Source organism: Leptodactylus fuscus, chromosome 10 (genome assembly GCF_031893055.1).
Source record: "Leptodactylus fuscus isolate aLepFus1 chromosome 10, aLepFus1.hap2, whole genome shotgun sequence".
Classification (NCBI taxonomy): domain Eukaryota; kingdom Metazoa; phylum Chordata; class Amphibia; order Anura; family Leptodactylidae; genus Leptodactylus; species Leptodactylus fuscus.
This window is the reverse complement of record NC_134274.1, coordinates 45564786-45708964: the sequence shown is the minus strand read 5'-3', so window position 1 is coordinate 45708964 and position 144179 is coordinate 45564786. Positions and strand designations below refer to the sequence as shown.

The window sequence follows — 144179 nt, the reverse complement described above, 5'->3', positions numbered from 1 at the left end:
TGTATGCGGCATTCTGTAATATAGTGCAATCTGGGTGCTGATGTGGGTCCCAATTCAATATATAATTAGAACTTAAGTACTTTTTTGGTGTGATGCAAAACAAATAGTTATATTTTTTTTTTTTTTGTGCAGTCTGATGAAGGCTTGTTGGCTGAAACGTTACTTTTAATTCTTGTGCTGTCTCTGGATTTCGACTCAGACTCATTAGCCCCAACGTGCCAAGGGCTAATTAAAATAGAATAGCCATGGCAGAAACTCAAAGCTCTACTTCAGCTCTACGGGGCCTGATCTTGGCAAGTAACCCAAGATGGAAGACCTCATTGTACCGTAAATGCACTATATCTAGGAGGAATAACAGAGTAACACCACAATGAAGAGTTATAAGAAAATCATCTTCAAATAGGGTTTTTTTTATGGTGAATACAACTCTTTTTAAAAAAAAAAAAAAAGTGAAAAATCCCCTTTATAATGGGTTTTATGAGATTAAAAAATTGTCATTACTTTCTTCCAGAAATAATACCACAGTTGTCCACAGGCTGTGTCACAGCTGTCCCAAGTCTAGGGTTGAGGGATCAGATCGGATCCCGATTGGCAATCGAGCAAATTTCACGATCAGGATCAGTTTGAAAATGATCGATAATCAGATTTTAAAAACGATCCTGAAATCTCAAGATCGGCTCAACCCTAATTTTTATAATATAATAATTAGGGCTGAGGGATCAGGATCAGGAAAGATCGGATCCCGATCGGCAATAGAGCAAGTTTCACAATCGGGATCTGCTGGAAAATGATTGAAAATCGGATTTTAAAAACGATTCTGAAATCTCAAGATTGGCTCAACCCTACCCAAGTCTTTGAATTTTATCTAGAAAGATGTGTGCCTACCTTATCATTCCCTTCTGAGGAGGCATCAGCTGAGAATCGGTGGCCGTTCCAGTAAGGTAGAGTGATGATCCTTTTCGGTAGCAGTGTCGCACACTCACAAAGTCTCTCTGGCTGACCATATTGGTGGGATTCTGTGCTGTGATTTCTCTCGTCAATAGAGTATTTCTTCCAATCTTTTGTAGAATCTGGAATAAATGGATAATTGATAACAACGCTACACAATGAAGAGACACAGAAGTGTGAAAACATGTACCTCATTCTAGGTATAGGGCAGGTGAAAATTTTTGATCAACATATTCATACCCCTCAAAACCACTTCTTAGGCTTTTGCTATACCCATATGAATGTATTCATCATATTCATCAGATACAGTATTTGACTAATAAATGGTGTTATCTAATTCCCCAATGAAAACATTACTTTATAATGACTTATCTTGTCCTTAAACAAAAGGATGGGGGATGTTGAAGGGCGGGTTGACACCTGCGCCCGGTCTCCGCTTTGCAGGTTTCCATCTTCTGCCTGAGAAATTGGACAGGAGACAGAAACCTGCAGTCAGTTTTCAAACCCATTCACTTGAATGGGTTTGCAAAGTGACCGCCCATGAGCGTCTTCTGCCTCTCCGTGGCAGGACTTTGTGTCCAGTTTAAAAAAAAAACAAAAAAAAACGTTTCGGAGACCAGAAGATGCTCACGGGCGGACACTGACTGCCAGGTTTCCATCTCCTGTCCAGTTTTTTGGGCAGAAGATGGAAACCCACAAAGAGGAGACCAGCTTTATCCCTCTCTATTCAACACCTGTTATCGGCGAGAGTGAGGAGGCCACTATACATATGAAATATTTATCTGGTCCCACCAAAATTGCTAGGATTGTATGAATGCATTTTATAGATGGGACCTATCTACTGGTATCCTATGGGGCTGTAGGCAATGTTGGATTCTTGTTTGGATTACAAAACCCCTTAACTGATTACATGGCGACTCCATTATATTTCCAATGGACATTTCTATTCGTTTAATTTCCATTTTCTATACTGGTTACACAGGAATGTTTCTACCCATAAGTATTACCTTTATTACCTGCACTTTACTGACGCTTGGATTCCATTGGTCCATCTGTTCAAGTTTTTCAAAAAGTTGACTATAGATGTGTTCTAGTGGCGAGTCTATAACAGCTTCCGCCCTAAAGACCTTTCCTATCCTTGGGAATGTTTTGCTGAGAATCCAGTCGCCGTTCTCCTGCAGATAATAATAATTACAGTAATTGAGAAGTGATGTATGCAAATAGTCATGTGCGCACCTATAGTACGAGGTAGGATGCTGATGCCCTTACCTGGTGTTTTTCAGCCTGCCAGCCATCTTGTTGGAGCATACGCATTGCTTTGTGAAGGGCGTCCTCAGCTTGGGAAAAATAAAACAGCTCTTGGCTGGAAAGCATTGTGCTTTCTTTGATGTCGGGAGTTGTATTAATTCCTGTGAAATGTAGCATGTGAGTTTCTTATTAGGATATATGCAAATGTAATTTCTCCATACAAATGAATGGCATGTACGGCTACTCAGTGGATGCTATTGAGGTCATCCACAAGGAAATCTAAAATAATAAAGACCTGTCGGTTGACCACTGCATGGTACATTCACATGACATGCCATAACTGTCTTATAGATGGGGGGGTCCCGCCTCTTGAATCCTTACCAATCACCAGAATAGGTTCGAACGGTCCCTGACCCTTGTCCCACCTGATGCTGTGATCTCACATGATACTAAATCGACCTCCTCCTCCCTGCGAGTAACCGCCTCCAGTGTCTGTATTATCGGTGGTAGGGAATTAAATGTAAGATTTGAGTAAGCTCCAGCTCCTTGTTTTTGTGCCCAACCAGCTCCAAATCTGCTCATTTCCAGAGAGTCCCGGGAACCTCCCATCTTGCTGTGTTGCACAGACAGGCGATTTTCTAAAGGTCCAGCAGAAACAGCAGGGTCAGCGCTCCCTTCGGAGCTACTGCACATGCCCTATTCTCGGTGGTAGGGAATTGAAATCTCGACCATGCGCTGTAGCTCCGAAGCAACCCTGCTGCTTCTGCTGGACCTTTAGAAAATCGCCTGCCTACGCAAAACAGCAAGATGGGAAGTTCCTGGGACTCTTTGCTGGGAATGAGCAGCTCTGCAGCTGGTCGGGCACAAAAACAAGCAGCTGGAGCTTACTCCAATCTTACTCGGGCATGCTACTGCACATGCCCGAGATTTTAATTCCCTACCGCCGAGAATACAGACACTGGAGGTGGTTACTCGCAGGGAGGAGGACGATTTAGAGCACAAGCAATAGAGGTGGGCGTGAGGAAGGCATGACGCTGGGGGGGGTGCACAGAACGCCCAGGGGCTCATTAGCATATCCGTTTTGCCAGAAATTCATAAAAACGGGGGGGGGGTCTTTGAAAAAACGATTAGCAGCACTTGAATAGCCTTTAACGGCTATTCAGGCATATGAATATCTCAAATGGCCAAAATCTAATGATAGAGCCCCTTTAAACATTTATGTGGCAGATTTCTTACCGCCTATTCATCTGTACAAGTCTTGCAGAAAACTTTGCACTTGCTACAAGCAACATCATGTAAATTACTTTTCCATCACCAAAAAATTCTATTGTATGAACCTATCCAAACAAATACTGTATTTGAGTTTACAACAGAATTCAGGAGGGGATTGAGGAACGAAAAGCTGTAGAATGTTTCTATTATGTATCTATCTAGTGTGAATGAAGTCTAAATAAAGTAAGTCCAGAGACAGCTCCAAGTCCCCAGGCCTGGGTTGTGACCTTTTCTCTTCTAATTTTTGAGCGTTCCAAACAATGTCCTCACTATTTAGGATTTTACAGTTACTTGTCGTCTGTTCACAATACTATGACAATAAATCTGCATTGTGTTTTCTGCAAGATGCATGGATTACTCTTTCATTATGCATATTCAGTTCAATAACAGTTTTTCTTTCATAGCCCTCCATATGGCTAACTTGCATAAATACATATTTATAGAGATGATGTATAGACAAGATGGCAGTATCCCAACCCCCATTTTCTGTCTACCGGCTACCCGCTATATTATGGTATCTCAAGGTTAACATTTACATGTTAATAATAATAAGAAATTTTATACAGCGCTAACATATTCCGCAGCACTGTACAATTTGTAGGGTTCAAATACAGACAGATACATTAGAAGAAAAGTAATTCCACACAATGGCACGGAGTGCCCTGCTCGCAAGAGCTTACAATCTATGAGGTAGAGGGGGTGACACAAGAGGTAGCAGGGGCGGCATTGCTTATACAGTGGTCAGACAATTTTGTAATAGAGGTTACTGTCATTACACAAACATAAAACTTTGAGTCGTCACCAGTCATATCCTGTAACATGTGGATGGTGCTTGGACATATAAAGTTAGCCTGAAAAGACATCATATCATGTGGGGAAATGTGGGAGCGGGGACAGAGGAGGGTTAAATTTTGGGAATTCTAATGACTGTACGGAAGGGTTTACATTAAGAATTGTGATAGGCCTGTCTGAAAAGATGTGTCTTTAATTTGCGCTTGAAGCTGTAGAAATTAGGAGTTAATCTGATTGTCCGAGGTAGAGCATTCCAGAGAAGTGGTGCAGCTCGAGAGAAGTCTTGTATACAAGCATGGGAGGTTCTGATAATAGAGGATGTAAGTGTTAGATCATTGAGCGAACGGAGGGCACGGGTTGGGCGGTAGACAGAGATGAGGGAGGAAATGTATGGAGGTGCGGCATTATGGAGAGCCTTGTGGATGAGGGTGATAACTTTATATTTTATTCTATAATGAATAGGCAGCCAATGTAGCGACTCGCACCGACCCGAGGCATCGCTGTAGTGTCTAGCCTGATAGATGAGCCTGGCCGCTGCATTCAGAATAGATTGTAGAGGGGAGAGTTTAGTGAGGGGAAGACCGATTAGTAAGGAGTTACAGTAGTCAAGGCGAGAATGAATCAGAGAGACAATAAGTGTCTTTAGTGTATCTCTGGTGAGGAAAGGGCGTATTCTGGAGATGTTTCTGAGGTGGAGGTGACATGAACGTGCAAGTGATTCAACAGGTTCTCTATTTAATAGTATATACAAGCTCAGGAATTTATAGTATCACTAGATATTAAATTGACAATGGATTTCTTAAAAATTGTTTCCAATTCACAAAAATATAACTAGAAGAAGAGGGTATGGGGCCAATCCAGTCCCTGAAGTCTCTACTACATATGACCAATACAACCAATCGCTGTCCTCAGTGGTTATGACTATATGTACGGCCATTGCTTGGCTGCAGCAGTCATTTGCACATGTTTGGCAGGCATTGGTACAGGAAGAAAGCAGAAATTATAGGGGTCACCAGAGTGGCAATGCTGGAACGGTAGATACACATAAAAGCGGAGTATATTCTTTCCCAATTCCTCACTCTTGTGCACATTCTTGTTACCCCCCTTCGCTACTTCCAGGACTAACTTACCTAATTTTGTGCATATCATTTTCTGAAGAGACGCTGGTATATTTGAAAAGCCGCTTTGTGTCTTCAGAATAAATTTTGACATTTCTTTTCCAAAAGCAACAATAGCAGGCCGTTGTAGACCTAAAAAAAAAACACATAATAGATCCCGTTATAACAAATTCATCAGTCTACATGTTACATTCAATAAACAAAGGGGTTAGTGACAATTTCCATAAAAATAACCCTAATGCAGATACCTAATAAAATAAACTCCACAACCTCATTTTAAATATCAAGACAACACTGTGAAAAACTAAGCCATTAGGCATCGGTACAGGTATATAATGATCTCCAGATGGTATATTCCAGGATCATCTTACAAAAATGTCAACCGCATAGACACTTTTGCAAATCCCTATCCATGGTGCTGACAAAAGTCATGGCTGTAAGTGTGGTTGATGTATTCCACTCTGTCACTTTCCTAATGATGTATTGTATGTATGTGTGTGCAACCTGGAGATGAGAATATGCAATGTACTACTGTCAATATTCTAAGGTAATGAGACAGAAGGAGAACGTGTTCTGCTCGCTAGAAATAGCAAACTATTTTGTGAGATTTTGTTATTTGAAGGAGCTATCAGAAGTTTTATCATGATATAGTACAGACCAAGATTGGCCTGAATATCCTATCCATTCAGATGACAGGACCCCTGTTCTCATGTTTGAGGGTCCCAATAGTAGGACCCTATCAATCGGGGACGTAAAGCTGCAGTCTTAGGAAAGTTTTTTGCAGCGCGTACCAGTCTCTTGAGATGGAAATTTTTGCAACAAAATGACTGCGTTTCTATATCCTTAGGGCCGCTTCACACGGCATAAGCGCGCCGCTCATTTAGACACGTATACAGGTGTCCAAGCGCGGCACTTCAAAACAGAGCCCATTGATTTCAATGGGAAGCGCGCGTATATGCCGATATATGTATACGTGTCTAAATTAGCGGTGCACTTACGCCGTGTGAAGGGGCCCTTAGAGACATCTTAGTTCTCACAGCTGACTGGTTGCTACAACTTATACCTCACCATTGGTTGTGAGAAACTTTATATTCTATTCAGGTTTTCAGCTTCACAAGCAGGAAAAATGAGAAAGCGATGTACAAACTATAAATCTGTTGCAGAACGTACTCTACTTATGTGGTTCTGATGCCAGCAGGGCAGAGGTCAGTCTTTTCTGCTTTAGGGCACATGCTCTCATGTATCCATACGGTCTCAAAAAAAGCTGATCTTATCACTCATGGCAACCAGACACATCTCAGATTTGACGTTTTGGATCCTTTTTGGTTGCTAGGGTCAATATGGTCAGTATAGTAGGTTTGTCCAAAAGGGCTGTGCATCCCACTGTAGTAGTATTGATATGATATACCTAGGTACTGACATTGAATTCTATACAGTATACCGGACAGTACAGTGGGTCATGTGCTCTGTACTGTCTAGTATACAGTGCACGTGCTCTATTTAGTCCAGACCAAAGATGCCTTTTAAAGTCTACAATGGGAAGCCTGAAGATACCAGTCATATACTGTCCATTTCCCAATAACCCAAAAAACAATGAAAAATATAGAAATGACTTGGGAGGGGGGGGGAACTATATCAGCCAAAGAATCCTGTACAATCTGTGATCTGCATGCAGAGTTCTATAAAAACATACAAGACGTAGATATTTAATACAAGTGCAATGTCTTTTCCTAGCTACTATGTGGTAGGGTAGATTTACTAAACCAGATATGCCCAATTTCTTCTCCAATTTGTACTGGTGTGCGTCTTATAACAGATGTATTGTGTGTTTCAGATACTGTTTGAGCCTCCCTACAAATGTCTATGAAAGGAAGCATGGCTTACCCATATGAATATCGCAATGCACCACATATGGGTGTGAGTTAAGCCAATCCAGAAATAGAAAAGAGCCCAACATCTCATCTCTAGCAAGATGCACCAAATCTGTCACATAGTGTAAGCCACTAGGATACATTTGTTGCACCTTCTATTCTGTCTGGTCTTGGTTTACAAAGTCTAAATGTAGGATACCTAGTAGTATCTCCCCCAGTATCAGTGTGTGCACTATATATAGGATCTATCTACATGTGCAGACCACATGAACGTTAGGGTCAATTTTAATTTAATTATTCTTGATGTGACAATGTAAGGGTTGGTTCACATCTGCTTTTGTATTCCGTCTGGGGAGAGTCCACATGGAGAATACAAACGCAATTGCAAGGGCTGTGCAGTAAAAGCACACAGACCCCATAGACTATAATGGGGTCCGTGTGCTTGCCGCGCGCTGCTCACACGAATCATGCAGACAGGAAAGTAGATGGTGAACTACTTTCCTGTCCACACGATCAGTGTGGAGATCTGGCGGTAAGCACACGGATCCCATTATAGTCCATGGGGTCCGTGTGCTTTCACTGCACACTGCTTGCAAGTGCATTCGGTAGTCCGTTAGAGGGGTCCCTGAGCAGATTACCAAACACAGATGTAAACCAAGGATAAAACATTAGCCTTGCGTTTGGTATTCCGTTCAGGGGGTCCTCATGCAGACTCCCCCGGACGGGATCCAAGATGTGAACGAGGGCTTATAGCCATCATGTATCTGTAAATGATTTACAAATACATGTAAAATTGTTAGAGCTGTGCCCCCCTAAAAGTCATTTAGAATGGTTTTACCACATGAATGTAGAATATAATGCACAATACATTTTACAGGCATATATAAATGTAGTATACACACATTTCAGTTTTCATTCTGCCTTTATAAGAATGATAAGATTTTAGATATTATTTTTGTATCTAACCCTCATGTATGAGATTACTAAAGATAAATTACTATACAGTCTGTGCTATGATTAAACAATAAGGATGGATTAATTTAATACAAGCAATGCATTTTTATTGGTGAGTTGCATTAAAGCCTAGGGAACTTCACAAATGCTAGATCCCTGATGTATATAGAAGACCAGTAACAGGGAATTCTGGGATATCTGACTGTAGAATTGCTACATACAGTGAACAGATAGACCTAACCTGTACATTAACATTATAGCTATAACACAACATACCAAAAATCACAGAAAATGTTGCACAAAAAACAATATTTACTGCATAAAAGTATATACTGTACCGGTGAGCTTCCGGAGATGTTGGTGGGAAATGCCGCAGCACAGTTTGAGAGTTGCAGGAAGCATGATGTTATGTATGCGCAGTCCGGCCTCCCGTGCTGGAGAGGCTGTGCATACTTCAATGTCCTATCTTTATAGTTATCCCGAAGGCCAGCACCTGATGATAGGCAAATGGATGGAGTCCAAGGACAGCGAAAGCCCAAAGGGAGGAGACAGAGGAAAAAGTTATCAGTCACAAGTTCACAAAGCAAAGAGCTTTCATCTTTACTGTACACATCTGCATACAAAGTGTTATCTGTCTTGAGATTTGCATGGGCTTCCTGCAAGAGGCCTTGAATGAGAGAGACGCAAGTTTTTTTCTTAAACGCTTATTGCTGACATGGAGGACATTGTAAGTCTTTGTATCTAGATATGATCACGAAGGATTACCAAGTGGCAGTTTGCCAACAATTGACACTAAACTTAATTTCGAAGCTTTACTGACTCCATATACAATAGATCTCCGCTATGAAGAATGTTTTGTACAGATATATAAAATGTCATATTTCCATAGGTAGTATCTGAAGAGTCAGGATGAGCTATGGCAATGCCCCATATTCCTTCCCATAGTCAGTGAAGCATGAAAATACGTTTGAATGACTTTCATGTTTTATATTCACGTACTTACAAGGAACACTTTAAAGAAAGTGGAAGACATACGCATCTGTCATGAACATAAGACGTTGCCGTTTCATCATCCTTTACCTAATACTTTGTTGTTGGAGTACTTGCTAGGGAATGGTATTACAGCTGAAGCTGTCAATGTGGTCACATAACGGCTGATGGAAGTTTCTGTATAGTGTTGGAGGTTTGTCACCATTGCAGTACTTCCAATGGTCATAGCTCTCCGCACGCCACTACTCTGCCCCTACTATTCACATCAGGCTTTCTCCTCTTCCTCTTGTTACTTAAAGGAATGGCACCCACTAGATTTTCCTTGTCCCGGCCTCGCCACTTTGTGCTATATAAATCCTCTCCTCCGGGCACATGGCTTGCTAACGTCTGAGGTTTTCTGCTTTTGTATTTGTTGGCTTCTCCATGTTTTGACCTTCTCTATTTCTGACTCTGATCTTGTCTGCTGATCTCCCATGTTTGACTTTGGTTTGCCTTTCACTTTTTGTACCTGTGCAACATGCTCCTGTCTTTTGCCTATTACGATTGTGATGGGAATCTACCTGCCTATGAACTTGATCTGACTTATTCCCTGACCCCTGGTGCTTCACACCTCTCTAAGAGATAATGGATGATTATGTAGATAATCTGTTTTCCCTTAGGCTTGGTTCACACGTCAGTAAGCCATCCGTCTGTTTGAATTCAGTTTTAGACTAAAAACGGACTGATGCACATACTGATTGTATACTGACACCTTTATATGCTGATAGCAAACGCTGTCCATCCCCTAGAGGACAGATAAGGGGATTAAAAGTAGAAAATTGTAAACAGAGTAGAGCTAAGGACATATAATAAATGTCCTTATCTCACATAATAAATGTCCTTATCTCTCCCGCAGTGACGAAGTGGGTAAGACAGCCCCCCAATGGTTGTTCGGCCACAGAGAGCGGCACAGCTTCAAAAGGAAAACTTTTTCTTTGGTTCCTCCCTAGTGCGGCCCCGACCCGCGTCTCTAGAGCGTAATCTGGCTCGTCTTTGAGGCTGAGCTCTAGGATAGGAAGAGGCTCCTAGCTGGGGCGGTCTTCTACCTCTAGAGGCCTGAGACAAAGATATTCCTTTGTCTTCTGCAAAGGCCTTCCATCAGGTCGTCTAATCTGCGACCAAAAACTCGCCTGGGCTGAAAGCGAAGCCCACAGAGCTCATATTTTGATGGAAGAACAACTCTCCATGGTCTGAGCCACAATGGTCTCCTTGCGGTGGCTGTTTGGGCGATGGTTTTTGAAGACAGCTTGAGCTGTTGCCTAGACGCCTCACCCAGGAAGTCAGCCGCCAGTTGGATGGAAATCATGGAGGCCAGAATATCGTCCATACCCACGCCAGCGTCTCTCATGCGTCAAGCGGGAGCGAAGGAAATCCGAAACTTCGGCCGTTGAGATGCGCTGGAGTAGGCTTTCTTTAAGGTGGAATCAACCCTCCTATCCAACAGGTCTTGTAGGTTAGATCCGTCTTTCATGGGGACAATAGCGCGTCAGGACAACTTTGTTGCCGCCAGGTCCACTTTTGGTGGAGGGCCCCAGCAGTCGAGTTGGGCCGAGTCAATAGGGAACATGTTTTTTTTTTTTTGTTTTTTTGTTTTTTTTTTTGTAACTCAAATTTTTATTGAAAAATTTTCTTTTTTATACAATAAGAAAAGACAATTACAAATTACAAGGCGAACACCCGCCCTGCGAACAGAAAAGCACACAGTGTAACACAAGAAAAAATAAAATAAAAACAAAGAAAACAACATAGAAAACCCCCCCCAAAAAAACAAAAAGGGGGCGCTATTAGGAAGGCCCGAAAGATCAGGAGTAAAGGAGCTGAAAAGCGATAAAGAAATAAGGGAAGAGAGAAGAAAGAGAGAAAAAAAAAAAAAAAGGGGGGAGGAGGAGGGAGGGGGTTAGTGGGACAGGTGGGTAGGGGAGAGGACTAAATATGGAGGGTGAGAGGGTAGGTAGGGGTGAGTGTGAGCAGACAGGAAACCAGTGAGAGCGCCTCCGTCGCCAGGTCAACCATACTACAGCCAGTTAGGAAGGGCTCGGGAGCAACCACTGGTCAAATACTTGAGATGAACAACAAGAGTATCAATCAGAGGAGGGGTCAGAGCCCAGAAGCGTCCGGTACTCTGCAGACTGTTGAAACCTGAACCAATAGAACCAGGTTTTGATGTACGCCTCAGTCGTACCATGCAGGAAAGATGTGAGATTTTCCATGTGCATTATCTCGTTGACCTTCGAAATCCAGAGGGAGAGATTAGGAGGATCCACTCGCTTCCAAAAAAGGGGGATACAAGCCCGGGCAGCGAGGATCAGGAATCTAAGCAGGGAACGCTTAAAGACTTTTACAGAAGACTCACAATGATTAAGGAGGAACAGGGCAGGGCCCAAATGGTGAGAAGTTTCAGTAAGCTGGAGGGTTATCCGCTTGACCCCCTCCCAGAAGGACGAAAGGGCAGGACAGGACCAAAAAACGTGTAGCAACGTGCCTTCCTCGTCGCCACAGCGCCAACAGAGTGGGGAGACCTGAGGAAACATAGCATGGAGTCTCGTAGGAACCCTATACCATCAGGACAAGATTTTGTAGCTGGCCTCCTGGTGGCGAGAGCTGATGGAAGCAGTATGAGAAAGGCGAAAAATGCGCCTACGCTGCTCCTGAGAGAGGGAAAGGGACAAATCAAATTCCCATTTCAGCAAGAACGGCGGAACAAAATCCTCCGGAGGTTCAACCAGGATCCGGTAAGTGAGCGAGAGGGAGTGGCGAAGGGGGCCAGCACCAACACAAATCTTCTCCAAGGGGGTAGGTTCGACGCGGAACTCTGCAGGAGCAGGGAGAGAATGTAAAAAGTGATGAAGTTGCATCCCCCGCCAAGCATCCAAAGGGGGCAGCTCAGGAGGGGCCTGGGAGTTCAGAAGTGTATTCCATCCCCCTGCGTCCTGGAAGTGACAGGCACGGAAAATCCCATGACGGCGCCAATTACGGAAAACTTGGTCAAACATTCCAGGTGGAAAGGCAGGATTGCCCAGCACTGGAAAAAGAGCGGAATCCTTAGGGAGGAGAGTGGAGCGAACAAGGCCCCTGGAGCAAATCCGAAGCGTGGGACCAAGGGTAGGGTGAGAAAAGAGAGACTACAATGAGGAGGAGTCCAACCATGGGGCAACCTGCAAAGGGATCGGAGAGAATGCCTGTTCGATGTAGACCAAAGGTTTAGAAACAGCATGCCTACACCAGTCCACAACACGAGTCAGGTGGGTAGCCAAGTAATGGGACTTCAGGTCCGGAAGCGATAAACCACCACAGCTCTTGGGACGAAAGAGAAAAGCCTTGCTCACTTGGGCGGGTCTGCCCGACCAGATGAACTTCAGTTGAATGGAAGTGAGGGATCTAAGAAAAGACAGAGGGATGTGAATGGGAGGCGTCTGCATCAAGTAGAGAAGACGAGGGAGAATGTTCATTTTAAAAATCGTGCATCTCTCGAACCAGGTAAAGGCTCCAGTGGACCACCGAGTACAATCAGCCCTGATAGACGCCAGAAGTGGGGGGGAAGTTGCAACGAAAGAGATCTTTCGGGTCCGGAGTAAGATAAACCCCCAAATACTTGAGAGAAGTGGGGGCCCAATGAAAAGGGAAAGATTGACTCAATGAGGTGGCCGCTGAGGAGGAAAGGGTCACATTAAGGGCTTCCGACTTCGAAAAGTTGATTTTAAGGTTTGAAAGGGTCGCGTAAACCTGAAAGGCGAGCATCAGAGCCGGAAGAGAGACATGCGGGGAGGAGAGAAAAAATAGCAAGTCATCTGCATACGCCGCCACTTTATATAAACGGGAAGAATGAGCAGCACCTGAGATGTTCGGATCGGCTCGAACCTGGCGGAGGAAGGGTTCAAGAGTCAAGACGAAAATGAGAGGCGAAAGGGGGCATCCTTGCCTAGTGCCATTTTGGATAGGGAAGGACTGGGACAATAAACCGTTCACCCTGACCATCGCTGTGGGGAGAGAGTATAGAGCCATGATCCAACTCATCATGCGGTAACCAAGACCAATATGTAACAGGGTCTCTTCCATGAACCGCCAGTTGACCCTGTCGAAGGCTTTCTCAGCATCAGTTGAAAGAAGCACGAGAGGAGAGCCCGACTGTTTAGCCCCATACATGAGGTTGATAGCTTTGGTAGTATTATCTCGAGCCTCACGGCCGGGTAAAAATCCAGCTTGATCCGGGTGAACAATATTTCCTAGCAAGGGCAATAAACGGGTCGCCAGGATCTTGGCTAAAATTTTCAGGTCAACATTGATTAGCGAAATGGGGCGGTAGTTAGAGCACAGAAGAGGGTCTTTTCCCGGTTTGGGGATAACCGCTATGTGAGCACGCAGGGAGTCACGACAAAGGGCCGAGCCATCGGTGAGAGAATTGAAAACTTTCAACAGTCTGGGGCGGAGTTCAGGGCCAAGTTTCTTATAGTATACCAAGGTAAGGCCGTCTGGCCCTGGGGCCTTACCCGTCGCCATACTGGAGATAGCTAAAGAAATTTCCTCTTCAACAATAGGAGATTCCAAGGCCGTCAAGTCCTCTAGAGACAACGACAGGAGACCAGAGGAGGAGAGATAAGAACGAATGCGATCTCAGAACTCCGTTTCAGGGAGAGGAGAAGGGCCAGAGTCTACAGAATACAAAGAGGCATAGTAGTCCCGAAAGGCAGCTGCAATATCAAGGGGCATGTGTAATCGAGTACCCTGGGCGGAACCGATGCATGGAACGTAGGTGGAGGACTGCTGAACCCGAAGGGCCCTAGCTAGGGAGCGCCCGCTCTTATTTCCGAACTCATAAAAATGACGTCTGCATTTAGCTAGAGTACCCTATCAGTGACGAGCGTACGCAATTCTTCTCGGGCGCTGGCAAGCTGGGAATAAATATCAGGAGTGATTTTGAGGAGTTTATGAAGGAGTTCCGAGCGGATCCGCTGCAGCAGAGATTCGATACAAGCCCGGCGTTCCTTGTTTAAGCGGGAACCATGTTGCAGCAGGATACCCCGGATAAAACATTTGTGAGCCTCCCACACCATTGGAGGAGCAATCCCCGACAATTCCTCCCTCTCAAAGTATTCCCCCAAACAGGTCTTAATGTCATCCAGGATGGTTACGTCATCAAGAAGTGATGTGTTAAGTTTCCACTGACGCTGGAAGGGAATAGGAGAGGACAAGGAAACAGACAAAGTAACCAAAGCATGGTCGGAGAAAGTAATGTTGTCGACTTCCGCAGCCAACAAAGAGTGGAGATGTTGGTGACGGATAAAGAGGTAGTCGATACGAGAGTATCGGTGATGGACTGGAGAGTAATAGGAGTAATCCCTATCTAATGGGTGGAGTAACCTCCAGGAGTCCACAAGCTGGTGGGAATGAAGGTCCCTCTTAACCCTCCTGATGAGCGAGTAAGGGTGAGAAGAGACGCCAGCAGAAGAGTCCAATGAAGGGTCTAGGACCAGATTAAGATCACCACCGCCACCAGGAAGCCCTCCACAAAGCCGTTCAACAGCCCTAAGTAAGAACTAAGGGCACGACCCTGTCCCGAGTTAGGTAAATACAAAGAGGCAAAAGTAAAAAGTTGAGAGGAAATACGACCCTTGACCATAACAAGTCTCCCCTCAGAATCAGTGCGAGTCTCCAAATGTTCCCAAGGCAGGGAGCGAGAAATCAAGATACTAGTCCCTCTGGATTTCGGGTCAGGAGAAGAGCTATAATATGCATGAGGAAACCAAGCATTAGTCAACTTGTATGGCTTGGTAGAGCAATGGTGAGTTTCCTGCAAAAACACAACATGAAGGAGCTTACCTTTGAGCAGCTTGAAGAGTACGGAGCGCTTCTCCGGACTATGAAGGCCTCTCACATTGAGGGAGCCCACGGTGATGGAGGAAAGGCGATCAAGCGGAGGCATGGAAGGAGACGGGCCTGCCCAGCTCACACCCTAGGAGCAGAAAAGAAAAAAAAAAAGGGGGGGAGGAGGAAGGGGAGAGGGCGAAGAATTTAAGAGGGTAAAGGGGAGGGAAAGAAAAAAGAGAGAAAAGTAACAGAGTAGAGGAAGGAGAGCAGTAAAGAATGAGGGGGGGGGGGGGGGGAGAAAGGAAAGGGAAAAAGAACCAAGAGTAGAACAAATCTAACTACCCCTAGACAAATGGGCCAGGGGCACAACAACAAACAGGAAGGAGTGAGGGAGTAAGAAAAGATGGGGGGAGAAGTGGGCCAGGGAACATGTTCTTAAGACCCTGGAAGCAACATGTGCCTTTTCCGGAAACTTCCATTCTTGCTCCATGATTTTAATCAGAGCAGCGCCTACATGGAAGGCCCTTCGCCCTACAGAGGTGGAGGTGGAGGCTTCCCCATCTACATCCTGGTCCCTTGACCGGATGGACTTCAGCAGTTTGGATGTTTTATCCCAATGAAAAATGGGTCTGCTGGCAATACTTGACTGCTCATCCTCGGATGGGCAGGAGACATCCTCAACATGTAATCTATCCATGGAGGGTAAAGATGTAGAGCGCATATCAGTGCGCTTTTTTTTGAGAGCTGGTTGATGGAGTCATGGATATCTCTTAAGGAATCCTCCTAACAAAAAAAGAGAGGATGCTTACCAGACGTGAGGAAACCATTTTTCCACTTGTTGTTCTGAATCCGTACTCACCATATACTCCTTTACCCAAACCACCATGTCCCTGGAGGAGGGTTCCTCAGGAGGGGGTCTCTGCAGGAACGGCCGCGAGCCCATTCGTAACCTAGGAAACATACGGCTTTTAGACTCCCGACCGAGAGAGCCTAGCTATGCATACACCTTTGCATACCCTTGCCGTCAGGTAGGGGAATATTTCTTTTCAAACAGTTGAATTGTTTCCTTTTAGAGGAAGTTTTCCTTTTCCCATGATCCCCAGGAGAGTAATGGAGGAAGACATGACGAAAGAGTTGCGACCACAACAGAGGCTACCTTAAGTCAAATACAGGGTAAACAAGGAGGAGTATACATTTTCTTCTGTAAGTAAGAAAGACACTTACCCGGGAGCCTTACCGACTGCGGCGAGAAGGTTTGGCGACCGTCAGAGTATGGCAGCAGGAGCTTGTACAGCAGGTCTGCAGTTGCGGCAAAAACACCTAGAATCTCTAGGGAGCCCCACTAGACTGAACCAGGAAGGCAAGGAACTAACCCTTGCACTTCCTTTTTTAAACTGCTGCTGAATATAGGGGGTGGGGCTTAGGAAGGGCCCGCCCCTACTGGGAGAATCTCTGCAACCGCAGAAAAAAAAGGGGCTAGGAACGAGTAGGAGGAAAAGGGGGGGAGGGGACCTACCCCCTTCCCCCTGCTCTATTCTGAGCAGAACCGCATGCAATTTTAGCTTCCGGTTCCTCCCCCTCAGCACAAGGAACCACATCTTGGGTTCCGGGTATCTGCGGTCCCGCATAGAGTGTGCACGGCAACCGCTGGCACGGAGAGCGGGCGCAGCAGCCACAGAGAGAGAGGGGAGAGGACTGCACAGCAGGAAGCAGGTGAGCCACGGACCTTGTAGGAATCCTCTGAACAAGGGGAGCAGATTCCAGGGGGGAGGGATGGGCTGTGAGACCCCGTTAATCCTGCGAGTAAGCAGGGAAAAAACTGACATGGCTAATTCTTCTTTTCAGGAAGGAGCAACAGCAGAGCCAACAGGACTTCTGCTGAAGGAATACTGAAGAGGATAGGGGATTTCAGGACCTGGTAAGCCCTGGAGCTGACCCCAAAGGAGGACAGAGTCCTCCCCCAACTGTCCACACACAGGACAGAAAAAAACACATGGGGGGAGGGTCTTGGTGCTCTCTTATAGGGGCCTGCCATGTGTAATTTATTTGGCTAATTAAAAATTCCGCCTGTCCTACCAGCACACAGGGGCAGAAAATACCCCATATTGTGCCGCTGGTGGGACAACAGGGAATGACCTGCTAGTCTTCTGACAGCAAACTCCCGTTCACCATACTGGGCTTAAAGGAATGCAATCAATGAAATGTAATTTTTTTTTTCTCCCTAACACGTAGGAATAGCCTTAAGAAAGGCTATTCTCCTACCTTTAAATGTCTTCTCCACGCAACTCTGTGCATGCCCGTGGCAATTTTATTGTGGCCGCTTACACAAAACTACTGTGTAAGCGGCCACAGGAAAATTGCCGCGGGCATTCACAGTCTGCTCCGGTGTAAGTGGCCATTTTCTTGTGGCCGCTTAAAAAAAATAAGATGGGGCAAGAAATGGCAGGGCAGAGCCGATTACATATGCCTAGAAGTTTGAAGCCAGCGCCTGAAGAAGATGCGGGGAGAGGCCATTCCAGGAGGAGGTAGAGGTGTCACTGGAGATTTCTCTCGCAGCATTGGGGACGCCCCCAGTGCTGTTTGAGCGCTGGGGACTGCCCCCTGTGCTACGAGAGAACTCATTTAAATACAGACGAAAACTGGGATTTCTACCAAATGGCAGCGCAGAGAAGACTTCTAAAGGTAGAAGAAGAATAGCCTTTCTTAAGGCTATTCCTATGTCTTAGGGAGAAAAAAATCCAAAAGCCACTATGTTACATTCTGAGTCATTTCTGGAAACATTTTGATTGGTTATTACTCTTTTAGGCTAAAACCCCATGTTGCAGCAACACATATTTTTTTTGAACCAAAGTCAAGAGTGGCTTAAAAAGGGATGGAAAACATAAAAGAAGCTTTTAGACGTTTAAATATGCTCCTGACTTTGGCTCAAAAAAAAATGCATCAAAATATGCACCAAAAACCACTGCTCCACTGCTTTTCTGCAACGAGGGGCCTCAACCTGACAATTGCTGGTGTCTTGCACTTTGGTGCTGGTGATAGTTTGCTATGTGTGTTTAATGCAGTAATTCTCTATACGCTTCCACAGGGAGACTTCTGGGTAAGGAGGATTTTAGCCCCATCAGTACCTAATAAATAATCCAATACAGGTTAAGATGCTAGAAGTAGCCGTACACCAGTCAATAGCATACCTCCCAACTTTTGAAGAACCGAAAGAGGGACAAAATGTGGCAAATTTAGGCCCGCCCACTTTTGTGTTGACTCCGCCCACTCGTTAATTTTTCATGTGCCCGCACACAGTATAATCCTCCTATAGTCACCCGTAAATTATATGTCCCCCCTCTATCTCTCCCCCAGTTTCATATACACCCTTCATCTGCCCCCAGTTTCATGTCCCCCTTCCATCTCTGCCCCCAGATTCATGTCCCCCCATCTCTGCCCCCAGATTCATGTTCCTCCATCTCTGCCCCCAGATTCATGTCCCCCCAGATTCATGTCCCTCCTCCATCTCTGCCCCCAGATTCATGTCCCTCCATCTCTGCCCCCAGATTCATGTCCCTCCATCTCTGCCCCCAGATTCATGTCCCTCCATCTCTGCCCCCAGATTCATGTCCCCACATCTCTGCCCCCAGTGTCATGCCATCCTCTCCATCTCTGCCCCCAGTTTCATGCCGTCCTCTCCTTCATCTGCCCCCAGATTCACGTTCCACCTCCACATTAAACTTACCTTCTCCTCCGCTCCCTTGCCGCTCTCTGCGCGCCTCTCTCGCTGACACATATGCGGCTGAAGGAAGGAGCTGACACAGGTCAGCTCCTCGGTTCGCCGCTGCGCGCCTCTCTCGCTGACACATATGCGGCTGAAGCGAGGAGCTGACCTGTGTCAGCTCCTCGCTTCACCGCTGCTGCCGGCTACTGGCTTGTAGACGCGATGTAGAAGCCAGGAGCCGGCGGCAGCGGCGAAGGGAGGAGCTGACACAGGTTGGCTCCTCGCTTCAGCCGCATATGTGTCAGCGAGAGAGACACGCAGCGGCGAAGCGAGGAGCTGACCTGTCAGCTCCTTCCTTCAGCCGCATGTGTCAGAGAGAGGCGCGCAGCGGCGAAGCGAGGAGCTGACCTGTGTCAGCTCCTTGCTTCAGCCGCATATGTGTTCAACTCAGATCTGCGTCCTCTGGACGCAGATCTGAGTTGAAATCGGGACATACCTCCCTCCAACCGGGACCGCGGGACATGTCACCCAAATCGTGAATGTCCCGCGGAAATCGGGACGGTTGGGAGGTATGCAATAGTATCTCAGGGCATTTCGTGTTGGTTGGTCCCCACTTCACTCATAGGCCAGGCATGCACTTTGCTGTACAGTAGGTGTTAGCTGTTCCACGTGAGATTTGCATGACCAACATGAAGTCTTAGGGTCCATTCACATGAGCACAGAGGGGGCGGATTATGGCGCGGAATCCATGTCATAATCTGCCCCCTCACAATGGTGGTCTATGGAGACTGCTAATGTTCTTTTTTCTGAGTCAGCCCATTTATTCGAGCCTACTCCGGAGGGGGAAGCTGCGACAGTGGTGGCAGGCGGCTCCCCATGTCACTCGGTGCCAAAATCCGCTTTTCTGCTCCCCGTATGAACTTACCCTTACATACATATCCCAGCTTGACCTTTGTATGGAGGTCATGCAGAACCATGCTTCATGACTAAAGACACCTTCAAAGCTGAGGTCACAAGTGGAACAATTTAGTTTTTTTGTTACAGATGTTGCCGCATTTATGTGAGCCAAAGTCATGGTGGTCACTTTAGTTACAGGTTTAGCACTTGTATATGTCTAGACCCTTTAAGAGCAATGTTAAACTATAGGAGACTAGGTATACAGGAACAATCTGTTCAATTCAAAGTTTAGAGGCTTCAACTTACACACAGGTGCCCATTCACACTGATATTTGCTAACTCTCAGAATGGCAGTACAAGATAAATAACCTAACACTTGTCACAAGCCCCATCACTGGCCTGGGGAGAATTTTTAAAAAACCTAAGTTCAGGAGAAAGGGGAAAAAATGTCGTCTTAGTAGAAGGCCTTCAGTATGGTTGAGCCGATCTTGACTTTTCAGGATCGATTTTGAAATCCGATTTCCGATCATTTTTCATTCGAACCCGATCTCGATCCCAATGCAAGTCAATGGGATTTTTTTTTCTAATCGGAGATCGGATTTTAAAAACAATCCTATTCACTATGCAGCATGGAATCTAACAATTGAACACTTTAATTGTTAGAATCCACGCTGTATAGTGATTTTTTTCCTAATCACTAAGTAGCCAAAGGATTTTTTTTTTTTTTTTTAATTCCTCTGGCTACTTAGTCCCCCCTGGTGTCCACTTACCTGCAGAGATGGCTGGTCCGGTGCCCGGTGTTCTCGTTCTTCTTCGCCTTGCTGCCCCCTGCCTTCCAGGTTAGGAGAGTGGGGGGGGGGGTTAGGAGAGTGTGGGCGGGTACTGGGATGGGAGACGTCACGTCTCCCCGTCCTGTATCCGCCCACACTCTCCTAAGCCACAAGCTTCCTAGCTCTTTAACACTAACCTGGGAGGCGGGGGCAGTGAGGCAAAGAAGAATGAGAATGCTGGGCACCGGACCAGCCATCTCTGTAGGTAAGTAGCTACTAGAGATGATAGCTAGTCTCCCATTAGAATAAATGGACGCAGCCGACGCGCAGGGGGTTAAGGCTGTGTGCCGGCTGCTTCCATTTGTTCCTATGGAACCGCAGCGGAGCCTTCACACTGAGTATACACTCCGCTCAGAATGAGTGTAGCGTATACTCAGTGTGAAGGCTAACATTGTTAGCTTTTCCCACAATGCTTGGCCAGTAGCAAAGCATTGTAGGAAATAATCACCGATCTCGATCCCACCTAAAAAGATTGTGTTCGGAATTCCGATCGCACAACCCTAGTCTCCAGTCTTAATAGGATTAACCCACTGCAATGTCCTCCTTCATGTGATATGTTAATTATATAAACCAGGGGTCCTCAAACATTTCAAACAGGGGGCCAGTTCACGGCCCTGGTAACTTGTACTTTCATATATTTTAGAACCAAGTTCTTTGCGCTACAGTATTAGTATTAAAGGGGAATTTCGATTTCATAAATGGTTGTCTTTGTATATGGTTTCCTAGATCTCTGTTTGCTATTAGTGTTAACAGTCTAGTGACGGTAATTTCACATGCAGGAATTTGCTGAGTATCTGGGGGCGGATTACTCTTCTGATCCCACCCCAAATTTGCCTCCCTTTGTTTTCAATGGGAGGCAGAGGTCGTAGCAGGAAAATCAGCATCCCATTTGATCTTGCTGCAGATTCCACGGCTTGAGACTCCTTGCAGCATAAGCCCATTCATGTGAGCATCCGTATTCTGTCACAGCTAGATCGGGGCCAAATGTGGCGGCAGAAAATGAAGGAGTTTCTCTTCATTGTACGCTGTGTGAACATACCTTTAGAGAGAAAGGGAAATTACACAGTCCAGTCACATTAATGTGACCACCTGTCAAATCCAGAATAACCACTTTTGGCAGAGCGGACTGCTGCGAGACGTGCAGGAAAAGGGGATTTTGTGATGGTCACTGGGATGTTGAGCCATGCCAACTCCAGTGCCGTGGCCAGCTGCGCTAGGTTACACAGTTGAGCATCCATGGTGTGAACAACCCGATCGAGGTGGGACCACAGAGTCTCCATTGGGTTCAAGTCTGGGGAATTTGCTGGCCAAGGGAGTACGGTAAACTCATCCTGGTGCTCCTCGAAGCACGCACGTACACTGCGAGCTTTATGACACGTCACATTGTCCTGCTGGTAGATGCCATCATCCTGAGGAAAAACAATTCGCATGTAGGGGTGAACATGGTCCGCAAGGATAGATGCATACTTGTGTTGTCCATCGTGCCTTCTACAATGATGAATACACCCAGATGACTGATGACAAAAGTAGGCGGTGCTCACATTAATATGACTGGACTGTGTTTTTCCAATGTGTAAATGACGATACATTTTTCAATGGGCAGTCCAGATCATAGAAAGTGCTCAGGTTTCCTTCAATGAAGTTAGACCTCAATTCACACCAGTAAAAGTATGTTTGAAAATGTGTTTCATGCTCCTCTTGTATGCTGTTATTAGATCAATGGTGAGAGGATCTGATAGACCCCGTATAAAAAGGCCAGATGGGCTGGACACATTATATTTGTACATCCACGTACATGTAGACACCATAATGTTTTCTCCTAGAATTAGTTCTGTACAGGAAATGTTTCTTCATGGTTTGCCTTATGTTTGATGATTCCCTTTCGCTGCTTCCCCTGTATGGTATATAGTCAGTGTACAAACACCCATATCATACAGTGCCGTATTATACGGTTCCCAAAAAACAGTGCTATATATTGGCCAAATAAGACCTTACTATATAGCATTATTCAGGCTATTGTTATTATCAGTACCACAACAATATACAATTTTGTACATTACCATGGTAGCACACAGGCTTAAAGGGATCCTATCATTAAAACTCCATTTTTTGTCCCTAATGTGTAGGAATAGCCTTAAGAAAGGCTATTCTTCTCCTACCTTTAGATGTCTTCTCTGCGCCGCTGTTCCGTAGAAATCCCGTTTTTCTTCGGTAGGCAAATGAGTTCTCTCACAGCGGTCTCTTCGCATCTTCTTCTGGCAGTGTCTTCTTCCGGCCCTAGGCCAAACCCGACTGCGCATGCCCACTGGCCACAAGAAAATGGCCACTTACACAGTATTGTAAGCGGCCATTTTCTTGTGGTTGGCATGCAATGTCAGCTGCCCGAGGCCTAGAAGTTTGAAGCCACCACTGGAAGAAGACACGAAGAGAGCCCGTTCCTGAAGAAGATGGAGGCGGCACTGGAGAGTTCTCTCGCAGCATTGGGAACGCCCCCAGTGCTGTGAGAGAACTCATTTGCATACCGAAGAATACCAGAATTTCTACGGAATGGCGGCACAGAGAAGACATCTAAAGGTAGGAGACGAATAGCCTTTCTTCAGGCTATTCCTACATGTTAGGGACAAATAATTGAGTTTTAATGATAGGATCCCTTTAAGTTGGCTTTGGCTCATGTGTAAGGGACATCCTGTGCAGTTGTGCTAAAAAAAAATCCACGTTATATGCCGACATCATTGGTATTATTAAAAAAAATCTACTATATAGATTGATAAAAACTTTATTTTCATTCTGCTTCCTACCATACAATACTCATTGGATATACATATAACAGCAAAGTCAGTACGGTAGTCAAAGAATAAAGGTCGCTCCTAACTTGGCAATCAGAATGATTTTTTATCTTTCAGTGAAAATATACTTCATGGTATCACATCCACATTTGCAATATGAATTTGTGCGGTTACGTCAGTGGAAGTAATGTGTTATGTCTACCCAGCTCAAACAAGCCAGGGACACATGGTGTGAGATGAGGGAGATGGTTGAGTGTAAGTGTACAGAGTTGGTACGGTTCCAGCCTAAGTCATAGATTCAGACGCGTGGGATACTTCTGCCAGGATTACACTCTGACCATGAGACCTTAGCGGGAGGCATCTCGGACCTGACAGTATTGTGTGGTATACAGTTATGGTATTCTACATAGGGTACTTAAAGGCTTCAAAGAAATTTCTCATAGGGAATAAAGATATAAAGTACTTGGGGTTTTCTTTTTATTTTCCTAGTTGGACAGACATTCACAAGGAACGCTGGCCTGACGTGGGTATGTCATCAAAAGCTACATCAGCACACTCGCAACGATGTGTCACACTGGCCTAGGCCTCGTGTGTATTGTGCTTATGCCTGATGCTGCTGGAGGTGGCTTGTGATGGCCCCCAATCTGTGGGATGTTAAGTAAGCCAGGAGGGGGCTGGCTAGTATGACGTCTCCCAAAAAGCAGATGCTATGACTAAGAGACCTGGATGTGAGTCTCGAAACGCGTAGGCTGTTGTTTTATTCTGGATCCATGCTCTAAGGAGCTTTTTCTGTTTTTAACCACTATGAAGTAAAGGTTATATTTTATTTTTCAACTATTGGGCGTGCTGGATTTTTTTTTTTATCATCGTTTCTTCAATTGGATTCCATTCTAATGGTCGGATGTTCCGTGCACCCCGTGCCATATGATACCATCTGAACAACGTTCAAGGTAGAGCGATTTCCGTATTTTTGTATCTATACAGGCATGGCAAAGTACAAAGTAGAAGAGCATGACTAAGGGCCTATTATCATTCTGGATAACAGGTCGGTGGTTTGGAGACCTAATTCCTCAGGACAGGTTCCCATTAAATCAATATACCCTTTGTTAGCTGCTCACAAGTGGATTAAGTTACCCCCGGTTCACATTAGCATATGGAATCCGCATGAGAACCCCCCCGAATGGAATACAAGCGCAAATGCAAGCTCTGTGTTGTAAAAGCACACGGACTCCATAGACTATAATGGGGTCCATGTGCTTGGCGCGCAATCTCCGCACTAAACATGTGGAGAGGAAAGTAGATTAAGTACTTTCCTCTCTGCATGTTCCCTGCGGAGATCGTGCCAAGCACACAGACCCCATTATAGTCTATGGGGTCCATGCGCTTTTACAGCACAGCGCTTTCCACTTGCATTTTGTATTCAGTTTGAGGGGGGGGGGCTCCCCTGGATGGAATCCAAATACTAATGTGAACGAGGGCTTAGGCCAGGGCCCTACATTGCAAAAACTAAGCATTTCATAGTACCTGCAAAATGGATGGGTTTCTGGCTAATCCCAATCACACATTGTAGGAAAAATTCCACCACGGAAATGTTGCAATTTCAGAAACCTTTGAGTTTTTGTAAATCGCAGCCTGTCAGTTATATCAACGGAAACGCTGACATTTATTGTATAGGTATAATAGAGGCAGAAAGTCTGCAGAGGAAAACTCTTCGGACATTCTGTGAAAAATGCTGCAGAAATAAAAAAAAAAGCAATGCATTACTTTCGCCTTAAATGCGATTTTCAAAGCCACCATGGTTATGGAAATCGCAATGTGTCTCCTGCATGTGTTTCCGCAGTGTGTGGATGGGATTCGCTTGATCAGAGTTACAGATTTGCACCTTGGTCAAATGTCCATACCTTCTCCAAGCATTGCCGGCTTGATATACTTTCTAACCAAGTCTTTCTTGGACATGAAGTCATTTAAAGGAATTCTACCATTAAAACTTTTTTTTTTTGTGTGTGGATAAGACGTCGGAATAGCCTTTAGAAAGGATAGTCGTCTCTTACCTTTAGACGTGGTCTCCGCCGCGCCGTTCCTCAGAAATACCGGTTTTTACCGGTATGCAAATGAGTTATCTCGCAGCAATGGGGGCGGGCCCCAGCACTCAAACAGCGATGAGGGCGTCCCCACCGCTGCCAGAGAAGTGTCTCCAAGTGCCGCCTCCTTCTTCGTCCGCCGCATCATGTTCAGTGTCTTCTTCCAGCGCAGGCTCGTAACCTAGCAGAGCAGACTGCGCAGGCGCACAGGCCACGGGAAAATGGCCGCTAACAATACTGTACAAGCAGCCATTTTCCTGTAACCTTTGCACCTGCGCAGTCTGCTCTGCTAGAAGTCACGAGCCTGCGCCGGAAGACATTGAAGATGACGCAGCGGACGAAGAAGGAGGCGGCACTTGGAGACACTTCTCTGGCAGTGGTGGGGACACCCTCATCGCTGTTTGAGCACTGGGGCCCGCCCCCATCGCTGCAAGAGAACTCATTTGCATACCGGTACAAACTGGTATTTCTGAGGCATGGCGGAAACCACGTCTAAAGGTAAGAGACGAATAGCCTTTCTAAAGGCAATTCTGACATCTCATCCACAAAAAAAAAGTTTTAATGGTAGAATCCCTTTAAGTTATTATCCTTTCCTGTGCTTATTTATTCGCTACTTCTCCTTCACTGTCATGAAAAGAACTTTTAAAATGGGAGTTACTACCTAATGGTAATTTGATTTCCTTAAGTCGACCCAGAGGGCGAGATGGCAACCACTTGTGGTGGTGAAGGAGTCACTGTAGCTCAGCTACTAGTAGAAACTAATCCTATCCTACTAATACTATGAATGTGAAAGTTTGTGTTTGGCTGTTTGTTCCTCAATCACGCAAAAATGGCTGAACGGATTTGAATGAAATTTGGCACATAGATTGTAACCTCGATTAAAACAAGGCTACTTTTTATCCCGTTAAATGTTATGGCTTCACAACTGTTATGAATGTTCACATACTATATTACACTGCTCTTGTCTGCAGCTTATCTCAGCTTCTGATAAATCCAGGTCTGTTATCTCTCTATTAGAGATGAGCGAGTACTATTCAAAACTACCATTTCAAATAGCACACTCCCATAGGAATGAATGGTAGCTGCCGGCACGCAGCCAGGTTCGGCGTCCAGCTGCTTAACCCCCCTGTGCGCCGGCCGCTCCCATTCATTCCTGTGGAAGCGTGCTATTCAAAACGGTAGTTTCGAATAGTACTCGCTCATCTCTACTCTCTATGTAAACACACAGCTAACCCTCAGTGGATTGTGTACCAGCATTTGCATATTATCTGGTCTCCTCTAGGCAGCATGCTGACACACTGGATGGGAAAACACCTTTAATCCAAATTTGCAGTTTGCTACTTTTAAACATGGCGGGAAAAAGAAAATCTAATTTGTTGCAAAATTCTAAAACAGCTATGAACGTAGCCAGAAGTCAACATGCATTTTTGGAGTCATGTATATAACTTAGATGATTTTGAAATGGTGTATTTTGGCAGCCCTATTACAGTTGCAATGCCTAGACCTCATAGGGTTCTACATAACTAGACTTCTATCATTATAAATGAAACTTTTTTACAGCCATATAAAAAAATAACCTATTACACAACTTTTTATTTTTGGCCATGTCACAGTCTCTTAAAAATAGCATAAGGTGTTTTCACTCAAACAAATAAGATATATTTTCTGCACAAAGGGACCGCTCAGCGCATGCGCGCACCTAGCCTTTCACCCTCTGTGTTTTGGAACGTAAGCATGTTTGTGACAGTCGGTATACACCAGGACGATCTGCGTGATGAAGCACAATAGCGGAGACTGATTTCCCTTCTAAATGGATTTTATTGACCTCCTCAGATTACATAGTCATCCTGCTCTCGTGTGACAAGTTGAGTCCACAGCTGTGGTAATTAGTATGGCTTCTCGGAATGGAGATGTAATAGAGGCTCGCCGCTGTCAGACTACACTGCTTACATCCTCAGCAGCCTTCAATGTCCTACACATCTCAGAGTTTGCATTATGAAAGGGAAAATCTCGCCCCCACTGAGTAGATATTCTTCTTTTCCTTACAATATGGGATGTGTTGCTTGCTGGAAAAGTTTCATGAAGAATATAGGTTTCTCTGCCAAAGGAAAAAAATAGAAAAAAAAAGTCAGGTCACACTATGGATTGATTATTTATTTCATGATAAATACCGTAATTTATCTCTCTCACTGGTAGTTTATAGAGATGAGCGAGTAGTATTCGATCGAGTAGGTATTCGATTGAATACTACGGTATTCAAAATATTCGTACTCGATCGAGTACCACTCACTATTCGCAGTAAATATTTGATTCAGAACCAGCGTTGATCAATGCTGGTTCTGCAGCAGGCTCGTCCTTGCTAGTCAGGAGAGCTGGTAGCTTGCTGTTACGAGGGAGCTGCCTTTCTTATAGGAATGAATTGACCAGCGTTGATTGGCCGAATGCTGTACACTGGCCAATCAACGCTGGTTCTGCCGGAGGCTCTTCTGTGAGGAGACTGAGTCTAATATTGGACCACAGCAGTGTCCATTGTGGTCCGATCTTACACTCCACCTCCTCACAAACTAACCTCGGGCAGAACCAGCATTGATTGGCCGAATGCTGTACACTGGCCAATCAACACTGGTCAATTCATTCCTATGAGAAAAAGTAAGATCCCTCGTAACAGCAAGCTGCTAGCGCTCCCGACTAGCAAGGACAAGCCTGCTGCAGAACCAGCGTTGATTTGCCGCAGGCTCATCTTTGCTAGTCAGGAGAGCTGGCTGCTTGCGGTTACGAGGGAGCTCACTTTTTTTTTATCAGCGCAACTGCAAGCGCTGTGCAGTTAAAGCACACAGACCCCATAGACTATAATGAAGTCCGTGCGCTTTAACTGCACAGCGCTCCTCCTAAATACTCTCCTCCTGCTACTCGTGGACTTGGTGAGACTCCTTTAGTCGAATAATGGTTTCCCCTGAAACGAGCATTTTTTCCCCATAGACTATAATGGGATTCGATATTCGATTGAGTAGTCGACTATTGAGGCTCTATTCGAAACGAATCTCGAATATTTCACTGTTCGCTCATCTCTAGTAGTTTAGTAATCTGTATTTTATAACCATTGTATCCTGATATCAGTTCTTCTTTGGAAGCTGAGCTGCAGTGATGAGGGAGAACGGAGCAGCCTGAACCAGTGGTATGGTAGGAGGTGTGTCTGAGACTACCTCATTCGCCCTGAAGACATTTTAGCTAAATTCAAGTCACAGATCATGGCTGTTCCCTAATAAAGGTGAGATATATAGCAACTAAGATGCAAATAAATATCCGCTTATTAATTGGATGGTTCTATTTAGGCATCTTTCTGGAACTGTTATTTTTGGTAATGTTTGAGCATAATATGGTACAATATAAGGTACTGCACAGTGCAACAATAAACCTAAGGCTACAGACACACGAGCGAGGTGCTAAGTGGCTGTGAAAAATGGACATTTGTACATCAGTCTATATTGGCCTCATAGCCTACATTCCCATGCATTGAATTTAATGCAGCTGTTAAAAAAAAAAAAAAAAAAAAAAAAGTCCATCATATTACCAGTATTTACTGTCATGTGAATATACTCTAACTCAAAGGTGTTGTCCACGAATTTTAGGACCCAGGGAGGCAGTCGGGGAAGGAGAAGAAAAAAAAAAAACTTTTCTAAGGGGCAACACGGTGGCTCAGTGGTTAGCACTGCAGCGCTGGAGTCCCGGGTTCAAATCCTGCCAGGAACAACTTCTGCAAGGAGTTTTTATGTTGTTTGCGTGGATTTCCTCCCATTCTAGAAAGACATACTGATAGGGAAAAAAAGTATATTATGATCTCTATATGGGGCTCACAATCTACATAAAAAAAACCCCAAAAAACCCTTTTCTGCCCCCAGAGTTTCAGTGTTCGATGCCACTATTCAGCCCAGCATATGCTGTGGAGTCGCCGGCAGAAGTTCTGCATCAGCAGCCTCAACAACCACAGAAAAGGAACTGGTTCGTTACCTGTGGCTGCTGAACGGCTGCAAAATCACGGCCGCAAAATAACGCGGCGTTTACGATCCACGCTCCCATTGAAATCAATGGGAGCGTATACGGGTTTTGCAGGTGGTGAATCAGGGCTATGCCCTGGAGTTCAATCATTACCCCCGCGACCGGTTTATTTCAACCCGCATCTTACCTCCTGCCCAGCAGAACATCTTAGCGGCAGACGTCCTGGAGTATATGTCAAAAGGGGCCCTGGAAAGGGTACCCTCTCGAAAGAAGCCACGGTGTCTATTCCCCAGTCTTCCTCGTCCCCAAACCATTTGGGGACTCGAGGATGATAATAGACTTAAGGTTTCTCAACCGGTTCCTAAAAAGAAGACCCTTTCGAATGGAAACCATAGACTCTGTGAAAGCCTTCCTTCAACAGGACGAGGTAATGGTAATCCTGGATGCTTACCTACACGTGCCTAAATTTCCTCCACACAGAAGATATCTAAGAATAGCCATCCAGATATCTGGCCACAGAGAGCACTTTCAGTTCACCGCCCTCCCTTTCGGCTGTCATGACCTGATTGTTTGTGTTGGTGTATTGTTCTGTCGGGGATTTGATCTGGGCGTCTGTGATCTGCTGGTGGGTTCCCTACCATTGAGCCATCAGTGTGCACATAGTGTTCTGGTCTTCTGAACACACTTGAGGTTATAGGAGTCTAACCTCAGGTGTTATGTATCGCCATCATCCTATGGTAGGATCTGGCGGCCTTTATTAGGAAGAGGGCTGGCTCCACCAGTTGCCGGTTTTTGTGGTCCCAACTTAGAATTCTTGGCCTTAGGAGGAGGAGGAGTGTTCTGCTTGTGCTTACTGACTAGAAAGGAGTTTGAGTGTTGTTTGTGTGTGAGTTGGTTTTTCCCTCCACACTTCTACTCTGCCCTGCCCTTCACGTCTGTTTGTTTGGCACTATCTGGTTGTTCGAGGTGGGTTCCAGTTTATTTTACCCCAGTCTCATGTTTACCCTTTCCTCACCTCTCCACTGTCCCTCTCCTCATTCTCTTGTTTGGTTTGTGTTGTGCTGCGTGTCAGTTGTCCAGCACCTCCCGTCCTGTTTGTTTGTCCGCAGCTGCACCTTTATTTCTGCAGGGGTCACCACCCTAGAATCCCCAGTCCCTAGCTTTCTTGCAGCTCTTGCCCTGTCTGTCTGTCAGGTCCTCGTGCTAGAGAGCCAGGAGTCGTCGGGGCCAAGGTTAGCTTGGAGACAGCTGATCACCACCCGTAGGCAGGGCCTAGCTAGCCACCGTAGTGCCAGGGATAGTCTCCTTCCCCTGTCTCCTTAGCGGTGCAATCTGCAGCCTGGAATCTGTGTCTGGACTCTGACACGAACGTGACATCGGCATCTCATCAGCCCCATACGTTTTTACCAAGACGGTCGCCCCCGTTGCCGCCGCTCTGAGACTAGAAGGCCTGTTCGTGGTTCCTTATTTGGACGACTGGCTCATAAAAGCGCAGTCTACTTCAGTGCTTCAACATCATCTTCAGATCGCCGCATCCTTCCTGCAGAAGTTAGGATGGGTGGTCAACTGGGAGAAGTCCGAAGTAGTGCCAGCCACTCAAAGAAAATTCCTCGAGTTTATTCTGGATTCCCAGAACATTCAGATCTTTTTTTCCAGCCCAAAGTAACTGAAGATACAGGCGGCTGCCCGGTTCTTCCTCAAAAGTCGACATGTTACCATCCGGACCATCATGAGGGTTCTAGGCATGATGTCATCCTCGGCCAGGGCGGTCCCTTGGGCTTTATGGCATTTGCATCCCCTCCAGAGGGAAGTGTTGAGCGCCTGGAACAGGTCTCCACGGGGACTGAAGAAGATGATCTGCCTCTCTCCCAGTACCCATTTTTCCCTCAGATGGTGGATACACCTGAAAGATGGAAGGTTCTCGGTCCAACCTCGTTGGACTCTGTTGACAACAGATGCAACCCATACGGGATGGGGAGCCCACCTAAACAGTAAAACCGGTCCGGGACAGTGGAGGAATCCGGAGGAGGAAACTTCCAACTTAAAAGAGCTGAGAGCAGTCTATCTGGGACTTATGTACTTCGAACCTTGACTGCCTTCCCTTTGAGAAAGGGGGCGGTGAGACAACATAACTAATATATCTGAACAAACAAGGTGGCACCAGAGTTCCATCCCTCCTGAGAGAGGCGAACCTAATTTTTTCGTGGGCAGAGAAGAACCTGTCCCACTTATCCACTGTTCACATCAAAGGCTCCCTGAACATAGTAGCAGATCAGCTGAGTCTGGGTATCCCTGTATCAGGAGAATGGTCTCTCAATCAAGACGTATTCCACCAGATCGTCCAGAGATGGGGTCTTCCGGATGTCGACCTTATGGCAACCCGACTCAATGCCGGGGACCTTCTGCTCCCTCTATCAGGAGGATAACCCCTTGGCAGAGGATGCCCTGTCCATCCTGTGGAGGTTCAGGCTGATATACATCTTCTCTTCCCTCCAATTTCCATCATACCCAAGATATTGATGAAAATAAGACAGGACCAAGTCTCGGGAATCGACATAATCCCGTTCTGGCCAAAAAGGACTTGGTTTGCGCAGCTCACGTGGATGGCAAGGTGGCACCAGATCTCCGGCCCTTCTAAGAACCACGAACCTAATCTCCGCATGGGCAGAGAAGAACCTATCCCATCTATCCGCTATTCACATCAAGGGCTCCCTGAACATAGTAGCGGATCAGTTGAGTCGGGGTATTACCGCATCTGGAGAATGGTCGCTTCATCCAGGAGTGTTCCAGCAGATCGTCCAAAGATGGGGTCTCCCAGAGGTCAATCTCATGGTGACCCAACTCAACGCCAAGGTAGAAACCTTCTGTTCCCTCCATCAGGAGGACAATCCCTTGGCAGTGGATGCCCTGTCCATCCCTTGGAGGTTCAGGCTGATTTACATCTTCCCTCCAATTCCCATCATATGCATGGTATTGATGAAGATAAGACAGGACCAAGTCTCGGGTATCGCCATAATCCCTGGTCAAAAAGAACTTGGTTTGCCCAGCTCATGAGGATGAGTCAAGGCGTTTACTGGAGGCTCCCCCCACCCCCTCCCAGACCTGGTAACTCAAGGAGAGCTGACCTTCCAGGATCTGAGGAGATTCAACCTGACAGCCTGGAGGTTGACCAGTCCCTATTAAGGAATAGCGGACTCTCAAGAGCTGTCCTGAAGACGTCGTGTGTCCGTGCGGAATCAACTAATAAAAATTACCAAAGGATCGGTAACATATTCAATTCCTGGGACCGGGAACACGAGGTGGATTCCTTGGATCCCGCAGTGGAGGCGATCCTGGACTTCCTTCAGGACAGCCTAGACAGGGGGCTCTCGGTCGCTTCCCTAAAGGTACACATAGCCGCCCTCTCCGCCTATCTGGGGAGGCGATTATCTCAATACTCTCTAGTAAGCACCTTTTTGAAGGGTGCCGGGAGGTTGAGACCAGCAGTAACTGCTCCTGTCCACAAGTGGGACCTCAGCACGGTCCTGTCGGCACTATGTGAAAAACCATTTGAGCCTCTAGAGAACACAGAACTAAAGTTCCTCACGTATAAAGTGAGTTGAGGTGAGTTGCAGGCGTTCTCTTCCGAAGAGCCTTATACCATCTTCTTTGAGGATAGAGTCCAACTGTGGTACCCTCCATCTCCTCCAACAGGTACAAATTGCTTACATTACCAGTTTTTCATTCATCCCCCTCCACGGCGGAAGAGGTTAAGTTTCACTTGTTGGACCTATCGAGATGCCTGAGAATTTACATACAGCACACCCGCTCTTTTAGAAGAGCAGAAAACCTACTCATAAATTTCTTGGGAAGACTAAATGGCCTGGGGGCTTCTAAACCCAATATATCTAGGTGGGTGAAGGAGGCCATTAGGATTTCATTTTTTTTCCCAAGGTCTGCCTCCACCTGCCTTCCTAAGAGCGCACTCCACGAGGTCAGTGGCAACCTCGTGGGCTGAGAGATGCGCTTTGCCATTAGAACAGATTTGCGCTGCTGTGGCATGGAGCTCAGACTCTACCTTTGTGAGGCACTACAGGCTATCTAGCCGTGCTGCAGAGGTCTCTGCTTTCGGCCTTATGGTGTTAAGCTCGGTTGAGCAGCAAAACCCACCCTAAGGGGATTACTTTCTATCTCCCTATCCCATATTGTGCTGCTGGTGGGACGACAGGGAATGGTTGGTTATGTAGATAACCTGTTCTCCCTTAGTCCCAACAGCGGCACAAGTCTCCCTAAGTGTAATTGGAGGAGAGCAAAGGGAAAAAAAAAAAAATAATAAAAAAAAAAAAATATATATATATATATATATATATATATATATATATATATATATATATATCAACGTTATTTTGTGTGTGTGTGTGTGTGTGTGTGTGTGTGTATGTATATGTGTATATATATATATATATATATATATATATTTATGTATAAAGCTATCTGGCTATATTACTTCGTATTAACATGCATGGGGAGGGGTTTGGTGCCCTCTTGTAGGGACCAGCCAGATGTTCAACTTGGCTAATTAAAATTCCGCCTACCCTACCAGCATACAGGGGCAGAGAATACCCCATAATGTGCCGCTGTTGGGACTAAAGAAAAACAGGATATCTACATAACCAACCATTATAGATAACAAAGTGATACTATGGACCTTTTGTAACTAAAGTAAAATTGGACATGTCATATTTTTCATATACAATCTATTTCACCTCCAGTATCAGACATGGATCTGTATATTGTATTTTATACATTTTACAGTTGAATCCTCTACAAAGTGGAGATACGCGTATCTCTTTAAACATGAACAGATCTTGACGGCTGCGATAAAGCAGTCTATTGGTTAACTCCAGTCCTCTCATCTGTGTGTTATCTGCAGTCTAATAGGAACAGGAGTCATATTTTGTCTGGGAGATATAACTCTTGGTGGCTATTACAGCAGAGAATCTGGGGGACTGGTAAATAATGCAGAAGATAAAAGTGGCCTTTTGTGCTACGATTCAAGGCGTTCAGTGCAAATATTATTATTTAATATCCATTATCTATAAAAGGGACTGTAGTGCAGGGGACCTGGAGGGGAATGCGTGTGGCGCACTAAAGAGGTGACTCTTTGTAGTTGTGGTATTATAACCAGAGTATGCTGTCAAAAACAGCAAAAATCTATCAAAAGCATAAGATTAATTTCTATTTATAAGGTGGCCATTAAAAAAAAAAAAAAGGGGTTACATCTACCAGCCAACAAATTATTGCTTAAAGGGATTGTATTAAAATCACATTTTTTCTTGGTCACATGTAGGAATAGCCTTAAGAAAGGCTATTTGTCTCCTACCTTTAGAGGTCTTCTCTGCGCTGCCGTTCGGTAGAAATCCTGGTTTTTGTCTGTATGCAAATGAGTTCTCTCGCAGCACTGGGGGCAGTCCCCAGCTCTCAAACAGCACTGTTCCCAAAGCTGTGAGAGAAATCTCCAGCACCGCCTCCATCTTCTTCAGGAATGTCCTCTCTGCGCGTCTTCTTCCGGAGCTAGGTTCAAACTTCCACGCAGGTGCAGTCAACTCTGCCATTGGGACTCGGGCAGAGCCGATTGCACATGCGCGCAGCCATTTTTTTGTGGCCGCTTACCCCAGCTTACTGTGTAAGCGGACACAAGAAAATGGCCGCTTACACCAGTCAGGCATGCGCAGTCGGCTCTGCCCGAGGCCCGACGGCAGAGCCGACTGCGCATGCATAAAAGTTTGAACCCAGCTCTGGAAGAAGACGCGTAGAGAGGCCATTCCTGAAGAAGATGGAGGCAGCACTGGAGATTTCTCTCACAGCTTTGGGAACGCCCCCAGTGCTGTTTGAGCACTGGGGCCCGCCCCCAGTGCCGCGAGAGAACTCATTTGCTTACAGACAAAAAACGGGATTTCTACCGAATGGTGGGGCGGAGAAGACATCTAAAGATATGAGAAGTGTGATTGAGAAAAAAAATGTGATTTTAATGATAGAATCCCTTTTATCTGAAAAACACGGCTGAGAATCGACATTGCTATGTGAATAAATATAGATCGTGTGGGATCTTTCATTGTCACGGACCCATTTACCTGAATGGGTGAACTGGGTCTGTGAAGATGGATCCAACAGACCTATCCATAAAAAAATAGATCATACAGTGAAACTCTGTTGTGTGAATAAGTGTTAAGACTAACAGCACAAAGCACCCAACATATGCTAATGGAAACCATAGGCTTCAATTCTCCTAGTACCTGAAAGAGTGTCATTTAGGCCTGTACCTGGCTGATAGGTGTTGGAATATCATTTTTGTAACTACAGGAATACTTGCATTTTCCTATACAGAAGGCTGTATGTTTTGGGTTTTGTTTTTTTGGGGGATTTTTCTTTTGTTTTTTTTTTGTTTTGTTTTTTGCAATGCAACCCTAGAGGAGAGGAATGTCACTGAGCAGGATCCGTCCCAGGTTTCCATAGGCTATGCATGCCTTGAGCCTTATTGGTTATGTTATGACATGTTACAATGTCCTTGCACCATGGTGGATGAAGTGTTGATCCTTTTAAGTAGTACATTTCATCATGTCACTTTTTGGAAATAGCAGCATATCAATTATACCGACAAAAACTCTGGACAATGGACAGTAATAATGGATGCCCATAGGTTACTGTCCATTATCCATTAACATTAAGAAATAACGGACACTTGACATCAGTCATAAAACCGTTATTTTTCATGCACCCTGAATTCTTGTGTCCGCAAAAAGTAACGGACATGTGAGTGATTTGGTGTAAATGGACACCAATGGTCACTAACGGATAAAATCCCATTGAAATTGATAAGATTTTTAACATATTTGTGATCGTTCTGCTAATGTGCGTTAATAAAATGTTTTGAAGGACAATAGCAACGGACACTACTAACAGATGGTCACACACTGTAGTGTGAACAACCTCTAAGCAGTCTATGGTATTTTTTTATATGAGTGTGAACCTGGACATAGATGTAACACATATGGGAGGAAATCTATGCAAACATGGGGAGAACATACAAACTCCTTGCAGGTGTTGTTCTTGACAGGATTCGAACCCAGGAATCCAGCGCTGCAAGGCTGCAGTGCTAACCACGTTGTCACCATGTTGCCCCTTCGCATGCAGAATTTTACCAGGCAATAGCATCACATTTTATTCGTCGTAAAATGACTAAAGGATACTAGTACCTGCAAGGCATGTTATCCTGTCGTAGCTCAAGACACATCTGTATCGGTGATCCTGTAAGTTGCAGTATTGAGTCCAAATTTACAGAGGTTTCTGCATCAGCCTCAGACTTTAAGAATAGATGAAAGAAGGAGGTGTCAATATCTGTCACGAAGTCTAGGACAAGACCAGCTCTAGGATGGAATGAAAAGGAAATTGACCATAAGAAATAGTTACAAAAGAATTATTAGTTGTAGTTAGGTTAAGAACTGAAATGTCACCCACAGGAACAAATGTCTGCACAATTTTGTGGGTAAGACTAAGGTATCATCTTCACAATGGTGCGGTTTTTGGCCAGCACAGCACTGAATATGATGCAGATCTTTTAGTACTAAAGATTTGCCAAAACAAATACCGTGTTTCCCCAATCTGTTGCTTTTGGGACAGAAATACTGATTTGGCAATTAAATCCACATTATGATTAAAAAGACTTTATAACGGAGTCGTTCATGATGTTAAGGATGCCGCCCTCTATAGGGTGGCGTACAGAGTGCACTGTTCTCCTAATTACATCCTGGAGAATAGATTTGCATATTTTTTACCCAGAATCCCTAGCGGAGCAGGAATGACTTGTAAGTCTCCATACTGCCTATGTAGGCAAACGCTCTCTCTGATGTGTACGATTGTCCCCAAAAATAAGACAGTCTTATATTAAATTTTGGTCCTAAAGATGTGCTAGGTCTCATTTTCAGGGGATGTCTTATTTTATTTTTGTGTGCTGCTGCCACCACTGCACTACACTGAGATGTGCTTCCTGCGCGAAGATTGAATGAAGAAAAACATTGCAGCCGGCTGAACGCTGTGTGCGGTGCTACGTGTGCACAGGAAAGCCAGCTGCTGACGCTGCTGTGATACCGTACGTTGTATCCACTGTTCCTGCTGCTGTGGGATGAGCTGGGAGAGTGGATTTCCTCCCCCCCCCCCCCCCCGCCGCATACGATGCTTAGTGTATGCACAGCGGGCATCTCCCAGCTCATCCTACAGCAGCAGAAATAGTGGATCCAACGTTTCACAGCGGTGTCAGCAGCCGGCATACCTGTGCACACGGAACATCACGCACAGTGTTCAGCTGGTTGCAATGTTTTTCTTCATACAATCTTTGCGCAGAAAGATTATTATTGGGGGATGTCTTACTTTCAGGGGGTGCCTTATATTAGACAATTTAACAAAACCTCTGTTATGTCTTACTTTCGGAGATGACTTATTTTCAGGTAAACCTCTGGTGTATAGGTATTCCATTGGTTAGATGATAAATGGTAGATTCTTGGAGGTTTCACTGCTCAGACCCCATTCGTTGGTGCCCTATTCCCCCTAGCTACATGACTGTCATGGAATTTATTGAGTTGTTCAGAAGTAGCGCATCTTTGGCTCACATCCGTTCTATCTTGCTCACCACTTTTAAGACTGAGCAGAGTAGGGATTAAGGTGACCTAGGGTTATGCCTTAGCCAGCCACATTTAATACAGCTCAAATAGAAACTGACATGAGGTATAGCTGAAATGTATGCCAGTCAGGGATAACTTGCGAGGCTTAAGAATTATTCATTCCTAATATTTGTGGTGCATCATACAACAAAGGAGGAATTGATTAAAGGGATCCTATCATTAAAACTCAATTTTTTCTGTCTACCACGTAGGAATAGCCTTAAGTAAGGCTATACTTCTCTTATCTTTAGATGTATTCTCTGCGCCGCCGTTCAGTATATAATCCGGTTTTCGAGGGAAAGGAGTTCTCTCGCAGCACTGGGGGCGTCCCCAATGCTGCGAGAGAACTCTCCAGCGCTGCCTCCATCTTCTTCAGGAACGGGTCTTATGCTGGCTGTGGCTTCAAACTTCTAGGCCTTGGGTCTAGGGCAAAGCTGACTGCGCATGCCTGCCGTCCACAAGAAAATGGCCACTTTCAATAAGCCAAATGGCCAAATCGCGCTGTTTCCAGCCAGTGGGTAAGTGCTTGCTAAATATTGTAGAGGCAATCTTTTTGCATTTTTTTGGTCACATGGACTGATTATAGCCCCATACCATTCAAATGAATGGCCTGAGGTGCAAACCCAAGCACAGCAGCTATAGAAATGCACTGTACTGTGCTTGGTGAGTATTGTAGAGGCTACAAAGCTCACGTGTAAACACCAAACAGCTTTTCGGCCAAGGACCCAGATGTCAGACCCCTGTTGATCTTCAATTGATGACCTATCCTAAGAGTAGGTTGTCATTTCTAATGTCAGGTAAACCCCTTTAATGACTATGGCATGTCTCCTGCACTCTGTGTAGCAAAAAGCATTTAGGATAGGTGCTGGTGTATATTTAAGATATCATTTATACAGTTTCTGGCAAACACTACAGTATATCTGCGACACCGCTAGAGGCTGGCCCCCACCCCCACTTTTCAGTAACATGGTTTATGGGTTTGCAATTGTATATTATACATTTTCTGCCAGAAACTGGAGTAACAATCAATAAATTCCCTCCCAATGAATTTGACCCTAAAGGATGCACAGGATTAAAAAAAAAAAAAAAAAAAAAAAAAAAATATATATATATATATATATATATATATATATATATATATATATATATATATATATATATATATATATATAAACACGACCTCTATTTTGTGACCCAACACCTCCGCACATCATATACATGTATGTACATTCATGCCTATATTATATTAGTTAGAGAAAGATAGTGGGAAATTCAGGTGTGGGGGCTTTTTTTATTAACTAGTGTATTTTTTTTCTTCCTAAAGTGTCAAGCAAAGAAAATTTCATCTGATCCCCTGCCTTTAGTCCTAGCACTCATCTTCAGTTTCTCTCAGCCTGTCAACATTATCCTATCCCTGCCTTTTGCAATGATATATATATTAGAAAGATGTGACACATTATTTAATAAGATAAAACATCACGCAGAGACTGGTGAGTTAATGGGTTCACTTTCAAGTTTAAATCTCACAAAGATCATCTAAAACAGCATGTTAATTTACAGCTCCTATCAATTTAGTGCCGAGCATGCGGAGGAGAAGGCCCACTCGTGTAGCAATGGTGCCCTCTGCTGGAAAAAGGAAGACAGTAAGCCCTTGCCGAAAACATCTTTCGTCTGTAAACCACTTCTTCAAATCCAGATTTTTTACAGGTTTAAAACAACCATTGTCTACATAGTGATCTGGCATACACTGATAAGCAAGAGGGTAACAATTTTTTGACCTTTTCACTTTCAGGTTCCATATCTCATCATCCACTACAGAAATCCAGTATGAGACTACCATCATTTTATAGACAATTCTGTCATATATATATATAAACTTGACTTGCGACTATTTAACATCCTCTAATAGTGCAGGCAGTGGCGTAACTTACGGGGTAGCAGCTGCCACAGGGCTCGGGACATTAGGGGCCTTTTGTCAACCTCTACTGCTGCGTTTTTGTTTTTTGTTTTTTTTCCCTTAATAGGAGTTACTCCAGCCTGTAACGGGCCCTATTTACTTACTGATCCTGGTAGGGGCCGGGGATCGGTAAGTGACGCCGTGAGCCCCATAAACACTATTATACTCCCCGAGGCCCAAGAGAGGTAAAGGAACATAAAAAACAGTGTTACTTACCTCTCTGCACTCCAGACAGGCTTCAGGCCTAATTGTGTGATGTCCCTGACATCACATGATCGGGGCCAGTGTCCCAGGTCATGTGACGTCCGGACATCATTGAAGATGGCCAACACCACTGAGGACTGCAGCGGAGCCGGGGATAGATAAGTGACAGTGTTTTTTATATTGGTCTCTCCTCTCGGTCTCTGATTATTATTATACTCTGGGGCCACTATGGGGCATAATACTGTGTGCAGGGGCCACTATGCGGCATAATAGAGCGCGCAGGAATGCGGGGGGAGGGGGGTGTCGGTCAAGGTCTTTAGCATCGGTGTCGGTCAGGGGGCAGGCCATGTCAAAAGTTCGCTACAGGGCCCCACCGTTCCTAGTTACACATCCTTAACCAACGAATAGAAACAAAATTTGTTCAATTGTGTTCCTCCTCCTCATGCTATAAAATGGCTAACATTGTGTATTGGGCTATAGTTATACCCATGTAGACAGCATCACTATATAGTCTGCATTTCTATTGAATATTAAAAAGGGGTTTAACAATATTTTTGGTAAAAATAGGATAGTGGAAAACTTGCAAAATCTGTGACCACTCAGACCCCTGCCGATCAGAAGAATGGGAAGTTGTCCCCTGTTCTGAAAGGAGTGATGGGTGAAGACAATTCGCCCACCACTCCATTCATTTCACTGAATCGGATCACATGACTCCTAGAAATTAGATATACTTTGCGGGGAAACCGGACACCAAGTTTTCACTCCTTCTGCGCTACATTGAAGAAAATAAAGTCTTAAAATTGGGATATGAAATCATGTAGCTGTTTAGGTAATATGTGGACATGCTCGGTGCTGGATTTTATGTCTTTCTATTACCCTATTAAATACAAAGGCATAGACAGTAATAACTTGAATCGTACTTGGTATTGATGTTGGTTTTTGACTGCTGATCCCAAATGCTGATATCAATTTTGGCAGAGATGTCTAGTCCAAGAGCAGCCTGATGCTGGACAATGGCATGGAGCCCAGACTGCAGTGGTATCCACTAGAAAATAGGAGAAAAAAAAAGTTGATTACAGTAATGTAAGAAATGATAATGAATTATTAAAATAATTTACATATATTTCTGGGATATAAAAACTTTTTAAAGGGATCCTATCATTAAAACACAATTGTTTTGTGACTAACACATAGGAATAGCCTTAAGAAAGGCTATTCTTCTCCTACCTTTAGATGTCTTTTCCGCGCCACCGTTCAGTAGAAATACTGGTTTTCAAAGGTATGCAAATGAGTTCTCTTGCAGCACTTGGGGCGGGCCACAGCACTGGGGGCGTCCCCAATGCTGCGAAAGAACTCTCCAACGTCTCCTCCATTTTCTTCAGGAACGGCCTCTTCACGCGTCTTCTTCAGGCGCTGGGCGTCAAACGTCTAGGCCCCTGGCAGAGCCGACTGCATATGGCAGCGGCCACAAGAAAAATGGCCGCTTACACAGTAAGTGGCTATTTTCTTGTGGTCTGTAGCCATTCGCAGTCGGCTCTGCCCTCGGCCAGAAGCCTAGAAGGTTAACCCCTATCGCGGAAAAGAAGACGCAAAGAGGCCGTTCCTGAAGAAGATGGGGGCGATGCTGGAGAGTTCTCTCGCAGCATTGGGGACGCCCCCAGTGCTGTTTTAGCTTAGCGAATCCCATCCACACATTGCGGAAAAATATGCGCAACCATTGCTGTTTTGGAAATCATAGCAAGTCAATTATACCTACCGAAACACCAGAGGTTTCCCTATAAGTATAATTGATGCAGAAATTCTGCAGCATATGTTTACTGCAGCCCACTATGGGTGGCTTTGTCCTCAGAAAACCCATACACCGCCTTCAACTGAACCTATTGACTCCCCCACACACATGCATGCTTGGCCAAGGGAGCATGGGATGGGAAAGGAGAGTAAACTGCTGCCAGATACCTCTAGATGGTCTATTTCCCAGGGAAACAAGGGATCGTACATGATCAAATTAAACATGCACAAGTCTTCTTTTCCCCAATGTCACTCCGAATATTAAAGGGATTTACCGGGCAAAAAAAATCATTTTAAAAAAGGAGTCTGTTAGTGCTATTAATGGGTTAATAAATGTCCCCAAATACTTTTAGCAGTATTTTGAGTGATTTCTGGGGTTCTCAGTGAGCTTACTGGATCCTCTGCATTTGTTTACATCCCTAACTTCCTCTTCTGTGTTTCCTACAAGTTCCAGGATGCCTCACTTCTCCTCCCTCTCTCACTGACGGACCCCCTCCCTTACTCACACCCCCCCCCCCCTCCCTGTTTCCTTAGCTAGTCCGACCACTACACCCTCAGCAGCCATCCTTAGAATACTAGATCTCCATGACCAGTCCTCTCAAACTCACTGTCCGCTTCCCTTTCAGAACACTCCCCTCCAACACCATGTAACACAATCTAACACTATGTAACACAATCTAAGGGGGCATTCACACGGAATAACGCTGGGCGTGTATCACAGCCGTACACACTGGCGTTATGGCAGACAGCCGAACACTTCCCATTCACTTCAATGGGAGCACTCGTAACAGCAGCATTTATGAGCGCTCTCATTGAAGTGAATGGGAAGTGTTCGGCAGTCTGCCATAACGCCGGCGTGTACGGCTGTGATACACGCCCGGCGTTACTCCGTGTGAATGCCCCCTAACACTGTTACAGAATCTAAGGGCCCCTTCACACGGCGTAAGCGTGCCGCTCATTTAGACACGTATACACGTGTCCGAGCGCGACGCTTCAAAACAGAGCCCATTGATTTCAATGGGAAGCACGCATATATGCATAGAAAAATATTATAAAAAACTGTCAATACATTCCTTATACACATGTATTTAGTGGCCAGATGGCCAAGGATTTTCGTTTGCTACTGTGATGTACAGTGTTTGGCTCTGTGATGAGAAAAGATCTCGGTATGGCCAGGTTTGAACAAATACAATGTGTATCTGAGAGATAAGTAATGTCCATGAAGTTGTCGCAGAAGGAAAGAAGGATCCATATAGATAAATCAGTCATAAGCATATCAAAAATATAAATGGATAAACAAGCGACACGTGATATACACACCAAGCACAATTTTAAAGACAAATGCATAGTAGGACATGCCAAGGCCGCATTTTATGTGTTGGACCTCCAGAGATCACAAACTCGTGACCTAAAGTATAGATAGGTCATCAGTTTGAACACTCTTTTTGGAGTTAGGAAACAACTTTAATATTCAGCGTATTAACATAAAACGCCACTCATTATGTGCATCATCTGCTCCTATACTTTGTGTTTTTGACCTTTAGTTTTGGGCCACGTAGTGACTTTGGAAGCAACTCCCACTTTGCAATTCCATTCTGTAACATGAGTTAAGGAGTCACAAGGTGGTACAGCAATCTTTGGTTGTGCAATTGAGGCCAAAGTTGGCGGGTAGTCCTAGCCTTAGCGTTCATATTTTGTTCATAAGGTTGGCTGACACTCTAAGGCCTCATGCTACATACAATGTAACAATAAACACTCCGTGTGCCACCATATAGTTCTTATTGAAATTGCCTCCATAATATGGAACATACCACTTTTTTTCTTTTGGTCAGATTTCATATAAAAATAAGGAATTTATTTCTTGTTTTTATCTTCAGATTCTTGTCTCAAGAACCTAAACACTCCATTACAGCCTCAAGAACATTATGAAGGATCACCCCTCTCCGTAATAATTGTCTTTGACCATACCTGAAGATAATCAACCAGCAGTAGGTTCCCTCTGACTACATTGGTTGGTTCTCCAGTACTTGAAAATACTTTAGACATTAAATCCATATACCCATTGAAAAACACAACTGGTCGCAACTGAACTCCTAACAAGATGGCTGACATTCCAACCATTGCCTCTTCTTCTTCGTCTGCTTCTCCTTCTCCAATGAGTGATTCCAGGCCTCGAGCTTCAAGAGATACCTAAAAAGTAGATAAAATAATAAAAAAAACTCCATAATTAATTATATCAAATAATAAAATTGTAACAAAATATGTATCTAGAGCAAGGCAAGTATAGCTAATGATCGGTTTATAGGTGTATGGCCAGGTGGAGGAATGTGCTGCCTCATGACTGAGGTGTCTGTTCCACTGGAGCAGAGCATATGAAGACAGGCGTTCAATATGCCAGTCATCATAAATATTCCCCATTGACTACAAACTCAAAATATAAGTCTGTTTGAACCTTGATCCAACTCCCATAGACTCGCATAGTTTGCCTCCTGTTCATACAAGAGATACTGTGTGCGTTAGAGCAGCAGAGAGGTGGTCAGCGCTCAGGAGCAGAGCACATAACTTCACAATAAAGCTGTCAGTTATTCTGTAACATTACACTAAATATAGGCTAATTTTTAACCAGGGGGAAGGGGGAATTTTTAACCAGGAGGAATTTTATTTTTTTTTTACTAGTGTGCTTCTTGCAACAGGACCAACGCTAGAGGCCTGAAATAGCTATTAGAGTTTGAGTGTTTCTTTAAGACTAAGGCCCCACACGGCAGAAACAGATCGTGGTTCTTCCTGCAGTGATTTAGACAGAAAGTTTGCTGAGATTTTTTCACGGTTGTGTCAAAGCCTGAACGACCGAGCTACTGAATGCTGCTTGCACTACTATGGAAACAGGGTAGGTAAGCTGTCCCTAGCGCTACGACGGCTGACTAGGTTCTGCCTGATGGTGTTGATCAGCTGTAACCAAGCTAAGCTTGGCCTCGACAACTACTGGCTCTCTAAACGCAAAGACCTAACAGACAAGTAGGATGAAAGCTGAAAGAGGCTAGGGACTGGGAAACTAGAGCCTTTCATCCCTAGCGAATGTCTGATATAGGGATTACAATGTACATTTTTTTTTTTCCTATCAGTATGTCTTTGTAGAATGGGAGGAAATCCACGCAAACACGGGGAGAACATACAAACTCCTTGCAGATGTTCTTAGTGGGATTCAAACCCAGGACTCCAGCGCTGCAAGGCTGCAGTGCTAACCACTGAGCCACCATGTTGCCCCTGTTTCTGTAGGTATAATTGACATGCTTTGATTACCAAAACCGCATCGGTTTTGGAAATCGCCGCTTGTCCGTTGCATGGTTTTTACCACAAAGTGGGCAAGGGATTCGCTAGAATCCCATTCACTTTGCTCTGACTGTAAAATGCCGCGGTTTTTCCTGTAGCATTTCCGAAACGTGGGGCCCCAGCCTATAGGGTTGAGATTTTACCTTATAAATTAGATACCTAATATTTGGCAACAGACAGACAGCTTTCTTCCTGCTGGACAAGAGCTGATATTGAACATCTGGAATTTAGTCTGACTATCTTCTGTGAGAAGATACCACGCTGCAGCAGTTTAACCAAATGCAGAAGTTCAGGGTTACTCTGCTACATCTCTATCTAAATACTTCAATTGCAAAATGACTGTAACTAAGAAAGTTATATATATTGTGGGGAACCACTAAGGTAGATGCTTGATAACAGTGCAGGAAACAGAGACAGGGTTATACTCAAGTTCAGTATTTATTCACTTGTGGTGCACAAACTGCCTTTACAAAGGCACAAACAAAACTAGGCCTTCTCGGCTGAGAACTAACTATGACAAAAGAAACTGTACCCGGACTATACAGGAGCCTGGCTGTCAGACTCTCATTCTGGTAACAACCATGGCTGGCACAGTACCTTGTTTGAAGGTTCAGTTCACACAGGAACTCTCAGCTTTGTCAGTGTGGTGCCACACTTCCTAATCCTGACACACAGTCTATAACAGGTCTTAATTACACAGCTGACCTCCCTGGTGTGGGTCTTTACCATACACCCTTTAGCTGCCTGGCTGGAACATACCTTTTCTCCCAGACCACACCCTTCACTTTCTCAAGTCATTCTAATCTTTTCAGTGTAGAAGAATCAGATACTATAAGGCTGGACCCAACAACACTTTAAGGAACAGTCTAAATAAGATTACTTGAGTTTTTGTTGCACATGAATTCATAGCTGACCTGCATTGCTTTAAGCTGATGGTTGCCATTATACAGCGTGATATCAGATATACTCCGTTTCAATAACCCGGAATCCGAGAACAAAAGATCCAGACCATAGGTGGATACTGTGTCATTTGCAGCTAGAAAACATTAAGAATGCGAGTTATACAAGAATAATGGCCGTTATAAGATAAAGGGTGTTAGGATCACATCCTCCATCTTGTATTTTGGCATCCATATTTCTCTATCAAAGATAAGTTGTTTGTCTCAAAAAGGAATTGGTTAGACTGATTAACATGGAGATGCTATGGGCTACAAGGAAATGGAATGGTAATGAATCCTTATCTAGCTGATCGACTTCAGAGCTGCACCTTTGTGCCAATGTAAAGTGTGTAAACAAGGATGTCTATTGTCTTTAGAATACCATGAGATAGACATCTAGGGTGTGTATTTGAGACATGTGCTGATGGCTGCCATTTTGTGAGACCATGCGATCACCATGCAGTCACAGACTCCATTTTAGACGTGAGCTAGCCCTTCGGGGGGTGTGACCTCTCTCCAGTCTCTTATCCAATAGATATGCATCAGGGCTATTGTTACAAACTTCTCCACCAATGGATGTTATGCTAATTATACTAGCCAATCCTGTTCTGTCTATTCCATGTGATATATACTGTTGTTCTAGCCACCATTAAACAGAATCCATTTTGATACACCACCATCTGTGTCTTGTGGTTCTCCAGGCTAAGGATGGCTGTAGCCGATCTTGGCCTGTTGTTTAATTTGAAACTACAACAACATAAGCTCTGGGGGTCTATGCCCCCAACAAGGGGTTATTTAGAACGTAACACGACATTGACATGTAGAACACCTCAGAAGACTTTATTACATAGATGATCAAGTCTGTATTGGTGCATTACAGTTATGCAGTACATTTTGTTCTAGATGACATAGTCGGTGCCACACACCATCTGAAGTTCTGCAACTTCACATACTTACCAGATAACAGTCCTGAAAATACAGTGGATCGGCCAGCTTGCAGCATTCTCCAGTAGTCATTCCGATATCTATCCTTGAAAGGGATCTTCATCATCTTCCTATGTAGTCAATAAAAAGATATCCATAACTAGATGACCCTACCTATTAGCATCATAACCCATTCTGGGCTTAGATTACTAGATAATTTCCCTCTCTTTGGTACTATTATTCTAAGTCTAGGATAATATCGCTCAATTCCTGAGAATTTGATGTCTATGAACTTGCCGATGATGGAGGCTGAGCTCGTGGTGTAGCTTGGAAAGAAGTAGGTTAGAAGATTCATTGTCCAAAGATTCCAGAGCCTCTGAGATGCTGTTGATGTCCGCCATAGAAAAATCTACAGACAAAAGAATCTCCGCTGCAATAAGCCGACTCTTTTTATCATACTCTTGATGCGTTTGATGGAGGATTTGCCTCAAGGTGTCCTTCACCTCCTATAATCACAAGATTCATTATGGCGTGCATACAAACACTATGTACTATACTACAGGCAGTGTCCTTCACAATATAGAGCTAATTGGCCAAAGAATTTTACACAATAATTCATTATTTCTATGTATAAATGTGTAACACGTTGCAGAGATTTGACGCCAGCTGTTCCCTGGGTACAGTCATCATTTCATCACTGGAAGCCAGGTTATAGAGACCGGCAGGGTACTCTTTTAGCAGTGGGGGATCAGTAAGGCCATTATTACTCAGTTTATTTTACAACATTCCGGGGTTTTGTTAAAATTTCGTGGGACTTGACATCCCCTTGAAAGGAATTTATCAACAATTTTTTAAATGTATTAAAATCAGATAATGTAATATAACATTTTTCTAATCCGTTTTTTAAATTTTAGATTGTAGATTTTTTTAAATTCAGTTTTCTGTACATAGTTGGAGGCAGCCATCTTGCCCGAGCTTCAGCTCTTTTAACACTTTGATATGCTTTACAACGTAGACATGGCCATAGACAGCAATAGTCTGTAGCAAATTTGTTGATGTCTACTTGGTAGGGTTGAGTGATCGGATCAGAAAAGATTGGATTCCGATCGAGCAAATTTCACGATCGCAATCGGAATATTGGGAAAAGATTGGGATCGAGGTCTGACGTCAGTTCCCACAACGCTTGGCTACTGGCCAATGGGGTTGAGCGATCGGGATTCCAATCGGCGATCGAGCAAATTTCAAGATCGGGATCGGCTGGAAAATGATCGAAAATTGGATTTTAAAAACGATCCTGAAATCTCAAGATCGGCTCAACCCTACTAGTTAGCTTAAAAATATTGCAACTTAGGTAATGCCCGTTGCTCATAAGACCGCTCATCCATTCTGATAAACCCAAACCCTTTCTCTATGAGATGTAAAAGTGTCTAAAAAATAGCTAAAGCACTTGATAAATATGGCGCACATCAAGTGGTAAATGTGGCACAAATTACTGCAGAATTCTGGTACATTTTGCATATTTGTAAAGCGGTATGTAAAATATTAATTATAACGAGGAAATCTTATTTTAAGGGTTTTCTAGTAGGGTTGAGCCGATGTTGAGATTTCAGAATCGTTTTTAAAATCCAATTTTCGATCATTTTCCAGCCGATCGCGATCCGATCTTTCCCAATCGCTCAACTCTAGTTACTTTATGTTTATGGAGTACAGTTGAGCCGACCTTGAGATTTCAGGAACGTTTTTAAAATCTGATTTTCGATCATTTTCCAGCCAATCATGAACGTGAAATTTGCTCGATCGCCGATCAGGATCCGATCTTTCCCGATCGCTCAACCCTATTTTCTAGTAAAATAGAAGTAAAACATATATTTTAAGCTCTCTGTTGAGGCTCGAGAGGAATCACTGGGGGACCCAGAAAGTGTTGGAATGAAAGGAGCAAGGAGAGAGGTTGTCGTTCCTTTATTATTTCTTTACACACCTTTAATCCTCTGGACAACCTCAACAAACTTTCTCTTATTTTTAAGATTTTTTGGGCACTGTAAAAACCTCACAACTCTCACAGCAAGCTACAATCCCTAAATCGGTGAAATCTCTCATTTGTCCTGAAAGGTACAACGCACCAGTCTACGTTCCAAGCTGTTGACCATACGGCAAGCTATTAACTGTAAAAAAGTTCTAGGTCTAGATGAGTTTTCAGTCTTAGGTTGCTCTCCTCCACCTACAGCAAATACGTCTTGAAAATTACATAACTTTAAGGCTGTCAGCTGAAAACTTTTCCAATTTGTTGATAGTTTCAGTTTCTACTCTATTTCCTAACTTTCCGCTAGACAGATCTGTGGCTTTTAAGAGTGCCTGGCACTTGATTGACAGGTCCACTATAAATGTATCATGTGAGGTTCGCGGTACACAATAGGTATTCTCTGCAGTGGTGCCAGCATGGAAAGAAATATTGCCTTATCATGGCAGACAAATAACACAAAAACATAGTTCTTAATCCAACCAGAACAATCTGAATGCTCCTGACATGTACATGTACCTCATACCTCGGTAGACAGAATCTCTACTGGGAAGCTTTGCAGAGCGGATAGCGCTGTGCTACACACCACTCCGCTGTGCTCCTCTGCATACTGAAGAAGAGTGGGGATAGTTTCAAGGAGCTGAGCATTCTTCAAAGACAGAAGGTAGATTTTTATCTCCGTTTCATCTTCTGCATTATTCAGCCCTTCCAGAAGCGTGGCCTTTGCAAGTTCAACATCCTGCAAAAGTAAAGACGTGAAGTAAAAACAGGGATCCGTCCGAGGAAATAGAATTTAATTATTGATAAGTATTGTTTTATTTTTAGACCAAGAAAACAAAATTCAGAGAAGAACTCTTATTAATTATTCTTTTATCATGCATTATACAGCTAGAATGTCACAATGTGTACTGCCGCTGGTATCACCTTTCTTAAAAATTCATTTCTGTATTCTTTTTTTATTAAATCATGTGACCCAATGGTGACCCTCTGCACTTTACTGGCTTTGGAGCTTGAGCAAAAAGGGGGCAACATCTATGGTTAGGGTGCATTCACACGGACAGTGGCGTAACTAGGAATGGCGGGGCTCCGTGGTGAACTTTTGACATGGGGCCCACTCCAAGAGGGGTACATGGGCGTGCAGGCTGTTTGTGAATAAGAGGGTGACGTGGGGTGCAGGGTGTGTATAAGCAAGAGGGGGAATGGGGGTGCAAGCTGTGTGCGAGCAAGAGGGTGATCTGGAGGGGGGAACCACCCATTCCATCACACTCTTGCTCACCCACAGCCAGCACCCCCATTCCCCCTTCTTTCTCACACAGCCTGCGCCCCCAGGTCACCCTCTTTGCTCACACACAGCCTACATGCCCATGTACCCCTCTTTCTCACATAGGGCAGAATGGGGGGGGGTGCAGACTGTGAGTAGGAGGGGTACATAGGTGTGCAGGCTGTATGTGAGAGAATAAGGAATGGGGGTGCAGACTTTGTCACACACAGCCTGCACACCCATGTACCCCTCTTCCTCACAGCCTATAACCCATTCCCCCCATTGTACATTGACCTGTATAACCCTGGAAGCTCCGCCCACAAAAGACAGATTCTATGTTAGTGGATTAAAGGACCTTTGATGATGTCATTTCTCAGGTCCTTCAATCTACTAGAATAGATGCCGGCACAGGGCTTGGGACAGTGGGCAGGAGATAGAAGTTTCTCCTGCCCACTGTCACTATGTAAGTGCTGGGAGGCAGCAGGGGCTCGGATAGCAGGTGGCCCCTGGTTGGGTGCAGTAGTAAAGGCAGCAATTGCTAGCTTTACTACTGTTAAAAGATGGACTGTGGAGGAGACAGCTCCTCTCCATCTTCAGGCAGCCCCTGGCACTGCAGTAAATAGGGCTGGTTACGTGCTGGAGTTACACCAGCAGGTAACTGTCTATTTTAAAAAAAAAAAAAAAAAAAATCTGCAGCAGTAGCAGCTGTCACCGGGCCCCCTAGTGTCCCAGGCCCTGTGGCAGCTGCTACCACTGCTACCCAGGTAGTTACGCCCCTGCACACGAAGTAAAGTGATGCTGATTTAGGCGTTGATTTTTACATGTGTAAAAATAGGGGATTTTTTTATGCATTTTTTGACGCGTCAAAAACCACTTTGCACCAAAAAACGCATCAAAAAACGCCTTGCCTATTTTTACACATGTAAAAATTAACACCTAAATCAGCGTCACTTTACTCTGTGTGAACACACCCTTACATTCAAAGAGAATTTTTAAAGAGAAATTGTTAGCAGTTTAGAATTAAAGCAAAATATACATCTCTTATTTCTGTCTCATATTTTTTTTTTCTGTACAGACTTGAAATCTGCCTCCTTAAAAGGGTTTTTCCATCTAAGGGTAAGTTCAGACTGAGTTTTTTGGTCTGGAACCTGAGGGGGAGGTTGCCTCAGTTTCCGGACCAATAACCGGAACCAGCTTGTCAAACTGAAGAGAAGAGAGGTGGCTGGGAACAGGGACTGATGTCACTAGCCTGGCCACTGATAATAGACAGCAGAGGTGGTCTGAAACCTTGGTAACATACTGCAAACACTGAGGTGGCCTATATAGCAGTATCTGACAGTATCTGACAAATGAAACAAGATACATAAATCACTTCAATTAGCATAAAGGGGCTATCCAGCTTGCAAAAATGATCTGCAAATACATCCATAGCAGTGCTAAATCCTCACGGTCCACTTGTGCACCCTTTTCTTGGCTTTATTTTACTTGAGACTCCTTGTATCACTGTCATTTACATGCAGTGAATCTGTGAACTAACTACATTTCCCATGATGCAGGGGGAAGGGGCGGGGATTGAGTTTGCAAACGAAACATCCCAGCATGTGCTATTTCTCCCAGCAGGCACAGGCTTGTTAGTTGACTTTGTGTTTACCTACTGTTTAGATTCTGCTGGATATTTATGTCTGACCTTGGCCTGTTCCTGACTATTGCACACCTGCTATCAGCCCTAACCTCAGCCTGTAGTCACACTCTGCTTTTGCCTGACCCCTTGGGATACGGCGTCATATTCCTTACCCTTCCTGGTCAGCTGTCACCAACATGGGGACCACTTCAAGGTCTAGTAACATTGTGGTAGCGGCAAAATCCTGGTACCCTTATGGAGATTAAAGGACAAAGACTAGTGCCCTTCGGAGTGACTCTAAGCCAAACCACTTTGGTGGTATAGTAAGTCTACAACCCACTTATCGTTACAGATGATACATGTCTCTATGCAGTAGTTATATACAATGTAGAAGGGGTTGTGTCAATAAAATATTCCCCAAAACAACGAGATTAATAAATACATAGTAACTTGTGATACTAAAGCCAACCTGGTCTTCACAGAGATCCATTCTACACAATTTGCCGACAATTGCTCCAGTTATAATAATTCCAGTCTCCATTATATCAGGATTAGGAACCCTTCCTTTCAGTTTTCTCTGACAAGTGAAAAAAATGCATTATTAAAAAGCTGTAATAATCCATGTGTGAAAACATGTTCCATTAATTTACTAAACAATAGAAATCAATAAATTCAGGCTACAGTTTGGCAACACAGATATGCAGCTTTCAGCTCCTTGTTATGGGCATTATGGATATATGGACAATAGGAATACAGTGTATGCATAATCTGCTGTCTTTTAAAGGGTTCAGTGAATGTTAAATGGAAAAAGAAAGAAAATTTCCAATTTCCAAATCCATTGCAAAATTGATCTTGCAGTCACAAAGTGAACCAGAACCCAACATTTCAACCCAGCCTTGCAGATAGGTTAGTGTCACTTGAATTAAACAATGTTTTTCAATTGTGAATCCATTGCTGACCTTTCTGTCAAATGAGCTCTTTGGAGCAATGAAAGTGTTACCATTGCTCAAAACGGTAAGTGGTAACACTCTCATTGCTCCGGGGCTCATTTGCATATTGCCAAAATGGTGATATCTTGGCAGCAACAGAGGCATCAGAAAGTTAAAGGGGTTGTGTAGTTTCAGCAAATAAACCTTTTTGCTTGTAAAATGAAAAGTTATAATGATATACAGTCCATGGTTATGGGATATACAGTCCATGGTCATGTGATGGATACACAGGTGCACAGCTCAATATCATACACAAATATCTGATTACTGTGCTGTGACTATAAAGAGTAGTGCACCTACTGTATATCACATGACCTTGGAATGTATATCACATGACCATGAACTGTATATCACATGACCATGGCACAGTGTTGAGGGTATACCCACAGGAGATGCGCTTCCCGATACAGAAACCACTGGTAGGATTACACTTTATGGTGGGTCCTGATAAGATCCTCAGGCATTCCATATCCCACTTTGGCGTTTAACCCACAGGGATGGAGTATTAATGGTCTTTAGACCTTGGTCGCCAAACTCCGGGTTTTACGACCGCAATGATGACTAGGTCGTACAGCAAACAAGCAGAGGGCAGCGTAAAACACTGATATAACACCAGGGGGCCCACGCATCAAAGCCACAATTCCAAAGTAGGGTGAATCACAATTGCTTTATTGAGTATATTAGATGACCTTGGAATGTACTGTATATCAAATGACCATGGACTGTATATCACATGACCATGGACTGTATATCATATGACCATGGTCTGATTTTTAACCACTGGATATAAGCAGAATATATGACTATCAGATATCTAGAAAACTATGAGGAATTGATACACAAAGTAACTTTTCAATATAGAAAGTAAATTTAACAACCCCTTTTAGTAGTAAAAAATTTTTTTTATAGGATCCTGAGTTTTAAACCCAGATTTAAAGGGAATGGTACCTGTCTTCAATGGTCCCATAGCAGCTGCATGATCTGCTGATGTACATGTCCTCGCCTGTTACCATCTACTATTCAGTTGACAGCAATGTTAATACAATGTGTTTTTTGCTTTCATATTACAATTGATTGCTGCCTAAAATCAATGAAGGCAAGGACATGAAGGGTGAAAAAACAGACACGTTCTCCTCTTTGATTCAAGTAAATAGGGTCATTTCTCTTATTGTGTCGATTCCTATACATTTCTTTGTGTGAAAAAAAAACCAAGTTGGGTTTAAAACACTAAACTGTAGCCTTACCAGCACGAGGTTAAGAAGATCAACTGTAGGATGTGGCGTAAAGGCTGCAGAATACAGAAACTTTTCATGTAAGTCAGCCTGTTTCTTCTTAGTAAAATCTAAGAACTCGGATAGGGCTGCTAATGTGGCAGGAGATTGGGCTGCTACTGCAGCATCGATGAAGAAGGGCCTGCGAAAGAATACGTATTAACGCTGAAGATCAGATAATACAACTGTGGTCAAAACTGTACCATGGCTGCAACATGTCAGGATTTTTTATAGTGCTGGCATATCCACGGCTGTGGAGGGGGCTAAAAGCAGCTTTATCCCTGTCTAATCTATAGCAGTGGTGTTGGGTTGCAGCAGATCTGCACCGGTGCTGGGTCTGGGTATTGGACCACCATCTATTAGATACTGATGTCCTAACCTTTAGATAAGTCCTAGGTATAAATAGGCTGTTGGGGCCAAAAAACCTCTTTAAAGGGATTGTACCATTAAAACACTTTTTTTTCTGGTTGACACATAGGAATAGCCTTAAGAAAGGCTATTCTTCTCCTACCTTTAGATGTCTTCTCCGCGTCGCCGTTCCATAGAAATCCCAGTTTTCACCAGTATGTAAATGAGTTCTCTCGCAGCAAGGGGGGCGGGACCCAGCACTCAAACAGCACTGGGGGCATCCCCAATGCTGCGAGTGAACTCTCCAGTGATGCCTCCATCTTCTTCAGAAACATCCTCTTCACGATTCTTCTTCCGGCACAGGCAGTGAAACTTGTAGGCCTCGGGCCTTGGGCAGAGCCTACAAGTTTCACCGCCAACCCTGGAAGAAGAAGCATTAAGTGTCAGGATCTTGTTTTGTTGAACTATTTTTTGCCATCAGTCAAGATGGAGTTTTTTGTGTTTCCTGCCTATGACTTACCCTGATTTTCCTGATTCTTCATTATTTAGCATGTGTGTTCTGATTACCCAGTTGCCTGAGTATTGTTTTCAGAAGCCTGTCTTCTGCAAGGTCCTCAAGCTCAAACTGACTGTTCCAAGTTGGTTAATTACCTGCAAGTTGGTTGCTACCTGGAACCACTACCCCCAGCAAGTCCTCCTGCTACCTAAGACTTGCTATCCACCCGGTCCACAGGAGCCGTGGAACTACTGACCCCAGCAAGTCCTCCTGCTACTAAGATTTTGCTATCCACCTGGTCCAAAGGAGCCGTGGAACTACTGATCCCAGCAAGCCCTCCTGCTACAAGGACTTTGCTACCCACCCGGTCCAAAGGAGCCGTGGAACTACAGCCCCCAGCAAGCCCTCCTGCTGAGTATAGGACCGCTGCATCCGGCCAAGCCTCCCTGCCTTCCACAAAACAGACTGTAAGTCAATTTGTGTATTACTATTGCTAGACTCACTGTTCCCAGCCATTGGTCTCTAGAAAATAGAAAGGGTATTGTGACATTAAGAGGACGTTCCTGAAGAAGATGGAGGTGTCGCTGGAGAGTTCTCTCTCAGCATTGGGGACACCCCCAGTGCTGCGAGAGAACTCATTTGAATACCAGCAGAAACCGGGATTTCTACGGAACAGCAGCTCAGAGAAGACATCTAAAGGTAGGAGAAGAATAGCCTTTCTTAAGGCTATTCCTAGGTGTCAACCAGATAAAAAAAAGTGTTTTAATGGTAGAATCCCTTTAAGAAGAGGAACTGAAATACTGTCTGCATTTTACAGCCTCGGGATATAGTAATTTTAACAGTGAAAAAAAAGTAACTTACACTAGATCAGATGAAGCCGTTTTAAAGATCTGTAGTACCTGCTGCTTCTTAGCAGATCGTAATGTATTAACAGCATTTCTAAAGTATCGGACTGTTGAAATCTTGGAAAAAGCAGGTTTTTTTGTTTTTTTCTTTGAGATCTCGAGGTATTCGTTGAGCTAAAAACATAACATAGACATTCAGATGGAGGTATTGTAATAGACATAAAGCAACCAACAGAGCTTCATTAAAACCAATATAAAAGAAGAACACAATGGTCTATTACTTATTCCACAAAGGACAAAAAGTCCGACTATCAATGCGACTACTTTGTTAAGGCGGATATTTTAAAGGCTAAAAAAAATTGAATGGGGGCTAAGATACAGTAACCCGGCATGGCCGCAATATAGTCATGGTATAGTTCTGGTACTGAAGGTTGCTGAAAGGAGTTGATTGGTGAGGGCGCCATTTGTTAGACCCTCCATTAATCTGATATTGACGACCTAAAGATAGGTCAATATTTTTAGACTGGAAACTCCCTTTAAGATTTCTGATTTTAGTCTTTGCAAATGAAAATGGGTTTCAACAATAAATGATTGTTATCTCCTATAGCACATTGGAGCCTATGGGCAATGCATGCCTACACCATGGTGTTAGGAGGGGCCTTGGCCCTCGTTGTGCTGCGTGGAGGCTCCCAACCTGCTCCGTGTGAAGCGCCGGGATGGCTGCTGGTTCCGGCGCAGGGTAGGCCGGAAGCCTCCGTTGGAGTTTGCGGAGGTTCCAGTTTTCCCCTAGCGCCAGAGCCAGCACTTCCGGGGTCAGGGAAATGCCGCTGGCATCAGCTCCCTAACGATACCTCCCTGCCTGTCTCCTGTCCTGCTATACCTGTACTTTCTGCTTGTCTAGGACACGGCTTGCTCTGCAGACCTTCTCTCTGTGATCCCGATTTGGCACTTTCCTAACCTCCCATGTATCGCCTTTAGCTTTCTCCTGACCTCCCTTTTTGGATCCTGATTTGGCTACTCCGCTGACCTCCAGTGTATGACCCGGCTCTCCTGACTTTGCTTCTGCCTCTTCCCTCTGCTTCCTTATGACCTCCAGTTGACGACTCAGCTCGCCTGACTACGAATTCCTTGGCTTCTGCTTGTCTTCCTTGGATTACCTTACTACACTCCTGCCATCCTGAACCTTCCTGCTCTTCTGGACTTCACTCTAAGGTTAGTGTCTGGGTACTTCTGGGTCCTCTTCCTTGAGGTTCGCTGGGTGTGTGTTGCTCTCTGGGCAGTTGTGGATTTTGGCCTTGGACTGTTAGCAAGTCCAACTCCACCATCAGGAGCTCTGGTGAAGAACTCCGGGGCCTGGTTCCGCTCCGGTTTGGGAAGCGTAGCACACGCAGGACTGTTTTTGTCTCAGTGCTTGTGAATTCTAGTCTCCCTAGACCTTACAGAGTTGTTTGTTCCTAACACATGACTTATATCATGAATCCTTCATAGGTATACATTTTGATATATTTCATTACTAGGGTTGAGCTGATCTAGAGATTTCAAGATCGATTTCAAAATTCGATTTCCGATCATTTTCCAGCCGATCACGATCGTGAAATTTGCTCGATCGCCGATCGGGATCCGATCTTTCCCGCTCGCTCAACCCTATGAATGATATATACATGAATAGGATTGAGCCGATCTTGAGATAACCTCCAACCTCGATCCCGCCAGAAAAGATCAGGATCGGAATTCCGATTGCGATCTTGAAATTTACTTGATTGCCAATCGGAATCTGATCTTTTCCGATCCCGATCGCTCAACCCTACTCATTACACATGAAGCATTGCAACTATGGGTTAGACTTGCTGTTGTGGTTGCAACACAACCTTGGTGTAAAATCTGCATTTTTCTCTTTCTAGACATATTTTTCCAACTCATTCTAAAACAGGGTATAACTTCACGCAAAAAGGGACTTGGTTTTGAGGGTATAGGGGTTGTTGCGTAAATGTGCCAAATTGTGTAAAAATGTTGAAGTATAATTTTGACCCAATGTAAGTCATCTAGTAGCCATCTTTGTATGACTGTACACACAGAGGTAGCGGTCAGTCACTGTAGGACCACCCACATGGCGACATGATTTTAGTCTACAGAGAAAGAATAACCGATATAATTGAATAAAATATCAAGTTATATTGAAACTTGAAAACTATATATGAATCTACTCTGCTTCTCCTGCTCTGCAATATTCTGCCTCCAGCTTACACTGCATTTTCTATTACAGAAAATATACAGAATTTAGTATCACAGCATGATGAATCAGCACATAGACAGCATATCTTTTAATGTAATTTCACGTGTTCCTAAACATCTATTTATATGTAAAGAGGCTGATTGGAAACTAATATGTAATGAGATGTGTCTGCCCATACAGACGCCATTATAAGCAGATGATCAATCCTTGATGAGATGTGGCCATGAAGAAAAAGGACAGAATCTTTACAGCAAATCATCTGAAATCTCTCAGTACATTATAGTCAGGAGCCAATTTGCCAGCTGTAAATGTCAAGCGCTGGATGAAGATCAACAATCTCTGGATTTTAGTTTGTCCTAGAAGTGGCTATCTCTTTGGACTTAATGCTTCACCAGCCTTGAGAGGAGCTGCCTAACCTTCAATTACCCAGAAACAGATGACCTTCTTGTGAGATATTGAGGTCAACCACCTGACAGCGAAGTCTCTGCTATGTCCCTCCAAGTCCTTAGAATAAGTTAATAGAAGGATAATGAGAAAAGGCAATAAAAGAACCAAAAGTTAAAGGAGAAAACCGCAAATACTTCTCAAGGCGCAGAGACGAAAATCCATAATTGTTTAACAGCTTCATTTGTACAGAAGAGAACAATATTACGGGTTATGGATTCTAGATTTTAAGGATACGTTGATCCAGGGTTTTATACTGACTGCCAGATTGGAGTCGGGAAGGAATTTGTGTGCCACGACTGAATAGTATTGGTGGCACATAGGGGACGCATGGATGTCCTCCGTTTGCCATCCATGCACTGGTCGTACTTCCACTGCCCCTTTCATTCAATGAATAGAAGCCAAGGAAGCAGGGCTGCAAAATTGGATAGGAATAGGACCTGTTCCATATTTTGTGGCCCGGACTGTTGGCCCACACAAGTGACCACAGTCATGTGTACAGGCCCATATAAATGAATAGGTCAGTGTGCTATCTGGGAAAAACCCAGATTGCACACTTCCATTCTAAGCCCCGTGCACACTACCATATGAATGGTCAATCTATGGCAGTTCCTACCTGGTACATAGGATGTATTTCATCATGGACATTAGCAGCAAACCCTTAATGAGTACATTGAAGTCAGTCAGGCAGGACCGCACCTCTAATTAGACGAGGTGAGGCAGCGGCCCTTTGGGGGGTGCTGTGGCAATTTAATTTTCTTTTTTTTAAACTATCACAGGAGAGGGCCACTCTGAAAATAACCTGAGTGCCAGACATCTTTTTCTGGATGACAGGAGAAGGAAGTGGCGGGAGCAGCAGCGAGGTCGGTAAGTTAAAAACTTTTTTATTTTATTTTATATGCCGCTACCTGCTGGAGTATCTTCTACTATAGGCTGCGGAGGGCAGCAGTGAACAGGCCTGGGCCCAGGCCGTGATCCCACTACCGCTGTTATTATACTCGGACCACCGAGAATAATAATCGGAACCCCAGGGGAGATGAGGGAACATGTTACTCACCTCTACTGGATCCGATGTTAATCCTAGAAAGCTTTGGGCCTGTAGTGTTTACTGTTACTGCTAGCACAGGCTTTGGGACTGTATGGTAATGTCCCACACATCATGTGGTCTGGGACATTACCATACTGGCCCAAAGCCAGCTAGGAGTAACATCGGATCCCGGAGAGGTGAGTAAAATGGTTTATTATGTTCCCTCATCTCCCCTGGGTCTCCGATTATTATACTCGTAATAGTTGGGTGGGCAACTGTGGGGCATAATAGAGGTTGCAGGGTCCACTGTGGCCCCTGCAACTTCTGTTATGCCCCACAGCGGCCCCCTGCAACCTCTATTATGTCCCACAGTCTATTGTGTATTGTGCCACTGTGGAGCATAATATAGGCTGCAGGGGCTGCTGTGGGACATATATATAATATATATATATATATATATATATATATATATATATATATATATATATATTACAGTATATAGGGGTTGGGTGCATGGGGAGGTGTCAAAGATGTCTATGTTGCCTTACAGAGTCAAGTTACAGCTGGGAGAAGTGATCATGGCAGCGGAGAGGCTAGGTTCACCACTGCTGTCAGGTTTTGGTTATGATGCCCTTCATATTGCCTGAAGAAATATTTCAGATTGCTGAGCAATTTTTTTCTGTGGTTTTTTGAAGGAATCTGCAATAATGGAGTTAAAGACCCAGATGTGAACATAGCCTAAGGTTCATGTTTAAGATCTTTTGTGTTTAAAGGAACCTGTCACTATAAAAATTATATAGTTTCTACTTTGTAGAGCAGTATGAGCTGAGAAGATTGTTTTTGGGTTTTTCTTTGGGAAAAGAGTAACTGTTTTTTCCTAGGAGTCCGGTGTCATTGAGACTACTAAGAGACTCCTACTGCTACAAAGATAGCTGTCAGTCAATGAGTAGCATGACCCACTGGACTCCAGCCATAACAAGGGCAGGTATCTCAATCATTAAGTTACAAGGTATATCAAATCTGTTCCGACAAAACAGGCAAGGGCAGATGCTCCATCTACATCCATGACGTGGATTATAACTTCCATAATGTAGATTTCTGCTCCATTCAAGGCCATACATAAGGTGCAGAATAAACTGAGAAGCTTATTGCTGAATAGACGACAGGGGTGCCAAATAGTTATTAACCCCTCCCTGTTCTGTAGGCAGAACGGATCACATTATAATTCTAATTTTCATCCTAATTGTGAAGTCAATTCTGAAATCTTCATGCTCCATATTTTATTAATGTCTTTTACAATTGTTAGCGAGTTTGTAATTTTGCTTACTGGGATTTACAGATTGTGTCATGTCAAACCGCAGAGATTTAAAACATATTTATTCTCAAGCATTCATATTAAAAATATCATCTATCACTTCTAATGAGACTCAATGCAGATTATTACCGACTCCGCAAAAGTGAACACTGCAGCAGTACTGCATCGCCAGAATGCTTAAACTTACAGAAAGTTGGAGCAGCTGTAATACACAGATATCTAGGGACTAGGTATATGCAGTTTATTAGTCATCTCTGATATAGCACCAACATATTCCAGCAGGATGTGAAGACAACAGGAATTCTATAGGGAGTAATGCTTCCTTGATGGCACGTAAAGAGGAACTGAACAGGTTTGGTATAGGGTTGAGTAATCGGGATCGGAAAAGATCGGATTCCGATCGGCGATCGAGTAAATTTCACGATCGATCCCGATCTTTTCCATCGGGATCGAACTCAGAGGTTATCTCAAGATCGGCTCAACCCTATACCATGAATAGGGTTGAGTGATCGGGATCGGAAAAGATCGGATGCAATCCTTTGGTTTGTAGAATTGATTTGACCAGTAAAATAATATTTGGAGGGTCATAAATAATGCAATGCCATAGTATATTAGTAAACCTGTGAAGATGAGCATGGTGTCTGATCTGAAGGCAGCGAGTTTTAGAGCAGAAACATTTATAGGGTGCGCAGAAAACGGAACCCATTGAAGTCAATGGGATACTTCGTTTACATGGGGTCCGCGCCGGAATCAACGCCAACTTCCTCTGTGTGAAAGCACCCTATAAATGTTTCTGCTCTAAAACTTACTGACTTCAATGGGTTCCGTTTTCTGCGTGGAACGCATTGAAATCAATGGGATACTTTGTTTTCAGCACTGATTCTAACGCAGGGTCTGCGCCAGAATCAGCACCAACTTCCTCCGTGTGAAAGCATCCTTAGAGTAGAATTTTTATAAGCTTGATGTGGGAAGGTCCAATGTAACTTGTCATTCATTCATGTACTTGTCTGCTCTTTCTGTGCTTAGTAGTCATGGGGGTGGTACTCAGTGACTACCAGTATGAGTGTGCATGCTGTCAATCACTAATAGGACTGCCCACATGACTCCTAAGCATAGAAGGTGATTTAAATAAATTGTAGTAAATTTTTCCCATGCTGGATTAAATCATTGCTGCTCTGTAATATGCGGCCCGTAAATAGGACGGAGGTACAATGTGATAAGTATTCTCTGCACTTCACTTACACAGATTTCCCAGCATACACTGCAAATCTACAATGAAATTCATTTGGACTCATTGCACACTACTATCTTACCAGGGTGTGATTTGCTGCAGGCCTGTAGCGGGGATGGCTCAGAAGTTCTACCTTGTGGAATTTCTCTTGCAGTTGCCCAAGTACCGTGTCGATACTTTCTCCCTGAATTTCTGGAGAGCCGGGCTGGGAGGATATGAACTCCAGCTGCTGTCTAGTAAGAAATATAATAATATTGTGTAGAGAGAAAGGTTTACAGGTAAATTAAAACAGACATTTGTTGTATGTAGACTAGTATCCTACTCATATATTTTATAAGATGAATGAATGGTGGGGGTTGCCTAAGGGGCCTAGAAGCCCTTCTGTAATATAAGTAGGTACTACTGTAACAAATGGTGTGTGGTAAGTGGTTGTCTCTATTAAAGGGATTATCCAGTTTCTAATATTAAATGGGTATTCCTGACTCACTTGTTCACCAACTTGCAGGCTGTCTGCTCTGTTCACTTCCTGGTTTCCTCAGTAAATTGGTGGGTGGGGTTCACTTGCTCTGCTATCTCTCTTAATAGCAGTACATGTTTGTAGTCAGTAATGAGGGATGGTTGTAAATAAATTAGCACAGTATCACTGGAAGATGCACAATATGAAGCTGATGTAGCAGAGCTGGATTTGATTGGTGATGAGAATCCCAAATTTACATGCCACAGGACCAAGAGTCAGCTTGCAATAAACTCAGTTTTAGGTCTGTGTTTACATACAGAGGTAACAGACTCCCTGTCTCAGCCCTTATCAGCAAAAATCAATTAGACTAATAACCGAAAGAGCCGGAGATAACAGCTCAGAAATACAAGCTTGCTCCGAGCACTCAGCCCCCTCCCTTCCTGAGAGCAGTGAGCTATGTCACTTGTCCTGGGTGGAGAGATAACATCATCCCCAGGTCTGTGGTTATGGAAACACAGTGTAAACAATGAAGTGAATAATCTAAGATAGCAGCCTAACAAAGCAGTTTTGCTGAAGCAATATATTTAGGAAAAATCTTAAATCCACATAAGCTAGCAGTATAGATAGGATCCTTGAGATGGGTCAACCCCTTTAATAGCCTATCCTATCCTTCTGGTTCAGTTAAAAAACAAAAAAAATATATAAACTTAATTGTAAAAAAAATTGTAAAAGCCTTCCACAATAGGTACTTACTCACAATTGCATTTTTTGGAGTCCTTATGTCCCAACTTATATATAAATTTATATATATTTTTGGTATTGACCTTGACTTACCTAGCTGTGATGTGAACACCAAGCTGAGATCTCAAACTTGCAGACAAGTTATGATTTTCTTCAGAAAACACTTTCTGGATTGTGGAGTCAATAAGTGACATATTGGCCCTGCAGGTGGAATTCCAAGACACCCCCAGTACCTTAAAAAGAGACATTTCCTTAGGTTAGCTTTGCTTCAGATGTGAGTCCGTAATGTATTATTTTAGAGGGAATCTGTCGCCTTTATTCCCACATTATAATACAGTCTTGCCCTGCTTTATATAGTGAGCCATATCATTTTATGGGATCTGTATTCTGAAGATGTGCAATATACTTCCGTACTACAGCTGTGTCCATAAAACCTTACTCTTGTAGGATGTTGTGATGTATATATGGTAGACATTAGCCACATATGTCTTACATAACTAAGATACTATGAGCCATGCAGTGAGAAGAAAGCAAAGGAGATAAAAGAAGAACAAACAGACATAAGTGCTGGTTTATTTTTCTTGAAGGTACAAGTTACATTCTACAGTTGTCCTTTGTATAGCTAGGCTTGTAGCCAGACCCCAGTCAAGGCCCCCAACAGTTCACTAATGTTTGTCCTCAGCAAATTCTTTAGAATCGCATTTCTAGGACATATTACCTCAAACACTTTTATGTGGGTTCCACTACAGTATATTTGTTTTCATATTTTATGTGGTTTATCCTTCTGTAAAACGTAAATTCCAATTGTGATAAATTATTAAATAGATTTACTTGCTTTTACGCAATGTGGCAAGTTTAGAAGAATAGTAGTTTGCAAATAATAGAAGTGTTGTTTATACCGTATGATGAAAATAATAATAATAATTAATTAATATTCAGTTGCAAGTTATATGTGAACACTAGAAATATTTAAAACATATAATAATAGTGAAAATGCAGTATACAAATATATTTATAATATCTATATGTTTATAATATATATATATATATATATATATATATATATATATAATTTTATATATTATATATATATTTATATTATTATTTATTATTTTATTATTATTATTATTATTATTATTATTATTACATGTAGAGAGAAATACTCATATAGACTAATTCGTACTGTTTAATGGAGAGAGCCACCTGTCTTGCACATACAGAATCCAAATTTTCAACTGTGGTGACAAGCAGTCCTAAAGCTGGACACTAGTCCATAATGACCTGTACTGAAAGTATGCTTACAGTACAGAACAATAGAGACTTCTGGCCTCATAGATGACTATGATGTCATTGCTGGGAGATCGGGGACCTGTCCCATGCAGTGTTTGATCTGACAAACAGCCGATATCTGGACCCATGTGAGCCGAGCCTAAATGAGAGAACATAGCGGATAGCTGTGGTTTACTTGGATCCCGACCAGTTTCTAAAAGTTAATGAACAGAGAATGTTCTCATAAAAAGTAAAAAAAAAAAAAAATAGATAGCCGAGCCAGAGGAACATATTGGATGACTGCCCAGAATGTAAGAATTATGAAACTGCTGACGCAAGATTTGGACTTCACCTGTTAGCTTGCCCTGACCCTTCCAGCCAGACCACAGACAGTTCCAAAGGTGAGTAAGTGATAGGAATACTGGAAAGAGACCACCAACTATCATGTTAAAGGGTACTGGTAAGCTTCAATCTAAACTTATCAAGTCTTGCCAAACAGTCTTCAGATTATAAAATATCAGGTCTATTACATATACATTTCCAGAGTTTTAAAACGTCAAGACACCTTTGCAAGGATTTTGTATGTTCTACACGTGTTTGTGTAGGATTCCTCCCACACTCCAAAGACATACTGATAAAGAACAATTGTAAGCCCTATATGGGACCGTAACTGGAAATGTCTGTAAAGCGCTGCAGAATATGGTGGTGGTATACAATTCAGAGAAATAAAGGGGTTATCCCACAAGAACAACCTTGCTTTTGTCCACAGGTGATAAGTGGCTGATCGATGAGGGTCCCATCACTGAAATACCCACTGATCCTACAAATGGGGGTCCTTTGTCCAGTTTCTAGGGGGCAACAGTCATGTATATACAGTGCCACTTCATTCAACCTCTGGAGGAACCATGAAGATAATCAAGTGCTTATACTCGGTGATATCCATCAATCCCGTAGAGAATGAAATGGGGGATGTTGGGATCCCGGTACTCAGTGTTATCTATCCTGTGGATAGGTATTAAGTTGTAATCATGTGGCAACCCATTTAAAGATAAGTTCACATGTGTCTTTTTTAGTGGCAGAAACATAGTTAGAAATAGAAACATAATATGTTATCGCACCCTAAGCGCTCAAGCACAGAAGTGTATGCTGTTAGACGCTGTTTTGTACAAGTTAATATAAAGTTCCCATAGTGGTATAAAAGGCTTTTACTGCTTCTTTGTAGACCTCCGATGTAGTTCAGAATCAGAATTAGGGCTTATTCACATGACAGTGAAAAACAGTTATTTGCAAGTTGTTTCTGCAACTTCCAGTACACGGCCATTTTGAATTCAGTGCATATATTCACATGGACTTTATTGGAGGTTTTCAAAAAACTGACATGCACTATTTTTGTCTGTCAAAGTGGACATAGATAAAACTATGTGAATGGACCCACTGAAATTAAAGGGGCTCTGTAATGGCCATGTGAAAGCTATTTAAAAAAACAGCCATCGCATGACCATTATTCACTGCCATGTGAATGAGGCTAGATGCACACAGACATTCAAACTTCTATGCATGCGTAGTCGGCTCTGCCATCGGGACTCGGGCAGAGCTGACTGCACATGTGCACGGCCATTTTTTGTGGTCGCTTACCCCAGCTTACTGGGTAAGCGGCCACAAGAAAATGGCCGCTTAGGGGGCAACGTGGTTAGCACTGCAACCTTGCAGTGCTGGGGTCCTGGGTTCGAATCCCGCCAGGAACAACATCTGCAAGGAGTTTGTATGTTCTCCCCATGTTTACATGGATTTCCTCCCATTCTATAAAGACATACGGATAGGAAAAGAAAAATGTACATTTTGTTCCCTATATGGGGCTCACAATCTACATAAAACAAAAAAAAAGAAAATGGCTGCTTACACCAGGTGGGCATGCGCAGTCAGCTCTGCTCAACGGCAGAGCTGACTTCGCATGCATAGAAGTTTGAGCCCAGCTCCAGAAGAAGATGCGCAGAGAGACTGTTCATGAAGAAGATGGAGGCGGCACTGGAGATTTCTCTCGCAGCATTGGGGACACCCCCAGTGCTGCAAGAGAACTCATTTGCATACAGACAAAAACCGGGATTTCTACCGAACGGCAGCGTGGAGAAGACATCTAAAGGTAGGAGAAGAATAGCCTATTCCTACGTGTGATCGAGAAAAAAATGTGATTTTAATGATAGAATCCCTTTAATTAGGATACCGTATTTTACGGACTATAAGGCACACTGGACTATAAGCCGCATTGCCCATGAGCGCCTTATAGTCCGTCTCGGTTCATATATAAGGCGCACCGGACTATAAGCCGCAGTCCGGTGCGCATTATATCTTATTGAAAGCGGCGGCAGGCAGACTTTGCCAGCGGCCGCTTAACCCCCCCCCGCGTGCCAGCCGCTTCTATTGGAAGCGCTCGGCAGGCGAGGAGGGGCTCTATCAGCAAAATCATGCTGATAGAGCCCAACCGTAAACGTTAGATTAAACTACCCCCCCCCCCCCCCCGTTTTAAAATAAAAGCCTGAAACAGAATGTGAAACTTACTGAGCGGTGCAGGGTGGGCGGGCATTCAGGCCTCCTCTTCCTCCGATGTTCCGTCCTCCTCCGGCGCTCGCAAGCTGATAATGGCCAGGGCACATGCGCAGTAGAAGCATTATGATATTGCGCATGCGCCCAGGCCATTATCAGCGAGCGCCGGAGGAGAAGGACGGAACATCGGAGGCAGAGGAGGCCTGAATGCCCGCCCGCCCGCCCTGCACCGCTGGGTAAGTTTCACGCTCTGTTTCAGCGTGACAGCAGGGCTGCCGGACACTTCCTATTCATTTCTATGGGAGCAGGCATGCGAGCGCTCCCCATAGAAATGAATGGACTGCTTTTTTCCATTCATTTCTATAGGGAGCGCTCGCATGCCGGCTCCCATAGAAATGAATAGGAAGTGTCCGGCAGCCCTGCTGTAACGCCGGCGTGTACGGCTGTGATACACGCCGGCGTTCGGTAGTGTGAATGCACCCTTACGGTGCCTTTTATGTATGTATGGAAGCGGCACGCAGTCTTTGCCGCCGCTTCCATCCATATATAAGCCGCACCGGACTATAAGCCGCACTTACGATTTCTGAGGAAATCGTAGGTTTTTATGTGCGGCTTATAGTCCGGAAAATACGGTATATATTTCTCCACTTATTAAGCGGTTTTCATGCTCCTTATCTTCAATCTGCTTGTTTACATAATGTATCTCTCCATATTCAGCCTCACATACAGAGCTCTATAGAGAGGGGATGGGTGGAAAAGTAGACAGCTGGCCGGCTAATTGATTAATTCCCTCATTCTGTGCACTGGTAGCCTTTTATCTAAAATCTAGCAGTGTTTAAAAAAAAAAAAAAAGCACAGAGTAGAAGAGTGTAAAAGTATCACTATCTGAAAAGTGGAGAAGAAATAATATTTCTGTCATAAGATATAATACAAACTTTCATATACTAACATGTACTAACATTTGTGAAAAGATGTTTATAACTGGAGATACACTTTAAATGTGGTTGGGGAAATAGGTAAACTTCCTTTCTAATCTTGGATTACTTTTTTAATAAGCTTGTAGAACAAATAACATGGTCTCACCTTATAATCTGAATCGTAGCCAAATTCTGAGTTTATACAGCTCATAAGATCTTTTGTCTTGCTGATGAAATCCTTGGACGTGTTGTAAGTTACTTGACAGCTACCGGAAACATCTTCCTGAAACATAGAAATATTACATTAACCTTGTATTCCCCAGACATTGCACTACTTGAGTACATTATAATAGCGGTATGAAGGGGTGCTAAAATAAAAATGGCATGTGTGTGTATATAGTCTAAGTTGTGGACTTGCTTGACATTTTATATTAAGCGGTTGTATGTTATATGTATTAGCACGCAGCACTGGTTTTGCATTTTTCACAAAGTCAAGGAAACAGTCTTCATTAATCTATTACAGTATATCATTTTATTATTATTTTATTATTATGGTAGAGTTGGAAGGGACCTCAAGGGCCATCGGGTCCAACCCCCTGCGAGTGCAGGTTTTCCTAAATCATCCCAGCTATATGTTTATCCAGATTCCGCTTGAAGATTTCCATTGATGGAGCGCCCACCACCTCCCGTGGCAGCCTATTCCACTCTCTCACTACCCTCACTGTCAGAAAGTTTTTCCTAATATCTAATCTGTATCTCTTTCCCTTTAGTTTCATCCCATTGCTATATCAGATGTATAGGCAGCTTTGCATCATCTTGTGATTCATAAGGCAAACCATTTTCCAACATCCTGCCACTTAGCAATTTGCTTCGTGTTTGATTTCAATTCTCTTATGCATTTTCTGAAGAGGGTCATGTGGCCCCATCTTTCATATTCCATGCATGTTTGGCAAAAGATCTTAAAAGGATCCTATCATTGGATACCTTTTTTTTTTTTCCTCAATAACACGTCGGAATAGCCTTAAGAAAGGATATTCATCTCCAACCTTTAGATGTCTTCTTCACGCCGCCGTTCTGTAGAAAACCGGGTTTTCTTCGGTATGTAAATGAGTTCTCTTGCAGCACTGGGGGGCGGGCCCCAGTGCTCAAACAGCACAGGTGGCATCCCCAATGATGTGAGAGAACTCTCCAGCGACACCACCATCTTCTTCAGGAACCCGCCTCTATGCGCATCTTCTTCCATCCTGGGTTTTCAATTATCTAGGCCTCGGACAGAGACGATTGCGCATGCCTGGGCCACAAGAAAATGTCCGCTTACACAGCTTACAATGTAAGCAGCATAGAAAATTGAAAACCCAGCCGGAAGAAAACGAGTGAAGAGGACGTTGCTGAAGAAGATGGAGGCGTCGCTGGGGAAGCCCCTAGTGCTGTTTGGGCGCTGGGGTCCGCCCCCAGTGCTATGAGAGAACTCATTTGTATACCGACAAAAAACAGGATTTCGGGTGAACGGCGGCCCAGAGAAGACAAGGTAAGAGAATAATAGCCTTTCTTAAGGCTATTCCGATGTGTTATATATAAAAAAAAAAGGTTATCCAATGATAGGATCCCTTTAAAGGGATTCTACCATTAAAATCAAATTTGTTTTCTCCCTAACACGTAAGAATAGCCTTAAGAAAGGCTATTCTTCTCTTACCTTTAGATGTCTTCTCTGCGCCACCGTTCAGTAGAAATGCCGGTTTTCGTCGGTATGCAAATTAGTTCTCTCACAGCACTGGGGCTGGGCTCCAGCACTCAAACATCACTGGGGGCGTCCCCCAATGCTGCGAGCGCCACTTCCATCTTCTTCAGGAACGGCCTCTTCATGCGTCTTCCTCCGGTGGTGGCGTTCAAACTTCTAGGCCTCGGGCAGAACTGATTGCGAATGCCCACAACAAAATGGCCGCTTACTTACAGCCCGCAGTGCTGTGAGAGAACTCATTTGCATACCGACGAAAACCAGCATTTCTACCAAACGGCAACGCGGAGAAGACATCTAAAGGTAGGAGAAGAACAGCCTTTCTTAAGGCTATTCCTATGTGTTAGCGAGAAAAATATTTATTTTAATGGTAGAATCCCTTTAACTGTTTCAATGGAGTAAGATAGCTATAGGGGGTACAGTGGTGGCAGTTGATATTGGGCCCTGGACCCTAAGGGAGACCCATTGGTCCCCTGTCACATTAAAGACTACTATTGTAATTGCCAAAGAGAAGGAAGGGGCTCCATTACAAATTTTGCATTGGATCCATGAGCTTTCAGTTATACCTCTGATTTCACCCCCTCCTTGGAATTTCTACATATTATACAGGGCGACTAAAAAGTACCAACAAATCAAATAGAATGTGGCTATGATAAGGACAAAGCCGTGTTTATGACTAATTGACCAATAATCCGGGGTAATGGTCGTTCTCCTAATTAATTAGGCTGAGCGCCAGGCGATAAAGAAGTCACACCACTCTATATGTTGGTATTCGTTCCTCTCTCAGCTAAGGAATGTATGCTGACACACTTTTATTTCAGACCACGGGGGTTAAATAGTAGCAGAGAAAGTAAGAGAGATAACAACAATGTAAGTTTTCATATTCATTCCTGATTGGTATGGCACATCTCAATCAAACAGAAAATGTTTAAGCAGTTCCATATATAGCCAGCTACTCCCGATACTGCGTGGTAACCTTAGGGAGTTGTGTTCTTGCAGTAAGCCATGCATTTGTTTTTCTTGCACCCATCCTGGATGCAGAAGCCATATTATCATATAACATTATACCAGTTTCAAGCATAAGTAACTATATCTAGCATTCAGCTTTAAAGGATAACAATGATTAGAACCTTCACAGCTACACATGGCCGCATAACACCAGGGTGGGTGTGCACCATAAATGGCAGAGGTGTATCCTTATTTGTTTTCAAGAAAATAGAAATTCCCTGAAGTATATTTTGTGAATACGTCTCTCTTTACATTTCCATGAGTGGCTAGTCTCTGTTAACATTTGATGGGAAACACAGTGAAGCATGTAGCACTATGTTTACTGTCAAAATGATGGACACTAGGATAGAAATCCTCCTGACCTGGCACAAACCAGTGGAGTCCATTGAACACTACCGGATTCAGTCATGTAACAACTCTGATTTTTACCTTGTTCTGCTCCTTGGATAAAACAGAAAGGCTTAAAAAAAATTTGAGAAATAGGAACAAATCCTTTAGGGAAAATAACAAAATAAACATTTAATTAATAGATAAAGATTTTTCATAGTCACTTACCTCTACGTGAGTGCCCGAGAGTGGCTGAAATTGGAACAAGCTGACAAGTCCCCTTTTTAAATCAAGCACAAGGCTGTCATTCTCGCCCGTACTGTACAAGCCCAGAACCTGGAAGGAAAGTATTGAGCAAATATTAATGGATGTACAAGATGTACATTCATTCCTATTCCTTAGGATATTACATCTGTGAGGGTCCAACAGCCAGGACCCCTGCAGATCAGCTGTTTTGAGACAATGTGGCTACTGGTAATGGTAACCGGTTAAGGACCAGGCCTAGAAGTACATTAAGGACCGGGCCTCTTTTTTCAAAACTGACGTGTCACTTTAAATGGCAATAACTTTGAGACGCTTTAACTTACACAAGTGATTTTGAGATTGTTTTTTCGTAACACATTATACTTCGTTAGTGGTAAACACTAATCAATATTTTTGTATTTATTTATAAAAAAAACTAGCAAATTTGATGGAAATTTGGAAAAAATTGCAATTTTCAAAATGTGAAATTCTCTGCTTTTCAGGCAGATAGTCATACCATTCAAATACATGAATAAATATTATCTCCCATATCTCTGCTTTATATTGGCATCATCTTTTGATTGTCTTTTAATTCATTTTGGATGTTACAAGGCTTACAAGAGTAACAGCGATTTTTCAGATTTACAAGAAAATTCCTCAAACTAATTTTTTAGGGAACACTTCAGTTCTGAAAGGAATTATAAAGGCCTATATAATAGAAACCCCCATAAATCACCCCATTTTCAAAACTGCACCCCTCAAATTATTCAAAACAGCATTTGGGATGTTTGTTAACCCTTTAAGCATTTCATAAGAATAAAAATAATATGGAGGTCAAATTTAGACATTTCATTTTTTTTCACTAATACATTCATTTAGACCTAAAATTATCACATTCACAAAGGGTTAAAGGAGAAAATGCATCTCACATTTTGTTATGCAATTTCTCCCGTGCACAGAAATACCCCACATGTGGGTGTAAACTGATTTTTGGGCACACGGCAGTGCACGAAAGGGAAGGAGCGACACTGGGTGTTTGAACAGCATATTTTGCTGGAATAATTTTCAGGCACCATGTCGCATTTGCAGAGCCCTTAGCGTACCAAAACAATGGAAACCCCCCAAAAGTGACCCCATTTTAGAATCTACACCCCTCACAGAATTCATCAAGGGGTATAGTGAGTATTTAGACCCTACAGTTGTTTCACAGATTTTACTAACATTGGGATGTGTAAAAGAAAAATTACTAAAATGTCACTTTATCCCCAAAGTTTTCATTTTCACAAGGGGTTAAAGGAGTAAAAGCCCCCCAAAGTTTGTTAAACAATTTATCCTGAATACGGCAATACCCCATATGTGGCCATAATCTGCTGTATGGGTACATGGCGGGGCTCAGAATGGAAGGAGCGCTATTTTGCTTTTGGATGGCAGATTTTGCTGGAATAATTTTTAGGTGCCATGTCGCATTAGCAGAGCCCCTAGAGAACCAATACAGTTGAAACCCCCTAAAAGTGACCCCATTTTGGAAACTACACCCCCCACAGAACATATCAAAGGGTAGAGTGAGCATTTCAACCCTACAGCTGTTTCACAGATTTTATTAACATTGGGACATGAAAATGAAAATTTACTTTTTTTCCAACAAACTGTCAATTTAGCCCCAAATTTTTCATTTTCACAAGAGGATAAAGGAGAAAAAGCTCACTACAGTTCGTTACACAATTTCTCCTGAACACAGAAATGCCCCATATGTGGCCATAATCTACTGTATGGGAACATGGCGGGGCTCAGAATGGAAAGAGCGCTGTTCGGCTTTTGAAGGGCAGATTTTGCTGGAATATTTTTCAGGTGCCATGTCGCATTTGCAGAGCCCCTAGTGTACCAATAAAGTGGAAACCCCCTAAAAGTGACCCCATTTTGGAAACTATACCCCTCATAGAATTTATCTAGGGGTTTGGTGAGCATTTTGGCCTCACAGCTGATTCACAGATTTTATTAACAATGGGACGTAAAAATGAAAAATTACTTTTTTTTCCAATTAATCGTCCATTTAGTGCCATATTTTTAATTTTGCAAGTAGCTGAAGAATTAAAAAAAACCCAGAGTTTGTTACACAATTTCTTCTTAACACGGCAATACCCCATATGTGGCCATAATCTGCTGTATGGGTACATGGTGGGGCTCAGAATGGAAAGAGCGCTATTTGGCTTTTAGAAAGCAGATGTGGCTGGAATAGTTCTCAGGTGCCATGTCGCATTAGCTGAGCCCCTAAAGTATCAATACAATGGAAACCCCCCATTGTGACCCCATTTTAGAAACTACACAGGTGACAGTAAACTGGAATTCACCAAGAAGTGACCCCATTTTGTAGGGACAATTTTAGGGCCTCTGCAAATGTGACGTGGTGTCCAAAAACAAAGAATATAAATCTGCACTCCAAAAGCACATATCGCTCCTTCACATCTCCGTCCTGCTGGGTACCCAAATAGCGGTGTATACCCACATGTATGACACTGGTGTACCCCGGATAACGTACTTAATGCCATATGTGGGTATAAATGGCTGTTTGGGCACAGCCGGGCACAGAAGGGAAGGAGCGCTTTTGGTTTTTGGAGCATAGTTTGGTTTTTGGACGTCATGCCACTTTTGCAAAGCCCCTGAATTGCCAATAAAGTGGAATCTGCAGACATGTCACCCCATTTTGGACACTACCCCACTCATGGGATTTATCAAGTGGTGTAGCGAGCACTTTTAACCCGAGTGTTGCATTTATTTAGTTTCCAGAAATGAAATCACAGCTGATAATGAAAAGTTAAAAATGAAAATTTTCCAGAGATTCGCCATTTTAGTGCCCGATATGTTGTGCCCAACTTATGTCAGCAGAGACACTCCAAACACTGGTAAGCGGGTATCCTGGGCACAACAGCTTTTAGAGCGTTCATCTCTGATACAAGATGGGCACAACATGTTACGCACTGAAATGACGGATTCCTGGAAAAATTGTCATTTTTCACCTCTCACAATCAGCTTCGTATTCATTTATGGATAATAAGTTATAGCAACACTTGGGGGTTAAAAATGCTGTCTGTACCCCTGGATAAATCCTTCAGGGGTGTAGTTTCCAAAATAAGGTCTCATATCAGGGGATTCCACTTTACTGGCGTTTCAGCTCTGCAAAAGTGTCATGGCATCCAAAAACCAAACCGTCTGTGCTCCAAAAACCCAATAACCCTTCTTCCCTTTTGCGTCCAGCTGTGCCCTAATATCAGTTTATACCCACATATGACATTACGTCCGTTATCCTGGGTACACCAGTGTCATACATGTGTCATACATGTGGCATAAACTGCAGTTTGGCCGCACAGCAGGGCGCAGAAGCGAAGGAGCGCTATGCGGCTTTTGGAGCACAGATTTGGATGTTTGGTATTTGAACGCCATGTCATGTTTGTAGAGCTTGTAAGGTACCAGGAAAGCGGATTCCCCAAAGGAGTGACCCCATTTTGAAAACTGCACCCCTCAAAGAATGTATCAGGGGGTGTAGTGAGGATTAGTATGCCAGATGTGACTGCACAGCGGATGGCGAAGAGGGAACATATAAGCGGTGCGGAGGACATTGCAAACACCAAATTCCCTACTATGTCCCAGTAGCTCCTATGATTGGGGGAGTCACTCTGGGGGTCACTTTGGGCGTCACTTCTGGTGTTTTTTCCCTCATAAGCTGTAAATCTGGGGTGTCCCCTGATATTCGCTCGCACAGCTTATATATTCCCTACCTGCCGCAGCCAGTTGTGTTCTAATAATTTGGCGATTTTTGGGGGGTTTTGCCTTGACATTGCTAGATGCTATAATTTCTTTATTTTTCTGGTGACGCGGCCATATAAGGGCTTATTCTTTGCGGGATGAGATGCATTTCGTAATGACACCATTTTTGGGTGCCTACAACTTATAGAATACATTTTATTAACTCTTTCTTGCTGGATTAAAAAAAAAAAAATCAATCCTGCATTGAGTTTTACATTTTAAATTTTTCACCATGCAGCGTACAGTATAAGTGACATGTGTCCTTTATTCTGCGGGTCGGTACAGTTACGGCGATACCTCATTTATGTTATTTTTTATGCAATACTAAGTCTGCTGAACAAAAACACATATGGGGACATAAATCAATGTTTTTTGCATCGCCATCTTCTGAGAGGCGTAACATTTTTATTTTTCGGTTGACAGTGTTGGTTGAGGGCTTATTTTTTGCGGGAAAATGTGCGCTTTTTATTGGCACTGTTGTGGGGTGAATATGACTTTTTGATCACTTTTTATAGCATATTTTGTAGGATGAGATGACAAAAAATCATTACTTCCGGCAAGTTTTTTCCGTTTTTTTTTTCCGACGTTCACCGTATACATTAAATATTATTTCAGTTTTATTGTACAGGTTGTTACGGATGCGGCGATACCAAATATGCATTGTTTTTTTTAATTTTTAGTGCTTTTTTTTATATAATTCATTTTGTATAGAAAAAAGGGATTTTTGGACTTTAGAACTTTATTACTTTTTTCATACACTTTTTTTTTTTTTTTTTAACTTTTTTTTTTAACTTTTTCATCTGTCCCTTTAGGAAACTTGAATCAGTTGATGCTTTGATGAAAGCATCAGCTGATTCTACACAGTAGCAGACAGGACACGAGCAGGACATGAACCTGCTCGTGTCCTGTAAGCTGCAGAGGAAGTGAGCTGCATCGCTCACTTCCTCCATCGGTCGGCAGGATCAACCAGGTATGTGGGGGCTCCGGTAGTCTGGGGTCACTGGCCAGACCCCAGACTACCTTTTACTGACATCGGCACCCCCCGATCTCGCCGCGGGGGGTGCCGATCCCTTTCAATTGTCGGCGGATCCCTTTCGATCGCGCCGTGATGTTTGACGGCGCGATCGAAAGGGTTAACACGTCCAGTCGGACTCAGTTCCGACTGGACGTTATGGAGGAAGGGGTTAGGTGTTAGTAACACCTAACCCCTGTCCCCCCCGCACCCCTCCCCCCGCCAGAAAGGTACCTAAAGGCCGGACGTATTTCGGCAATAGTCCGGTCTTTAGGTACCAGCACATGAGGCCGTAAATTTACGTACGGCGGTCCTCATGTGGTTAAGATGCCTAGGGCTTCCTCCTCCTTAGGCTGGCTGCATCCCATCCCTACTTATGAGTTATCCAAACCATTGCATTCTTGGTTTCTTTACGTTTTTTTTTAAATTAGGGTTGTACATGCTTTTGTGTTAATAATTAACACTGTGTAAATTTATTTCATTGGAAAATTGTTAAAATTTTCTGTGTATGGATGTTGAGTGAGTGTAGGGAAGTTGAGTATGATGATAAAGTGACTGCACCAGCAAAATAGTAAATCCGTAATGGTAATGCTATCCAGCGCTGTATACTCTGTCAAGGACTGAACTGCCATCTAGTGGCCAAATCAACTTTGTACAGGCATTCAAAGTATACAGTATATCCTACTAATATTATACAAAAACGCTGAACGGATTTGAATGAAATTTGGCACATAGATAGTTTGTAACCTCAATTAACACACAGGTTACTTTTTATCCCAGTAAATGACATGGCTTCACGTCTGTTATGAATTTATGTTCACATACTATATTACACTGCTCCTGTAGAAGTTTATCTCAGGTCCCAGGTCTGTTATTTCTCTGTGTAAACACACAGCTAACCCTCAGTCCTTTGTGTACATTCATTTGCATATTATCTGATCTGCTCCAGGCAGTGCTGACACACTGGATGGGAAAACGCCTTTAAACCCAAATTGGGAGTTTACCAATTTTAAACATGCCGGGAAAAAGAAAATCTAATTTGTTGCAAAACTGTAAAACAACGAGAGCTATGAAGGAAGCCAAAAGTCAATAGAGTTCTCCTGAAGCGGAGCTGAGAGGGATCATTGACGCCAACAACACACTCATTATATGGCGTCCCAGCGAGTTGCTGAGATGCCGGAACAATCACATGCACAGTGCGAGGAACAAGTTCAGCGGCAGGCCAGCTTGGGAACTGCCCAAACACTGGAACATGTGGATCATCGATGCCAACAACGCACTCATTAGATGGCTTCCCAGCGAGCTGCTGAGATGCCGGAACAAACACGGGCACAGCGCGAGGAACAGGTTCAGCAGTAGGACAGCTTGAGAGCTGCTGAAACACTGTAGCAGACAAACCATTGATGCCAGCAATTTTCTGAATAAACGAGGATCATCGATGCCAACAACATGCAGACGAAGTCGCGGGCAGAGGCTAGTGATTTCATAAATATAGCTTGAATTTTTGATGGTGTGTGAAGCTTTTTTTTTTAATGCATTCATAGATGGGTGTTTTGCTGCATATTAACTCCTTCCCGCCGATGGCATTTTTTGATTTTCGTTTTTGACTCCCCTCCTTCTAAACCCCATAACTTTTTTATTTCTCCGCTCCCAGAGTCATATGAGGTCTTAATTTTTGCGGGACAATTTTTTCTTCATGATGCCACCATTAATTATTCTGTATAATGTACTGAGAAGCAGGAAAAAAATTCAGAATGGGGTGGATTTGAAGAAAAAATGCATTTCTGCGACTTTCTTACGGGCTTTGGTTTTACGGCGTTCACTGTGCAGCCAAAATGACATGTCCCCTGTATTCTGTGTTTCGGTACGGTTCCAGGGATACCAAATTTATATGGTTTTATTTATATTTTGACCCCTAAAAAAAATTCCAAAACGGTGTTAAAAAATTTTTTTTCTAAAAGTCGCCATATTCCGACGGCCGTAACTTTTTTATACATAGGTGTACGGGGATGCATAGGGCGTCTTTTTTTGCGGGGCCGGGTGTACTTTTTAGTTCTACCATTTTCGGGAAATGTTATTGCTTTGATCACTTTTTATTCAAATTTTTAGCAGAATTAAAACAGTGAAAAAACGGCGGTTTGGCACTTTTGACTATTTTTCCTGCTACGGCGTTTACCGAACAGGAAAAATATTTTTATAGATTTGTAGAGCGGGCGATTTCGGACGCGGGGATACCTAACATGTATATGTTTCACAGTTTTTAACTACTTTTATATTTGTTCTAGGGAAAGGGGGGTGATTTGAACTTTTAATACTTTTTATATTTTTTTATATTTTTTTTTACTTTTTTTTTTATTTTATTTTTGCATTTATTAGACCCCCTAGGGGTGTTGAACCCCAGGGGGTCTGATCACTAATGCAATGCATTACAATGCTAATGCATTGCAATGCATTGCAAAAAATCATCATCTCTTTTGCAGGCTGTATACACCAGCCTGCAAAAGAGAGAATTTGCAGACTGGCTGGGAGCCCTTAACAAGGCTCCCGGCTGTCATGGCAACGGGGGGTCGGCCCTGGAGCATGCTCCAGGAGCCGGCGATCCCTGCCAAAATGGCGGCGCCCATGCGACGCCGGGAAGATGGCGCCTCCGGCGCCTTTGACAGCAGCGCCGGAGGGGTTAATGCCTCCGATCGGTCCGGGGACCGATCAGAGGCATTAGAGCCGGTTGTCTACTGCTTAAAGCAGTAGACACCCGGCGGCTATGACGGCCGCCCGGCTCCCGGGCGGTCGCCATAGTTACAGACCCGACACGCGCCGTACTATTACGGCGCATGTCGGGAAGGGGTTAATAATTATGATTATCATGGCAGGTATTAACTGGTGCAAAATAAAATAATTGTGTTATTATTACTACATCCTCTATGACTATGGCCTAAATATGTAAAATTTCACTTGTCTAGATATATGAATTACTGCAATGTTTGGATATTAGAATAGGTAGGTCAAATTCAACAGCTTTGTTGTTCAGGTATCTAAGAATTAAAACTCCTGGATGTACTTAGAAGGGTAGAGCAGAAGCAATTGGACAATGCTCATAGGCCAGCGGCAGGGGTAGAGTAGTAGCAGTCACATCTGGGACTTAGGGGGCGCTGATTCTGCCACGATAACTTGCGGCAGAATCAGCGCTCATAAAAAAGCTTCCCATTGATTTCAATGTGTTCCATACAGAAGACTGAACCCATAGAAGTCAATGGGAGGCTTTTTATCAGTGCTAATTCTAACGTGAGTTATCGTGGCAGAATCAGCACCAACTTCTTCCGTGTTAATGCCCCCTTAAAGAGGACCTTTCATGGTCCGGGGCACTGGCAGTTCTATATACTGCTGGAAAGCCAACAGTGCGCTGAATTCGGCACACTGTCGGCTTTTCCAATCTGTGCCCCAGGTAAGGAGCTATCGGTCCCTGTACCGTAGCTCTTCACAGTCAGAAGGGCGTTCCTGACAGTCAGTCAAGAATGTCCTTCTCCACAGCAGCGCCTATCACGCCGTACTGTGTGAGCGTGGAGGAACCGCTCAGTAGTTTAGGCTACAAAGTCCGTGTTATTGACAGGAATTCTCTATATCTGTATTACCTTTCCAGAGCTCCAGTGGAAAATAATGGGGGCATCCAAGCAGCTTCTCTTTTCAGCATTAATGGCCGCATATTCTGTTGTCCCGGGATTTCTCTTATTATGAACGGTGAAATCTTTGACCTTAAAGGGAACCCAACATGTATAATATAGGCATAAGTCCAAATACTAAAACCCATTATTCAGCCATACTTTATCAGAATGTGACAATACATTGAAAATAAGGTGCATTAAAAAAATGTCCATAGTCTGAGAAACATTAAATGGATTGTCTGGAAATTTTCAATGTTGATCTATAGTAAGTCTTAAACACCTGGAGTCATCAATAGCACACTTAAGTCAGACAGCTCGACACAAGAGAATGGGAGAAAGTTAGAGTAACCGCTCATTGCCAATAGACAGTATACAGTGTAGCAGTGTCTGGTTCTGGTATGTAGGACACCCAGCAACCAGTTTTTGGTGATGGTATCCCCCCTGGTCAGCCATTGATGGGTTTTTTAGGACCATCTCAGGAGAGGATTGTAATGGAAAGGGAAATAAAGGAGATAAATATATATAAATTGCAGGAAAATGACACAGACATGACATCATAGCCCCAGCTGGGCCATAACGTTCCTTATTGACCTAATATATATATATACATATAAAAACTGGTTTCAACTCCTCTCTTTCCCCGTTACAAGAACCCCTTAAAAATTAGTATCTCCATTTTTAGAACAGGATCTGCAACTTGTAAATTATTTTACTTATGTGTCTTACCTACTTAATCCTGCACCATCAAGGGCTCCCCCTCCACCATCATCCAGGAGACCTCACACAATGGTCATTATTAACCCTGCAGGCCATCTCATCACTGCACAGCTTTTTAGAGTGCAGGAGATTTGCTGGAGATGACAGCAGCCATGACAAGATGGGCACTTATCATATTCTCTCCTTATTCTTCCTGCTGCATAAGGCTCTTTACATGTCACACCCATGGGACCTTGTTGGTGCAAAACTCTGCAAGGAGTTTGTATGTTCTCCCCGTTTGTGTGGGTTTCCTAGGGGTACTCTGGTTTCCTCCCACACTCCAAAGACATACTGGTAGGGAATGTAAATTGTATATGGCCCTATATGGGACTGTGACTGGAAATATCTGTAAAGCGCTGTGGAATATGATGGTGCTATACAAGTAAATTAAACAGAAATATTCATTAATCCCAATATGTTGCTCCTCAGTGGCTGGCCTCCATAAGCTGGTGTGATGTGATGGTACTTTCCTAAATGAAATTCACTTGTGATGTCACAGTAGCTATCTGAACTGAAACTAGCTTGTGACATCACAAGTAGGTTTCCCTCAGGTAAGTTGCTGTGACATCACAAGTAGGCTTCCCTCAGGTAAGTTGCTGTGAAATCACAAGTAGGTTTCCCTCGGGTAAGTTGCTGTGACATCACAAGTAGGTTTCCCTCAGGTAAGCTGCTGTGACATCACAAGTAGGTTTCCCACAGGTAAGTTGTTGTGACATCACAACTAGGTTTCCCTCAGGTAAGCTGCTGTGACATCATAAGTAGGTTTCCCTCGGGTAAGTTGCTGTAACATCACAAGTAGATTTCCCTCACGTAAGCTGCTGTGACATCACAAGTAGGTTTCCCTCAGGTAAGTTAGTTGCTGTGACATCACAAGTAGGTTTCCCTCAGGTAAGTTGGTGTGACATCACAACTAGGTTTCCCTCAGGTAAGCTGCTGTGACATCACAAGTAGGTTTCCCACAGGTAAGTTGTTGTGACATCACAACTAGGTTTCCCTCAGGTAAGCTGCTGTGACATCATAAGTAGGTTTCCCTCGGGTAAGTTGCTGTAACATCACAAGTAGATTTCCCTCACGTAAGCTGCTGTGACATCACAAGTAGGTTTCCCTCAGGTAAGTTAGTTGCTGTGACATCACAAGTAGGTTTCCCTCAGGTAAGCTGCTGTAACATCACAAGTAGGTTTCCCTCAGGTAAGTTGCTGTGACATCACAAGTAGGTTTCCCTCAGGTAAGTTGCTATGACATCACAACTAGGTTTCCCTCAGGTAAGCTGCTGTGACATCACAACTAGGTTTCCCTCGGGTAAGCCGCTGTGACATCAGAAGTAGGTTTCCCTCAGGTAAGTTGGTGTGACATCACAACTAGGTTTCCCTCAGGTAAGTTGCTGTGACATCACAAGTAGGTTTCCCTCGGGTAAGTTGCTGTGACATCACAACTAGGTTTCCCTCAGGTAAGTTGCTGTGACATCACAACTAGGTTTCCCTCAGGTAAGTTGCTGAGACATCACAACTAGGTTTCCCTCAGGTAAGTTGCTGAGACATCACAACTAGGTTTCCCTCAGGTAAGTTGCTGAGACATCACAACTAGGTTTCCCTCAGGTAAACGCATACACTTTGTCCCAGAAAAACATTTTGTCTCTGTTCTTCCACATCACAGTCACCATATATTCCGCCAGGTTAGTTGGTGTCACTGGTTAATAAGCTATGTGTGGCATCACCTGTAGATTCTAACCATATAAGCTACTGCCAGATGACAAGATTCCCCTATGTATACTATTGTGACGATACAAGTGTTTTATTTTTATAAAATTCTTTATAACAAATATACAAAACAAGCAAATCACACAACAACCAAGACATCACCAAACTGCTGGGGTACAAGTGGGTCTCTCATGGGTTTGTTGGGTTTCTGTCAGGTGTATTATAGAGACATCACTAATGGGTTTCTTTCTGATAAGTTATAGTAAGTATACAGAAAGATTATATATATATATATATATATATATATATATATATATATGTCACAATAGCTGACCTGATGGAAATCTACTTGTGATGTCACAATAGCTGTCCTGAGGGAAATCTACTTGTGATGTCACAATAGCTGTCCTGAGGTAAATCTACTTGTGATGTCACAATAGCTGGCCTGATGGAAATCTACTTGTGATGTCACAATAGCTGGCCTGATGGAAATCTACTTGTGATGTCACAATAGCTGGCCTGATGGAAATCTATTTGTGATGTCACAATAGCTGTCCTGAGGGAAATCTACTTGTGATGTCACAATAGCTGGCCTGATGGAAATCTACTTGTGATGTCATAATAGCTGGCCTGATGGAAATCTACTTGTGATGTCACAATAGCTGGCCTGATGGAAATCTACTTGTGATGTCACAATAGCTGGCCTGATGGAAATCTACTTGTGATGTCACAATAGCTGGCCTGATGGAAATCTACTTGTGATGTCACAATAGCTGTCCTGAGGGAAATCTACTTGTGATGTCACAATAGCTGTCCTGAGGGAAATCTACTTGTGATGTCACAATAGCTGGCCTGATGGAAATCTACTTGTGATGTCACAATAGCTGGCCTGATGGAAATCTATTTGTGATGTCACAATAGCTGTCCTGATGGAAATCTACTTGTGATGTCACAATAGCTGGCCTGATGGAAATCTACTTGTGATGTCACAATAGCTGGCCTGATGGAAATCTACTTGTGATGTCACAATAGCTGGCCTGATGGAAATCTACTTGTGATGTCACAATAGCTGGCCTGATGGAAATCTACTTGTGATGTCACAATAGCTGGCCTGATGGAAATCTACTTGTGATGTCACAATAGCTGTTCTCAGGGAAATCTATTTGTGATGTAACAATAGCTGGCCTGATGGAAATCTACTTGTGATGTCACAATAGCTGGCCTGAGGGAAATCTACTTGTGATGTCACAATAGCTGGCCTGATGGAAATCTACTTGTGATGTCACAATAGCTGGCCTGATGGAAATCTACTTGTGATGTCACAATAGCTGGCCTGATGGAAATCTACTTGTGATGTCACAATAGCTGTTCTCAGGGAAATCTATTTGTGATGTAACAATAGCTGGCCTGATGGAAATCTACTTGTGATGTCACAATAGCTGGCCTGATGGAAATCTACTTGTGATGTCACAATAGCTGGCCTGATGGAAATCTACTTGTGATGTCACAATAGCTGTTCTCAGGGAAATCTATTTGTGATGTAACAATAGCTGTCCTGAGGGAAATCTACTTGTGATGTCACAATAGCTGGCCTGATGGAAATCTACTTGTGATTTCACAATAGCTGGCCTGATGGAAATCTACTTGTGATGTCACAATAGCTGTCCTGAGGGAAATCTACTTGTGATGAGAAGACCACATAGGTGTCCCTTACATTAGTATCCCTTGGGTACACTTTGTGAAATACAGTAAGCAACTTTTCAAAATAAAATCCTCCGTGTGAAAAAAATTATATTATAAGGGAGATTTTATTTAGTAAATTTATGATGGAGAGATGTGAGTATGGCTGTAAATGGTATGTACACAATGCTCAGTCTACAAATTATCTCCAAAGGAGTAATCTATTAATGTGTTGTGCATGGAATGTGCTCTAAAATGCCCCAAATTGACTTCGTAACTTTAGAATGTGACGTAGTAAGGGTAAGTTCACACAGAGTTTTTTGGACTGGAACCTGAGGCGGAGGTTCCGGTCCAAAATACGGGTAGCTGCGACTGAATGTCAGTGGACTGCACCAGCATCCAGCTGTGCACTCCGCTCCAGATTAGGCCTAGTCAGGAGGAATGGAGTGACTTCAGGTGGATGTTGTGAGGCGAATCGGCCTGAAGAATGAGCAACTCGCTTCTTTTTCCAGGAGCCAGAACAAATCGTCTCCTGGAAAAAAGAACTGACCAGCTCCCATTGATTTCAATGGGAGGCGTCTTTTTGGTCAGGGTTTAGAGGCGGATACGGCCTCAAAATCTTGACCAAAAAACTATGTGTGAACTTACCCTAAGAGGATAGCAATTCAGTTTTGACGTCACAAGTGTTCTTTCCCCTGGCAAGCTATTGAGACATTTTATATCTATTGACTGTCATGTATTAAGTTGCGGCTCTGAAAGCTTTCTAAATACCTTCATGTCTCTTTAATTATTAATTTGGTTTTCTATGCTCGTAATGAGACAAGTCTATATCTAATTCTAACACTCCTTGTTTTTCATATTAAGAATACTAGTTCTCCCTTTTCAGTGTTCTTTTCCCACGGGGCTCCTTGGAGAGTTGTATTTACATCTTACTTGCACAAGACAGATTGATGAGCCAATTTGTTCTGCATAATATACAGCTTGAGAGATGCAGAGGGTCATCTAGCAAGCAGGATACGGCCTGCACTTCTGTGTGTACTCTATAGAACTACTGGATGCTTCCCACAACTGACTCAATATATACACTCACTGGCCACTTTATTAGGTACACCATGCTAGTAACGGGTTGGACCCCCTTTTGCCTTCAGAACTGCCTCAATTCTTCGTGGCATAGATTCAACAAGGTGCTGGAAGCATTCCTCAGAGATTTTGGTCCATATTGACATGATGGCATCACACAGTTGCCGCAGATTTGTCGGCTGCACATCCATGATGCGAATCTCCCGTTCCACCACATCCCAAAGATGCTCTATTGGATTGAGATCTGGTGACTGTGGAGGCCATTGGAGTACAGTGAACTCATTGTCATGTTCAAGAAACCAGTCTGAGATGATTCCAGCTTTATGACATGGCATTGCATTATCCTGCTGAAAGTAGCCATCAGATGTTGGGTACATTGTGGTCATAAAGGGATGGACATGGTCAGCAACAATACTCAGGTAGGCTTTGGCGTTGCAACGATGCTCAATTGGTACCAAGGGGCCCAAAGAGTGCCAAGAAAATATTCCCCACACCATGACACCACCACCACCAGCCTGAACCGTTGATACAAGGCAGGATGGATCCATGCTTTCATGTTGTTGACGCCAAATTCTGACCCTACCATCCGAATGTCGCAGCAGAAATCGAGACTCATCAGACCAGGCAACGTTTTTCCAATCTTCAATTGTCCAATTTCGATGAGCTTGTGCAAATTGTAGCCTCAGTTTCCTGTTCTTAGCTGAAAGGAGTGGCACCCGGTGTGGTCTTCTGCTGCTGTAGCCCATCTGCCTCAAAGTTCGACGTACTGTGCGTTCAGAGATGCTCTTCTGGCTACCTTGGTTGTAACGGGTGGCTATTTGAGTCACTGTTGCCTTTCTATCAGCTCGAACCAGTCTGGCCATTCTCCTCTGACCTCTGGCATCAACAACGCATTTCCGCCCACAGAACTGCCGCTCACTGGATGTTTTTTCTTTTTCGGACCATTCTCTGTAAACCCTAGAGATGGTTGTGCGTGAAAATCCCAGTAGATCAGCAGTTTCTGAAATACTCAGACCAGCCCTTCTGGCACCAACAACCATGCCACATTCAAAGGCACTCAAATCACCTTTCTTCCCCATACTGATGCTCGGTTTGAACTGCAGGAGATTGTCTTGACCATGTCTACATGCCTAAATGCACTGAGTTGCCGCCATGTGATTGGCTGATTAGAAATTAAGTGTTAACGAGCAGTTGGACAGGTGTACCTAATAAAGTGGCCGGTGAGTGTATATTATTTAGCTCCTGTTTTGAGCGCCCTATACGGATAGTTACATACTGTCAAAGAATGGATTGTATATATAAAGAATTTATTATCACTGACTTGGGAGGTAATGAACAAGGTGTCGACATGTTGGAATTGAGTTGCAGGTAGCAAATAGGTTTTAGAAAGTTATTAGCAAATATATTTATAAGGGTTTGGCCAGGAATTGTTCATTTACGGCCTATCCTAGTGATAGGGTATAAATATCTGATCAGTGGGGTCCAACAGCCGGCTCCCACACAGACCAGCTGATGCCCATATTATACACCTTATGGACAGTGGTGTAACTAGAAATGGCGGGGCCCCATGGCGAACTTTTGACATGCCCCCCCATCCTGACTGATGCTGAGTAACTCCAGCCGGTAACGGTCTATTTAAAAAAAATAAAATAAATGCAGCGATAGCGGCTGTTGCCGGGCCCCCTAATGTCCTGAGCCCTGTGGCAGCTGCTACCCCGGTAGTTACGCCCCTGCTTATGGAGACAGAAGTAGTTGGCTCCTTGCCCTGTTTAGTGCCTGGGTGCTGTCACTGCAGCCCAGCCCCTATTGATTTCAGTGGGAGCTGAGCTGTAGTACCAGCCCCGTGCCACTATACAGGGATCTGAGCCAATTGCTTCCAGTTTCCTGCAGTAAATAAAGTTTGCACATACGGTAGTATTCTGTCTCAGTCAGTCCTTCTGCTCAGTAAAAGCTAAATTCCTTAGCTGTTACGCAGGGGTGTAACTACCGTGGTAGCAGTGGAGGCAGCTGCCACAGGGCCCGGGATACTAGGGGGCCCGGTGACAACTGCTACCTCTGCGGATTTTTTTTATTTTTTTTTAAATAGGCCATTTTCTGCTGGAGTAACTCCAGCATGTATCCGGCCCTATTTACTGCAGCGCCGGGGGCTGCCTGAAGATGGAGAGGAGCTGTCTCCTCCACAGTCCATCTTTTAACAGTAGTAAAGTCAGCAATTGCTGCCTTTAGTTCTGCACCCAAGCAGGGGCCACCTGCTGTCCGGGCCCCTGCTGACTCCCAGCACTTGCATAGTGACAGCGGGCAGGATAAACTTCTATCTCCTGCCCGCTGTCCCCAGGCCGTGTGCCGGCATCTAAACTAGTAGATGGAAGGACCTGAGACATGACGTCATCGAAGGTCCTTTAATCTACTAACATAGATTCAGTGTCGTTTGTGGGCGGAGCTACCCGGGTTGTACAGGTCAGTGTACAATGGGGGGAATGGGTTATAGGCTGTGAGGAAGAGGGCTACATGGGTGTGCAGGCCGTGTGTGAGAAAGTCTGCCCCCCATTCCTTCCTTTCTCACATACAGTCTGCACATCTATATACCCCTCCTACTCATATTCTGCACCCCCCATTCTGCCTATGTGAGCAAGAGGAGGGAATGGGTGGTGCAGGCTGTGTGTGAGCAAGAGGAGTACATGGGCGTGCAGGCTGTGTGTGAGCAAAGAGGGTAACCTGGGGGGGCGCAGGCTGTGTGTGAGAAAGAGTGTGGTGGAATGGGGGTTCCCCCCTCCAGATCACCCTCTTGCTCGCACACAGCTTACACCCCCATTTCCTCTCTTGCTTATACACACCATGCACCCCACGTCACCCTCTTATTCACAAACAGCCTGCACGCCCATGTACCCCTCTTGGAGGGGGCCCCATGTCAAAAGTTCGCACGGGGGCCCCGCCATTCCTAGTTACGCCACTGCTGTTAGGAGCAAGACAACAGTAGCAACAGAATGAGATTGTACTTCTGCACCTGGGAGAATTCTGCATTATAAATTACCCGCCATATCATAAACCTGCACTCATTCATTCACTATGTGACTGATGTGAAATGCAGCAGCTCTTTACCGATACCTCTCTAATATATATATTGCCCTCATCCAACCATTGCACTCCATGATTCCACATCATTTCTCCCTGTGGCCATACACGAGCTGCCACCTGACTGTTAGAGATGTGTCTGGCAGTAATAATTTATGTATGTAATAAATCAATGAGTTAAGTGCTTCAGCTTAGCCCCTGGCAACCTGGGCACCAGGGTATATATGACACTGTGTGTAACTATGTAGACAAGCAGATGGTAAAGTTGTAGATGGCAGGTATCTTCCGCAGAGGTGGCTGGTATCCATGTGGTGACTGGCTGGAGTATGGCTCCAGGATTTAGGAGTTGTTGTAGACCCAGGCCTATACTCCAGTCCTGAATTGATAGATGACCCAAGTGTTCACCTGTAAAAGAGCTGAGGCTGGTCAAGGGATCGGGTGTGGTCGTCTCTTGTAGGAGAAACCTGGGTACACACTGCCCTGTGTGTGTCTGGAGCAGAAAGCATCTTGTGTGTTGGTGAGCAAAACCTTGAGGACTTACCTTCTGCCATCCTGAAGTAAGGACCGTTTATGTTATTTCATTTTGTACCTTCACGCTGAAGCAAGCTATTTTGATTTATATACTGCTGGACTGTGTGAACTACATCCAATACAACTACCACTTTAAGCTGCCATCCTTGCCTCCGTCCGATTGACCTAGCAACTTACCTTCTCTGAAGGTCCCGCATCTACACTTGACATAATGCATTGCAACACTATTTGATACCTGTGAAAAGCACATACCTGTACGCGTATAAGCTGCTCATGTGACTGCTCCTTCTTTCTCCATAGAAGGGAGGTTTCTATAGTGGCATCAATCTGCAGTTTGGTCGCTGGCATAGCGGATTGGGCATAATGCTCTATAAATAGATCCAGTGTGTAGTGATATCGATAGGACGTATTTGGTTGAAAAGATGGAATTTCTGCCAAACCTACAGTAAGTTTAAATGAGACAAAAAAACTCAGGTGAACATCATTTATAGAAGACTCTTGTCTCAGTAACAAAATGTGGATATATGTGAGGCCAACAACAACTAACCACCAAACCACTATAAATCTTACTTTTGCATTCTTATAATAGTTGATAGTGTCCGTACCCTCTTGTGGTTTAGAGTCTGGCGACTCCATTGACTAAAGCTACTGCAATGTGCAATGCTCGTGTGGGATTCCGGGTTGGCAATTCAAGTCTTTATATTGACCAATTTTCCTGATCTTAACCCACTTAGGAGACCAGAACTCCTTGCACCACAGTGATGATGTTGCGAGTCCCTGCCTGTGCTATATGCAGTACACTATGATGCAAGTGTCCTGGCTGGATTCAGGACAGTGACTATGGTTAATGTAAAAACTAATTCTCTGGCCTGGATTTTCACAAGTGCACAGGGCCTTAAGGGGTACACAATTTACAACTGTGTACTTTGGAGGGAACTTATCCAGCCCCACACAAAAACCTTGCAACATTTTAATGGTGCTCATGCCAAGGTCACAGAGTTTGCGGGTCCGTCTGGTTCATGCTCTTTATACATAAAATGCAACTTTTTAAAAAGTAGCAAAAAATGTCAAAATTGCACTTGGTGGAATAAAAAGGAGGTTATATCTTGGGACAGGAGTGACTTAAATGTGACAAATTTGCAAACTACAGCAAAACAGACTCCAGTGCTAAACCTGCATCAAAGTTTAGTGACCTGGTGACTATGGCCCTTAAAATGGTTGTGCTGTTGCTAGTAATAACTATCCATAGTGACTCAGCCAACTTACCCAGTGTTAGGCAGCAGGCTATGAGGAGGGAGCGTCCAGCCATCCTGTCCAATGAGCGCTCACTCCAGAGAGGATGAAAGATGCAGCTCGCTGGTCACACACAGCTCCTTTGCAGAGAATGTTATGATTCACTCATCTCAATATTGGATTTTTTTGGGTGTACACCATCAGGGCATGTCACTATGCTCTGCCCCAGAGAGGAGACCTGCACCTATACAGCCTTCTCCACAATCCAGCCCTTATTAATCATTCATCAGATCTACATAGACTTGGGAAACTTTGTGACTAGTGTACACTGATCATGAGCGGCCTCCTCTCTGAGACTGTTCTGACACCCCCTCCTCCATTCATCAGCTGGCAGGGGGAGGAAGAGGCTGAGAAAACTACAACTTCCTTTCTCCTTCAGTCCCTCTTTTCCAAAACCGTTCCAGTAATGTGAAGCGCTCAGTTTCACAGGCCGGCATGGACAGAACGGATGATCCTTCTCCTCCTTTTCAATTCACTCCTGGTTTTGGATCCAGATGGAGCACAAACTACTAAATTTCTGTCAGGGAAGGTTCCAGAATTATTATATCATAGGGTATGCAAGAATTTCCTAAATTAGCCATGTCAGGAGTGGTGGACAGTCCTCTTGGTGACTTCACTGACGGAGATGTTTCTTGCTGCATTTATTGCCCATGTAATTCTACGGACTATAATGGGGTCTGTGTGTTTTCCGCATGAGTCATGCACTTCAAGCAATACTTTTCTTTCCACATGGTTCGTGCAGACACCACATGGAAAACACACGGACCCTATTATAGTCTATGGGGGTCCGTGTGCTTTCTTTGCCAGCCGTATTTCAATGCATTCGGTATTCCATTCAGGGGCTCCTCAAGCGGACTCCAGGCAGACAGGCTGCATATGGACACCATTCAAATAAATGGGTTTTAAGGGCTAGTTCACACAGTTATTTGGTCCGGATTTTGACGCGGAATTCGCGTCAAAATTCGGGTAAAAAACCCCGCCTCCCATTGAATTCAATGAGAGCTGGTCATTTCCTATTCCTAGCGGCCTGCCCTATCTTGACGTGGATTCCGCGGCGGAAACCACTGTGGTGCTTGCATCAAGATAATCCTTCCGGACTAGGCCCATTCATTTGGGCCTAGTCCGGAGCGGAAAGCCGCAAATGTCGGAAGCTGCGACAGTCGCCGCTAGCTGCAGCAGGCTTCACACGTCAAAATCTGGAACAAATAACTACGTGTGAACTAGCCCTAAAACTTAGATTAGGATGGAAACATGGCGGACAGACAGGGGCGCAAGTGTGAACGCCCCCTTACTCAGATTGTTTGACATGTTAATTTTTTGTCACATTTTAATGTCAAATATTGTCCATTCATGTGTCCTCTGACTTGTAAAGTGCTACAGAATATGTTGGCGCTATATAAGCAAAAATATTAGAACTTCCTTGGCTTCAACACAGAAAAAAACTGAAATTTCAATGGATAAATAAGATGTTATACTGAGTCTTTTCCCATAAACCCATACATCAATCTGCTCAGCTCCTTCTGATTTATATCTTACCGCCTACAGATTAGAATGTATTTTCTATTATGACAGGTTTGCCCTAAGGCCTCAGTCACACAGTGCATACAGGTCTTCTGAAAGTCGAAAAGTTTCCTACCCATGGTGTGTAGAGGGAATGTAATATGAGCAAAAAATATATCTCTTAAGAGGCTAGGTGGATTCTTGCTGCTGGGCCCCCGATTTGGTTTCTTCATTATTTATCCGGTTTGGACTCAGAATCTGTCCTTGCACAGAATATCAGGTTACTATGTGTGAAGTTAACTGATAAGCTTACCTTGCTTCTTTTTTTGCTTTATACTCATTTTTTTGGACAATAGTGGTATAACTGGTATATGCTACACAACATATGTACAATTGGTAAGATATATACACATCTTTTTGAATCTTAAAGAGATTTTCCAGGCTAAAATTTAGTTTTTTTCGTTTAACTAGGCCAGGGAAGGTGAAAAAAAACAAACAAAAAAAACATACTTGTACCCGGTGCTCCAGTGTCCCCCCACCCCCCCTTCAGCGGCCTACGGAAGTGACTGGGGATATCACAGGTCACTTGCGGTGGGAAGTTCTTCTGGAAGAAAACATCGGAGCTGCAGGAGATAACCCAGCCTGAACAACCCCTTTAAATAAGCCAGGCATCTTTTGTATATAATTTATATTGTGGGGAACTGCTTAGGTAAATGCTCGATAGCAGTGCAGGAAACAGGGACACAGAGACTGGGTTGCACACAAGTTCAGCATTTATTTCACTTGTCGCTAAACTGCTTTTGCAAAGGCATAAGCAAACAAAACAAAAGCCTTCTCGGCTGAGAACTAACTATAACAAACTGTTCCCTGACTGTACAGGAGCCTAACTGCCAGACTCTGTATACATCAAATGGTGGCACAGTACCTGGTTTGTAGGTTCAGTTCACACAAGAACTCTCAGCTCTGTCAGTGTGGTGCCACTGCCCCTAGCACTACACACAACCTAATTTCAGGCCTAAGTTAGTCATCTGACCTCCCTGGTGTGGGCCTTTACCATACACCCTTTAGCTGCCTGGCTGGAACATACCTGTCCTCCCACACCACACCCTTCACTCTCTCACAATATGTACACCTTAGGGTCCATTCACACTGAGGAAAATGGGGCTGAATTTGGTGCTGAAAATTCAGCTGAAATTCTGCATCAAATTCCTCACCATTTTCCTCCGTGTGAATGGTACTGCATCTACTTGCACATAGTGATATCTGGACAATGTTGGTATAGCTTGGACATCTTCTGGTATATAAAACTATATTTACAACGGGGTTTTTTGCCTCAAAAATTCACCTGATTCCCATGCTGAGCTGGTTCCTCTGGCTGGCGTTGCAAGGGACCAAGATAAAATTGAATTTGGGCGTCAGATTGCAGTTCTAGGAACCTAACCATTTTGCAAAGACAACATTTGGGCCTATTTGCTTTCAGATGCCAGGGCTGATTCTATTTTTTTTTTTTGTCCCAGTACAACCCTGTTAATGCCTACAGTAATACCAGCGAGTGCCCACTCGCATTCCACTTACAAATAGCAAATCAGCCTGACATATCTGTAGATACATATATTTAAGGGTATTATTTTCATATACGAGGCTTTAGTAAAAGGAGTGCCTACGGTTCCCATCAAATATTCACGTTTAGATATAAAATTGCTATTATGATAAGAAAAAATGCAAAATACTACCAATAAGGCGACCGCTTTAGTAAGTATACTTTTATTAAACTGGAAATAAAATTAAGAATTGGGTAAAACATTACTAAAGAAACTGAATTTTATTTTATTCTTTTAATGTAGATTGTGAGCTCCATATAGGGATCACAATGTACATTTTTATTTATTTTCTTTGCTATCAGTATGTCTTTGTAGAATGGGAGGAAATCCACGCAAACGAGGGGAGAACATACAAACGTCTTGCAGATATTGTTCCTGATGGGGTTCGAAGCCAGGACTCCAGCGCTGCAAGGCTGCAGTGCTAACCACTGAGCCACCGTGTTGCCCCAAGAAAGTGAATTTTACATTATACAGATCTAAAAGAATATCCTGACAAAAGAAAAGTGATGAAGAAAATGTCATTAGACACTTGTTTCTGCTTCGTAAAGAGGACCTTTCATGGTTTGGGGCACAGGCAGTTCTATATACTGCTAGAAAGCTGACTGTGCACTGAATTCAGCGCACTGTTGGCTTTCACGATCTGTGCCCCGGGTGAAGAGCTATCGGTCCCGGTACCGTAGGGCTTTACAGTCAGAAGGGCGTTTCTGACACTCTGTCAGGTACGTCCTTCTCCACAGCAGCGTCTATCGCGCTGTACAGTGTGAGCGGGGAGGAATGCCCCCTCCCTCTTCTCACAGTGCTAGTCTATAGATGAGTATTATCAGGAGGGGAGGGGGCGTTCCTCCCCGCTCACACTGTACAGTGCTATAGGCGCTGCTGTGCAGAAGCATGTTCCTGACAAACGCTCTTCTGACTGTAAAGCGCTATGATACCGGGACTGATAGCGCCTTACTCGGGGCACAGATCGGGAAAGCGGACAGTGCGCTGAATTCAGCGCACTGTCAGCTTTCCAGCAGTATATAGAACTGCCTGTGCCCCGGACCATGAAAGGTCCTCTTTAAAGAAGACTCTTGTCATAAATAAGATAACAGAGAAGAAGTTGTTTTGTCCAAGAGACATTTCTTTAGGAGAAGGTCCTCCTTTTAGGGTGCTATTTGGCAGAGCCAGGCTTGTCTTGGTTTTCATCGTCTGCATGTATCTGAAGAACTTCTGCAGTACCAATGTGCTCTGAAAAAAAAGTATATGTTCAATGGATTTTTTTATTTTCCAAGTAGATTGTGATCCCCATATAGGGATCACAATGTACTTTTTTTTTTTTTTTTTTTTTTTCCGGTATGTCTTTGTAGAATGGGAGGAAATCCACACAAACACGGGGAGAACATACAAACTCCTTGCAGATGTTGTTTCTGGCAGGATTCAAACCGAGGAGCGCTGCAAGGCTACAGTGCCAACCACTGAGCCACCATGTTGCCCCGCTGTTCGTTGGATCTTTGAACCCACAAAAGCAAAACGTGTTCCGCCTTCCACATGTTTGACACTCTTTCCCTCTCGAGAAGACATGGAATTTGGCACACCTTAAATTGAGTGAAACTCCACTCTAAGCTGGACATTTGATGACTATGGCACTTTGACAGATAACACAATACAAGGTTTCATCTAGACATGCCATCAATGTTAAATGGCTTACATAGTTCCAGTATTTTGAGAAAAAAAAATTTTGATTACCTGGCTTGTCTTCTTCAGGTATTGGCTCTGGCTTCTCTTTGGAATTGGACCAACTACATATAAATGAGAAAATTAACTGCACCAACCACAACCACATGCTCAGTATAGACATTGTATTACATGCAAACTTGGGGGATTTGATAATTTTGTAGCAAACCACTACAAACACTGAAAACATTTTCTGTTGATTGTAGAGGCAACAGTGGGGATGTTTTTTTTTTTTTTTTGGTGCTCAAGATAGATGTGGAGCTAGACTATCTCATTCTGTGAATAAATCTTCTGAATAAACCATCTAGGACCATACATTTACCTGGTTAGATTTTTCCTCTGTAGATATTCATCCTTGGACAATAGATCTATGCTGTTTTGAGAGCAGAGTCTTTCCCCCGCGGACTCGTGTGGCATGTTGGCAGTAGCTGTTTGGATCATGTTCATGACAAGGTCTTTTTCTGCAGGAGTTTAGAAAAGCATGCAGCTTATTTCTCTGGCAGAGGAAATACAACCTCCTGATCCCTACCTCCCATGATATGCTGTCTCTATCCAATGCCATTGTAGTAGAGTTGGAGGGGCCTCCATACACATTGGATAGTCGCCCAGTTCCACCAAAATCAGCAAGTTGGCCACCATGCATTTAGACTACATGGACACGACTGTAGTGTGTGTGTGGCATTCTTCTTTAATCTTTTTGCAGCAGTTCTTTTGGGTTTTTTTAGGCCTGGTTCACATCTGCATTCTGTATTGCATTTGGGAAGTCTCCTAGCGGAATACCGAACGCATTAAAAAGCGGTGAGCAATGAACCCCCATTATAGTCTATGGGGTCCATGTGTTTTCCGTGTGGTGTCCGTACGAGTCATGCACTTCAAGCACTACTTTTCTCTCCACATGATTCGTGCGGACACCGTAGGGAAAACACACGGACCCATTATAGTCTATGGGGGTCCGTGTGCATTCATTGCTAACCGCTTTTTAATGCGTTGGGTATTCCATTCAGGGGTTCCTCAAGCGGACTCCAGGCACACAGGCTGCATACGGACACCGGCGGTTTGTCTTAAAAACCCATTGAAATGAATGGGTTTTAAAACTGATCACCGGCAAGCCGTCCCCTATCCAGTTTCTCCGGGGATTAGGACAGAAAAATAAATACCATAAGGTAGTAACAATACTGTATTACCAATGGCCACAAAAAGTCCAGGTTTATTAAAACAGAAGATGACATGGTGTATTCTGAGCATTACTAATCATAATTTGTTCTCACCTCTCTGGCCGGCTGACAAAAGCCACTGTTGGATGGCAGACAAAGAATCTGTTTGTAGAATCTGGCACAGCAACTCCAGTATCTATTAACATAAGAGATAGACCCATTACAATTCCAGGTCAGAGCGACCTGCGTGTCATTGAAATACTGATGACGGATCCACTTTGTATGGACAGAGTTGGACACATCTGCTCTTGGTGTGTAGAACGTTCAGGTGAACATCAAGTTTCCCAAGAGTGACCAAAATATCCAGGGTCATGCAGAGTCACAAGAACTTTGGGCCAATTACCATTGCAGAAGGTATCTAAAATCAATAGTGTTCCACCATGTGTACTGACATACCAAGTGAAGACTTTGCACCACTATCCCCCCCCCCCCTTCTGCATTTCTTAGAACTCACTAGAAGTTCTTGGTCTTGGAAATGAGTGCTTGTGTTTCTTGCTTTAGTAATACTGGTTCGGTTTGCTTTTCGGGATGCCAAGGTTCTTGCAGATGCAGGTATGATACGTCCTGTTTGTGCAGAGTACTGCGTGGATCTTCGTGGCTCCTCTCCCTAAGGAATAAATTGTCATATTAAGCTTTTACATGTGACCCATAATCCTGAGATACAGTGTGAAGTTCTGTTCTATATGTGTGACATGCTTTCTCCGAAACTGAGTCAGGTCAGTGGTCACACAGGTAAGTTATGGGATTGCCCTAAATTCAGTCATGGAGATTGCCACTTCCAATGTAGATGGCCTGGTCTGTCAGATGAAGAGAAGTTCTTTACTAGCAGTTTTGTGCTCTTAGGGCTCATTCACATGGGGCAAGAGGGGACAGATTTTGGTGCTGAATCCACATCAGAATCCGCCCCCTCACAATGGAGGTCTGTAGACCACTAGCTTACTTTTTTCCATGAGCGGCAACATGCCGCTCATGGAAAAAAGAAGCGAGCTGCCCTTTCTTCAGGCGGATTCCACGGCTAATTTAGTCCCGGCGTCTGCCTGGCAGCAGCACCCTACGGTCTGGGCTCATTCATTTGGGACTACTCCGGAGCGAGAAGCCACGACTGTCGGAAGTCGCGACAGGTGCATTTTGGCCCTATTGTGACACGGCTTCCTGCGTCATAATCAGGACCAAAATATGCCATACCACCCCCCATGTGAACTAGCCCTTAGTCACAGAGGCAGGTCCTTGGCGAGGGATTCCCCTCTATATAAACTACAGTTGTCCTTAAAAGACATTCATTCTTTTTCACTTCTATTGTATTCTAAGGGTGTATTCACATTCACACTATGTTTTAGCTATCCACTGGATTTTTAGTCAAGGGATAAATTTGCATCCCTGGAAATGTCAGGCCTGGTTCACATCTGTGTTCGGTATTCCATCCAGGGAGTCTGCTTGGAGACCCCCCGAACAGAATACTGAACACGTTAAAAAGCGATAAGCAGTGAAAGCACACGGACCCCATAGACTATAATGGGGTCTAGGTGTTTTCCGCATCGTGTCTGCACGAATCATGCAGAGCGAAAAGTAGTTCACAAAGTACTTTTCTCTCTGCATGACCTGGGCAGACACCGCACGGAAAACACACAGACCCCATTATAGTCTATGGGCTCAGTGTGGTTTCATTGCTTGCCGCCTTTTAATGCGTTTGGTATTCCGTTCAGGCGGGTCCCCAAGTGGACTCCCTGGACGGAATACCGAACGCAGATGTGAACCAGGCCTAACATTGCCCTCTTTGTTTGCTAGACAGAATAGCGTTCTTGACTAAGCTATTCTATCCCTCAAAAATGAAGATGAAAGTGGGTTTAAATGGAGACCATAATTAAATCCTTTGGACTATATTAAGAAATCCATCCCCGTTGCAATTTTCTACAGGTTCACTGGATTACATAGGGTAAATGCATTTTACCAGATGTTCCTGGATCCACCTAAATAAACCAATATTTCAGGTGTTTAGTATAGACCCTTGTAATTGTCTCAATGTATATCCCCAGTATATACACACACCCTTGGAATAGTCCTGATGTATAACCCCAGTGTATAAATAACAAACTGAGCCGTAGCGGTGCAACAGCCTTACAGCAATGTATCTATATTGGGGTGTTCTCCTGCAGTTATTCAATGGTTTGTCATTCACCTTCATAACTCTAAATGATCTTTCTTATATATAGTTGATTTTATTTCTGAATCTGCAGTGAGCTATTTTCTTCATCCTCACCTGATACGTTCCAGTATTACAGACTTGCGGTGTGTTGCTGTTGCCATCTCATGGCCAGTTTTCACACTACAACTGTATTTTATATTTTATTTTTTGCCACATTTCTGCGCCATAGCTAACCACTGTGTGACTGGTATGGCAATGCATCTTAGTTTCCATTGTAAGCAGAACCTGCGACCCATGTGAACAGATCCTTTGGGTATGTTCACCTGCCATAGTCAAACTGTGTCTTATTGTCGATATTGCTACAAAATGGCAACACAGTAACAGAAATAACCACCACAATATAACCACATTGTATGAATTTACCCATAATGCTGACACCATCTAGAAACTATACATCAACCAATGCAGTTGTCACTTTTAGAAACAGAAATTCATCACAATTGTCGAATTAAAGCATAAGTCTTACCTCCTGTTTTGCTGGCTGTTTATCCGGTGTGCTGACTTTGGCTGCAAGTTCTCTCAGCTCCTCACGCCATGCCTCAGACATGGAACCTGCATTACAGGAGATTAAAGGTTAATGCGTGATGGATTTACAGCGGTGTTTCCCACTGTGTAGCGACATACTACTGAACATCGCCTAGATCGACCATAGTGACGTTTTTACTGAACATTTACAAGATTAGAAACAAGACAGTGAAACGCATCAACAATAGCAAGAATTAAAGGCGTTCTCCCTCGGAGCCTCTTCTATTGACCTAGTGACGAGTGATTCTCTCCTCTACTACAAAGATTCATGGCTACTTTTCACTATTTTAGCACAGTACATCCATTTAGAGAAATGCTGGCGTAGAAGCGTTGCTTGTGTTCAATACACATTATCGGTGATTATGAAGAACAATGACAACAATTCCTGACATGCACATAGCTCCTGTATGTATTGTGTCAATGTTGTTCCCTTCAGCAAAATACATATGGTAGCTTGGTTGGAGATATCTAGTAGAACTGTTGAAAAAAAAAATGGAGCAATGCACATACGTTGGGACGGGGCCTCTGCTGTGCTGCGCGAAGGTTCCCCGCCTGCTCTGTGTCCAGCACCGGGATGGCTGCTGGTTCCAGCGCAGGGTAGGCAGGAGGCCTCCACTGGAGTTTGCGGAGGTTCTGGTTTTCGCCTGGTGCCAGAGCCAACACTTCTGAGGTCAGGGGGATCAGCAGCGGACCTGAGGCTATTTAGGCCTTATTCTGGCTCTGGCCCGCCGCTGGTTATTCGTTTCCCTGCGGAATCTGCTCCCCAAGCAACGAGCCTCTCTACAATTCCCTGTCTTCCTGTTCTGATACCTCCTGCCTCTTTCCATGTACCTGGATTTCCTTGGATGTGTATGACCCAGCTTGCCTTACAGACCTTCCTGACCTCCTGTGTATGACCTTTTGGATTCCATCTGACCTCCCTTTTGGATCCTGATTTGGCTACTCCGTTTACCTCCTGTGTATGACCTGGCTTCCTTGACTATGTTTCTGCCTACTGCTACCACGTGACCTCCAGTTATCGACTCTGTTTGCTTGACCACAAATCTGCTCCTTGGGTATCTGCGTAACTCTCCTGGATTACTCTCCTGTTCACCTACGACTCCAGACCATCCTGCTCTCTGGGACTTCACTCTAAGGTTAGTGTCTGGGTCCTGTTGGGTTCTCCTACTTGGGGTTTGCTGGGAGTGCGTTGCTCTCGGGGCAGTTGTGGATCTGGGCCTCGGACTCTTACCAAGTCCAACTCCACCATCAGGAGCTCGTGTGAAGAACTCCGGGGCCTGGTTCCGCTCTGGTTGGGAGAGCATAACACACCCAGGACTGTTTTTGCCCCAGAGCTTGGGGATTCTAGTTGCCCAGGACTTAGTTATTTGTTGCAGGTTCCTAACAACATATAAATATACAAAAAGATTCAAAGCTCTATGGGTACTTGTACAAAGGTATAATATGTTTATGTGCATGAGTCTTTCCACTTTTCTCTACTTTAGATTTTAGTTTTTTAGGGTGGTGACACACTGGTTACCTGGATGTGGCAATAGCTGGATCCAATCCCTGCTGTTGATGCTTTCACCTCTAAGGCTGCATTCACACTGAGTAACGCTGGCGTTTTTTGTGCTTATTTTTGCACATAGCGCCGCGTTAATGCCGGGCAACGCCACCGCAAAATAGCGCGGCGTTACCCGGCGTTAACGCGGCGCTATGTGCAAAAATAAGCACAAAAAACGCCAGCGTTACTCAGTGTGAATGCAGCCTAAGTGTAGCAGTGATTCATTTAAGTGTAGGTTCACACGTGCGCCCGTTCTACATTCAGGGTTTCTGTCCCCGAATACGCTTAAAAAATGCGGAGAGAAGAGTCCTGCAAACAAGACTTTTCGCTCTGTAATTTTTGGCCTTTTTCAGTATCCGCAGGTAACCGCTTTTTAAGCAAATTAGATTTCCTTTCTTTGGGTCCCCAAAAAAGACCTGAAGAATGGGAAACCGAACACAGGCGTGAACCTAGCGTCAGCTGGATATCATTACATGTTTTTCCTGTTATTTCACAGCCTGTAATAACATCTTGCCTGAAAGTAATCAGTTTCACTTTTTTTTTTTTTTTTAAATGTAGATTGTGAGCCCCATATAGAGATCACAATGTACATTTTTTCCCTATCAGTATGTCTTTGTAGAATGGAAGGAAATCCATGCAAACACAGGGAGATGATACAAACTCCTTGCAGATGTTGTTCCTGGTGGGATACGAACCCAGGACTCCAGTGCTGCAAGCAGTGGCGTAACTACCACCATAGCAGCGGTAGCAGCTGCCACAGGGCCCGGGACATTAGGGGCCCGGTGACAGCTGCTATTATTATGCTCGGAGGTCTTTTCGGACCCCCGAGTATAATGATCGGGGCCCCCTGTTGGTGGAATACTTTCCACCAACAGGGGGCCCCGAAGCTGCAGCAACGGCTGAGACACAGGAGCTGTAGGTCTGGCTCCTGTCAGCGCTGCAGGACGCTCCCCCTCTCTCCCCCCTCCCTTTCTCTGCTGTCCTCTGCCCACCAATGAGAGGAGGAGGCGGGGCTTATCCCTGCCGTCCTGCACAGAAGAGAAGAGGAAGAAGCTGCTCTAGGAAAATGAAACTGAAGCTACACAGGTACGTACTGGGGTTACTGTACTTATTACTATCAGGCATTTGGGGGGATTACTTGTGTTTTAGTAACTCCATGTGCCTCATAGTAATAGCAGTTAACCCCATCATCTCCCTCACATTAACCCCTGTTTGCCTCACCATAAGAGTTACTGATATGTGAGACATATGGGGGTAATAGTAATGAAGATACTTTATTATTACCTCCATGTCTCTCACATATCAGTAACTCTTATGGTGAGGCAGACAGGGGTTAATGTGAGGGAGATGATGGGGTTAACTGCTATTAATATGAGGCACATGGAGTTACTAAATTGTAATGCACAGGACCAGATTTTTTTTTTTTATCCACAATTTGTCCTGGTATAGCGGTCAGCGGTGACAGTATTTAGTCCTGTAGGGGCCACTAAGGGACATAATACTGTGTGCAGGGGCCACTATGGGACATAATACTGTGTGCAGGGGCCACTATTGGGTATAATACTGTGTGCAGGGGCCACTATTGGGTATAATACTGTGTGCAGGGGCCACTATTGGGTATAATACTGTGTACAGGGGCCACTAAGGGACATAATACTGTGTGCAGGGGCCACTAAGGGACATAATACTGTGTGCAGGGGCCACTATGGGACATAATACTGTGTGCAGGGGCCACTATGGGACATAATACTGTGTGCAGGGGCCACTATGGGACATAATAGAGCGCGCAGGAATGCGTAGGAGGGACTCGGTCGAGATCTTCGGTGTCGGGGGGGCCCCATGTCAAAAGTTCGCCACGGGGCCCCGCCATTCCTAGTTACGCCACTGGCTGCAAGGCTGCAGTGCTAACCACTGAGCCACCGTGTCGCCCCATCGCTGTTTCACTTATTCAGAAGTGAATGCGTCACCAGTTGGGAACTGGATGAGGCTATGGCCGCTGTTAGGTACCCAGATCTTTTCTGGCTTTGCAGAACCCCAGGACGCACACGGGACCAGGTCTGTTCCCTTATCTGTATGGTCACCAGGGTTCATGCCCCCTTCATCCCTGTCTGTATCTTTATAACCTCCACCCTCTTTAATTTTACATTTCCATCCTGGCTTTGACTCAAAAACATCATAATTAGTATTTCTTTATCACATTTCATCCAATCAGAAATTTTAAATCGAACTTAAATATTACACTATATATATATATATATATATATATATATATATATATATATATAAAAAAAATTATTTTATTTTTTAAATATCATACCTGTTCCAAGAAATGGGACCATGTTGCCATGTGGATCTCCTATAGGCAAACTGGGTACACCCAGGAGATTTGTTGGAAGCTTGCTTTTTATCATGGGATGAGGGAAAAGCGGAGACGTGACATTCCACTCATCATTGACAATACATATAGGGATTCCATTGAGCCCTGTTGTGAGAAACATGGTTAAACATAATCCTGCTGTAAGACTTGTCTTTGTAGCATTAGAGGGAAGCAATCACTAAATATGTTGCCTGTGCAAACACTACTATTGTGATAACACTAAAGCTGGCCATGCACACTAGATGAAAGTGGTTTTCCAGGCTAAAAGTTGTAATGACCTGTGGGGGCTCTCAGTAGGTGGTACACAGAAAATAGAGCAGAAAGCAGACAGCTCTGTGTAGTGATTAGACCAGGATACTGAAGATCAGCTCCTATCCACTTGAAAGGGAAGTAAATTGCAGTGACACAGTACAGGCACTATCAGAGGACAGCGCTGTCTGCTTCCTGCTCCATTCTCTGTGTATCAGCTGCTGAGAGAGGAGGAGTGTGGTCAAACCCTCACCAATCTGATAATTAAGACCTATCTATAGGATAGTACATCCAAATTTTTAGCCTGGAAGGCCCCTTTAATATCATCTCATGGGAGATAAGCTGCCAGTAGTGATGTCTGATGATAGTTTAAGGTACCCATACAACATCTAACATACAACCCTAGTTGGGTTACTCTCTGCACTATCCACGTACATGAGAACATGGCTCTACTTTGTTACCATTGGCACGATAACTCTGAGCATGGTTTCATTCCGGTGCTAAATATATAATCTCAATGTCTAAATGGGCTATCTAGGGATCACTGGCATAACTAAAGCCTTATGGGCCCTGGTGTAATCTTTTGTCCAGGGTCCCCTACCTCATAGTGATGGTTATGGGTGGTAAGGAGTTTAATCCACCTTTAGTATGGTTAGGGTAATCTATGGATCTCCTTGGCTTATGGGCCAGATGGAAGCTGCAATCTCAATACTGATGCCAGTGCTTATGGGCCCCCTAAGGCTCCTGGGCCCGGTGCGACTGCACCCCTTCAAGTTATGCCCCTGCTAGGGATTAAATATGATCTGATGGGGTTCTTTCTGTGCCACATGTAGGGTGTCCAGCTGGTTCTGACTCACAATCACAATGGTAGAGCAGGCACCTGAGTTGGTCCTCCTCTCCGATGTTCACCGGTACCTGTGTAGCAGATATACCATTATAATTGTAAAAGCAACCCCAAAATACAGCACTGAAAGAATCCTTTTGGAAAATAGGTATAATTTTATCTCTGGAGAGCCCCTTTATGAAAATATTCTTCTCTCCCATTCTATATGATGCCGTTGCGTCCACAGGAACCTACCTTGGATGTGTGTAACACGATGAGGGTGAGGGTTATGTCTGGAAAAGAATGAGTTCTGACTGAAGTTACCAAAGCGAGAGTTGCTTTTAGTCGGGGGTCTCATGGCTTCATTGCTGAAACGCAGTGGTGTATTCTGGGCAAGATTTTGCAGTTTTCCAGACAAATCAGCCATGTCTTGACTATTAAATGTACCAGAGACTGGATTTTCCAACTTTTCCATCTTTTCTTTTGCAGTAACCTGCTTGTTGCTGTAAAGCAGAAGAGAAACTATTAATATTTATATACATGAGTGATGTGCGTGTCCCAATAACTATATTGTAAAGCACTGCACCAGGCGGGAATGTTAATACAATGGTGCGGTTCTAGCCGCTTATTTATGTTCCACCTGAGTGATGGAAATTTACATTTTAATCTATATGAAGCGAGTTCTCAGGAACGTATAAATATATTACTATCATGAGTGCAATCCCTGAGCGCTGAGGACAGAAATATTCATGTATTGTTCGGGAGATGTCCTACATGTAAATAAACTAAGCCCCACTTGTAGTAATTTAATGCCATAAACAATTGTTGACAGTCTGTGGATGGCAGGAGACGGGCGGACTAAGTCATTGCTCTGTTACATATTGTACGGTAGTAAGTGCATCTGCTTGGCTCAGGGGTACGATGTGGCCGATATCCTTCCTGGAATATTCATGAGACTCCCGGAATAAGGGTGAACCTCCGAGAATCCCAGGGGAACTGGCAAATCGCCAGAGCCCAGGCAGCTTTCTATTATTTTCTATGAGACCTAGCCACTGTACATGCTACATACCCTGCATGGGATACATATCATAGCACCAGGATATTTACTCTTCTGACTTATAGTCTGTAATAATCTTCTTATAATAGGACATCATTTATTGCAATATATTCCAGATCATTTTCATTATGCAATTGTATGTTATTCATGGAAAACCCAATGAGAAAGGTGAGGATGACTGAAACATCTGGGGATTATATTCTGTATACTGATTGACTCTGTAAAGAAAACAATTGTATCCAATTGCTGCAGATTTAATATATATACCATACACAGTGGATGACGGCTGCATATTACAACAGCGGGGATCAATGATAACACCCCGGCCTTTTACGGAGTAAAGTGGTGCTGATTCTGCCACAATAACTCACAGCAGAATCAGCGCTGATGAAAAGACTCCCATTGAGTTCAATGGGTTCCATCTTCCGTGAGGAACACATTGAAATCAATGGGTTAAAAAGCCTCCCATTGATTTCAATGTGTTCCTCTTTTTATCAGCGCTGATTCTGCCGCAAGTTACTGTGCCAGAATCAGCGCCAACTTCCTCTGTGTGAATGCCCCCTTTTATAGTTTTCCGGTCCCTTCTTTGCTTTTCAGTCTTTGTATTGACTGATGTAAACACAAACAGATGCCAAACACAAGTGAGGGTGGGTTCACACCTGCGCCCGGTCAACGTTTTGTGGGTTTCTGTCTTCTGCGGACAGGAGATGGAAACCCGGCATTCAGCGTCCGCCCGTGAGCGTCTTCTGCTCTACGCGGCAAAACTGGGTTTTTTTGAACATGACACAAAGTCCTGCATGTCCGACTTTGTGTCCGGTTAGAAAAAAAAAATGGTTTCGCTGCGGAGAGCAGAAGACATTCAGGGGCAGACACTTTGCAAACCCATTCAAATGAATGGGTTTGAAAACTGACTGCCGGTTTCGGTCTCCTCTCTAGTTTCTCGGGCAGAAGACAGAAACCTGCGAAACGGAGACCAGGCACTGGTGTGAACCCACCCTCAGGGGGCAACTACTGACTTTTAGTCTATCATTTAATGGACCATCACAGTTAGGAAGACCTCTCAGCAATGATATAACTCCTGCATTATTCATCTGGAGGGATATGGACCCCCGCCCTTGGATATATTTATTCTTATAAAGGATCTCGGTATCTAATAAAGTGCAATTGATACCTATTTCTTAGAATTGGATCTTAGTAGGACTTTAGGGTAATATTTTAGGAAATCCTATGGAGACAAACACATGAAACCATTAATAGATACAACTGCACAAACAGTCTCAAGTCATTGTTTAATAATTTGTCTATTTATACCTAGATCCCATTGGTAACCGTGAGTCTAAAGCTTCATCGTATGTCCAAACCAAGGCAACAGCAAGCATGGTTATGGCGAAGAGGGCAGCTCTTCAATAGGAACACTAACTTACCCTATACCAATCTTGGAAATATTCTAATAGACTTATGCTGGCCGTACACTGGTGGTTTTGGCGCATTAGCTTTGGATGAAAGGCTTAATGGCCATGTGCCCTGGGTGCCATAGGAGGGTGTGCTAACAAGCCAATCTGCATTGACAAGGTATTTAGATAAAGGCTTAGAACAGCAAACTATGTGACTAAGTGCTTACCCTAGGTGAAGAAAAGTCTAGCAACACTTGTGATGTTATAGATTTATGTCATCTGCTACCATTGAGCGCTTTGTTCGTAAAAGTCAAATGTTGACCGAAGGCAATGCCTATAAGAAAGTTATTTAATATGCTGATTATTTCTGGGTATAGTCTTCTCATAAAGGATGACAGATCAACACCGATATGTAGGGGTCACTATTGTCATCACTTTATCAATATTCTGTTTACAGAGTTATCTATCCGACCCTCCAGTTGATAGAAAAATTTTTTTGCATAAATTCGTTAGTTTAAAACTCTAGGATTATGGGGGGAAAAATTCTGAACTACGTTATAACATTCTTTCCAGGAGGATGGACTGCAGGAGAAGAAATGTTAGGAAGGAGATCTAGGACTGTAGGAGATAAATTGTTAGAAATGTTTCCAATGTTGAACTGAGATTCCTTGGGCCCAGCCAGATAAATGGTTCTGTAGCCCACCGTCCATCAAACCGTAGGGAATAGACTATAGTACCATTCAAGCTTGGGTGTCTTCTGCTGGACTATTATTGAGTTAGAGCCTGGGCCCGCTGGATGATCCTCTTATATTCTATCTAGCCTGACACTGAATGTTGCAAACCATAACCTCAATAGGTAGAGTCATCGTGACTGTAGTGGCAGAGCTGTTATTACTGGATAACACAACCTCGACCGGTGTGAGTTCCAGGACTGCACTACAAAAACTGTTAGAACTAGGTTAAAACATAAAGATATTCAAGGACTTTCGGGGGGAAAAAAACTATTATATTTGTTATATAATATATTTAGAGACCTAATTGGTTTTTTGGATGACAATTAGGTTTGAGCCGATCTTGAGATTTCAGGATCGTTTTTAAAATCCGATTTTCGATCATTTTCCAGCCGATCCCAATTGCGATCGTGAAATTTGCTCGATCGCTGATTGGGATCCGATCTTTCCCGATCGCTCAACCCTACTGACAATGTCATTGACTATGTATAGTGATAAAACACAATCTAACGCATCTAAGGGTATGTTCACACATCAGTATGCCATCCGTCCGTTTGAATTCAGTTTGACACTTCAAAACGGACTGATACACATACTGATTGTATACTGACACCTTTTTATGCTGATAGCAAACGTTCTCCGTCCCCTAGAGGACAGATAAGGGGATTAAAAGTAGCAATTGTAAACAGAGTAGAGCTAAGGAGGACATAAGGACATATATTATATGTCCTTATCTCTACTTTGTTTACAATTGCTACTTTTAATCCCCTTATCTGTCCACTAGGGGACGGAGAACGTTTGCTATCAGCATAAAAAGGTGTCAGTATACAATCAGTATGTGTATCAGTCCGTTTTGAAGTGTCAAACTGAATTCAAACGGACGGATGGCATACTGATGTGTGAACACAGCATAATACTGACCACTTTTTAATCATTACGCTGGGTTCACACCTGCGTTCATGTCTCCGTTCTATGGTTTCCGTCTTCTGCATGGCATGGCAGAAGACGGAAACCATAGACCGGGTCTGGCCGTGAGCGGCGGTGAGCGTTTTAGGCTCTCCGCCGCGAAACCGGATTTTTTTATCCGGACACAGAGTAGTGCATGTCCGACTCTGTGTCCGGATTATAAAACCCGGTTTCGCGGCGGAGAGCGCAAAACGCTCACTGCCGCGCACGGCTGGACAGCTTTCTCACCCATTCAAATGAATGGGTGAGAGTCTCCTGCAGGCTTCCGTCTCCTGCATCTGTTTTATGCAGGAAACGGAAACCTGCAATAAGGACAGTGAACGCAGATGTGAACGAGCCCTGAGTCTGATGTCCAAAGTCAAGTCTGTCAATCCATTAGGTTTCATGTATAAGAGAACATAACAGCTCAGAGCCTTACAGAACTATTCGTACCACACCATACAGAAGTATATGGAGGTTTTTCTGTAGAGTACTACGGTATATTAAATGACTGAGAAACTCCATAATATTCTGTTTAGTACTTAGTGTGTTTGATGTAAAACAGGCTCAGGATTCTTTGTCTCGCTTGGCATTTTATTGTCCTATAATATAAAGGGAAGCACTTTATTACATAGTTGGTTTTAAAAGAAATGTGCCCATCCACAAACCACAGTCCTCTATAATTTGGACATCCATCAGTACGGAGATGCCCATGCACCGATCAGCTATATGGGGCCTGTTTTTGGCGCCCTGTATAGTGGCCGAGTGCTGTTACTACACCTTAGCTCTGATTTTGGTCTAAAAATAGACCACAAAATACAAATTACCAGACAACCCCTTTAAGGTGTGCACTAGAAATCGGGTCCTCTCGAAAATTGGTGCCCTAGCCAACTGACTATATAACAACTCCTTAAAACCAATGCCATAGAAATCCATGAAACACTTTCTGGGAGCATTTTCTTTTATCAGATATTAATCAACCTTGACAAAATACAAGACATAGAGAGCTATGTACACATTTACTGTAACATCTACTAAGCCACATTGCTATAGCTACGCATCTTTCCTTCTCATACAGCTCGTTGCATGCCAAAAAGTGACAGACACACTATTCAAATACACAATGAAAAGTTTGGCAACTATTGGAGCATTATTAAGGTGTTTACACACATTTCTAAAGAACCGGTCACAGACACTGCGTCTGATTTAGTAAAAACGTTCTCACTTGTCAGCATGGTGTTGGAACAATATTTATTGGTAGTATCGGGGGTGACAGAGCCTCCAGGGGTTCTGTGTTCAGATTTGTACACCCCATTTCACTTGAGTCGTATTTCCATATTTCTAAAACCCGTTTTTTAAGGAAATGGGGCATCAATTCAACTCTCTAAAGGTATGATGGTGCTCAGCAGAATGTTCTCTACTTGTTTTGATATTGAGCTACCTGGTGACAGATTCCCTTTACTGGTGGAGCATTAACCCTTACAATGTGTTGATTTTTTTTGTGTGTAAAATACCAATGTCTCCATGTACAATAGTACCTTTTCCATTACCTGCAATGTGTTGCTATGCAGGTGTCCTTTAAATGTAGGTGACTAGGACTTGCGTATTCAGACTCCTGTTGAACACAGAACAATACCCTTTAAATTGGTATTTTAAGACTGGCAACGTTACCATAGAACCATGCCTGGAAAGCACAACACTGAGAGGTTCAGAGGATAACAAGGCACACAAGACCCTGACCATTCAGGACATAACAATGAAAGACTCTTGTGTTTCCCTCTGTACACAATATCCCATTGTCAGTTATCTCTCTGTGAGATTGATGATGCGTCCATCTTCACAATATACATGGAGAAAAAAAGAAAAGCACATGCATTTATGATAAGTGTATGTTACTGCCTGTAGAAATAAGCAAGGTCAAGAGATATAGCTGTTCTGGTGATAAACAAAGGTGCCCATACACCATGGATTGGTCTTGGCTGAACACGCTTGTGTGGTTGACAGCAAACGTGAATGGAGAATGGGGAGAAAGTGAATTTCAGATATTTCTGATGGATGCTTATTAGAGATGAGCGAATACCATTCAAGTAGGTATTCGAGCGAATAATAAGGTATTTGACATATTTTATTCCAATTGAATACCACGCAGTAAAAATTTGTATGCCCTCCCACCTTCCCTGGTGCTTTTTTGCACCAATAACTGTGCAGGGAAGGTGGGACAGGAAGCAGGAAAACGTAGGCATCAAAAAGAAAAAAAAAATGAAAAAAGTTATTGGATGGTTAAATCGGGTGACCTCGGATTTATAACAATAGTTTCAGCCATATTCGTGTCAGATGCGTTTTGGTGAGCTAGGGAGCGACTGTTCTGAGGGTGAGAAAGAGATTGTAGCTTCGACTAGGCAGGAAAACTGAACACAAACAGCTCTTTTCAGAGCTACACTGCAGGAACAGCGTACACATACACTGAACCTGCCAATGATGCGTCAGGGTAGCATCAAGGGATGGGGACGGGCACATGGAAATCCAGCTGGGGATACAGTTCACAGTCCAGGTACTGGAGAGGGGCTGCCAGCAGTGCCCCTCGTCAGTAGCACAAGGGGGCGAGGATGAGGAAATCCAGCTGGGGATTCAGGCCGCAGTAGCTCAACTCCAATTATATACTGTAGTGGGGCAGCCAGCAGTGCCACAACATTAAGGGGGTGCAGGGTGTAGTGCTGACAAGGTCCGAGCACCAGAAACCTATACTAGGGTGGATAGCAGATATTGTGGATCTGCAACTAGCATGTCCTGTCCACAGTACTGATGAGACACAGATCCATGTGTCTGTGCCAGCACACAAGATCCTCCTCCTCCTCCCAAACCACCACCACCTTCACCGTAAATAAATAGTTGAGAAACCCCATTAATGTTTTAAGGCTCCCCCCAAGGGCCTGAATTTTTTTTTTTTTTTTTTTTTTTTTTTTAAGGGTCACCCCAAGGGCCAAAAACTATGCTGGTTAGAGGCTCAGATCACCCAAAGGGCAAAAAACACTGCTGGTGCAAGGCTGAACTAAATGAAAGGGCCTAAAACTCTGCTGGTAAAAGGCTGAAGTCACCTAAAGGGCCTCAGTCTCTGCTGGTAGCTCAGCTTAAGGGCCTCTAACTTAATTTGGATGGGCTCAGTGAAGGGCCAGAAAATTAATTTTGGAAGGTCTTACCACATCACACACACACACAATGACAGTTCAGGGTGGGGGCTGTTGGATTTCCCATTGCCTATTTCATCTGTGGTTGTCATGGGCAATGTGATTTAAAGGGGTGCTTGTTAATGTTTCTTTAGCTTTAAATTTGTGTTTCTGTCCATACTATTGTGGAGGAAAGAAGGTTTCCAAGTATTTTTCAACTTTCATAGAGGTTCTATTGAGTTTGTAAAGTGTCTAGTTGATGGGCTGTGATAGTGGGGTAATACAGGGACTTGGGCTTGTTAGATGCCCCCAGATATGCTGTCCCAGTTGCCTTCCAGAGGTGTTGGCATCATTTTCTGGGGTGTCATTGTGGACTTGATGACCCTCCTGAGTCGAATTGTGGTTTCCCCTGAAACGAGCATTTTTTTTCCCCATAGACTATAATGGGATTCGATATTCGGTCGAATAGTCGAATATTGAGGGGCTACTCGAAACGAATATCAAATCTTTCACTACTCGCTCATCTCTAATGCTTATCTCCCAAAACAATAAAGAGATCAGGAATTCTTAATCTTAATCTTCCTTGATGTCATCTGAGAATCAGGATGTCCCATACACATTGGTTGGTCTCCTAGTTCTGTCAAAGTCAGTGGGTTTAGTTGACTGTAATCTAATGTTTATGGGGGCCTTAGGGCTAGTGCACACGGGGCAAGAGGGGGGCGGATTTTGGCGCGGAATCCACCTAAAAATCCGGCCCCTCACAATAGAGGTCTATGTAGACCGCTAGCTATCTATTTTCCGCTAGCGGTTTGTTCCCACTCGCGGGAACAAAAAAAAGTGAACTGCCCTTTCTTGAGGTGGACGCCGCGGCAGAGATCGCCGCGACGCGTTCGCGTAAAGACAATCCCTCCAGACTAGGCCCATTCATTTGGGCCTACTCTGGAGCGGGAATCTGCGACTGTCAGAAATCACGACAGGCGCATTTTGGTCCTGATTCTGACGTACTTCCCGCATCAAAATCAGGACCAAAATACGCGGTCACTAGCCCGTGTGAACTAGGCCTTATGTTTACCTGAAGAGCTAGGGACTAACAGGGTACAGTTTGGTACAGACAGGAGTTAATGCACAGGGAATAGGGATGGTCTGTAAGAGTGATTTTAGGGACTGTGGTCTCTCCTGGCTTCTCTGCCTGATGCTGGTACTCTCAGTATATGGATTGGGTAAGATCCATCCATTATTTTTCTTTTCATTCATCTACGTAAACTGAATCCATGTTGGTTTAGTATCATTATTGTGATGCTTTTTAGGAGTATATCTTAAGAGTATTAGTAAACGTTAAGTGTTATATTTTTGCATCAGTGGTAATTTGCATTTTGATAGTTCTATTGTAGTTGTGTTGGTATCCCGTAAAACTTGGTAGTTTTCACACAAGTGCTCACATTTGTTGTATTTTTTTTTTTTTAAAGAGGACCTTTCCCCACCTCCACCAATCCCAGTTTTTAGCATCTGTTACTAGTTATTGTGCCACTGATACTAGCACAGCTGGAATTTTCTCTGTAACCCTCAGCGTTCCAGAGCAATAAGTGTAGTTAGTTTTGGTCCCTGATGTGTAGGGGGTGTGCTTCAGAGCTCCAATCAGAGGCAGCCAGTGTCAGAGCTCAGAATCACGTCCCTCGTTTGCTCCTGTCTGACACCGCCTTCTTGACAGTAAAAAGCCTAAATAATATATCAGGCACCAAAACTAACAGCATTGAGTGCTGAGCAGCACAGAGACGCTACGGGAAAAATCACGGGGTTGTACAGTGCTAGCAAAGTGGATTGGATTCATGCGAATCCCATCCCCACTTTGTGGAAAAGATCGCAACGCTGCAATTTGCAAAGCCATTGCGGCTTTGCAAATTGCAGCATGTCAATTATATCTACAGAAACGCTGGCGGCTTTCCCGTAGATATAATGTAAAGAGAAAGTCCGCAGAGGAAAACTCTGAAAAAGCGCTGCGGAAAGAACCGCAATGCGATCACGCAGCGGTTCTTCCCGCAGAGCTTTATCACTGCGTTTACGGCTCGTGGGGCCTTAGCCTTGAGTCTATGGCATTCAAAACATTAAATGACAAGTTTAACATTTGCTACATCTATTTCCCCAAATCAAGAATTACAAGCTAACCATTTATATGCCATGGCTGACCATATAACAGTATGTGGCCAGGTCAGGCCTGTCAGAGCGAGAAGTTTTTCTCTGGTATTTATGGAACAAACCCATTAGGACAGCATCTGGTAATGTGCTATGTTCCCTATAGAGAGAAGAGAAGAATCCAGGAGATTTAAGGAAGCCATGTACATTAGATTTGTAAAAAACCAAAAGGACCGCGCTCACAGGTCAATAGATTTATTGGGAAAAAACTGGAGTTCCCAATAAATCTATTGACCTGCGAGCGCGGTCCTTTTGGTTTTTTACATTTCTTTCACACCTGGTCCTTTCCTATTGGTGTTCCTGTGACGTGCTGCTCCCTCCACCTAGTCATCAATCTTCTAAACGTAACTGTGAACGGGATCACAGTCACATTAGGTGAGAGGCCAATCAGGTCTATTTGTCACTTGTGGGTTTTTCAAATTGCCACAGAATATTTATGATTATCTGCACGATGAGTGTGCTCGGTGTCTACTTTTTGTTCTATGTACATTAGATTGACGTTGGCCAAACAGGACCAGCCAAATGATAACTGAACGTATCGTAAATGTTCAGGAAAAATCCCGGCATCCGCGCTGCCTCAGCCCCGGTTCACATCTACGTTTAGGCCATTCCGTTCCCCTATCTGCATGAAATATATGGAGAGAAAAGTCCTACAAGCTGCATGTTGCGGAAAACGCATGGACCCCATTATAGTCTATGGGGTGCGTGTGATTTCCTTGCTAACCGCTTTCTAATGCATTCGGTATTCTGTTCAGGGGGTCCCCAAGTGGACTCCCCGAACGGAATACCAAACGCAGTTGTGACCAAGGCCTTAGATGAAACAATCTAAAGATACACCAGATTTGTCGTCCATCATCCGTCTCGGCGATAGATTTAGTCCCTTTCATATTGCATAAGTATAGGCTGGTCTATATAGTACTGACTCCTTAAGGATTTGTTGTGTTGTAGCACTAGCTTTAACTTGTCTTATGGGGGTAGATTTGAGAACATATCGGCAGTTTATATCAGATTATTTTATATTTCTATTTAGTCTTACATTGTTTGCGTCGCTCCTTTGTATCAAATCTTTCTCGGCTGTCAGTTTACACAAAAATGAATTCCTGTAATGTGTTTCCAGCTTATACTATCTTTGGGAAGTTCTGTTTGTCCAGTGTAAGTCTTATTTGTGAAGGGTTTTCTACTGTGAGGTTGAGAAAACAATTATGTCATTGGAGCAAATAACTTAAGAGCGGTGAATAGCGAGTGCAAATACAATGGTAAGAGGTGAATTAGAATAGAGGTGTTTGCTAGTGTGGAACGTGTTCTGTAAAGATATATCCTTGGTTTTACAAGACATGCACCTATCCGAAGATGGTACACTTCCATCAGAGCCATCTACAAAATGCCCATGCCTGACTTGGCCAACCAATGAATTTCTCATCCAAACAATGAACCTTTTCTTATAGCAACTGTATATCTTTTCAGATTCTGAGAATGTTGTGCTAGTGATTCCTATACATTGAGACACCGATATACTTAAAGATATTTATAAATCTGGCATATGTTAATGTTTGGTCGATGAGAGGTCAGTTAGGACGATTAATGTTCACGGTCATGTTCCATTCCATACAGATACACATAGGTATGTATACATAGTTACATAGTAGATGAGGTTGGATAAAGACATTAGTCCATCAAGTCCAACCTATAACCCTACAATCCCCTACAGTGTTGATCCAGGGGAAGGCAAAAACCCCCATGAGGCTCATGCCAAATGCCCCAATTCAGGGAAAAAATTATTTCCCGACTCCAATCTGGCAGTCAGTATAAAGAATGAAGAATCATATATCACATAAGCCGGTAAATCTGGCCGCGATGCATTTGGTATGTTATATAGTGTTAATATTATGTCATTTGTTCATTCAGCCAAATGGACTAAAAATCGTAGAACTGTAACACTGCGCAGGCGACGTAAAAGGAGCATTCGCTGTATTCCGTAACAAAACTGCTACAAAGTTGGTGTCTTCACCTAGAAGCGACCCGAGGTTAGATTAAGTAAAGGTTAAGTAAAGGAATGAAATGTCTAATTACCTGTAAATATAAAGTGGCCCAATCCTGTTCCACTAAGCAGCTATTAACATTGTATGTGATATATGAGACGTCCTCGCAGCAGCATGCGGACGCTTCCTCTCTAGCAGGAGCCCGGCTGGACTTGCACAGTCACCTCTACAGAGCTGTGTTTGCCTTCATGGCTCCGTCTTATTGAGACGATGTTGCTTGGTTACAATTTTCTTTGACAACAGTAAGACAACCCCCTCCTCCCCACGAAGTGCCAGCGGACATGCATTTTGAGATTTGCAAAATTCCTTTTTTTTTTTAACTTCCTGTTTAACCCCTAATTATCCTTTCTTATACATTTCCGTGGCTATAAATCATGGGGTTAAGGATTGTTTTGACCATTGTCAACGGAAGATCTAAAGAAAAAAAAAAAAAAAAAATCCAGCTTTTGTGTGTTAATACCTGACCTGAAAATACTGATGTCTGTCCAGGTCAATCTATTATACTGCAGAGGAATCTGCCTCAAAATCCTGACCAAAAAGACAGCTACCATTGATTTCAATGGGAGCCGGTCAGGTGTTTTTTCAGGGAGCCGTCTCTTCCGGCTCCCGGAAAAAAGAAGCGAGAGGCTCACTAAGGCAGAGTCGCCTCGCAATTCGGCCTGAAGACACTCCCTCCCCTGGACTAGGCCCTAATCTGGAGCAGAGTGCGCTGCTGGATGTCGGTGCAGTGCACTGGCTTTATCGTGGCTACCCGGTTTTTGGATTGGAACCTGAGGCGGCCTCAGGTTCCGATCCAAAAAAAACCATATGAACTTACCCTTAATGAAACAGATTTAGGCCGGGGCCCCACATGGCGAAAACATGGCAGAAAAGCCATGGAAAAATGTCAGCGTGAATGGGATTCTAGCGATATCAGGCTGTCTATTATACAATTCTGAATCGGTAGTGAGGGACCCCCATCTTTCATCTAGCTCTGGAGGATCTGACATGTTCTTGCATTACAGGGCTTTCTGTGGGAATGTGTTTTCCCCCTTGGTGACCACAGGGGTAATGAACACTTGCTGCCATGTTCCTCCACAACTTCCTGCTAATTACCTCGTCTCCTGCAGTCGTACACTGTAATTAGCCAATTTCTAAGGCTTTAGTGACCTCTGTACAGTCTTTTTATGGTGGCTGCTGAAAGAGACTTCTTCCAATTTGCAACTTTTTATGGCATTTGTTTCAAAGAGGATTGAAGCAACGTGCACTCTGCAATTGGGATGCCCTGGCTGTTACTAAAGAGCCTCAGTATCCTGACTGATCAGGGACATAAAAGAAGAACGGCAGGGGAAGGGAGCAAAGCTGAGTATTAGTTTTTTTATTTTTGTATTGGCACCAACTGACAACTGTGGGGGAGCTGTATACTGTGGAGGCAGCTAGAAGGGGGTAATAAACTGAGGGGAGGGTATTACAATGTGGGGCATACCATGTCAGAGTGACTGTGTAGAGGCAAAAAGAAAGATGGATGGGAAATGGGCAGACAGGAAGTGGGTGGGACTATATTTGTTTAAAGGGATCCTATCATTAAAACTTTTTTTTTTTTTTCTCACTAACATGTCGGAATAGCCTTAAGAGAGGCTATTCTTCTCCTACCTTTTGTTGTCTTTTCCACGCCACCATTCGTTTGAATTCCCAGTTTTCGTCGGTATGCAAATTAGTTATCTCACAGCACTGGGGATGGGCCCCAGAGCTCAAAAAGGGGGGGGAGGGGAAATCAAAACTTCAATGCATGCGCAAGTCGGCTCTGCCAGCGGGTGTTTTACTCTTTTTCAGAATGTAGTGGTGGACACAGAATGCATTCCCCCAATCCATTTATTTCAATGAGATACAGCCATGTACAATACTTCAGCCATTACAGTGAAAGAAGGTGGCTATGCATTCTGTGTCCACCACTACATTTTAAACAGGACTAAAACACTACAATTCTTTGGATTGGTGGTTGGACCCCATCAATAGCAATTTATCCCTTATACTGTAGATAGCGGATAAACACTTTTGTGGCGTAACCCTTTTAATCGATATGAGAATGTGGATGACTGATCAGCTTGCACAGCATTTATGAGCTCGCTCGCCCTATATCAGGTGTACTATCTGAACTTGTGTAGACACCTTTGACCCGCACAACAGCTTCATGTTTATTCAGCTTTACAGCTTTGTAGTGACATGTCAGCTCCTGAAATGTCTTTTAGCACATTTGTGTTCCAATATTTGCAGAGTTTTGTTTCTTTTATTTGAGAGACTGATCACCCAACATTACTGAAGAGAACACCCAGTCTGTAGGAGGTATACCACACGCTGACTACATAGATTAGAGAATTGTTTAGATAGCCTCATGAATGGTTATGTGAGATGATCCTCATATACGGACGGACGTGATAAACATAGAAATAGTCCAAGCTAAGCCAAACAAGTAGCTGCTCGGATACTTGGCAAGTAATCTGCATGTAACATATATCCTATGGGGGGTGAAGCTAGGGGGCTATGGACTCACGGGACAGCGATGTAATATTACCACTTTACAAATTGTTGGAGAGACCTCATCTGGAATATGCAGGTTACTTCTGGATACTAATTCATAGAAAGGATGTCCTAGAGTTGTAAGAGGTAAAAGGAGAGCCACCATGCTGATAAGGGAATGGCGGATCTCGGGTATGAGGAGAGATTAAGGCTAAGGCTCCACTTTGCGGAAACGCAACTTTTTTTTATTGCAGATTTTTTTGAGCTAAAACCAGGAGAGGATTGAGCAAGAGGGAGAAATATAAGATCTCCCTATGTAATTCCCACTCCTTTTGTGGCCATTCTTGGCTTTGACACTACAAAATAAGCTGCTTTGAGGAGAGTCGTTTAAGGGGAGATATGATAAACCTGTATGAGGCTAAGGCCCCACTGGGCAGAAACGCAGCGTTTTTGGGCATTGCGGGAAAAAAAAACCCGCTGCGTTTTACAGTACCAGCATAGTGAATGCAATTTTGTCTAATCCTAGCCCCACACTGTGCAAAAGCTGCGTTTTTCAAAAACGCAGCATGTCAGTTATAGATAGATTTCTATGGAGAGTGTGAAAACTGCTTCAAAAACGTAAAAATGATGTGTTGCGGAAACGCCTCATAAAAGCATCATAATCCGCAGACAAAAACTCACTGTTTTGCTTGGTTGAGGCTAAGGCAAGATGAAGCCAAAAACACAATGAAAAACGCAACAGAAAACTCATATGAATTTCCACAAAACTGAAAAAAAGTGATCAAAAACGCATGTACACGTGCAGTTTTTTCCGCAACATAAAATGCAGCGTTTTCTCAGTGGTTTTTTTTTTAGAAATGGAGCATACAAGAAATATGGGGGAAAACTTTTCCATGTAAAATTTCCTCAAAAAAAGGGGGCACTCCAACCTTCAGGAGAAAAGAACATATAATATTCAGAGTGGCAAGGCTTCTTGTAAATCTGTGGAATAGCCTACACCAGGAGCTGGCCACACCAGCGATAGCTGACCGCTTCAAAAAGGCTTAGATGCCTTTTTAAAGTAAAATATCATTGATGCTTTCGGAGATGTGTAGATGTTTTTTCCTGCATCGTCTCCGCCATGGGCAAATCACAGCATTCACGCGAGATAAGGCCCCAGCCTTAAGAGAAGTCGGTCACCAGAATCCAAAATATCAACTGAGCCACAAAGATACATAAGTTAGGGTCACTAAATGAATGTTGTTGTTTTTTGTCCCCCCCCCCCCCCTTTGCAGAGATATTGCTCTCTTTGTCAATTTGCAAATGCAATAAGCAGCACTGCCCTTATTACTATAAAGATATGTAGGGCTCAGTTGATATGGTGAGTTCTGAGAGTGACAACTAACAAGCCAGACAATTGCTAAGAAGTTGTCACAGCCTTCAAAGGAATATTTGCTGTTCAGAATTTAATAAATAAATATTCCTTTGGGATTTCTAATCACACACAATGGGATAAAATTTTTAAAACCTATACTAACTATAACAGAAAAAACCGTTCCCTGACTATATGGGAGCCTGGCTGCCAGACTCTCGCTCTGGTAACAACAACGAGTGACACAGTACCTGGTTTGTAGGTTCTGTTTGGACAGGTCAGCTCTGTCAGTGTGGTGCCACACTCCTAGTCCTGACACACAGACTATATCAAGCCTTAATTAGTCAGCTGACCTCCCTGGTGTGGGTCTTTACCATACACCCAGTTACTTTTCTTTCTGATTTGAGTCAATGTTTGACCAAAGGTTTACATATCACTAAGATACATGACGTGCATACTTGTGCACAATGGGATATGCTATAATGGATGCTTTCACGCTATGTGACTGACTGGCCATTAGTTTCCAGCAGGGGAGAAGCTACAGAATGTCGTGTTACTTTCCATACTCTAAGGGCTAGGGACCATTTAATATTAATCTGACCATCTCTCACTGGTACTAAATGTGTTTCTTAGATTCTTCAGGATTTCCGCAAAATAGACCACTAAATAAGGCTAAACCCTTCATCAAAAGTGGATCTTGTCAGCACCTTCAGTATTTCCAGCTCTTTGAAATACACTGATTCCAACGCATTTAGAATTTTTCTCTAGAACTCACCATTTCTAAATATTGGAACGGGAAGGACCAGTCAAGCCGCATAATACAGAGTTCCGATCAGAAGCGGACAGTGTTAGTTCTCAGAATCTCGCCCCACTGCCTGCTCCTGCCTGACATCACCCACTAGACAGCTGAGAGCCTGAGTATCATATCAGGCATGAGAATGAACTGCACTACTTGCTCAGGAATGGTGGGGGCTAGAGAAAAAATCCAACTGCTCCAGAATAGGAAGTAGTGGTGCAAAGGGCAGGAGTAGTTGGAGGTCTTCTTTAAGAAAAATATCTTTGTACTTATATTGAAAGGGAACCATGACAGCTCTTTCACTCTTTTTACTTGGCTTAGAGCAGGGCATTCTGTTATGTATACAAAGGAAAAAAGTTTCTACAAAAACCCCGTTCTTTTGCACTCTCCTGGGCAAGCAGCCATTTCAACTTCTAAAGTATAAACCTCGTATACAAACAAGAGACTAGTAGACAATTCCTGTCTAAAGTAGATTACGTAGATGCTGCAGCACAGATGGAGGGAACCGGAGGATGGAAGTAGTCGTGGCGGATGTTATGCCACCAGATAGGCCGAGTACACTCAACCATTCTCCTCAGTTCTGCTCCTATGCTGAACAACAATGAAAGGGGTCCTGCTGTGCTACCTGATGGTGGTGGTGGTTTCCCCCGGGTGCTTCCAGTTGGAGAGGGGACCTCTCTACTCTGAGCCGGTGTGATGGTGTTCAGAAGGACCCTGATGATGATGCTGTCAGGATCTTGATTTGATGAACTCTTTGTTTTGCCAGTACTGGTCCCTTAGTAAGATGGTGTTTTGTGTGTTTCTTGTCTGTGGCCATCTTGTTTCTTGCTTGTTGATTATTTGAACTCAAGCACCTGATCACTCAGTACCAAAGTATTGTGTTGAAGCCAACTTGTATCTGTCCTTGAGCCGGGATCGATTGTTCCTAATCGGTTCTATATTACTGGTTCATTGCAAGTCCCAGCTACTACTGCTGCACCTCAAGGTTCCAGCTACTGCCGCTGCATTGTGAGTCCCAGCTACTGCCACTACACTGCAAGTCCCATCTATTACCGCTGCATTGTACGCCCCAGTTACTACTGCTACACTGCCAATCCCAGCTACTACCGCTGCACCTCAAGGTTCCAGCTACTACCTGTTGCACTACAGACTCCAGCCATTGGTCTCCGGAAGCCCGGTAAGAAAGTCGTGACAGATGCAGGAACGACTCAGGAAGGCAGCTGTGCAGTTGAAACAAATTTTAACTTTACTCAGCAACTGAACAATGAAATAAGAAGCTTCCAAATGGGGGTTGTAGTCTCCCAGTATTCAACTCCCCCAGTTTTCGTTCTGGGAGGATGCCCAGCGATATTTAGACTCTAGTGCCGTACTCCACTCCAAAACAAACTTCACTCCTCAGTCTCCACCAACAGCAGATACTCGGGGCTGTACTCCAGGGTAATCCTGATAGGGGTCTGGTTACCTTGTGGAAGGTCCTGGTAAAACACCTCCTGTCCAAAGTAATGACAACTAATCTTCCCTGACTCATGATTGTCTTAAGTAAAGCCTTGGGTTCTTCCTCTTATGGGGCTGTATGGGGAACTTCTAGGCTAGTGTGCACTGACTCCAATTACATAAACTAGGCAACGGAGGCTATAATGGCTCCTCAGGGGACCTAAGTCTCCCAGACCCTGCCCAATGGCCTGTGGAAGGCCAGGGCTGCACCAAGTACAGGAGTTTGAATAAAGGGGGAACCACAGGGAAATAATAAGGGGAGAGCTGCAAATTACAAAGAGCACAGAATATATAGACATGACATAGAAACATCACTCCGAGGCACAAAGACAAACCCTTATAAGCAGAAGCACTCTGGGATTCTCCATAGACGCAGAAGCATTTCATAAAGGGGTTTAATCACGAATGACAAGTATCCCTATACACAAGATAATGGATAAGTGCCGAGAAGAACGAGGGTTGTTGATTTTTACTGTTCATGAAACTACAGATTGATCACATGAAGTGTCATTACCTGATATCATGCTGAGAAATACTAAGACCTGTATGGGGCCAGATATCTGAGCTGCACGCTGAAATATCACACTTGTTTTCTAGACAGAGACGCTATGGTGAAAGCGTATACTTTCCAGTCATATAATAAATGTATGTAACCCTTTCATTACATTCTGTTACCTGCAGGTTTTGTATTTGGCTAGCCGCTTATAAGAGATCTAAAACCGTAAAGGCATACATGCTCACATGGTTTTCCAGTCCATAGGGTAGATCATGGATATCAGATAAGTGGCCATCCAACACCAGGCAATCGCCTTCATCCTTCATTTTAGTGATAATACCAAACATATTGGCTATACAATGTAGATCTTAAAAAATAACTTCAAAATCCTGCCATCTTTGTGCTGTGGGGGCTAATAATATCTTATGAAAAATTATGTATAGAGGTAGAGGCAGCGATTATTCTATCTGTCCATCTCTCTCCCAGAGAGATGCAGTTTGGATCTTGCCAGACTGGTTATGTAAATACTATGCTCTGTGTATTGGGTGATGCTATCTTACAAGGGATGGGGACAGAGCGTCTGGAATCAGGGGCATTGTTAGGAAAGGATCAAAGACCCTTTTTAAGATAAAGGGACAAGAGAAGGGTAATTAAGCTAATTGTCTCCAACAGGATGCCTATTGTCTTTAGAATACCATGAGATAGACATCTAGGGTGTGTATTTGAGACGTGCTGATGGCTGCCATTTTGTGTGAAGTTTGCGGTCACCAGACCATGTGCTCACAAGACTCCATTTTAGAGTCCTCAGGGGGGTGTGACCTCTCTCCAGTTTCTTATCCAATAGATATGCATCAGGGCTATTGTTACAAACTTCTCCACCAATGGATGTATGCTAATTATACTAGCCAATCCTGTTCTGTCTATGCCATGTGATATATACTTTGTTCTAGCCACCATTAAACCAGAATCCATTTTGATACACGACCACCATGTGTCTTGTGGTTCTCCAGGCTAAGATGGCGGAGGCCGATCTTGGCCTGTTAATTAATTTTTCCTTTACAGACAGCATATCTCTGGGGTATTATGATTGACCTCAACAGTGCGAAAAGTTTTGCCCCCGTAGCAGCCTTAGAATTGGCACTTTGACTTTTGTAGCAATGCTGATTGATCTAGGGCCGTGATGGCGAACCAATGGCAGGGGTGCCAGAGGTGGCACTCAGAGCCCTCTCTTTGGGCACCCATCTGTGGAGCAAATTGTACTGTGTGGGGACCAGTGTGAAGCAGATTGTATCACAGTGGCCCCCACACAGTACAGATTATACTGTGTGGGGGCCACTGTGATACAGATTATACTGTGCGGGGGCCACTGTGATACAGATTGTACTGTGGGGGCCACTGTGAAGCAGATTGGACTGTGTGGGGGCCACTGTGCAGCATATTATACTGTGTGAGGGTCATAGTGGAGCAGAAAGCTCTATGAAGCTCCATTCGTATGACCATATTTTGCAGGTCTGTAATTGTGTGCAATTGTGGATCCGCACATTATTAGGGTTACATTGCCGTGTTGGTACTTTGTGATAAATTAGTGGGTTTTTAGTTGCAGTTTGGGCACTCAGTCTCTAAAAGGTTCACCATCACTGATCTAGGGGGATGTCCAAGACTTTGAATCATATCAGTAGCAAAACAGTCACAGACCAAAACCCCAAGCCCACATTGTTTCGTCTGTTGGAAGCCATATACAAAGTATGCGGACAGGAGCAACTCTGCTCCTATTCAAGTGAATGGAAGAAGTGCAGTTTTTTAACGCCTCCATTGCAGTTTATGGACAGTGGTTGCAGTGGGAAACTGCAGCTTTGCTCCCATTCACTTGCACAGTGTGATACTGATGACCTATCCTGTTTATAGGTCATCATTATCTAATTATATGCCAATATATCCACAAGCCACTGCAGTAGTTCTGTACATCAGTGGTAGAGAACCAGACCCTACAACACTAGAGGCCACAAGCGCACTAGGGGCAACAAGAGATTAAATCAGTGAGTGTATATTTTACTGTCATTGTGTCTTTGGACAAATTTTTGAATATCAAAAAAAACAAACTTTTTGAGACCTATGAGAGACAGGACAAATAAGGAAAGTACTTTCTACAGTCCGTTGTCTTAAATCCGCATACATAATAGTGAGGAGATTGGAAAGAATAAATGGCTAATTTCCTGACACATACAGAAGATTCTTTGTTATATTCTTTATATATTTCTCAGATTTAATTGTATTATGAGGAGACTGAGAGGACATAACGGGATATTTTTGGAACTTCTTTATTTTCCATGGTTGTAGTGTTTCTTTCGATGGGGTTGGATATCAAACTCGATCTAGTTCCGCTTCAATAATCTCTGAGCGTTTTCCGTTTCGATTAATGTCTCATTTACTCATTTATCACAACACTGACAAACCTGAACTTGCTTCTTTGACTTGCCACAATTGTTTAATGATTTACTGTTTGCCACATTCGTAGTGTGCACATGACCCACCAGACTGTTCTAGTACAAAGCAGAAGGTTCTTTATAAGACATTGGCGGTCTCAGAAATGAAAGCTCAAGGTGGACGATTTATCATGAAGGGAAGTTTGAAAGTCAATTTTGCTGACTTTAATGTCTGCCAAATATATCAACTGTTTCATAATGCAAGTCTAACACTTCTTTTTTAGGTGGGGAGACCAACTCCTCATAAGTAAATAGGCCAAGTGACTTGTTAGGGCGACATCTGATCGGTAGGTCACTACTCAATATGGCCACTCAATGGGGATGTTCAGATGGCTGCACCATTGTTGCTACCAATCTACCTTTCACACATATATATTATATCTTACACATACACACACTTGTTGTAACCACCCTTTGGAGTCCAGTAAGAGATGCTATATCCCCCACGAAGTCCTGATCTCAACATCATCCATGCATGAAGAGACAGACGGATTTGAGCACACCTACATCCATAGAAGATCTGTGCTTAGTTCTCCAAAATGTCTGGAACAACCTCTGTTAAGTTCCTTTAAAACTGTGTGCGTGTGTACAAGAAGAGTTGATGCTGTCTAAAGGCAATGGGTGGTCACACTAAATATGAATTTGTCTTTTATTTGTTCACTTAATTTTAATTGTCAAAAATTAACTATTAGTATTTCTATTTTTGAATGCATTGATTCTTTATAGTATTTTTCATAAGACTTTCATACTGTATTATCGTTCGGCCACTTGTGGTTTGAGTTTTGGCTACATGCAGCTACGGTACCATGAGCATGCACCCGAATTCTCATACTGCAGGCACTCAGCTAGTGACAATGACGTAATCCAATCTAAGAATAAACAGTAATAATACATTTTTATTATGTCAGTGCTCCTTTATGTATACATACAATTACACAATTTTAAGTGTTTACATCGAATATAATAAAGCTAATACTTCTGCCTTCCAGTTGTACGTTGTTCAGTGGGAATGGTCTCTCTCAGATTTAGACGTCTAAAAGAAAAGAAAAAATATATATAATATGACTTCCAATGCAGTCTATGCAGGTCAATCAATTCATCTTATAATCTGTCACATAAAAGGAGCAGGAGGAGCTTATAAGATTGATAAAGATTTGTGGTAAAGATTCTGTATTTGTAACCTATTTAATAAAATCTCTATTCTTTGTATTATATGAGTCCAAAGAGCAGTCAAATTCCATGATTAATAGAATCCCTTCAGGGCAGTTTTAATACAATAGGGGGCCCTGAATAAAGGGATCCTATCATTAAAATCACATTTTTTTTTTTCTCGATCACACGTAGGAATAGCCTTAAGAAAGGCTATTCTTCTCCTACCTTTTAGATGTCTTCTCCACGCTGCTGTTCCGTAGAAATCACAGTTTTTCTATGTATGTAAATGAGTTCTCTCGCAGCACTGGGGGTGGGCCCCAGCTCTTAAACAACACTGGGGGCGTTCCCAATGCTGCGAGAGAAATCTCCAGAGCTGCCTCCATCTTCTTCAGGAACGGCTTCTCCTTGTGCGTCTTCTTCCGGAGCTGTGTTCAAACTTCTACGCATGCACAGTCTGCTCTGCCATCAGGACTCGGGCAGAGCCGACTGCACATATGAGTGGTCACTTTTTTTGTGTCCGCTTACACCAGGCGGGCATGCACAGTCGGCTTTGCCCGAGGCCCGACGGAGACTGATATGCCATCCTCTGTAAAAGCTCACAATGAGCATGTTCATTCACATTGTTCTTAAAAAGAAAATCGCCAAGCTACAAGCCAAGTCCATCGACTTAGAAGAAAGGGATAGATGAGATAACATAAAATTCAGAAGTATTTTTGAAGTAATCCCTGGTGCCAATCTGAGAGCATATTTACAAGAACTCACAAAATAGCTTCTACCAAATCTTGGTGATAATGAGTTAAGGTTCGACTGGGCACACTGTGTCTCCAAGCCAAAGAAGGTACCTGACAAATGTCTTTGCTTGATTCCCCATCTATCATGTTAAAGAGCAGCTCCTGGCAGAGTCGAAAAAGCAATAACCTTTACCGGCACCTTACTCTCACCAAAAGCTACTTGTCGATCTCTCATTGGCCACCTTACCCATTCATTCATGAATCATATAAACGCTGGAACTGTGTCTCCATATTATTAGACCTCTACACTTTTCGAACTGGACTCCCATCTGTCAGGGTTCGGGGACGCCACGGCCTTCCTGCTATGCGGCGCATGCCCCGGTGGCGAGTCAGAGACTCCTCTGGCTATATTTAGTACATCAAGGGGTTAAGTTGTCTCCTTGGTGTCAGTTTGACTGGCAGGTGGTCTGGACAGTCATTCCTATCTGTGATGGGTGGGGTTGTATCTCAGTTCCTATTTTAGTCCCTTCCCCCCATGTTCATGGCCTGTTATAGTATTCATTATCTGTTTGCAAACTTCCAGGTTCTCTATACCTTATCTGTACACTTGCTACAGCCCTTTAGCTTTGCTTTCCCTTCCTGTTTAGTTTCCTTGTTTATGTTTGTATTCTATTTCTTACCTATATTCACCACTGGTCTAGCCTGACTACTCTTAACAGCTATTGTTCTCTGTTATCTGCCACCACTAGTATACTCTATGTTTCTTTTTACTTCTCAGCCCACTGTTAGGGTAACTATAGGGAATCTATTGTAGGTTCCAGTGTGGGGCGTCCTTGTAAGGATGTTACTCTGAGGTTAGGCAGGTTCAGTCAGGGAATCTGTTAGGGATAGTTCCCAATCGGGTTCTTCCCGCGTTCCTGGATTTACACACAATCATAACCAATCTAAGTCAGAGGTTGCAGGGACGTCGGGGACTCTCCTTGACCACAGATTTCTGGGACCTCCAGGTCAGTGTCTTACACTATCACTTGCAAAAATTTCTTGACATGCAAGATTTGTTCCTTCTAGCTCTCAGATCCATATTTTGAATGTTATAGGATTGTAATTTTCTGTGGTTTTTCATTCTTTTTCTCATTATTTTGTTATTTTTTTCACTTCTCTTAATATCTGATTCACATAAGTAGAGAAGATCTTATAAGGTGTATGATTCCTACTAGTGTTACTTTTTCTTCTGTGATTCATACCTATCATTCAATGGATACGTCATTGGGATGAAAAATCCACTTGGGGGGAAAAAACCCCCAAAAAACCCTCATCTGACATCATCAGCCTTCAAGGGACAAGTCTGACAAAAATTCCCCCCAATAGATTCAAAATTTTTCCTATTTTCGTAATACCCCAGAAAGAAAAGGAGGACTGCTCTTAGGTTTTGAACCCACCCTGGCATTGCAAATATACTCACACTATCAGCCTACAAAACCAAGAGTACACAATAGTCAACCTTAACGCTCCAAACAAACACAGAACATTCCTGAACATAGCTAAACACGTTAATAAGCTTAGGAGATCTGCATTATGATATGAAGAGATTTCATTACCATAAACCATCATTCTTTAGATCCAAGATCCTTGATCTTACACTATAAAGTTCCTATACTCAAAATAGAAATGGCTAAGAACCTTTAAATAGGGCTGGGTGTGTAGGCCGAGGAGGGTCCAAAATACTTTATATATATATATATATATATGTGTTGTCCTTCCTCCACTGATTTTAATGGGGGTCACTTAGTTCTATTGTCACGGAGCTTGATAGGATACATTCCATATTGGAATGCAATACCTGAACCCCCCTTGGACCACGCACTTGGGCATGAGCATTGGGCTTGAGCTTACAGAGATTTATCTGAATAAATTGCAATATTTTTCCACAAAGCTATATACAAATCTACTAAACTCCTCCTCTTTCATTTTATTAGGACTGAGCACTGCCATGTGACCAACGGACATGAGTTCACATCCTGAAAAGAAGAAATCGGTTATGTTTTCTAGTCCTGCACAACCCCTTTAAAGGGATCCTATCATTGGATACCCTTTTTTCTGACTAACATGTAGGAATAGCCTTAGGAAAGACTATTCTTCTCCTACCTTTAGATGTCTTCTCTGCGCCGCCGTTCTGTAGAAATCCCGGTTTTCTTCTATATACAAATGAGTTCTCTCACAGCACTGGGGGCATCCCCCCCCCCCCCCCCCCGAACTCTCCAGTGCCACCTCCATCTTCATCTGGAATGGCCTCTCCCTGTGTCTACTTCCGTCCTGGATTTCAATGTTCTAGACCTCGAGCACATTCCCGGGCCACGAGAAAATGGCCGTTTACACAGTAAGTGTAAGCAGCCTTTTTTTTGTGGCCCGTGCATGCGCAGTTGGCTCTGCCCAATATGGCAAAATGGAGAGTCAGTATGGAGATCCCAATGTGGAGAGTCAGAAAAAATTGCATTTTACTGATAGGTTCCCTTTAACCACTAACCAAAAGGCTGGAATCACACATACAGATTTTATGGCCATTTTTCTTTCTTTGAGCCAATGCTGGAAAAAGGAATGAGAAATATTAAGGATGGATTAATGAAGCAATGCAGAAATAATCTTCATTATGGATAGTCAAATCTGCTGCAGCGACCGATTCTGTCTCTGCTCTGCTGTTTAACCCCTTTAGTCACGATTGACGTTTTCTGTATCTTCCTTTGTCACAGTATCAGTATCTGCCCCGTCTGTAGGCGAATCAGGCCCCATTTCTGAGAGAATTTCAGGCTGATTTATATATCCCTATAATGATGGTTATTAGAGATGAGCGGGTAGTATTCAATCAAATACCTCCCGCCATAGGTATGCGTGTAAGCAGCTGAACACCAAGGGGTTAAGTGCATTGAATACTCGATGTGCTTATCCGATTGGTGTTTGTCCGCTTACACGCATACCTATGGTGGGGAGGTATTCGATCGAATACTACTCGCTCATCTCTAACGGTTATCTCTGCATGTGTGATTTCAGCCGTCCCCCCTTACTGACCCCCTAGTGATATGGCCTTTATGAGTGCTGTATTTCCTGCGTCATGACAGATATATTCTTTGTGATGTTCTTATGTGTACGGCCAGGTGTATCCAGGAGCATGGCTATAATGTTGAGCTTCCATTGTAACCGCTGACATCAGAAAGCCTTCCTAGCACCAACTGTACGCACACAAATCATTGGACGGCTATGCAAAAACTTACCCTGAAGATCAATATTTTTCAGAAGTGTCAGCTTGCTCTGTGCCGTTCTTCTACATAAACTATAAAGGACATAGCAGAATCGCAGCATTGTCAGTAAATCCAGACTCTATACAAACTGTAATATGATACGGACAAATTAGTGTATGGAAAAATTGGTGTATTTTTTGGCACAATTGACAGGGTGCTAAAAACGAGTTACTTTTGTGCCAGGAAACTGGTAATTTTAATAAACTCCCTCCAATGTCTTAACTGTTAAACAGCGGCAAACACAGAAAAGAGGGGGCACTAAAGCAGAAGTCAAGCTTGGCCCGCTGTTATGGTGTTGGGTTTTGCCACCAATAAGGGCGGGTTCACACCTGTGCCCGGTCTCCGCTTTGCAGGTTTCTATCTTCTGCCTGAGAAACTGGACAGGAGACGGAAACCCGGCAGTTAGTGTCTGCCCGTGAGCGTCTTCTGGTCTCTGTGACGAAACCGTTTTTTAACAACTGGACACAGTGTCCTGGATATCCGACTTTGTGTCCAGTTAAAAAAAAAAAAATGGTTTTGCCACGGAGAGTCAGAAGATGCTCATGGGTGGATACTTTGCAAACCCATTCTAGCAAATGGGTTTGAAAGCTGACTGCCAGTTTCCGTCTCCTGTCCAGTTTCTCGGGCAGAAGATGGAAACCTGCAAAGCGGAGATCGGGTGCAGGTGTGAATCGGCCCTTACAGGAGGAGGTACTGTCAGCACACCCTGCCCCATACTTTTTCCATGAGGCCTCAGCCAATAACCTACCCTCTGGTTCTTCTGGAAAAGGAGTCCTGTAAAGGTTCCCACAGCCCAGTAGTAAAGGGGATGGGAAACAAGGGCTGGGCCCTGTAACAGAGCATTGTATTGGCCTAAAAAACTCATAGGAACTGATACAAATTCCCATTATACTCCCATTCTCTCCGAGAGACCCGCAGACATCCTGTGTATCTGTACACCTCTAACCCATTCTTGGAGGGAAGTTGAGTAGATACAATCACAAGTGAGGTAGCACAGTCCTTAAATTGGGCACCTTTGCCCCTTCGGTTCTGTAATCTGTAAGGAATCTGATTAAAACTTCTGACATATCACATTGACGTGAACAGGTGAAATTGAAGGGTTCCAGAAGCCCCCACGGCCTGGCCACCTGGAGGTTGCATCTCAATTTAATAGTCCATTAGGGCAATTTATCAACGTGGATCAAAGCTTATACCATTTCCTCAAAATAACACATCTTTCCATAGACAAAACGCCAGGAAAAGAGCTCACTGTTGGATGCGCATGAAACAAACTTGGTGGCATCCTGTTATCACCAGACAGTGGATTGATGTATATTACTGTCCATTTCCTTCATACAAGCGGCATTGCTTTATTAGCCATACATCTTCAGATAGTGAAGTGGTAAGTAATAGTACATTAAGAAGTGAGAATATACTTACTAAATAACGAGACATGTGGTGGTGATCAGTATTAGTACGATCACAATTGTCCCCACCGAAAAGGAGCGAAGGTCTCCACCCACCACCTGCAACAGATCCATTTTCTGGCATCTATTGCCAATGTAGCCTTTGAAACATCTAAGACAAAATATATAGAGCAATACGCTAAAGGTTGTGAATACCATTTAACATATATATATACTGTATGTATATCATCAAAATCCTACATCACCATTTAAGAGTTTTATTATTAAATCATTTTTAAATATGGAACGTTGGCGATCAGCAAGTGATATTACATTTGCCTGCTTGAATTTTCCTTTAGGCTAAAGGTCACATAGCGGGCCGCAGCAAAAAAGCACTGCCGGAAAAACTAAAGGGCAACACATGGCGGTTTTTCCCACAGTGCTTTCCGCAGAAGGTCTGCAGAGGAAACCTATAGAGAAACCGTCAGAATTTCTGTAAGTATAATTGACATGCTGTAATTTACACAATGTATGGCTGGGGGTCGCTAGACTCCTATCCACATTACAGGCACTGATTCAGCTGCAGACGTCCACCACGCAACACTCCCTCTGTGGTTTTTTTTTTTTCTGCCTACCATGTAGGAATAGCATTAAAAAAGGCTATTCTTCTCCTACCTTTAGATGTCTTCTCCGTGCCACCATTCGGTATATCATCTGGTTTTCGTCGGTATGCAGATGAGTTCTCCTGCAGCACTGAGGGCGTCCCCAATGCTGCGAGAGAAATCTCCAGCGCTGCCTCCATCTTCTTCAGGAACAGGTCGTCTTTGTGTCTTCTTCCGGCGGTGGCTTTAAACTTCTAGGCCTTGGGCAGCCGACTGCACAAGCCTGCCGGCCACAAGAAAATGGTCGTTTATAATATTGTGTAAGCGGCCATTTTCTTGTGGCCGGTGAGCATGCGCAGTCGGCTTTGCCCTAGGCCCGAGGCCTAGAAGTTTGAAGCCAACCCCCGGAAGAAGATGCGTCAAGACCGCGTTCCTGAAGAAGATGGAGGTGGCGCTGGAGATTTCTCTTGCAGCATTTGGGACGCCCCCAGTGCTGTTTGAGCGCAGTGGCCCGCCCCCAGTGCTGCGAGAGAACTCTTTTACATACGGACGAAAACCGGATTTTATACCAAACGGCGGTGTGGAGAAGACATCTAAAGGTAGGAGACAAATAGCCTTTCTTAAAGGGGTATTCCCACGTTGCATACTCACCAGTATTCACTGCTGTAAAATCTTCTTTCTTCCTGGTTTCTTGCATCATTTGGTGGGTGGGGTTTCACATGCAACCTGCCATTTATCTCCGCCCACAAATTAGTGTGTAGCTCCGCCCACCCATATTGGACTATGAAGTACAGGCAGCAGCAACTCCATTCTGTGTTACATACAGAGACTGCCTGTCTCTGCCATAATGAACACAATTGAATTAGCTAGCCTGATAACTGGGAGAACAGAAGAAATGAAAGCAGCTCCTCTCCCTTATCTGATAGCAGGACCTAGGTCACGTGGTGTAGACACAGGAATAGCTAGATACACAGGCTCGCTCCCGTGCACTTAGGCCCTCCTCCCTTCCCCCTGAGAGCAGGAGATACTTCACTTGACTTTTGAGAAGATAAGTCAAGGGCTGTGTCCACAATGGATTGAATAAAGTAAGATAGTGGACAAACAAAGCAGTTTTGCTGAAGCAGTGTATTTAGGAAAAGTCTTACTTCCACATTAACAAGCAGTATAGATAGGATCCTTGTGATGGGACAACCCCTTTAAGGCTAGTCCTACGTGGTGTCCAGAAAAAAAATTAGTTTTAATGATAGGCTCCCTTTAAAGAGTAGCTTTCATCACCTCCACCAATACAAGTTCATAGCATTTGTCAATACACACCACTCTATTAATTCCAGCACAGCTGGATTTTTTTTTCTCTAGTCCCCACCATTTCAGAGCAACAAGATTAGTTGGTTTTGGTGTCTGATGTGCTATTTAGACTCTGTAATGTCAGAAGAGCGGTGTCAGGCAGGGGTTGTGATTCAGAGCTCCAGTGTCAGAGATCAGAATCACCCTCCTTGTCTGCTCCTGCCTGACACCGCCCTTGTACCAGTACAGAGACTAAATAGTATATGAAGCTTGGGATTGGTGGGAGCTAGAGAAAAAATTCTAACTGCGTGGGAATCAATGGAGCAGCAGCTATTAATTGGTGTAAAGAGTTTGAGGTGGTTAAATGTCCTTTTTAAGTCCTTTACAAAGTACAGTTTACAATTTACATATTTTCATGCTCTTTTTAAATCTCAGTTTTTATAGCCAAGATCTAGTTTTTAATGACCTGGCTCCTCTCTTTGACCTCTTTGGACAATTTTTATTTATTGGAATGGCCCCCTGATAACTCCAGGATATCTCACTGGTGAGGCCATATCTGCCTCAAAATCCTGACCAAAAAGACAGCTCCCATTGAAATCAAGGGGAGCTGGTCAGGTGTTTTTTTTCCGGGAGCTGTTTCTTCCGGCTCCCGGGAAAAGATGTGACATGCTCATTCTTCAGGCGCCTCGTGATTCGACTTGAAGACACACCCTCCTCCGGACTAGGCCCTTTCATTGGGCCTAATCCGAAGCAGAGTGTGCGGCTGGATGCCGGGGCAGTGCACTGGCTTTTAGTCACGGCTACCCGTTTTTTGGTCCGGCACCTGAGGTGGCCTCAGGTTCTGGTCCGAGAAAAACCTATGTGAACTTAGCCTTAATCTGCAATGGAGCCTAGCGCAAGCATCATGGCAAGAGAAATGATACAGGACATGGTGCCAGGTCAAGTCCACCAGAGAGAACATCACCTTGATATCACTATTTCAAATAACCATTTGTGACATCATTGTTCATCATCCCTACACTGTGACATCACTATCCCTGTGTAGAGAGATCATCTCAGCATTGCGATAACACTTTATTTATTACCTCTGTATTGTGACTTCATTGGACTTATTATCCATGTAGAGGAAATCACTGTATTATTTGTGCAGTGTGACATCACTGTGAGTGATTCCTGTGCAATGACATCACTCTGGACATTTAACTGCTTACTATACAAAGGTACAATCTATAGTGTTTCACCATCCACAAATACTTACTTGCAAGAAGCGGTCCATTCTGATATCAAGAAGCGACAGGTGCCGTGGAAACAATAATGAGTGTAGGCATTTGGACATTCAGCAAACAGAATCTGAGATGAAGCATTTGCCACAAAAAAAGCTGCAAAATTTAGAAATAACTTCACAAGTTGAAATGTAGTTTAATATCCATAACAATATAAATCTATTGTACCAAAAGCATGGGTAGGTAGAACATACGGGCAGGCTACCTTTCTACATAGTTTACTTTGCAATGTGATAGGACCTGAACCTATAATTTGGGATCACACCTTACACAATGAGCATGTAATAATACAACCTAAATCCACATTATCCCTTTGTAGCAATTACTTATTAGAATGCAGTGAAAGCGCCAATATCCTCTTATCGGCACTCCCATAAAGCCATTTACAGCTCATTGTTCCATACAAGACGTCTCATTACAATACAATACCTTTACTTAAGCCCTAATGACCTTATGCAAGGACATTAATGCAGCGCCGCACCTCTAATGAGCCGAGATGAGGCGACCGCCTCAGGCGGCGCTACGGAGGGGGCAGCAGCACGGGCGATTACTTTTTTTTTTCCGTAAACTGGTTCAGACATCTGCGTCTCAGCACAGATGGCATCATCGCGCAGCCTATGCTGAAATGCAGACATCTTGCTGCCGGGTGAAGAGGAGGCTGCAGCGGGAGCAGCAGTGAGGTCGGTAACTTTTTTTCCTTTGTTTTATAATAGGCCACTACCTGCTGGAGTATCCCCAGCAGGTAGTGGCCTATTTACCAACTCCCCGGACCTGTTCACTGCCGCCCCCGCTTCCCTTTGTACTATAGGCCGCGGAGAGCGGTAGTGAATAGGCCTGAGCCCAAGCCACAAACCCGCTACCGCTATTATTATACTTGGGGTTCTTTTCAGACACCCGAGTATAATAATTGGAGCCCCAGGGGAGGTGATGCAACATAATAAACAGTGTTACTTACCTCTCAGGGATCTGATGTTAATCCTAGCAGGCTTCGGGCCTATATGGGAATGTCCCAGACATCACGTGATCTGGGATATTACCATATAGGCCCAAAGCCTGTGTTAGCAGTACCATATAGGCCTGAAGCCTGTGCTAGTAGTAATAGCCTGTCACTGCTAGCACAGGCTTTGGGCAGTAAAACTAGGTAGGATAATAAATACACCTTTTAGCCTTCCCTAAAAAAAAATTCTCTTAAGTGTGTATGCAAATGAGCTTAGAAGAATCACATTGGCTTGTTTCATGAGGAGATTATTCACACTGAGAAACTGGTTGGGGATCTGTTCAGATGCTGCTGTGTTCGGCTCTATAGTACTTACAACGATGGTTCTGGTGTCATTTTAGAGCTGTGAATCTTAGCTTTAAAACCACACCAGTCTACAGAAGTGGAGCTATCAATAGTTAAGGACTCGATTGACAAAAGAAGGTCCAGATATAGCTTCTATCTCTGTATAACATACAGAAGCATGTTCCTAGTGTGATTTATAAGCTGAGATTCTCCAATTTAAAACAGCACCAGAACTTAGGATAGACATGTGTTTATCTCAGGCCTGCTTAAATTCACTTACTGTAGCTTTCCTAACTACATCTGCTGGAAGATTACTCCAAGCTTCAGGTACAGTTTTAGTGAAATTATATTTACTGACATTACTTCTGATCACCCCCTCCTCCAAATTAATTTCAGATTGATTACTAATGACAGTCATATGTGTCACCTCCACATGAATGGGCAGAAATCCCTGTGTTTGGATAACTCAAGCTGAGTTAGGCCCCATTCACACGGGGCGCGGTGTGGCGTATTTTGGTCCTGATTCTGATGCGGCAAGCCGCGTCACAATAGGGCCAAAATACAACGGTCACGGCTTCTGACAGTCGCAGCTTCCCGCTTCGGAGTAGGCCCAAATGAATGGGCCTAGTCCGGAGGGTGCTGTCGTGAGGTGGACACCATGACTGAATGAGCTGAGGAATCCGCCTGATGAAAGGGCAGCTCGCTTCTTTTTCCCATGAGTGGCAACATGCTGCTCACGGAAAAAAGTAAGCTAGCGGTCTACATAGACCTCTATTGCGAGGGGGCAGATTCTGATGTGGATTCAGCGCAAAAATCCGCCCCCTCTTGGCCCGTGTGAATGAGCCCTTATCGTTGCAAACATTTTTGCAGCCAATATGTCATAAGTGAAGTCCTAAGTCCTAGATTTTATCTGTTTAAGTAGATACTCTACCTGCAATAATAAAAAAGATCCTTCCAAGCATGTTTCTGACGTGTTCTTTAGAGCTACAAGTCTACCTGAAAAGTCTTATTCTCTGTATCATCTACATGATAAGCAGAAGGAAAGTACAAGAGTCATTTTGGTTTCAGTAAATAAAGCTTCTTCATTGACTGACAAAACATATGTAAACTTTATAATATATTTTCTATCCATGCCTCACTTCTAGTAAATGTCTTGCTTGTTGTCATTACAGGGAAACCTATATTGTTCCGTTTCAGAGGGGTGTGGATTATTGATGGTCATGTGTCATGGTGCCATTACATGTTGCGAGTATGGTGTGGTAATGTTCCACATGGTTCTTAGCTGATTGGCTATAATTTGTACCAGGACCCTAAAACCAAGTCCACACATAGCAAAGACACGGTTGAATTTCCACAAAGACATACGCTAGTGGGAAAAATACTGAAAATCAGATGATTTTTGCTGGGCATCTCTACAGTCCACTGGGGTCTTCAACTTTTTGCACTGCAAAGGTTGAAATTTGAGCATAAGGCCTCGTTCACATCTGCGTTTGATTCCGTCCAGGGGAGTCCGCATGAGAACCGCCCCCCCCCCCTCCCCGAACGGAATACCGAACGCAACTGCAAGCGCTGTGCTGTAAAAGCACCCAGACCCCATAGACTATAATGGGGTCTGTGTGCTTGCCGGCAGATCTCCGCAGGGATCATGCGGCCAGGAAAGTAGTTCACTTTCCTGCCCGCATGATTCATCCTGAGTCAGCTTAATATGGAGCAGACCAGCAGGAGGTGTAAACTGACTATACACATCATGTTGTCATCTGCCAAGATTAATTCTTAAAAAAAATGCAATAAGTCTGTGTCACTTTCCTGAGGATTGAACAATAGTCATATTTTCAGCTGACCACTAGCCTAAAATATTCAGCACAACAAATCATCTAGATAAACTCTGCCAAAAGAAGACTGGCCAAGTGATGGGGTGAAAATTTCAGTGTTTGGTATGATCGCTGTTTCTGGCCATCAGCCGTCTTGTGCTCACTACACTTGGTTTTTTTGTTTCTTTTTTAATATTTAACAACTTAAAGGGGTTGTCCAGGCAAAAATGAAGAACCATTTTAACTTTTAAATCAGCCGGGGGCAGTGAAACGCTCCAGCGGCGTCTTCCGAAGTTCTGTTGAAGCTGCTGTTTGGCCTCATTGTTCATGTGACTGCTGAGATCAATCAGAGGCCTCAGGAAGAGGACCTGTGATGTCACAGGTAGTGACATTGCAGGTTCTTTGCCGACTGGCTTCAGTGGTCACGTGACTGCTGAGGCCAATCAGTGGCTTCAGGGGTATTCTGGAAGAGACCCGAGAGAAGCCACCAGAGGTGAAGAACTGGGACACGTCAGAGCAGAGGGGACGGGTTGAGGATGCATCTCTTTTATTTTTCAGCCCCCAGCTGATTTATAAGTTAAAAGCGTTGTACAATTTTGCCTGTACAACCCCTTTAAAGGTCTGGTCATACAATAAAATCTGGTTTTGATTTTGAGCTGGGTTCCGTCTTAAAATCAGCGACAGATTGCTCCCTGATTTGGCCTACCATATTTGTTGGGAAGCAGAGATCAGAGCAGGACGCAGAAAAATGAGCATCTTGCTGCGGAGGTTTGCTTGAAATATCTTTTCATTTTCTGCTCTGTAAGCTTAGCCTCAGGATCAGTTCAGACGGGGTTTTTAGGCCGCCTCTGGATTCGGACCAAAAACTGGGTAGCCGCAACTGAAAGCGGGGTGCACTGCATCGGCATCCAGCCGTGCACTCCGCTCCGGATTAGGCCCAGTGAATGGGCCTAGTCGGGAGTGTCTTCAGGCCGAATCACAAGGCGAAACGGCCTGATCAATGAGCACCTCGCTTTTTTTCTGGACCCCGGAAAAAACACTTGAGCGGCTCCCATTGATTTCATATGGCCTCAAAATCCTGAACAAAAAACTCTGTCTGAACTTACCCTAACAGTCCTCGGATGGGGCAGATCAGTTGTTAATGTTGACAAGTGTTGTGGAATATATTGTCACCATATAAATGTATTCTTATTATTTAATTCAGTGGGTGTAACCCCTAGCATAGCAGCTGTTTACTCAGACACAAGGCACACAAAACAAAAGATTTGCCAATATCTGCATCATGGAAAATATTTATTCACAGGCTATAGACCGTGTAAACCCCCAAGGCGTGTCTGTGAAATGCCCCATGTGGGTCAACACATGTAAATAAATATCCACGGTGAAGATACTGGTAAACTCTTTAGTTTGGTTCATGGATGCTTAGAACCTGGTTGGTAGACTAGGTAATTTCCTGCTCATTTGTGGGAGAACTCCAGCTCTGCAGGTGCTGTAATCTTTATTTTACAGATATAAAGTGCAGCTAGTGGTTACTGGTTCCATGCAGTTCCATTCTTAGTTTTACTATGGGGCCCCTTGGTTACCCCCTGCTGAGTGCATCATCCCTTCTCCACAGCGATAATGCATTGTTTCTGTGTTGACATCACAATATGTTTTATCCCTATGCTGTAAACATTGTGCTTGTATGCATACAGTGTATATTGTACACATGACTGTATATATTATCCTGGTAATGTGACATCACTGTGTCTATTATCCAGGTACAGCAATATTACTATGAATTTTATCCCTGTACTGTAAAAATTCTGTGAATTATCTCTGTACTGTGACATCACTGTGTGTATTATCCCTGTACTGTGACATCACTGTGTGTATTATCCCTGTACTGTGACATCACTGTGTGTATTATCTCTGTACTGTGACATCACTGTGTATATTATCCTTGTACCATATTTCCTAATTTAAAAAAAAATTGAAACAGGGACAGAAAGCCGCACCCAATTCCACTCTGACTCCACTCATTACCCATCCATTTCTCTTTGTGCCCCCATATAGTATAACGCCCCTACAGTCACCCTAACATGATATATCTCCACATTATAATGCCTCCTTCCAATCGCTCTCACAGCATAATTTTCCCCACCAACATCTACAACAGTATAAAGTTCCCCTAGAGCTGACCCCCAGTATAATGTCTTCCTCCAGCTGCTAACACTTTTTAATGTCTACTTCCAGTTTTCCCCACAGTATTATCCCTCTCCTGGTGCCCCAGAGTATCAAATAAACATTTTTAAAAAAAACAACCTAAAACTCACCTTTACACGTTCCTCTATTCTTCTCTGCTGTCTCTGGTCCCCAAGCCTGCAGAGAGCCGAAAGTGCGATGCACTGCATCGGCATCAAGTCTCAGCTACCTGTTTTTTGGTCCAAAAAAACCCAGTGTGAACCCAGCCTTTAGTGTTTTGTTTTTTTTGCTGCAGCCCTCTATGTGGGGCCTTAGCTTAGGGTCACTTTCGCACATTAAGTATTTGGTCGGTAGTTTGTATCCGTAAGTCAAATTGTAAGTGGGTTCAAAACACTATAGAAGCACAAATCTTTACATTGAACGTTTTCTCTGCGCACACTTTTTCTGGATTTGGCTAAAGAATACTTATGCAAAATACCGACTATGTGAAAATGGTCATTCTGTGCAGGTGGTTGGGAAAACTTTTTAATGGTAAGGTCTCCCATATTGCAGAAATGCACTTTTTTATTGCTGATTTTGCTGTTTCTTTAAGTCAAAGTCAGGATTGTATTGCGTAGAAGGAAGAAGTATAAGGGTAAGTTCAGACAGGTTCCGGTTCAAAAGCCAGGTAGCCACAACTAAAAGTCGGTGCACTGCACCTACATCCAGCCGCACACTCCGCTGCGGATTAGGCCCAATGAATGGGCTTAGTCCGGGGGAGGGAGTGTCTGCAGGCCGAATCGTGAGGCGACTCGCCCTGAAGAATGAGCATCTCACTTCATTTGATTTCAATGGGAGCCGTCTTTTTGGTCAGGATTTTGAGACGAATACGGCCTCAAAATCCTGACCAAAAAATTCTGTGTGACCTTACCCTAAGGCTGAGTTCATACGGGGTATTTTGGTCAGGACTTTGAGGCAAAATCCTAAGCAAAAAAAAGGCTTCCATTGAAATCAATGGGAGCTGGTCAGTTCTTTTTTCTGGGAGCCGTTTGTTCTGGCTCCTGGAAAAATAAAGCGACATGCTCATTCTTTCAGGCGGATTTCCCTCGCGACATCCGCCTGAAGACACTCCCTCCAGACTAGGCCCATTCATTTGGGCCTAATCTGGAGGGGAGTGTCGCAACTGGATGCCGGTGCAGTGCACCAGCATTCAGTCGCAGCTACCCGTATTTTAGACCAGAATCTGAGGCGGCCTCCCTCCGTGTCAAATTCCGGTCCAAAATACCCCATGTGAACCCGGCCTAAGTGTTTTCTTTATATGTCCCATTTCCTTTGTAACCACTTCTGGCTTTGGCTCAAAGAGGAACCGAAATCTGCAACCAAAAAAGCTGCTTTTCCGCAATGTGGGGCCTCAGCCCTTTTTTTCTTTGTACAGCCAATAAGTGATTGTGTTTGTGTAGCTGAAAAAGCTAGAATTGCTAAAACTCAAGTCCTCAGCATCAAGGCAAGTGGTGGTGGTCATAGTGCATATACAACATAAGAGACTTACAGGTGCTTGCGATAAACAGTTACGGTATCACGGCCCTGACGGGGAATCTGCCTTGTGAATAGAGAGTTTGTACCACCGCTGTTCTGGATCTGAGAGGAAAGTTCAGTCTTAAAAGGAAAAACAAAAACATACAAAAGAGGATTTCAGGGCCCCCAGATTGTGTCAACCACAAGGACAATAGGAGCGGGGTCACTTTAGCTTGTCCTCCGCACAGCTGCACTCGCTGTCACTTGCCACGCATGGAACTGTAAGGCAGTACAATTTTGGTGAATGTGGCCTGTTGTAATTTCCTGGGCTTTACTACAAAGTTCTGAGCCTAGTCATAAGGCAGGACAGAAATGTCATGTTAGTGGGAGATCCGTCTCCTCGTACACCAACAAATATGGTGACAGAATGTGTTGCTCAAGAAAGCCACATAGCCCTTGTTGTTGACATAAGATAACTCAGTACTCTTGGTAGTGGCTCTGCCTGGGACTAAGCTGCAGTGAGCTCCAATATCAAGCACAGCCAATACCAAACCTACAGCTCTGTGTCTGCTAAACAACAAGTAGGGGATCTATATAACATACAGTACATCTCTGGACCAGACATGACCTCCCTGCTGGCCAGAGTTCCAGATTGTTTAGCGGCCGTAGCCTCCTTTCTCTCCTCCCGCTTTCTCAAACTCAACATGGAGAAAACGGAGTTCATCATCTTTGCCCCATCCCCTTTGGCCCCTCCACCTGACCCATCTATCAAAGTTAACGGAACTTCTTTCCTCTGTCCCATGGGCCCGGTGTCTTGGGATAACCCTGGACTCTAGCCTATCTTTCAAGTCACAAGTTCAAACCCTCAACACCTCCTGCTGGCTCCAACTCAAGAACACCCATCGAATCCGCTCCTTCCTCACCCAGGAAACTGCTAAAACGCTAGTCTATGCCCTCATAATCTCCCAGATTACTGCAACACCCTTCCCCATGGACTCCCAGCTAACACCCTCACCCCCCTCCAGACCACCTTAAACTGCGCTGCTCATTTAATTCACCTCACCCCCCACTCTTCATTGGCTGCTTCCCTCTGCCAGTCCCTCCACTGGTTACCCATGGCCCGGCATATTGAGTTCAAGCTACTAACACTAACATACAAAGCCATCCACAACCTGTCCCCTCCATATATCTCTGACCTAATCTCCCGCTACCTGCCCACACGTAACCTCAGATCCTCCAATGACCTCCTGCTCCGCTCTGCTCTCATCCGCTCCTCACACAATCGTCTCCAAGATTTCTCCCGTGCCTCCCCCATACTCTGGAACTCCTTACCACGACACATAAGACTGACCCTCACAATCACAGGCTTCAAGAAGGCCCCGAAGACTCACCTATTCAGGAAGGCCTACAACCTCCAATAACACTATCACCGCACCGCCATCTGTACAGTCTCCCCCTCTCCTTCTGTCTCTACCCCCCTTCCCTCATAGATTGTAAGCCCTCGCGGGCAGGGCCCTCTACCCCACTGTGCCAGTCGGTCATTGTTAGTATTATATCTACCTGTATATTTTGTGTATTGTATGTAACCCCCAAATGTAAAGCACCATGGAATTAATGGTGCTATATAAATAAACAATAATAATAATAAATAATAATGTTTCTGCTTGATTCCAGAAGAGTGTGTTTCTCTCCACTCCAAGTTAAGGCTGAGCAGTACATGTGTCTGGCGTGTAAGGCCAGGATAAGGATAGACAATCAGTTTGTGGTGGTCCCAGAAAACCTCTTTACAGTCCTATGAAAAAGTTTGGGCACCCCTATTAATCTTAATCATTTTTAGTTCTAAATATTTTGGTGTTTGCAGCAGCCATTTCAGTTTGATATATCTAATAACTGATGGACACAGTAATATTTCAGGATTGAAATGAGGTTTATTGTACTAACAGAAAATGTGCAATATGCATTAAACCAAAATTTGACCGGTGCAAAAGTATGGGCACCTCAACAGAAAAGTGACATTAATATTTAGTACATCCTCCTTTTGCAAAGATAACAGCCTCTAGTCGCTTCCTGTAGCTTTTAATCAGTTCCTGGATCCTGGATGAAGGTATTTTGGACCATTTCTTTCTACAAAACAATTCAAGTTCAGTTAAGTTTGATGGTCGCCGAACATGGACAGCCCGCTCTCAAATGATCTGAAAACAAAGATTGTTCAACATAGTTGTTCAGGTGAAGGATACAAAACGTTGTCTCAGAGATTTAACCTGTCAGTTTCCACTGTGAGGAACATAGTAAGGAAATGGAAGACCACAGGGACAGTTCTTGTTAAGCCCAGAAGTGGCAGGCCAAGAAAAATATCAGAAAGGCAGAGAAGAAGAATGGTGAGAACAGTCAAGGACAATCCACAGACCACCACCAAAGAGCTGCAGCATCATCTTGCTGCAGATGGTGTCACTGTGCATCGGTCAACTATACAGCGCACTTTGTACAAATAGAAGCTGTATGGGAGAGTGATGAGAAAGAAGCCGTTTCTGCACGTACGCCACAAATAGAGTTGCCTGAGGTATGAAAAAGCACATTTGGACAAGGCAGCTTCATTTTGGAAACAAAAATTGAGTTGTTTGGTTATAAAAAAAAGGCGTTATGCATGGCGTCCAAAAAGAAACAGCATTCCAAGAAAAACACATGCTACCCACTGTAAAATTTGGTGGAGGTTCCATCATGCTTTGGGGCTGTGTGGCCAATGCCGGCATCGGGAATCTTGTTAAAGTTGAGGGTCGCATGGATTCCACTCAGTATCAGCAGATTCTTGAGAATAATGTTCAAGAATCAGTGACGAAGTTGAAGTTACGCCGGGGATGGATATTTCAGCAAGACAATGATCCAAAACACCGCTCCAAATCCTCAGGCATTCATGCAGAGGAACAATTACAATGTTCTGGAATGGCCATCCCAGTCCCCAGACCTGAATATCATTGAACATCTGTGGGATGATTTGAAGCGGGCTGTCCATGCTCGGCGACCATCTAACTTAACTGAACTTGAATTGTTTGTCCAAAATACCTTTATCCAGGATCCAGGAACTGATTAAAAGCTACAGGAAGCGACTAGAGGCTGTTATCTTTGCAAAAGGAGGATGTACTAAATATTAATGTCACTTTTCTGTTGAGGTGCCCATACTTTTGCACCGGTCAAATTTTGGTTTAATGCATA

At 43.7% G+C, this 144179-nt stretch overlaps 3 protein-coding genes and 1 long non-coding RNA gene across 4 annotated transcripts in view; all 4 read right to left on the bottom strand.

Moving 5' to 3' along the window:
- Positions 1 to 8605, bottom strand: part of LOC142183556 (steroidogenic acute regulatory protein, mitochondrial-like) — an 11312-nt gene extending 2707 nt beyond the window's left edge. Inside the window, exons 1-5 of the mRNA XM_075258683.1 lie at positions 8542 to 8605; positions 5391 to 5510; positions 2218 to 2357; positions 1956 to 2123; positions 886 to 1070 (exon numbers count right to left, since the gene is read on the bottom strand). Of these exons, the coding sequence (XP_075114784.1) occupies positions 886 to 1070; positions 1956 to 2123; positions 2218 to 2357; positions 5391 to 5510; positions 8542 to 8605 (677 nt within the window). The remainder of the gene's footprint in view (positions 1 to 885; positions 1071 to 1955; positions 2124 to 2217; positions 2358 to 5390; positions 5511 to 8541) is intronic.
- Positions 8606 to 27143: 18538 nt separating this feature from the next.
- On the bottom strand, positions 27144 to 89222 carry LOC142183546 (microsomal triglyceride transfer protein large subunit-like). Its single transcript, XM_075258669.1, has 17 exons — positions 89044 to 89222; positions 79946 to 80065; positions 71489 to 71596; positions 68357 to 68473; positions 63557 to 63696; positions 62348 to 62498; positions 56032 to 56189; positions 54300 to 54468; positions 52536 to 52643; positions 49711 to 49923; positions 47461 to 47673; positions 47201 to 47294; positions 46220 to 46341; positions 43944 to 44165; positions 41108 to 41232; positions 36566 to 36736; positions 27144 to 27432 (listed from the first exon to the last, which is right to left on the bottom strand). Exons 1-17 carry the CDS (start codon positions 89137 to 89139, stop codon positions 27267 to 27269), a joined length of 2493 nt encoding a protein of 830 aa, XP_075114770.1. The 5' UTR covers positions 89140 to 89222; the 3' UTR covers positions 27144 to 27266.
- A 5074-nt stretch (positions 89223 to 94296) lies between these two features.
- On the bottom strand, positions 94297 to 104318 carry TBATA (thymus, brain and testes associated). The gene is made up of 8 exons (XM_075288269.1): positions 104088 to 104318; positions 102701 to 102865; positions 98782 to 98867; positions 96567 to 96719; positions 96167 to 96248; positions 95221 to 95359; positions 94911 to 94963; positions 94297 to 94412 (listed from the first exon to the last, which is right to left on the bottom strand). The coding sequence occupies exons 1-8, from the start codon at positions 104305 to 104307 to the stop codon at positions 94336 to 94338; spliced, it is 975 nt and encodes a 324-aa protein (XP_075144370.1). The 5' UTR covers positions 104308 to 104318; the 3' UTR covers positions 94297 to 94335.
- A 4186-nt stretch (positions 104319 to 108504) lies between these two features.
- LOC142219315 (uncharacterized) lies at positions 108505 to 115457 on the bottom strand. The gene is made up of 3 exons (XR_012717549.1): positions 115384 to 115457; positions 109510 to 109574; positions 108505 to 108561 (listed from the first exon to the last, which is right to left on the bottom strand). It is a non-coding gene; the product is annotated as an uncharacterized LOC142219315 (long non-coding RNA).
- Between the last annotated feature and the right edge of the window lie 28722 nt (positions 115458 to 144179).

Bases quoted from the DNA above. Each gene is read 5' to 3' on its own strand.
- LOC142183546 (XM_075258669.1), bottom strand. From the start codon at position 89,139: ATGCCAGCGACCAAACTGCAGATTGATGCCACTATAGAAACCTCCCTT. The intron at 41,233-43,943 runs GTATGGTCAAAG...CCTATTTTCTAG, and splicing joins TGCTGGTTGATTATCTTCAG to TGGATACCACTGCAGTCTGG. The intron at 36,737-41,107 runs GTACGATTCAAG...ATTCCATCCTAG, and splicing joins AAAACCAACATCAATACCAA to AGCTGGTCTTGTCCTAGACT.
- TBATA (XM_075288269.1), bottom strand. From the start codon at position 104,307: ATGGAAAAGTTGGAAAATCCAGTCTCTGGTACATTTAATAGTCAAGAC. The intron at 102,866-104,087 runs GTAGGTTCCTGT...TTCTCACAACAG, and splicing joins TCGTGTTACACACATCCAAG to GGCTCAATGGAATCCCTATA. The intron at 95,360-96,166 runs GTGAGAACAAAT...AAACTCCTGCAG, and splicing joins TTTGTCAGCCGGCCAGAGAG to AAAAAGACCTTGTCATGAAC.